We start from the raw sequence: 144,179 nt of genomic DNA, 5'->3' as shown, positions 1-144,179 counted from the left end.
AAGAAAAACTGAACAATATAACCTATATGTTGCAACATCTATCACACAAATTGTTCGTAGAGCAGAAATATATTCTGCTGACCCATTTTCTTTCCATTCATCCAGCTGAGCTGTTTCCTCTTCTTATTCAAATTCACAAGCCCTGCACTGGCACCTACTCCTGATCCACCTGCGTCGATGTATTTCCTCACAACAAAACACACACCGTCAGGCACATACCTACTGTACATACAGAAATGGATACAGGAATCGAATCTTGCCGGTACATGACGAGAATGACAGTGGAAAATTATCATTCTTGAGGTTTGATGACTAAATAAATAAACACTTGCTACATACAGCAGAAGCGGGACTGAGAAAACACTGAGGAGGAACAGCTTGCAGCTCTGCCACTCATCCAAACCAACCAACCAAATGCCAAGCGAGCCCCGGAAAAACACACATGAAAAAGATGAACTTATTGAGGTCTCTATTTCCATGGCAACACAGAATAGTTTTGATGATGTTCCTTCCCAGTCGGCAGGCAAGGTTTGGCCGAATCACGGCACAGATTGGTGCTCCGTGGCTTGTTACTAAGGGCGGGTTTAAAACGTGCAGGGAGAGAGGGAAAGAGAGAGAGAGAGAGAGAGAGAGAGAGAGAGAGGCGCAGATGGTTGGAAGAATTGCCACTTTGAAGAAAACCCCAACCCACACTCACAACTGGGTTCTGCAATATTGATTTGAATGGATGGAAGGGAAGAAAACCTAGTGGCCTATGAATAAGTAAGTAATGGATAATATGGGCTAAATCAAAAGCCATTCAAAGCGAATAGGATATGTGTTCTCAATGATGCAGAGGTCCAGTGCGTCTCTCTCTCTACATGAGGGCACAGCAAACTATGGTACTGAACAGTACTGTCAAGCCTCCTCATGTCATGTGTCTAATATCCTCCTACTATGAGGCGCAGAATAGAGACAGAACAGCCGGAGAGAGAATGAAAGAAGATCAGAAACCTTTGCTGAACGAATCTGAATTAAATGAACCAAACCTCTTTGCTAAAATCTTATCAAACATGAATCAGTTATTTTACATCATAAATGACTGGGATATGTATTAGAAATGGGGTTTTGTTGGACAGAATCGCTAACCAGTGTGAGTATCACAGCGCTCATGCCACTACAGCAACTTATTAGGCTGCTGCAATGACTGTTGGCTATTTTGAATGGCTTTTAAAATCTTAATTACAAATTTCTTCACAGCGCTTGAGAGGCTCCAGCTCTTTTTGAAAAAAAAAACAACACACAATCATTAGGGGCTTTAATTTACCCAGCGGGAGGAGTTGTGCTAAATACCATCTATTTGAAAAAGAGAAAAAAAAAAAAAACTCCCTGAAACTTCCTCATTCGCTCCTCTTTTCCCTCAGCACAGAGCAGCGCCATGAGCTGCAGGAAACAGCGTAAGAGCACAGGGCCCTGCCAGGCCCCGGCTAGCTGTGATTCGTGTTCGACACGACGACACTGCTGTTCAGACAGACACGGCTGAAGACGCCGGGTTGATAGCATGGCATCATTTACACGAGCACAAGCTCCCGCACACCGTCCCTCTGTTGTCTCCCCTTCCCTCACCTTTTCAGCTCTCCCCCCCTCTCTTTTCACTGCGACCCCACAACCCTAAATCCCCCTAGCACACGGCGACATGGCAGACAGGCAGCCACGCAGACAGGTGACCGTAAACAATTAATCAACATGGTGACACCTCTACATCTGCCAGGCCCAACACGGGGAGGGGAGCTGTCAGCTAGCAAAACAAAGCAGCCCTCAACACACACACACACAATTGTGTTGGTGAGTGGGTCGCTAGCTAATAAAGGATGTCACTCACAAAACATAGAAGCTTGCAGACATGAAATATTTACCTAACACACTGCAGAGGCAGAAACATGACACACAGCTTTTAACATCTCATATCCTTCATCGCCACTTGGATTATGTCGGATGCCACTTTCCGGTTGTGTTGTGTTTCCAGAGCAGGATAACGTGGCACAGTTCAGCTTCAAAATAAAACCAAATGTCTTGCATTTTATGGAATGTTTTATGTTACTGAGCTTCATGGCCGTCTCCACAACAATGTGGACTTGTCAAGTGGTTTTCCAGCCACACAAACATTTCTTAAATCATTTCAGACATTCCTCATCCACAGCAAGCCAAAAGTCGTCTTTTTCACATTATTGCAGCTGGCAAAAAGCAAAATGGTGCATTGCCACAATCATCTGTTAAAGGGTCACTTTATTCAAATTACAAAAAGAAAAAAAAAATCCACACAGTGCAATGAGTGGACTTTTGTTTGCAGTGCACAAAGCACTGTGGAATAAAATTAATGGTGACACTGTATATATCCCGGTTACTCTGGCTGTCAGCAGCTTTCAGAGGGAATTCTCCTTTGGTAGAAAGTAGTTTGGCAGAATTCTCAGTGACTGATGTTTCACATCTTGTATGAATAAAACCAAAATCATTTCAATTGCTGGAAACCACTACAAAATTAAATAAAATGCAAAATTTACAATCTCAAATTTTCTTTGTAAAAATATGTTCTCTTTGGATGATTGAACCTTTAAGGAGTGTAATTAAATGAATAAAGTGTTTTTGACATTTGTATCTCAGATTTTTTGCCTAAATGTTATCTTTTTATTTTTGGGGTGGGCCAAATAAACACTAATCTTTTTACTCCATGTTCCTACTACAAAATGTAGGTGTTCTTATTGATTTTTTTATGTACATGTTATCACTATTTTATTACTAAATCATTGTAAAGTAATGGTTTTCAGTCTCAAATAAAACGCGCTTACCAAAGCAAACACATATTCCAGCTCTGTTGCTCATATGACAGTTTATTCTTTTCCTTTTTTTGAAAGTTTGCTTTTCAACACTGCAGCTTTAGCTTGGTTGATAAATTCACAACTTCTTCATCCGCACAACAATTCACAGCTTCCAAATCAATCCACTTAGCGCCGTTTTTCTAAAGCTCATTTTTGGTGGTGAAAAATGCACAAAACAAAACATTTTCTCGATTGATCCGCGGTGTGGATGTGGTCTGTTCTCTCGCACAATTGGCTCTCAGTGTCGAGGATGTTTTTCTTGATATGCCACCATTGTTTTAATACAACCCCCGTGCCCTGAAATCATCCTGCAGGCCGGAGAACGGGACTGAGTGGTATATTCATATGGATGAGTGGAGCTAACAGGTGATGAATGTCAGAGCCGCTGGTGGCCTATTGTCACCCGGGACAAGGACAATACGAGGGGGAGATGGAGAGGTCAATGCTGGGATGTCTGCTGCTAAAGTTTAGCTGACTTGTGTCATCCGTCAATGCAGACACATTAAAACAGGGCAACAGCTCCCCAGGCTATGATGAATTCACTTATGTCTACATGTGTAAAACTGCTCTACAGACTAACTTTACACATGTTCTTCCACTGATGGCATTTTTAAAAGACCATTTTTTTAATTATATTTCCCCTTCATTATTAGTGTGTGATATTTAGCTGGAAGCATCATTTTTAGTAGGATGTTGTTGACATGCAGATGCAGAAGGGTAGAGTGTGCCTGTGCACAAACACTCCTGGGGATTCTAATAACAATGCTGTGGTCCCGGGGAGCCACAGAGCAGCTAGAGCTGTCAGGCCTTTTGTTTCAAGGGGCCACTCATTACATTACAATCCCAAAGATAAGGCTCCTTCAGGGGGTACGGAAGGCCGTGGAGGAGGAGGTATTGTTCCTCACTCCATGCACACCTCTCTGCTTTTGCAAACCTACAGGAAACGCGCTCTTCTGCGAAGAGTTTAAAAAAAGATAAAGGCTTACAATAAGAAGATGTAGGCAAATGGCACTGCTTACGTGGAGCGGAGAGGAAGGGAGGAGAAAAGAAGAGGAGGAGATTGAGGAGTAGAGGAGAAAGAAAATAAACTTGGGTTTAGATTAACCTGCCCATTTTTATAAAGGTAATCATTATGCTGCCAGTAGGAAACTTGTGGGACGAGAGCTGAGAGCCAAACACAAAGCTCCCAGTTTGATTTTGTTTGTTCTTTACAGAATGGCGACCGGTTTGAGGGGGAGGTGAAATGTACAGTGGCGGGGGAGATGTTTACAATGGTTTTGGCATTTGGGGGGCTTGTTTGGTGTTCAGGTTTGACTGCATCTCACACATCAAATTGCAGCAAAGTGTAACATGTGAATGTTGTGACAAATGAGACACACATGACAGAAAGCAGAAGTAAGTGAGAATTGGGAAGCGGAGAGAGTGCTTCCCTGGGGAATGTGTCAGTGTGTGTTTTTATATATACGTGTGTGTGTACATATCCTGCATTTATGTGGGTTAGGTTAGGTTTGCAACTGTTGAGAATTATGAAAGCAACATTCATTTTTAGGGGTCGGAAATTTAAAATTCAAAAAAATCATCACAGCAATGTTCCTGTAGTTATCTTAATGTGATAAATGTAAACTGCGTATCATAGCAACAACTTAAGTTACATACTCTGTCTCTTACTCTCCATGGAGGCAAGGGTACATGAAGAAAGGAGGGAAAGGTCAGCAGTCAGAAGTGAAAAGCTATCACCTGAGAATGACATTAATGAATTGAAAGGTCTTCTTCCTTTTCTTGAACCTCTAGTGAAAGCAACCCTGTCTTTTATAGCAATTACATTTCTATTCTACTACATGTTCAGTTTCGCTGCTGACCTTTGTGCTACAGATTTGTACTGCACGTACATGTGAAAGGGGTGGTCGAAGTGAATGATGGCGTACAAAACTCACAACTGTGACACCTGAAACTGCGTCATGAGTGCAGCGTGTAGTTGTACAAGATTCATTCTTAACAAACACATTGGTTCCCATACAACAAGGGTCACTTTTTCAATGTTTAAGACCACTATCTTTCCACAAACCCTAACCACATGCTGGGCTTGTCTATACGTACCAAACAAAAACGTTAACTAGGCTTTATGAAGAGGGCATATTGAATGAACACAAATGTTTTGCTGATTTCATTGTATGAATAAAACAGCTCAGTTACCAGGATACAATGTTTGCAGTTAACATTCCTGCAAACCAACTGAAACGTCCACATTTGTACTTGTCATACTACATAACATATCGACAGCCCTAACCCTAAACCTGACAAAACAGATATTCTTACCCAAAACCTGAGTGTGTGTGTGAGTGTTTGTGTGCCTAAACCTAACCAGAGCATAAGCACAGCATCGTGAGATTCAATTGAAAATTGAACCTAAAAAACGCAAAGTTGCAACATACGGAAATGTAAAGTTTCAACTTACACGTGGTTTGCAGAAACGTACATCACCAACATCATTTCTGGTGATTTGGTTTTATGAAACTATTTTTTCAGAGACAAAGTTGCTGACGGAGAGAGTAAGTAATACAGTGGGAAGCTGAAAGTGACTGTTTATCAGGCTGGAAGTGTAGACACATTTTCAAAGCATTATCATGCATGCACATATGTTCCAATACATGCATAAAGATCTTATCAGATCAGATAGATCAGTGTGTGATACTGAGAGTGTAGCTGTTTCATGCTTTTTTCTACTTGTCTGTATATTGTTTTCCGCTCTTTTGTTTAGATTATGGATATTCCAAATACATGTATTGTTGATATCAATGAAAATACTGTCATTTTTGCCTCCTCCTCCTCCTTCTCCATGCTTTACCAAGGCACCAACGTGCACCTAAAACCATAAAGGGCGACTCTGGACAATGTCCAACCCTGATTCTTCAGATATTGTTTGGGGTTTATGTGTGATTATATGAAGCCCCTTAAAGTATAAAGCTTAAGCTCAACCCCCACCACCTTCAACCTGTCATTTTTAACGTGAAATTACAATCACAAGACAAATGCAAAGCGTGTCCTGTGAGATCAATGGATTCATTTGAACTAAGTTGCAATGGAAATGTAGTAAAACTGACAACAGATCAGCGTTTGAAACACGGTGGTCATTAAGGCCTACAAGACCAGTCTGTAATGAAAGAGGGTGAAGAAAATAGCTCAGTGATCCCCCCTCGCTCAGAGAAACCTGACTACACTTTCATCACCTCGCTGGCTCTATCTTTCTGTGGTCCTTTAATGTTGCAGAAATGTCACCAAGACCATCTTTTAAGCAAAGATTAAAAGATGATCATGGATTTCCAAAATGTTTGATACTTTGCTCCATTTGTTTTGCATCTGTTTATAGAGCTCAGTATGCAAGCTCTGTAAGCTGCAATAAAGCAGCCTAAAAGCTAATGAATGGTAAAAATATCATATTCATAGCTGAATATTCTCCATTTGTGTTTTCCTTATGGAAAATGTAATGAGCCTGAAAACGCACATTGCAGCTTTAATCACTTTTTTTCTCCTTTGACATGTCTGGGTGCAAAACCCACTCATCTTCTTCTTTCAATATCACTCAAACATTGATCCATTGTCACCATGGCCCTAGATGGGATGGAAAATGTCGGAACACTAGCACAGGTTAAGGTAGGATTTCTCTCCAGAGGGTCTTGGAAAGGGTAATGTTGATCCGAGCTCAGAGCCTCGAGGCACCTCATGCTCTAAGACAGAAAGCCTGAGGGTGTCCACCTGAGGAAAGGGCTGCTTTCCAAAGTTTAATGTAGAAAAAGTCTGTGACTCAATGGTAAATGTGTTGGCCTGACACTTTTCTCTCTGCGCCTGCTCTGCTCTGCTTGGACGACCATTTAAGTTGTCTAATTATCCATACAGAAATAATTGGTCCTGCTCCTCCGTGTACAATGACCCTTGTGTTCTATGCATATGCGTGTGCAAGCACACACGTGAATGCGTGTATGTGTGCAAATCAAGTTTTCACCCTGACAATCACAGCTTTAATTAAATTAAAGCAAAGGTGTTAAAGCTGTTGATTGTCAATGGGGATGGGTGAGGAGCACATAATACAATGCATATCAATGCAGCCATGAGTGACTGCAGTCCCCCAGGTGTCAGCCAAATGAGTGTGAATATTCAGCTTTTTCCCCTCCACTTAACTCTCATTTCACTCTGATGACATTTTATTAGCCCTCCCTTGGCAGTGCTGCTGGGTAAGCGATCCACAGAAAACAGCTTCTTTGTACTGTTCATTCCATCCAAACACAAAAAGATGCAAAAACAAATAAACAAGACAAAAATCTCTTTGTCCTGGTGCGAAGGCTGGATCATTTGGCTCTTTTATCACGTATGTTGTTGTGACCAATTGAAGAAAAATCCCAAATCATAAACGGAGCCCTGATAGAACCGTATTACCGCAATGATAGTTCTTTTAGAATTTTACATCTTCAATGAAGACATCCATAATGTGACCAGATGCACTTTCTTCCCTCCACCTCTTCCAGGCGTCCGTTGTCGGCCCATGTTCTTCATGTCAGGGCAGATTGGTGGGCGCTCCTGATGGCTCCCCTCTGCAGTCAACCTCTTCTTTTTTCTCGGCGCTGCATATCGATTCAAATGAAAACAAGTTGCCAATCCAAATAAACACCATGTCAAGGAGTCATCCAAGCAGACAGAAATATCTGCCCAGCATGATACCATAGGGCAGAAAACCGCAGGGGCACTGGTGCTCCTGACCTCACAGGGGGTCCACAGTGGCTAGTGAGGTGTATGTGTGTGTGTGGACACATGCGTACGCTCATATGTGCATGGGTGCACATATGAGTGGCTAATCATGTGTGGGCTTGTGACTCTATTCAAGACATTTATCTGGTCAATAAGCGCTATCACTGTTATTGCAGCCCCTGCACTGCACTATAAGCAATTCTGAAAAGGCTCTAATATAGATTTGCTCATGTAGGAACGACCACTGATCAACTTCTGCCTGTAACATAATATGAGGGGAGCCTATAACGATTTCTCAATTGTGCTGACTGCCATGTGCTTCAGGCATGTTCATTTATAACCTTTTATTGCATGCAAGAACTTTTACAGAGAGTAGAATGAAAGAGGTTACTCAGTTACTTCAGAGACTACTGTTTGAGTGTGACTTTTAACCCCGTCTAATAGAAACTATTGTTATCGAAAAACTAACTTTGGTTGCAATTCTGGTGCAAGAAGGGCTACATGTATGTACTTTACAAACACATAAAGGTCTTACATATGCCAAGCAGAGAGACTAGGGATTTAGTTAAGCTTAGGGGTGCTATGCCATTGTTCAGAAGGCCCATTATTTCCAAACCCCAGTAGTCTGAAAAATGTCTCATTGAACTAAAAGCCCATTTGTCCAACAGCCTGTTCTTCGGAAAAACGAACACCAGTTCTCAGAAAAATGCATTCTCTAGTAACACTAATTTATGTACTTGACTGATGTAACAAACATACCTTTTGAACCCAAACCATGATCTTTATCAACCTAAGGAGTTTTGTTGTTAAACCTATGTTATCTTTAGGTATCAAAGGTACTTGGTTAGGTTTAGGAAAATATCATGGTTTGGGTTCAAATAAATACAGTACTTACATGAGTGAATTTTTTAAACAACAGGTTTTTGTGTTCGTAATTACAGGCTGTCGGACAAATGGGCCTTTGGTCCAATTTGACATTTTTCCTAACTATTGTGCTTTCAGAACAATGGTCATTCCATGGGTTAGGTATATCCTGGTTTCATTTAAATGTTAATTAATCAAACACATCCTGTTTCTCGCTTCAAGTCACTTTTAACTTTACCCAAGACCACTCCCTTTCCCTTACGTTAACCAAGTGCTGTGAGAGCCAAAACATAACCACTAAAAAGCTTTATGGTGCTTGAGGGGATAGTCTGTTGAAAACAAATTAAACACGCTGTCAGTCAACATCTGACTGATACTTTCAGAATCAACACATTTGTTATTTAACAGTTTCATATTTATAATGATATAAAATCTAATAGCAATTTCATTCTGTTTCTTACAGAATGATATACTGAATCTGCAGCAAAGTTGTTGTAGTAACTTAAGTTCAAAGTGATCTAACTAGCTTTTCAGAGCTTTGAGCTTCTGTTACACGAGGCTAATGTTTCAATTCTGCACTGAAGCCTTCGTGTACTGTGAGCTGCAAGCATTCATTGCTAACAAGCAATTTAAGGGGCGTAAGAACTGGCTGTGGGATCCCCTTTAGTGCTGTGGAAAATAAAATTCAAAATGTCTTAGCATGCCATCCTCAGTGCAGCCATCCTTAAGGGCTACAATTTGAATCCAAAAGCAGTCGTTCCTGTGCTCTCTATTTGAGTAATGATGATTTGGGGTTAGGACACAAGGAAGCTCCCTTGAGGAACGGAGGGAACCTATGACCTCTACCTGTGTCCTGATGTGGTCCCCCAGGGCCCCGTGGCACAGAGGGGCCACAATAATCGGTTGGACCCCACTGAGTGTGAGCATAGCCACAGCACACCAGGGTCAGGAAGAAGGACAGGCAGAGCCAGTGGTCCACGGGGCAAAGGGGAATGTGCAGGGTGGGGGCGTGCGCCAGGGCTCTCATGGTGTTTTTAAGGTCATGCTAATTGCCATGGATGTACAGCATGCCTTCAGTTAGCCCTCGCTCTGCTGAGGAGGAGGAGGCGAAGGATGGGGGTTGAGGAGGTGGTGGTACAGGTGTGGACCTTTAATTAAATACCACTGCAAAGGTTAATGCACAGAACCAGGAACTGCAGCCACCGTTAAGTGGAGGACATTTAAACACGGACGAGAATATGCCCCACACTGTGAGTGTGTGTGTGTGTGTGTGTGTGTGTGTGTGTGTGTGTGTGTGTGTGTGTGTGTGTGTGTGAGCGTGTGCATGTGTACGAGTACAAGTGAAATAAGGGATGGAGAAGAAGAAGAATTTCGAAAAAGAGCAAAATTCAATCCCTTTTGCTTTGGAGGTGTAAGAATCTAATGAAACGTGACAATGATTGCACAGAAATAGAACTAAACTCAATCTATCGGGGGCTCGTAGTTTAGACTTCAAACCGTCATCAATTAATTTAATCCCGTTGTGTGTGAGCGCTGGCATGCGCACGATTTTCACAAAACATGCTATAGAAGCTATATTAGGAGGTATCGTCACTCCATGAATAACCTTATACACTTTGTGTGTGTGGGTGCATGTGTGTGACCCTTGATAATTAGTACCATCTGCCATATTAGAACACCTCTGGAGAGACAGGTTATCTTCACAGAGGCAGGATGGACAATTTGACATGAATTTCCCCACTGCTGACAAGGACAACAACAGCGGCGTTGTTTAAACAGAGAAACTGAGGATGAGATTGCTTACGAGTAAATGAAAAAGCGTACTTAATGTACAATCAAATACATAATATTCTTCTTAATTTCTCTTTAATTTTTCTGTTAAAAGATGTTGTTGTGCACGTATATACAGAGACAACATGAAAAAACAAAACGTTGCACGAGGTCCGCAGCTGTACCTGGAGCGCTCCAATGTTTAAATTACCCAAGATGTCTGACCCCTATTACAATTTTGGCTCAAACTCAGCTGCAGAATTAAGAACACTTGCTCACACATAATCATAGCCACACACAACTTGTTCCTCAGAGTCATCACCAGAAAGCTGCAGACTGGAGAAAGGAGCTTAGGGACCATTTCAGCACGACAAACATATTCACAAAGCCAAATGAATACACACACAGCCCAAATCCACCAATTCAAATATGTCCTCCTCAGAGAGAGAACACTCTTTCATCTCACATCTCTATTTAGACAAAACACACGTCTTATTGTCTTGGTACAATAACACTAAGCCTGTATGAAAACTGTCTTTGCAGAATGAAAAAAAAAAGCTCTCCATGTGAAGCGCTCATTGTGGTAACAGAGCGGTGTCAAATCTCTGCAGTGCACAAGCCACCGTGTATGATGAACTGTGATGAGGCCGTGGAGTGTGGCCAAGCAGCGGTTTTGGTTACTCCAAAACCTACCCAAACATGCTATTAGGGCCTCTCTCAAAGCACTAATTGGGTATGCATGTGGCGTTTTGTTTGTTTATCGCCGTGTTACCACTGCAAGTCTTGCTTCAACACATCTCATTTTCATCCTCGACATGAAAGCCAGAGACAGTGGAATTTCTGCACTGTATTTTAGCCACAGAGCATAATCTCAGTTAACACAAGCCGGTCCCAGTTCTCTTTTGCTTTGAATTACCACCCGCAGTGGTTTTGTTGTCCCCCCACCAACCCCCTATGTTTTGTTAAATAATTTATTCTGCTTTAAAAATTCACTCATAATATATACCTTTTTGTATGCAGAGGAGTGAGGAGGAAGACGGCGAATGCGCTCACAAGTCTTTTGTAATGAGTAGGTGGCAGTTGACGCATGGCTATGTGGTAAGGATTTCCATGCGACTATTTTCACATATTTCACAGCTTCTGCTCACCTCTATACTCCTCCTCAGACTCCTCCTTCCGCCTCCTCCGCTGCCTACTTCTCCTCAGATTCCATGTTGTGGCAGCCACAAGAGGCTTTTGGAAGAGCGCCAATCCCAGCAATCACTGCCACCATTTTCACAGCCACAGAAGATGATGTCCATCATGAATTGTATTTGTGTCAAACAATGAATTATAATACAGCTTGAAAAGTTGATACTTCTCGTGTTCTGTTTTGAGTTAAACCGGCAGCTGTCGCACTTAACAAAAGCATGAATATAACATATGGTTTACTCTTGTTATGACAATCTTTTTTTTCCCCTTTCAGTTATTCTACTTTTGCTTACATAGATTTTTAATTTAGTATCGCATTCAGCTGAGTTTGAAGCAGGAGCCTACAATTATTCTGTTCTCAAACAATCAGGATGATATTTTTGTTTGTTAATTCACTGGTGTTAAAATAAAAAAACAGTACAGATTGGAAGACAACCTCTTTTCACATTGACCACACACTATGTAACAGTAAATGGTCCTCAGTGTAATCTTTAAAATAGTTTTTGCACTTTTATTGTTTAATTTTCAGCACAGAATATCTTAACTCCATTGCAGTGTAACATCATTATCGCTGACATTACACTCATTTCCAAAACATACTCACGCCTAGATGACTAAATAGGTCAATTGTCCGAAAAAAGACAAATGTCATTGTTCCCAAAACAACATGACCGTTGTAGTGTAAGAGCAACACATGTACCGGACCTTCATCTGTGTTTGGTTAGGTTTAGGCAACAAAACTTCTTGGTTAGGTTGAGGAAAACATTGTGGTTTGGCTAGAAATCACTACATTACTTCTGTAACTTCCATTACAAACATACCAACATTACCTAGTAACTTACGTTGTGTACATGATGTCACGTCACTACTTTCCCTCCCCCCAAACAGACTTTTCACTCTTTATACTGCTTCTTCTCACTCACTTGTTAACAACAAACAACTAACAACTAACAACTAACAACAAACGGAAATATGGGTTGTTATAAGCTGCTTTCATTTTCGAGTTGTATGGTTGTTTTTCTGATGAGGGCAGGTTCCTCATTTCAGACATGCAACTTTTTATGTTAATCGGATGGTGATTCATGTCATTTTCACGTCTGAATAAGCACCAAGGTCACTTTTACCATGGCAATCTTACTAGGTTCAATCTGGTTACATTTCTATTTCACTTTCAAGTCCATGCCTGCAAACACTGAATTGTCTTCCTTCCGTTGTGCTCCCCACCGGTAATTCCGCCCATTAATAGTCCTATTTTATAGTGATACAAATCAAATTGGTGTTTCTCGATTGTTTTGTTGGGTACGTGTCGTGATACCTGTCAACCCAACCCAGAGGCAGAGCTGAGCACACTCAAACAATCCTGCATAATGTGCATTACTCGTCTCTGCACTCGCTCAAGCCCTCCACTCAGCTCAGTCTCAGTCAGAAGAAGAAATATGCTTCCAAATTCCTCTCCACTGGGTGTGAGAATTTCCCCTTTTGTGGTGTTAATTGTGTTAAATGTTGACTCCTGGTTACTTTTTGTACATTTTGCTTGTTTTTTTCATTTCACTGTGAGCTATGAAATTAAGATTCATCACAAGTCATTTTACTTTCACATCCTTGTATTTATTCAAGGAATCTGCGGTGTATGATTATATTTGGGTGAGGGTGTTGAGGGTAGGCCATTTGCAGATACCTCAGACAGTCTCCCTCTTTTCCACAGCCTAATGTTGGCAGGAATGCAAGTCTGAATTAAATACCTTCAGATTAAAGGAATATCCTGTTATGCAATGTTTTAGCACCGTCACATATCATAAAACAATAGGCAGAATTTAGTGCTATCTAACTCTCATAAGGTTGAATTGTGAAAGCAGGGGACATGTCCCCCTTAATATAAAGAATATGTCCATTGCCTCATACTCCAATAAAATCATGAAAGTAGCAAAAACCTTTCCTTTTTTACAAACTGCTTAGCTTACTGCATGGTATTCCTTTATATTTTTTTATTTGTGGTGCCTGACTTTAGTCTTTTCTATTACATAAAAACCTTTCCAACATCTTTTTTTTAATTATTATGATTTGTGACTCATGTATGAGTGGATTGACATTATTTGAGGCTTCAACAGCAAAAATAAGTTTTGAAATCCATCAGTGTATGCGTTGAACAGAAAACAGTCTTCTGCCCTGATATCATAACATTTTGAACTCACCGCTCTCTCTTTGCTCCTCGCTCCTCGCTCCCTTTCACACACCAAGTGTCAAATATCGCACAAGCGCGCAGCTCTCTGCGTGAAAGTGCCGTTGTTTCAAAATAAAGCGGTAAAAAAACGTGACCATATAAGTCACCTATGACAAAAAGCTGTCCCTGTCGCAGATGGATGAAGCCAACTGGCTCTACTGTCATTGATGTCAGGAAGTTTGTTCCGCTGTGGGTAAAGATCTGAACTACAGAGCAGAAAAAGAACAGCTTTTAAATGAAAAGCAAAAGCTCTCTTGAAGTCACTCATTTTCACTCACTTAGTCACCTTTGCTTCACATCAAGCATCCTGGCTGCCTCTACCTGTTTGAAAATCACTGTTATGTCTTATTACCTACGTGATTTTTTTTTCTCCTTGGAATTTAATTTGGTGTAGGCGTGCACACGTGTGAACAGAACTGAACAGCGGGACCACACAGATGTGCAACACGGTGTAGAGAGGAGGAGGAGGACTGTATGATCTCACATATGTCACAAAAGATGCTAACACACAAAAAAAAATCTTGTCACTGATAAGTGCGAAAGCAATGTGTTTTACTACATCTAAAAAGATCTAGGGGAGCCTTTTAATGGTTACACGCTCATCTCCCCTCCAACACTAATCCCAACTGCTGTTTTCTCCCAATTAACAGAGTTTTGGTACAGAGGAGACCTCTCCGCACATAGATCAACTCTGTTCACCGAGAATTCAGCGTCTCCTCGAATCACAGGAACACACATGGATGTATCTACCAGAGAGTGTCTACTGGTCATCTGGGCTCCTCCTGACTGCTGATATTGTTTATACATGCAGATTGATGAAGCAACATTCAGATGCTGCTCTGGGCTGGCACCCTGGGCAGAATGGCATAATTAAATTGAACTGACTAAAAGGGATGCAATGAATATCCCAACACAGTGTCAGATAAGCCTTGCTCGCAAATTAAAGCCAGGGGCCAAAGAGGGTAAACATTAATTTATCTGGAGTGGGAAGGCAGAAAATGCATTCAGGACTTGTCCTATGTCTGATTTTCTGTGTCGGTGATATTCATTCCTGTGTTGTATGGAACAACTTGATTTGTTTCTGACAAAAAACAACTTCCCTTCCATGTTTATGCTCCAGTTTAAGCTTAAAATGTGCATAGGTTATGTTGATTGGCAATGACACATGAGTTAATTCATTTGATTACACTGCGTGTGGTGAAATGAGAGTTCAGTGTTAGCACACAGGGGTAAAAGCTATATGTAAACAAACATCAACACAACAATTACCAATTTACCAAACTGACAACACCTGCAAACTCTTTCGCAGCTGCATATGCACACAAACACAAACAAACGCACGTGAGGAGCATGTGGTGCTAAAACAGGAGGCTAATTAAGTGACAGACAACGTCACACGGGGGAGGCACATTCTGGGAATCCTATCACCAACTGCATCAGAACAGCAACAGCATGTAGTATATAAGCTACCGTATATGAGCCACTTGTTGTCAGCTTGTTTTTGCGCTGAGTGCTAAGATATTAAAAAGGCCTCCTCCTTAACTATATCGACTCTGGAGAAGGGAATTAAAAGTGACGTTGTTCATGAAGGGATGATACAGGAAGCAATACAAAACAAGAAAAAGTAATTCAGACAAGCATTCACATGAACTTACATGATCAGTGTAGTGTATAATATCTATTTACTGCCCCTCACTTAGCTCAGGTACAACTGTGCGCATCCAGCTGTCTTAGTAAGTGGCAGCTTCTGCTCAGATGTGCCTGTATTAATGTGGTGTTACGCCTTGTACATCATGACTCTACAAATAAAAGTATTTTTTATTTAAGAAGGTACAGTATATCTGTGTGCTGTTTGCATCAAATGACACAGTATGTTGTGATTTTAGATGATTTGGCCAAGTGAAAGCATGTAGACAGAGAATAAAATTGGTCCTGAAATTGAACCACAGATAATCTGAGCTGTAGAAGACGAGCGATTGCCTATGGTGACCAAGTAGGTTCCTTCTAAAAGCTATAATAAAACAAACTAAGTGTAGTGTTCATTACGCTCTCCCCGTCACCTTCTAGGTAACCTGGATGAAACACTAAAAGTTGGCTTGAAACCACTTTTTCTAAAACACTATCTCAAATTAGTTTTTGACCACAGCATGTTATAAGATAGAAGGAAAATGCTTTTTGCTAAGAAGCTAATAATAATCAATAAATGCTGAGCCAAACAATGTCAATAAACCTTTTAAGAAATGTTGTGAGAATAAGATCAAGGTTTGGGAATGTTTTGCTTTTGGTCAGAGGATCACCAAAATCATTCCCTGTGATAAATGACTGCACAAAATGTTGAGCCAGTCTGTTGAGATATTTCACATAAGGTTTGACAATATCTATCTATCTATCTATCTATCTATCTATCTATCTATCTATCTATATCAATACTAAATTTGATCTCAGTATAAACTGACGATCAAAATAAGAAATGTCCACCTCATTGTAGTCACAATTGTAGAAACTTCAAAGGATCACCAAAGTTCAAAATTCATGATTTCTAACAAATTCCTTTTTAATTTAATCAAATATGGTCAGGCCAACGTGAATCGGTTTACATGAAAAATGTGATTAGCTTGCAAATAAGCATGCCACCATGCCAGCTACACTTACGGTAGCTGTAGCTGAATGAAACAGCTCAACACTAGTGTGTTCTGGTGTCTGATTGATAATCACCCCTTCTGTGAGGGTAAACTGGTGCTCCATCTGGAGCTGGAAACAATGGAAGAGCAACCCAATGTGTTCTCAAACACTCCTCGGTGCTCTGCAAGAAAACACATTTACATTGACGGCTAAGTGATGCCTGTGTATTGTGATGTAAATGCTCCTGTCCATAGACATGCATCTAAATCCAACAACAGGCAAATTGTCCAATTCCAGCATTCTTACAGTTTGGCTTGGCTGTTGATTCAGAAAGCATCTGCACTGGAAGTGCTTTGGAGTGCTCAGGTAGAGAAACACCTCTGGATTACTGTCTATTGTTCAGATTCCCTATATTCAGCCCAGCCCTGAAGTTCAGCAGAGAGGCGACTTGCTATTGCACATCTCCTGCCTAGACTCCCGAACCCCCATACTGTAAGTGTCCCATTAACAGTTCCTCTTGGCGAGATTGATTCTCAAAAGCTTTTCTTTGTGTTTCTAATGTATGGTGTTATTGTTAACTTAACTAGAAGGTGCTGGAAGACCGAGCAAGGCAATCAGAACAATCAAGCAGTCACACAAAATTAGGAAGTCGGAGAAGGGGCTTCAATAAAAGAAAACACCATCCAAGTCACAATCAAAAGCAGGAATTCAACGTGACAGAAAAATAATGAAACAATTTTAAGCACGCACAGGTCTGACCAGAAGGTTGTTGTTTATAACGCTAAACTGAAGAGGCTGGTAACAACTCTATTGTGCGTCAGGCATGCCTCTTATTGGTGAACAGAGCCCCTGCATGTCAAGCAGAGGTGGGGCACTGTCCCAAGAGTCCACTATCACAGCAGGTTAACCTGGCACTGCTTTTCTAAGGACTGATTGCCAGGCCCCCTGCAGCTCGAGGTAAACCGACAATTTTCCATCAGCAGGGAACATGGCTTTATTAGTAAAAGTAGGGGGGATGGTGGGAGGTAAGAGAGAAAAGTGAAATCAAGTTCGCAGAGTAGCTGTAGTTGTAATGTAGGAGGGAAATAAAGTGTGATGGCAGATCTAAATCCTGTAAATGAATTGTTATATCAGTGTATAACACAAAACAATGGATGTATGGTTGGGTAATTTCAGGGCAATGTTTAATTAATACAACCTTTAAATGCGAAATGAAACATAACTGGCGATAAGGCATCCGCTTCAAAGCTTGCTTGTGCAAATGAGCTCGAGGGTATCTCTCAAAGATACGACTGTAAAATGACAAGTCTGTATCTAAAGACTTACTTTAATGTCAAGCAGGATCTCATCTTGAGCACACTTTCTGACAGGTGGGAAAACATTCACCTGAATAAAAACTGCAACCCTTGTATCAGAGATGAGACAGACTCTGCAAACAGCAAATCAATATCATCCCCAGGCTGCATGTGAATTTAGAACTCTGCCAAAGATAGTTCATTTCGAAAAGCAAAAAAACAAGCAAATTTACAAACAAACACGGGCCATGAAGCAATCTGGGTTTCTTAAAAAAAAGGCACAAATAGAGGACAAACAAGCAGTGCCTTATGGTTTTCAAGGTCTCCATTTGTTTTTCCATGTTCCACTGTCAGGTGCGGAGAGAGGAGAGAGCAGTGGAGAGAATGGAGAGCCGTAGAGGGTTAAAAGGCCATGGCTGGGATTATAGCACAAGTAAGGACCCCATACTGTGGCTTGACATGCCTACCAGCTTACAGTGCATTTTTCTCTGACAATACAGGGTCACACACGGTCAGAAAGCATGAAATGTTTTCACACATATGTTGAAAGACAAGTGAATTGCTCAACGTTGAAGAGCCTCCTTCCCCGAGGTTATTGGTTTATGCTTTCCATAACAAAGTCACGTCACAAAGTCAAAATGAAAATGTGGAAAAGATGCTTTTGCAGTGCATGCTCATGACGTGTGACCTTACAGGACAGTTTATATTCAGTCCTGTGTGAAAGGGAGAATGTTCCGTTTAGAAAACCAAAAATGTGCATCCATCGTGTGGCAGAGGAAATAACATTTTGGCATTTTACATTTCAGCAAACGCGATATGTTCAAATTTGTACCTGTCGAACGTACCATGTTCACATGTCTACAATACATGTCAGTATATTGAGCTCACTTTATGTAAAGGGACTGTGGGCGAGATTGCTGACCAGCCAGAGACCACTGTTCAAGACTGGATATTTTTTTTAACGAGGGACTGCAATATTTCATCATTTGAAAGCTTGAAACCATTAGTTGTTTTTAACAAGATGTTGCAACATTTTTCTGTCGTGTTTCTGGCAACAGAGCCAGGTAAACAAAAACCTGATCTTTTCCTAACCCTGGCCACACTGGAATATAGATACCTGAGCCGAACCCGTTGCAACCCATCAGACAAAACTTTCAGACGAAAACTTGATGATGTCCAGGTTTGTGTCGCATTCACTAACATTAGTAGTAGTCACTGCCTGGATGTAACTCCAGTTCCGTTTAAGGAACAATGTCTTTTCACGTCTTCTACACGGTTAATGTCTGTTATCAGGGTAAACAGGCAAGCTGTAACCATGGTAACAACTGCATGACAGGGTTAGACAACATTAACGCTTCAGCTCCATCGGGCTCGAGTCAGGCTTGAATGTAAAAAAGATACCATCAAGTTTTGGTCGGGCTCGGTTAACGCTATTTCCAGTCGCGTTTGTGCCGGCAAGTCAAAACATTATCTTTACCTCACCCTAACCAAGAACCGGAGCAGAGATAGCAGCATCACAAGATAATATTTCAAATTGAACCTTGAGAAACATGAAGTTTCAACATATCCAGGGTTTGCAGAAATGCACTTTGCATTTTTTCTGACGAATGGGTTGCACGTACAGACACAAACATGAAACATCGGCAGTTACGACTCCTCTGCACCTTCAGTATTATCGACTAGAAAATCTGTATGTACATAGACCATTACTCTCCCCTCACTGTTAATGAGAGGCCACTGTGCATGAGGACATAGCGAGGGCTGGGTGGTAGTTACCGATCAGCATGGGAGCTAGCTAATCCTGCCACTGATGAACTCATCTGTCTGTCTGTCCACTCCACCCTCAGACATGTGCTAACATGCCATAATCGTCATAATTCTACTCCTGCCCTGGGCTCTGCCACCTCAGCCACCTGATTAGGGCCCAAGTCCCAATGGTATCAGTGTTAAAGCTTTGGTAATTCCACCCTTAGCTTCACACCACCCTGTCTATAGCCTTTCCATTAAATATGGCATATCTCAGGCAGAGACAGAGGTTGTGCGTGTGTGGTGTTAAAGGTGGGAGGAGGGGAGAGGGGCTGTTATTCTCAGTGAAGCTGTCTGTGCGTCTGACAAAAACATGGATGCTTCTCAACGTGTCACCTACGCTGCTCCCTGATGCAGCACAGGATTGTCTTTTATCAACAGCCAGCAATGACACTTTCCAAATATTTAACACATGGGGGAATTTCTCATTCAATCTGAGTGTGTTTAAACTGCAAACTGTTTTCCCTTAAAAAAAAAAGAGCCCCTCCTCCAAATCTAATTTTTTTTTCCACCAGCCGTGAAAAATATCTGTCATGAATACCACTCTTTTCATGTAATTCCCCATCCTCCTGCTTTCACTGTAAGCGGCTGTCAACAGTGTGTCTGATTTATTTCTCAAGTGTTGGTGGGACAGGGGCTCCCGCACGGCACTCCTGGACCAGGAGGAGGGTGGTGGCGGGTGGGGGGTTCCAGAGGGGCAGGCAAAGCCTCAGTTCCCCCAGCTCGGGAGACTCTAGGTGGGAAGTAAACTTCCTGGAACAGGGCGCCACACACCCATCAACGCCTGCTTTGCAGGTGAGTGCGGAAAAATAGGAGACGGGAGGCAATGTCAGCACCGAGAGGAGCTGCATGTGAGGCGGTTTTTGGAGTCATGTTTATATTCATGTACTACAAGACAAATATGGATCCTTCAAAAATACATGTACAGGCCTGACATGGAGGAGAGTAAAAGCATGACAAACGTGCGGTACCATGACACGTCTTATCATTTGTCACACACATTTAGAACACACACTACTATCCATAAGTAGGATGTCACTCATTTTTTTAAATATTTTTATATTTGCAGGACCCTTCTAAGGAGACATCTTCCTAGCTTTTAACAGCATTCTGGGGACCTTGTTTCCTTCTGAGTTTGTATATCTACTTTGTAGATTGTGTTATTACTATATCTACTTTGAGTTTGAATGTCTTTCCAAAACTACATAGTGCACCTTTAACTATAATATTCCAAAAGGACTGTAACAAGAGTATTTGCAAATACTACTTGAATTACTATACGAATGTCGGCTCAAAGAAAAAATTAAGAATCTGACAACTTTTATCAACATAACATCTGTTTTCTCTGAGGCACAGAGGAGGTCAGTTGACTTTGTTGGTTTTACATTACAGGGCCAAATGGATGAGACTGAATTGGAGGTTGTGGGAAAGGTAACAGCTTTGCATAAGAATATACAATCAGGGTGGCCAAATTCAACAGAATGCAAGATTTCATTTGTTGTTTAACCAACTCAGTCGCCAGAATAAATGTCAGCAATGTTTGTTTCTGCAATCCACGGATATGTTTAAGATTTGCATTTCTTTTAGCTGCAATTTATCGTTCTTTGGTCAGGTTACGGTCGGGGATAGGGGTTAGGGTTACTGAAGGTTTCTTTGTGTTCAATTTTAATTTTTATGCTGGCACAACACTGTGCTTATGGTCTGGTTAGGTTTAGGCACAAACAACAGCATTTCATTCAGCAATCACATTACAGTCACCGATCAAAACGTGTGTTCTTACTTGCGTTTGGCCTACATAAGTTGCTCACATTAGAGAAGTTTGAAGCACGTTGGCTAAGAGAAAAGAGGAGAGGACAAAGCCCTGTTGACACTGCTGACCACCCAGTCTTGCACTTTCCCCCTCAATGAGCAGGATGCAACGCAACGGACCCCCACCTCCAGTTGCAGTGAGGACGATGCAGCTTCCTTCAACTCTAAGACTTAAGTCATTAAATAATTTAAGTTGGGTTCTCAGACTGAGATTCTGGACTGTTTCCTTACATAAAGACTACGTTCACAAACTTCAACACAGAATCACTGTCTAGAGAGCCTGTGGAGTGGCTCTTCAGCCTCGGACGTCTTGTCTTTATTGTTTCACTCATCAAATAAGTTGGACTTGTCCAGGCTACTTTAAAGCCATGGCTTGGTGAGCAAGCGATTTTTTTTTTGTTTGTGTTTGGCCTTTTAAATGCAGTTTATTTTATATTTAAACATGTTGTTTTTTTCCTTTTAAGTCTATCATGTCGTAGTGTTATGAAGACCAGTCTCTGGTATTATTTTATTCATTGATGTAGCCTATTATTTCGAAGAAATAAATATTTGTACGAGGTGGTCCTCTTTTATATTGTCTTATGCTGATATATTCTGAGACAGTAATAGCTTACTGCCAGTGCTGAATGGATCCTACTAGGCTCGCAATTTAGCCTTGTTCTCACCAGGACATTTTTCTGTGAAAGGCTCTTTGGGCTGGTTTTCACCATTTTTGTTGTTGGCTTTGTTCTATTAAAGGGGAAAGGAAAGATTTTGTATATTTTTGGTTTGTGCTGACATCCTCATAGTGTTGACTGGCAATTATGTGGCAATGATCTCAGGTGAAGTTGCGGAGTAACGCAAAAGTAATGCAACGAGTAGTGTAACAAATTACTTTCTACAGGGAGAAAATAAGTAAAAAGCCAAGTGCATCACTTGAAGAGTGGTGGGACGCTTATTAAATATTTGAAATTTTAGGCAATATAATGTGGGGTCATAGTAGATAATTAAGGTGAGAAAAAAAATGCATAACGTGCATCAAAAGGCATAGCCGAGGATACTACAGAGTATAAAAATATTCAGCATAGACTTCGCAGTAACATTGGTGCAGTACAAGTCATCCATATGCATCACATCCACAACTTGAACACCATGTCAATCAAACAATGTCAATCATCTACCGTAGACAGCACCGGTGCATGTCGGTTTTATGTGTTGGTTAACTTTCTTGGTGAAAATATTTTTTTCAGAACATGCTTTTAAAAAGTGATGGGGACAAAATTGGCCGTTTCAAATAGGTCCTCAGTGTAAATGACACCTAGGGGTAAAATAATACATGACATGACTTTTTCTCCAAAAGTAACAAGTTATGTGTAATAAATCACTTTTTTAAGTAACTGCCCCAACGCTATTAGACACAAAAACAACGTAGCTCAGGTTAGGAAAAGGGTCATCGTTTGCCTTACCTGATTTACATTGCTCATTTACAGATAATGTGAACGCCATTTGACATGTATTGTAGACATGTTGACATGAAAAGTACAAATTTAACAAACCTGTTGTTTGCAGAAACGTTAAATGCCAAAAAAAAAAAAAAATTCTGACAACTGGGCTGTGTTTAACCTGTTGCACTTTATTCTGATATGCCTATAAATAAATGCCTGCAAAATGAAATAAAAATAAAATCAAAAACTATATATTTTGAGTGAATGTATCCACTTTATAACGGCATTTCCTTCAAAACACTGCTCTAACCTCCTAGATTACTGGCAAATAAATCAATTCCATCATTGAGAAATGTACAGAAACACTCAGAACCTAACAGGACTGGACTGGACTTGACATTGACATGTCAAGTGCTAACTGACTGCCGGTCAATACACTCACTGACCAGAAAGGCCTCTTACTGTCAGGGGACTGCGAGGTATAAGGGAGAGAGAGAAAAAAAATTGGAGGTGAAAGTCAATCAAATTAGCTCCTTCCAGCCCACTAAACTCAGGAACTGGAGGCCGGCAACCAGAGCCTCTTTTAAGGGAACTGTGTGTCTATGGGGTGCAATCTGAGCGGCGCCCTGCAGAGAGAGGCTGGTACTGATAAACCTGAAAAAAAAAGTGTCTGATCTCTTCAGATTTCCAATAGAAATTAAAAATGTATCAAGAAATACAATCAATGGCCTGCATCAATCTAGTTACGGAGTGTTGGTTTTGATGGAAATGCTACAAGGGGGAAAAAAAGTTTCACGCTGCTGATTTGCATGTGACAGAACCTACACCAGTGTGTTATTTGTTTGTCTCCCCCGGTGAATGGAACCCTCTGGAGAGAAGCAGACAGTGGAAATGCTGTTAAGATCAGAGTGATAATGACTTACAGAATAAGAGTCTGCATCAGGGGGACTGCAACTGGTTTGATCCCTGTCCTCTTTCATTTCTGTCTCATTAGATAAACCTGTGGAAGTCAGGCAGCCTTTTACCACTGATGTGTTTTAAGACATTAAACACTCAACACAGTCATGTCACAACACATCATAAATTAAATCATCGCAAAGTGAAGGGAAATTTACTGAAAAACTCTCTCTTCTCTGTTTTTCCTTTAGATTGAGCTCATGTCAAGGGTTGTCTTGTAAGATTTTAGTGAAAAAAAAAATCAATAAACAATATCTGAAAAGAAGAGAAGACAGAGCAGGTGACAGATGGCTGGGAGGCTAGTGTGTGTGTGTGTGTGTGTGTGTGTGTGTGTAGGGGGAGTAGTGGGGGGCATATTCGACTCATTCCCGTGTCATGTCATATAAATCTATTTGAATATGAGCAGTGACTTTTGTTTTCTGATCACTCTTGAATTGAATGTGAGTGACAGCAGAGGGGGGCGCGAGCACCGCGCTCATACCTAGGCTCACTTGGCATGAATTGTTTTCCAAAAAAAATAAATAAGTCAATAAAAAAGAAAGCAGTCCCTCTGAAACTTTTCTAATGTGTCACCGTGAATGTTCAGACAGGAAGATCAACCAGGAGAGCTGATTTGCTCTGACTTACAGATTACAGTTTCACATCTTTGTGCGTTTTCCTCTGCGACCTTTGAGTTTGTTGTTACTGTCAGAGAAAACAAATCAAATGCTGTTCACCGTGTTCAACCTGCAGGATAAAAATCACAAATTTGCTTTTTTAATGGGTTATCAACGCTGTCTTTTTAAATAAAGATATCGACTAAGATATTGACTCTCATAGAAGATGATGTCAGGCTGTTCAGCACGATCCTGTTTTCACACGAGACTGAATGACCGAACTCACATTTGTATTTGTCTTATCTCGCTTTCATGGATTATTTTTTTCAACCTTGAAGGAACAAATATGCCAACCCAGCTGCCAGTTGGCAGTGCACATTTTTGCAAGCAAGGGATATGTTAAAACTTTACTTTACATTATGCCGCAACCTTATGTTTCTTTAGGTTACATTTGTTGAGCTAACATTGTGCTTATGGTCTGGTTAGGTTTAGGCTCAAAACCCACTGCGGTTAGGAAAAGATCATGTTTCAGCTAGTTCTGTTGCCACAAACACGGCTGACGGCTCGTCAAAATTATCTTTTTTATTTCCCACTACCACGGCTGGAAAACGTCTCTACCTCCCGTCATACCACCGCCGCCTCCTCACATAAAGGTCAGCTCATTTACTTGTAATTGGAATGTGATATGACACATATTACAAAAATGTTGATATGACACAAATACATTGCAGAAACGTAGAAAGTGAAACATTTAATTCTGGTGACTCTCACAATTATCAAAAGTTCCATATATTTTCTTTTAGTCTTTAACGGGTATTTTTGGGTTTCCTGTGAAGCTGAAATCCCTCATTAGGAGCTGAAGCAGCACTTTTTTTTAGTTTTCAGTGATTTTCCATCTCAGTTTGGACCTGATCTGGCCTCTTGTTCTCGACCTTAACTCTGACTTCGTCTGAGGCGGTCGTGCTTATGACCAAAGTCTGGCAGACTTTTCCAGCGTGAGCTTAAAATATGAAATGCGAAATGGCCACGAGGTATGTTCCATTACTTGCCAGCATTCCTATAAAACAGAAAACACACACAGCCCAGTCACCTCTGTGCTCAGTGTCCCCCAGGGCACAGCTCTGGTCTGTTTGAAGATCAAAGCAGCTGAGGTAAAACAGCATGTTTACAGGTGTTGGGAAATTGAAAATTTCCTTGGCTGAGTGTGGTTTTGAATGGAAGAGGAAGTCTGCGCTCGTACGTGTGCGTTGGTGTCCGTGTTGTTGTTCTCATGCAAATTTTTATAAAACATCTAGCATCTGCACTCTCACATCGACTTTTCACATGTTCCAGAGACCGTCTGAGTGGACTACGCGTATGCGTAAAGTGTGAATACATCAATACAAATAGCAAGAGGATGATATCACCGTGTGCATGCTCGGTGTTGTGTTCTGCTTGCTGATAATTGCTCTTTGATGGTACACCTGCTCCTGTCTTGAGGAGCCCTGGCTGCAGCAGAAAAGAGTTACCTGAAAACGCCTCGTATTTACAGCGATTGTGACAAATAAACACAATTGGCAAGCTGTTGTGGAGGAGCCATATCGAGAACCTCGCTTGCAAAAAGCAACAGCACGGGAGGATGCTGAGTTTTGGGGGGATTAGTTGAATCCTAACACTTTTTTTTTGAGGGAGGGGAGACCACAACAATGAGCACACCTCAGTCAAGAAGCCTGAGTATGTCATTTACTCTGCACCTCTCCACTTTGTGTTCCTCTGTGTGCATGAGAGGACCAGTCATGCCAAGCTTTCTGCATGAAAGGGAGAGTGTTTAGCTTTTGAGGCTATTTGTGCTCCTGACTCTGTAGTGTTTGTGTCCAATGGGAGGTGCCTGCGCCAGCTTCCTTAAAGGAGCAGGGGGTTTTGTTTGTTTCTCCGCCGTGCCAGGAGAAGTGACAGCCATTCCGGCTCTTTCACAGAAACACATTCATCTGTGTGAGAAAAGGCGGCCGCTGAACTCAGATGAAAGGCCAATGGGGGCTGCGTTGCACAGGAAGGCAGACTGTACATCGACTTGAGTACAAACACAACATAAGCCATGTCATAGGCAGACAGACAGAGGGATGGGGAGGGAGAGGGATTCATTCAAAGAGAAGGAAGAAAGAAAGAAAGAAAGAAAGAAAGAAAGAAAGAAAGAAACAAACAAAGAAAGAAAGAAAGAAAAATATTCCTTCCTGAATATAAGAAAGAAAGCACTGTAATTATTATTATTAATATAAATTATTACTAAACTAATGTGTTTAAATTTGAATTATGTATCTATTTCACTCAGTAATAAGATGACCTGCTGCTCTGCACACTGAACTGACCTCTCCATTAACTGTTGAGTCAGAGAGGGAAGGCCCTGTCCCAAACAGCCTCCTTTAAAGCACGCATAAATATCTAAATTAACACGAGACTCAGTAAAGAAGTTCAAATATTTCTGTCACTGCCACTTTAATTCGTATCAGGCCTTAAAACTTTTTATTTTCATTTTCTTTCAGGTTTCTGCTCATTTCACTGGGAGGTAAAATAAACCCCATTATGCCTGTAACACTGTGTTTTTATTTCATATGTATTATTGTTGAGTAGTCGCTTATGAAATGTTTTGTAAAATAGTAATGAGCATGTTGGAATATTCGTGAGGGGCTCGAGCAGGCCCGCTGTCTGAGGTGACACTTGAGTGAGACTATAAATAACACAGGCCGGCGAGCGGACACGTTCATTTCATTGGAGCAGTCCAGTTTCAATCAGAGGATATGGCGTTTGTTTCACAGGTTTTCTCTCCAAACACGGCCGCCGACAGAACTCTTCAGAGTCTCTGTTATTTCTACTGAGGAGGCCCGTTTGGGAAGTATCACATAAAGGAACGAATTTGGTTAAGTGGATGCGGTTTGAAGGTGTGCAACCAACGCGAATATTTTTAAGTGCATTATCAAATTTGTTGGAATTGACAGAGTGCGTGATGACGCAGCTATTCCCAAAGGTAAAGGCCTTCAGCTGCTTTCTAACGTCGTGTAAAACGTGTCATTACGTCATTTAGGATGAGAACAAGGCGCGTGCAGGAGAAACAGGTAGAACCTGGAAAATATTGATTTTATTTTTCTTGTTTTTTTAAAATTTGTTGTAAACTTGCAAAGAATTTGTGTTGCTTTTACAAGCCTGTGCGTTTGCTTCAAAACGAAAATAATGATTTTTTTTAAAAAAGAACACAACGCGGCGTTTTAAAGAAGCACCAGGACATTTATTTATTTATTTATTTATTTATTTATTTATTCATCTATTTGTGTGGAAATAATTATTTCCGTGTGCTGGCTACATCATTATTATTTCACACCACTCTCATCATCTATCATTGAAAAGTCCAGTGAACCCCAAATTTAGTCCTAAAATGATTGCGCATCATTACACCCTTCATACAGTGCGTTACGGCGCTTCATACCTGTCCAGTAAATGTAAAACAGGTGTGGCCCTGTGTCCGTGCGCCATTTAAAATACAGCAAACAACCAAAAAGATTTAAATTTAACAAACACAAGTGGGGAAAAAAACAATTACATGCCAAGTAATGAATTATGAATGAGTTGGAGCATTAGTCTGTGCTGCGGGGCTACTGTAGGATTTTAAACGTTGAAATAAATTATATTTATCTAAACAATTATAACAATCAGACTTGTTTACATTGCAGGGGGAAAAACGTAAAACAGCAGTAAATCACACATTAGTGTTGTTTGTGTGTATGTGCGTGTGTGCGTGTGTGTGTGTGTGAGAGAGAGAGAGACAGACAGACAGAGAGAGAGAGAGAGAGAGAGAGAGTTAATCCATTATGACCAAAACACAACCATAAACGCACTGATCACTGATGCCAGCACACACGCAGCAGATACATTCACCTGACATGACTGACAGGTCTGACGCGTCGCTCCTGCCTCGCATCAACAAGTGCACACGGACCTTGGACACGCAGAGCACACGCGCGCATCCCCTTAACGCACCGACTGGGTGTCATTCCCTGGAGGCCTGACAGTCGGAACCGCTCCTTTGCCTCGCTCTCTCCCTCAAACTCCAACCTAGCCCCAATTAAACAGACAAACAGCATCAGCTCATATCTGAACTGCGACTGTGATGAAGCTTGAAATCAACAGTGCTGTCCCAAATATCGACGTGCTGGCCTCTGTCAACTGGTCAAAAATGTGCTCCCAAATACGGCCTGTGACAGCCCCAGACCCTCTCCCTCCTCTCTCTCCCTCCCCTCTCTCTCTCTCTCACACACACACACACACACACACACACACACACACACCCTGGGCAAAGCTCAAAGTCACTGTAAATACAGTTACTGTTCAGTTGCGCATGAAGTTGGTGATGAGGTGAATAAATATTTATCCTCCACTAATTATTTCTCCAGCATGTACACACCGAATAAACGCAGTGCCTTGCTATTAATTGTTAATGAATTGTTTTCTTGAAGTAGCCCACATCATGACTCCAGATAAAAACCTGCTGCGTCCCTGTTGATCGTCTCGTATTGAATAAAGCGGCCATAACGGATGTGATGTCAGATGCACAAAGTCAAAGATCTGTGCGTTCAGATGTTTACACCGCAGCGACCAGCCACAATGTTCGCTGTCTATAATAAGGTCTGATGTCAACAGCAAATCCAATTATTTTCTCGCAAATAAAAATGTGTGCATTCCGGTTTCACGCAGGTCTCCCTCTTCCCCCGCAGCCCCTCGCGCAAATCGCGCAGTGAACTTATTACATTTGGCCCGAGTTCAAGTGCGACTCCTGAAATATATCACCTACAAGCCACAGGCCCCGGTGAGGCAGGTTGTGCGTGTGCGCGCGCGCTTAGAAGTTTCCTTACAGTACAAACAACAATGCACAGGGAGCTGTTAGAAGAAGAAGAGGGAGGGGGAAAAAAGCGCTTCCTTCTCCGCGGATCAATATCAGCGCAGCTGGAGCCGAACAGGAACCGGCATCGACGCACTGTGTGGAGCTGACCTTTCCCACTCCCCGCAGGTCATACCTTCCTCCGCTGGAGAGGTCACCGGGCCAGCCACAGAAAGGGCCATTAGGAGCTGATTTCCAGAGCTAAATATGCCGCATATGAAGCAATAATTCCATGTAAGCCAACAGCAATCTTACTTTACGCATTTCTTTCTTTCGCCAGAAAAAAAAGAGTTTTCCCTGGCCTCTTTTGATTGGCTGGTGGTGTAAATATGTGTGGCGGTGTATTATGGGAAACGATCCCAAAACGAACAGAAACTAATGAGAGGATTTTAAGTAGGGGAGAGAGAGAAACAAAACATTTTAATTTTTAGTAGGTTCTAATTGATTTTAGTTAGATATCGTTGCCTGGTTGTAATCAGCATCGCCCCCCTGGAGATCCTACCAACCTTTTTATTTACCACATCATCCCGTGAGCCAAGTAATGTGAGCAGCTTGTATAATGGGAGAGACTACGTTGCCTGCAGTCTAGCAGCTCCACCACACAGACAGAGTGCCACTTGCTGCTACAGCGCAGAGTCGGCCTGCAGCGGATATCCACCGAGCACTGACAAGTCCCCACTACAGGCTCCGTGTTCTCCAAACACGAAGCGCAACGCTCACACCAAGAATGACATGAACTCATTCACACAGATGAACGCTCGGTCAAACAGCCAGCCGACAAACACCGACGTTATCCTTCTCCAGCCTGTTTAATTCACCCATAGTCTTAATTCATGCCTGCTCAGACTGAGACATTTACTCTTCAAGGAGCCTCAGATCTGCTCACGTATGTCATCATGTGCGCTCACAGCGCTGCAAAACGTCAAATTAAAACACAAACACGCCCGAAGCGTCCTTTAAAAGCACCCAAATTAATAACAGAGCTGCAGAGACATATGGCCATCTACACAGAGCGGGGAGAAGCTCCCAGAGGTTATACACCCGAGTCAAGTTCAAGTTCACCAACGCTTGTGCAATGAAGTGTCCAGCGTGGGGGGCAGGGAGGGAGGGAGGTGTGGTGCGTTTACGGGCTGTGTGTTGTTGTTTTTTTTAATAAACTGTAACCTGGGAAAATATGTGTGAGCTGTAAGATATGGTGATGTGTGGAGGAGAAACAGGGCTTCGCTGTGCCACCAGATTGAAGCAAACTGGCAGTGAGTGTGCTGAGTGTGCAGAATGAAAGTGCTTCGTTCGCTTGCCTATCAGTTAAATATCTTTTTTTTTTTTAAATCTCACACACAGACTTGGTTAGAATAATCAGACCATGCACCCGGTTTGCGTAAATTCCCCCCAAATCGCCTGTTGATTTAATCACCACAACAGCCACACTGTCTGCAGGGCCTGCAGAGCATGCTTTGCAAAGCTTGAGGTAAAACACCACGATTTTTATTTAGCCTTTGACGACAAGAACCGAGAGGATTTTGTTTTAACAGTTGATGACTGAGTTGTAAAAGCCTGAGACGTGATCAACTTCCCTCACTGTGCCTGACTCGTTGTTTTAAAAAGCCTGCCAAACAAGACGCAACTCCCCCAGCTGCACCAGCAAACCAACACAAAGAGGAAAAGGCATGAAAAAGCAAAGGAAATATTTATCACTTGCAACACCTTTTATTATATTTGTATGCAGTAAAATTCTTATCACAATAAGGAAGAAAACACCTCTTAAAACTTTGAACAAAAGCACATAACGAAACAACTGCCCATGTTTAGCTCGTAATTGTACATATTTATAGTAAAGAAACATTCTTTATAAATACTGTTTCATCTGTAGCAAGTAAATACCATAATTTAATTACAAATGGATAAATATGGCAGTTGATATTTACAAAAGGAAGGGTGTAGGTACATAAAATCGAACGGCACAACGTTTATTTTTCCTCACAATCTTCCAGATAGTATTTCACAATTCAAACTTGCAAAGCACAAAACATCACAAGTTAAGCCCAGCAAACTAAAATATACATTCACAAGCATAATATTGTGGTCTGTTTGAGTTAAATGTTAACTTTGGCACTCTTTCCAGTTTATAGATGTTTAGTATAGTACAATCAATTTGCCTTAGGATCACAATATTCAACAGTATAGTACAATTTTTTATCGTAATATGTGCACTAAAAGTCCAGTTAGAGAAATAGCTACCATTGAAGGAACATCTATACACCAAAGACTGACAAACTATCACAACCAATGGGAAAGTGGGCTTTTTTTTAGTAATTATTTACAATATGAAATACACCTCGACTATTATACATATTTTCCTCTGTTGGTAATCGTCATCTTCCCTGGCGAATCAAAAATAATACAAATCAAAAATAAACAAATGTTTTGTGTGCCTCTTGTGTGCACGTGTCCCAATCTCCTGCTGGATGGTCCAGTGCTGTGAAATGAGTGTGTGTTGCTTCATTTCAGCTTTTAGTCCTAAACATACCATTCACTGAAATTGGAGGATAGGCCACTGTGGCTGGTGGTGTTGTGCACAGCTGAGGCTGGGGACAGGGTGGTGTTGCTTTGGGTCTCGGTGGTGGGAGACACCAGGCCTGGAGGTGTGGAGGATTCATAACCAGAGCTGGCTGCTGGTGATGAGTCTGATGCTGGTGGAGACGCTTCGTGGACCTGGGGACGTAGAAAAGACAAATGAGCGTTTGGGCTTATAGAATTTAGCCGGGAGCGAATGGTGCAAACACAACCTGTGTAAAAACCACATGTGCGCGTAACGCAGGCCTGAAACACACGTGAATGTTCAGCACGCGTTTCCTGACGCGGCATATTTACCTTCATGTGTTTCCGTAGAGAGCTGGGATGTGTGTAGGACTTGTCACACATTTTGCACAGATATGGCTTGTCCGACGTGTGGACGTGCATGTGTTTCTTTCGGTCGCTGCTGTTTGCAAACCTTCTGTCGCAGCCCTCGAACTCACACTGGAACGGCTTCTCTCCTGCAGGAGGGAAGAAAAAGAGACAAGAGAGGAGAAACATGGTCAGATTTGCTGGGAGACGTGCGTGTGTGAGAACATGGAGCTGTGCGGCTCGTTGGAAGCGTAAAAATTAAAAATGCAAGGGGGGGAAAAAGTTGAGCGTGTGGAGCTGTTGGGTGTGTTTCCTAACGTCACAGTTTTGAACGAACTCGTATCAACATCCCAGATGAGTTTAAAGCGTGTTTTAAAGTGAGACGAGGGGGGAGGAGGAGGTCGCTTACATCTTATTTAGCCTAAATAATGCGCATAGTGATTTGGAGGGGGTGGGAGATGGGGAGGGGGGGACGAGGCCGTCCTCAGTAGGCCTACAGAAGGCGCACCATTTGCTGAGAGACAATAAAAATCTAATTAGCACCTGACCAATTTGATGGCACGGCACCATAATGCATTTCCCAAGAAAATAAGTCCAAATGTGAAAGGCTGGTAATGGCCCTGTCTAGCACCTTAAGCTGCTATCAAAGGGACGCATGAGAAAACAAAAGGCATTCCTTACGCATAAACAGTACTACTACTACTGCTGCTGCTGCTGCTGCTGCTAAACCCGAAACACACACACACACACACACACACACACACACACACACACAACTCCTAAAACAAACAGGAATTACAAATCGATCAGGAATTAAGTAGAAATAAATTATCTAAAGCCAAAGTAGGCTATGGAAAATCTATACGGAAAAGGGGGAATAGTGTGAGCCATAAAAGCGCAGCACCGAGAACAGCCAATTGATATGATTTACTACCAGCCTGGCTACTCTACGACGCACGCAACGCGCCTCCAACTGTCCCCTTTGACCCATTTTTAAAGTTCACCCCGAATAATAAAACGCCGACAGGCCCGGCGAAATTGTTTTCTGCGCGTTTGGAAAATGTTTTCACGCCAGAAGAATTGTTCCGATGCAGCCCGTGTAAAAGAGGAATGGCTCCGCTAAACCTATGCCCTTTCTTTCCTGGATTTGGTCCTAAATCTACTTTGACTGTTTCTACAGATACTATCTACTTTAAGAGCCCGAAATAGCCACAGATAATTAGATCTTCGTTTGGGTTTGGCAGGGCGCGGATTTATAACAGCGAAATAAATGCACATGGCCGCCTGGTCACAACAATTACAATATAAGGCAGGCTGTTTAAATAAAATCAATAAAATGAACTTCAGTGGGTTGTGATAATTACCTGTATGCGTTCTCTTGTGTATCTTCAAGTTTTCCGACCGTGCGAAGACCTTTCCGCAGCCGGGGAAGGGGCAGGGAAAAGGCTTCTCCCCGGTGTGCACCCGAATGTGGTTCACCAGTTTGTATTTCGCCTTGAACGGTTTGCTCTCCCGGCCGCAATCCTCCCAGAAACAGACGTGGTTCGTCTGCTCCGGTCCGCCGACATGCTCCACGGAGACGTGCGTGACCAACTCGTGCATGGTGCTAAAAGTTTTGTTGCAACACTTCTTGGGGTTGCTGAGCTGCTCGGGGTCGATCCACTTGCAGATGAGCTCCTGCTTGATGCACTGCTGCCTCATGTAGCGGAAAAAGGCACCGGGGTGGTGGTGGGCTGCCATGTTCATCCCCATGTTCATATTCATGGAGCCGTACTGGTTGTGCAGCTGCGCCGCCGAGTACGGGTCGGTCCTCGGGCTGGAAACCTGGTGGTACTGGTCGGAGCGTCCGAAAACTTCTCCGGGTAGTCCGAGCCTCATCTGGCCGTTCAGGACATTCGGGGATCCGTGGGACCCGTGCTGGTCGTGGATCCCGGGGAACAGAATGTGGCCTTGAGTGTCTGTGTGGGAGTGATGGAGGGATCCCGCCGTGGGGCCAAAAATAGTATGTTGGCCGCTCGCCGGAGAGGATTCTCCGAAGCCCCGACTACGAAAGAGAAAGTCCCTGGTGGAGTTGAAAGGAGAGCTTGCATACGACGTGACATGGGCAGCGTGAGCCCCCAGCGCCGCAGCGGGGTAGCCCGGCGCCTGGGTGGTGAAGGCAGAGCTCTGTCCCGGAGAGAGATCATGGTTCAGCTTAAACGCACCCATGTGTGCGGAGTCTACAAAGCTATTCTGTGCCAAACTCAAGTCTCTCTCCTGCATGTCGCTCGCTGAGTGATGCCTGGCAAATGACCCCACTCCCAGTCCGGGGAACTGGTGACCAGCATCCAGTAGCATTATTTCGGTCAGGGGGAGAAAAAAAACAAAAACGTTTCTGTTTAAATCAGCGCAGGGCTCGTGTCTACAGCGAATAAGTTAAAGAACCAAATCAAATGTTGATGCTGGCGCGCAACGATTCAACTTCCAGCCTTGGAAACACCATATCAGGCGTGTTTCAAAAACGCTGCTCCGCTCATGAGGAAGGGAAAAAAAAAAAAAATCAGCTCGTCTTATCGAACACTGAATTTACTTCTAGTTAACTTGTGCCTCAGGAAAAAAATCCAAATGCAACGAAGAGTTTCCTCGCGTCCTCTTCTCTCGACTGCGACAGTTGGCTGCTGTTAAAAAATGCACTCGAAGAATTAAATAATTATCTTACTAGGTGTCCTCTGCGTACACAGGGCGAGAGTAGCCGGAGCATCTCAAAAAACGCTGTTCCGAGTGGGTATGTATTTATTTCTCTGGCTCGTCTGTGTTTATCGCGGAGGGTCCCTGTTTCTCCGTGGACTGGCTCTACCTCTTCTTCCGCCCCCTTTAACTGGAGCCCGTTCATTCATTCCTCGCCGTCTCATTGGCCACTGCGCCTCATCAATCCCAGGTGCCCCTCCAATAGCAGGTAGCGCTTTGGCGACTTAATAGTGCAACGCCATTTTCCACTAATAATTACCGCCTACTTTTAGGAGAAGATTTGGGGGGTATATACGAGCGAAGGGATCACGACGAGAGAGAGGAGAGAACGTGTTTTTGTTGTTTGCGTGGCGTGAGCGCAGGGCTGTAGTGTTTTAGAGAGAGAAATGAGGCATTTGACGGTGAATAATAAGATTCGGGATGGGTACAATTATTTATACGGAGGTGGAAAAAGTTAAATCAGAGTGGTGGGGTTAGAGAGTTGGTGTAAATTGAGGTTATGCAACAGCTTTTTGTATTTTTAAATTTGGGAAGTAAAAAAAAAATGAGCACGCTGCTTAAAGCCACCTACACAGAGCCGTGCGATTAAATCTATGGTTATGGATTGACCACCACGATGTCTAAAAAGAGTCTAATACAGCGAAAGATGTGCATTACGCATAACCAGTAGCCTTCAGCTGCAGAGAGAAATTATTTCCAAGCATCTCTACTTTAAAGCTCCATACACTGTTTGAATATTACATGATTTATTGACCTCCAAAGTCAATAATAAATTGCTGCATTCAGCCCCTATAACAAAAAATAATCATGCTTATCAGGTACTGATGTGCTAATGCAAAATGTATTTTAAATGAACTCAGTGTGAAGCTGTAACACCTCCCCTTTTTTATTCTTTTATTTTTTTATTATAAGACCATATTTTAATAAATACTTGCAGCCTATCTGAGCACATCTGAAATGCTGATGTATGTTAATAATGCGTCATTAAGTTTAGAGTCGTTCAAATGTGACCAAACTCTCGCCACTTTAATTCCCCACAGCTGAAAAAGCATTTGTGGCTCCATATGGAGTCCAGTGGTTTCTCACTGGTTGTGGAACCACAACTGGGCCTTTAGTGGTGCTCCAGTGCTCACACTGGCAACCGCCAGTGCTTGTTGTTGGTTCGTTTTTTTTTTTTTTAATGGTTCCACATGTCGCTGGTTCTGCCTCCTCGGTGGTTCTCACATTCACCACAGCAATTAAGTTACATGTTATGGTGGTGAACTGCGCTCAGATCACAGTTAACCATTGGTGACCCGTGAGGTCGAGTCTGTGCTGGACTCACAATGACAAAGTTTTAGCAAATGAGTTAAGACTGAGTGAAGATGTGATGGTGCTGGCTGTGAGCATGGCTCTGTCTAATGTTTGGTTTGAAGAAAACAACAGGCTGCAGACACTCAGACACTCTGTCCGCCACAACGTTTTCTGCATTGCATTTCCTTGTTGGTTCCCATACAGGCACCAACACATATACCTGACAGATGGAAGTCATTTTTTTTTTTCAAACAAAGATTTGCTTCCTCTTCTGGCAACTTTCCATCACAAGCAATGCACTGAATCTGCGTGCAAATGGGGACATACAGGCCATACACCACAGCTGCTCATTCATGTCCAAGTCAAAGGAAGTTTACTTACATTTTCACCAAATTAAGATCCCACAGGTCCTCCCGTGCCTTCACACGACACTTCACTGTGCGTGCCTCAGCTCTGCGGTGCTCTCTAGGCGACAAATAACGGTGAAGGCGAGGGAAACGTTTAAAAACTTTTTTTTTTTTTTTTTTTTTTTTTTTTTTAATTGTGTGTCTCTCTCAGCTCAGAGTGGGACAGGCTGAGCGTTGTGTGTGCCATTCTTCCAAGTCTATTTCAACCCGCACCGCAGGAAACGCAGGAGCTGATCCAAGTTCAAAGTCACGTCTGCCGACCCCTATAAGAAGTTCTTTATTTCTGTGGAAAACCACAAAAACCTTCCCCAGATAGGGGGAAAAGAGAAAGAAAATTAAAAAGGGAAAAAAAAAAATCTATCGGGGAGAGAGGCACATGGCTGCGGGTTCTCCCTTCTGCTTGGAGAAGAAAGGGGGTCTAGCCTATTGAAAATCCCCCAAAGACCAGTATTTCAACAGGTTTTAGGACCAGTGATACACACTGAGACGTGGCCTGAGATTTTAAATATAAATCACAGGAACTACTCTGAGATCTGAAGTCAGAGCTGACGAAAAGTCTGAAGCCAAAGCGTATCGATAAAGTCAGTGGTCTTGATCACACTTGATCACACTCAGCCTGCGTATTACAATGGATGGGGCCAAAGGCGTATTTCTCCTCTCTGTTATCTGACAATATCAATATGTTGACACACTGGAAGGTTACTAGTGTGGCTTCCGTGACCTTGTGTTTCATGGATGTTTGACCTGTGACCCGTTAAGACCACATGTGTTGCCCTCTTGACTCCTTTTGGTAAAATAACCCTGTTTATGACAAAGCGTCTTTGTTTTAAAGAGAGGGAGAGAGAGGAGAGAGAGGAGGGGGGGAGACAAGAGGGAGAGAGAGGGAGAGGTTTAACATGTCCCCCTCTTCCGTCTGAGGCATCGACAGCTCTGGGTAATATGGAAGCAATATTCAATAATAATTAACCCGTTCCTCCAGGAAGTTTCCCTCTAATTTAGATGCGTAATGTAAAGTCATTTCCATTCATTTGACATAAAAATTGATAAATGTGAGAAAAAAAACATCAAGACGTGCAATGTGTGTTGCAAAAATTGGACGTGCATGGCATTCACAAAGTGTCACGATTAAGCAGCAGGGATGGCGTCTTTTTTTTTTTCTTCCACCAAAATTAAAATTCTCGTTCTTGCTAATTTTCCATGGATTAGATTTCCTTTAATGTGGTGTTTAATTGAATGTGTATGAAACAGGGGCCCTTAAACAAATCATAAACAATGCACCCACTGCTCCTCTGGGTTTTATGGGCTTCCAGGAGCTCCCATTGGAGCTGAGCATATTTTATTTATTTAACAAAATACCCGAGACAGCGGCTCACACACACACTCACACACACACACACACACACACACACACACACAAACACATGTGGTCATGGCCGAATTGTTTTAGTAACTTTTTAATTCGGATAAAAATATAAATATGACAAAGAGTGATTGTGAAAATAAAATGAAAACACGTGCAACTGTTAATAAGCAATAAATAGGCAGGATTGATGTCAACACCAGTATAAAGACCTATGAAAACCACCAGGTCTAACTGTAAATTCATACATTTTTATTTGTTTTTATATTTTTGTAAGAGTGCAACACGTTATATATCAATTTTAGATGTTTGGACACAAACCCTTAATCCAAAACCGTGTTTCGGCTGCTGACCATCAAGTTCATAAATCAGTTTCAACAGAGCAGCACGTGCAACAGGCCCATAACATGTAAAGCATTCCCCTTCTAACACGATGGAAATCAATTACAGGCTAACACATGTTCATCAGTGGGCAAATGTGGTGTTGATTTACATGTCTGAAGTTTTACTTTTTTTTTTTTTTTCTTTTAAGGGAAGTTTTCAGGGCTGCTGATTTGTAGTTTGAGGCCAGCTATCACAAATCGATTGGAAAGGTGTGTGGATTGAGACATATCAATGACAGATACACGTCCTGCTGTCAGGAGGGACTGTTCGAATGGCGTGATCCGTCATAGTGAACCTGAATACAGTTTAACACGAGTCTGACAGCCTCGATTATAACGAGCATTACACGGCGTTAAATAATACTTAGCTGGCGTGTTTGGAGAAAAGAAAACATACGTGACACCTTTTTACAGGTCATGACATTCACTGGAATAACATGATGGGTTGCGCTGTAATACTCTTGACTTGCTGCACGTGTTTAACCCACTGCCTTACGCTTTAATACATTTAAACCAAGACAGATTATTTTAATGGGAATTTTTTATGAAGGATTTATGAAAAATAACTGAACAAATAAGACATTTTTATTGCTTTTCCTTACTTCACTGTAATAGGATTTGGATGTCAGCCTACACCACCCGAAAGTCCATTCGGAGCTCCTGTAAATTTAAATGTAGGAGAGTATCAACATTCAAAGGAAAAATGAATCATGTTTATTTAATTCTGAGTAACATCTGCAGCGGGGACAACAGGGTTAAAATACACAACACCTGAAAAAAGAACCAGAAAGCCGGACGCAAAGCTGTGAGTCTGAAGTTTATATTTTATTGACTATTTTCTCTGTTTTTATTTATTTTTTATTTTTCTGTTAAAATAGTTATTTTTTTGCAGTGCCATTGCACAGGTGCGCTCTTTTCATTAGTTATTTCCCTGACAGATCATGTTATGTCATGTTTTAATAATTGTGGTTAACACAAAACATGCACTTTTTAATTCATCTCTTTTTTAATTATAATTTATTTTATTTATTTATTTAACAAATACTACTCTGCTCACATCTCTTACACTACTCACATCCATCCATCCACCAGCAGCGGGCTTTTTGTTTTTTTTGGTTTCTTTTTTTTTTTTTTTTTTTTTCTCAATGGCGACATCAAATCAATAGTAAGACACTCGGACAAACCTCACCGAACATAAACCCGGCTGCATTTATCACATACACAGACGTTTCGGTCATCCACATGCGCCAGCGCCGGTAAACAGAAAGCCACACAAACAGATCTGCTGGTAACTTTGTGAGTACAACTTTTTGGAGTCAACAGCGATAAAGAGAGTGAGGGGGCGGAACCCTGCTGAGCCCCTGCGCTGAACGACAGCCAATCGCTTCGTTCTCCTAACTGCCAGTCACCGAAATCCGTCCAATACCCGCAGTGCCATTTCTAAACTGTATTCCCCACTGTGTCCTCCAACTGTTGTATGTTCTGCCAATCGCTTGAGGACAGAGTGGGAAAAGGAGCAAGCAGAGTTAGAAGCCGGACAAAAGAACTTATAGAGCCCTTATATACATATTTTCCTAATGTTTTAGAGAGCGGTGTGTGGTGAAAAACAATTGCGGTGAGTGCGGATGGACTTGTCAGTGTAGTTATGGAACCCCCTTTAAGCAAGAGGAATCCGGCGATAAGATTAGCGGATTTGGCAGCGACTCAACCCCTTCCTCATCAGAATATGACAGGCTTCCCGGGGCTAGGGGGGCATCACCCTCTCTCCCACCATGCCCACCTCCACCCTGGGGAGCTGGGCAACGACCCCGGAGTGGCACTCACTCCATTTGGACCAGAGCACATGGCACAGACAAATGCTCTCAAACTTAGCCCATCTCAGCACATTCAGAGCCATCCCGAAGCCCAGACCGCGGCATCTTTCACTTCTGCTCAGACCACAGTTGGTTTCCCCGTGGCTCACCCCCACTCAGGCTACTCAAGCAGCAGGGACTTCATCCTCAGGAGAGAACTCTCAGCCTCTGCTATGCATGCACTTGGCGACCAGCATAGTTCCGCCTCCTCCCCTCATCACCATGGCATGTTCATCTCCCCAACAGGTGCTTATGGGCACACGGAAAGTGGGGCCCATTCACTTTTCACTGGACTTCACGACCAGGCGTCCCCAGGTGCCCACCACCATGCCCTCAACGGGCAGATGCGCCTGGGTATACCGGGGGACATCTACGGCAGGCCAGAGCACTTCGGGCACAGGCCAGAGCACTATGGACCCTCTTCTCTCCACAGCTACAACTCCATGAACCTCAATGTGAACATCGCTTCTGCTCCTCACGGAGCGGCGGGGGCGTTTTTAAGATACATGCGGCAGCCCATAAAGCAAGAGCTAATCTGCAAGTGGATTGACCAGGAGCAAAATCAGAAAAAGCCCTGCTCGAAAACTTACAGCACCATGCACGAGCTGGTCAACCACGTCACGGTGGAGCATGTCGGGGGACCGGAGCAGAGCAACCACGTCTGTTTTTGGGAGGAATGTCCGCGGGAAGGAAAGGCTTTCAAAGCGAAGTACAAACTGATAAATCACATCCGAGTTCATACGGGAGAGAAGCCCTTCCCGTGTCCCTTCCCGGGCTGTGGGAAAGTGTTCGCCCGATCGGAGAATTTAAAGATTCACAAGAGGACTCACACAGGTCAGTACGCCTAATTGTGTCAAACTTGCATACCGCAGTGTGAAAAATATTGACCTTGTCTTGCTGCTCGCATCCTAAACGGATGGGCAGAGCGAGCGCGCGTAATTGCGCACAGAAGCGAGCAGAAATGAGTCGTATTCTCGGTGACGCATTCGCGCAGAGAGTGTTTCATTTCCTCTCTTAAATATAAACTTTTTTTGACTCGCCGAGACGCCTGCAGTAGGCGTGAGAGGATTAGGGCATATCATTTGTAAAACGTGCTTACGTACATGCAGGACAGCGCTGGAACACGCGTAAATGTAATTATCCTCCGGCGTAGGACGTTTACGCAAAAGCTCAGTTTATATATCCACGAGCCCGTGCACATGGTTAACATGTGTCAGGGTTATTAGTTTTAAACGTCGGTTCACTGTGTGTGCCGGAGGATGAGCTCTGCCTGGAGAGAAATCAGATCTGTCCGGATATACTGTCCAATCAAAACAACGTCGTGATGACATACGTTGTGCTGAAAGTTCAGGAGCCTCAGCAGGCGAACTTTTCACAAATCTCACGAGCGTTCTGTTGAGATCTGTCGTTGTTGTTATTACACAGATTGAGACTCTGCTTTGGCTGAGAGAAAGCTCAATTTTGGCCCTTTGCCACCAACCTGGACAGGCCCCTACACCTTATAGAGTGATGTAAAATCCCCAGGGAAATAAATATGTCCTCTAGCAAAAAAACAGGAGTCATCAGAGAGGCAGCTTGTTGTTGTTGTTGTTGTTTTTTTAAATCAATTTGAAAACACACACTGCGCCTAAATCCATAATTGTACATGTATGCAGGCTTTGATTTAGGAAAAAAAAATGCATGTTTTACATATAAGTGTGACAGCGTGTGTGTGTGTGTGTGTGTGTGTGTGTGTGTGTGTGTGTGTGTGTGTGTGTGATGAGTTATAACCACAGTCCACCACGGCACATACACGACTCCTGGTGGTCTCTTGAGTGCCCCCCTCACACACACACATACATGTAACCAGAAGGCCTAAAGGCATGTTACACGTGTTCACACAGGAAAAAATGCTTTTGGACAAGTGGGTGTGGAGTGGTGGCTGCTGCGGTGGCTGCTCGGTGGAGGGGGTGCGGGCTGCTAATGAGGAAACGAGAGAATTGTCTTTATTTAAGGTGGTATGATGAGAAGCTGGTGCGGGGAGTTGGTTTTCACTTCTAAATCTGTGTCGTGCGTGTGTGTGTGTGTCAGATGTAAAAGGAAACTCTGGTTGACACTGACTGCATCTGTCTCTCGTTTATTCAAAGGGGAGAAGCCTTTCAAGTGCGAGTTCGACGGCTGCGACCGGAAATTCGCCAACAGCAGCGACCGGAAGAAGCACTCTCACGTCCACACCAGCGACAAGCCTTACTACTGCAAAGTGCGCGGCTGTGACAAGTCCTACACGCACCCGAGCTCGCTGCGGAAGCACATGAAGGTGCACTGCAAGTCCCCGCCGCCCCCGTCCACCAACGTCACCTACATATCCTCCACAAACCCCCTCGGGGACCCTCTCTCGCCCGGCTCCGAGCCGCACAGGAACCGCTCCGCGAACCTCTCCCCTCAGGTCACAAACCTCAACGAGTGGTACGTGTGCCAGGGGAGCGGAGGGCCCAACCACCTCCACACCCCCTCCAGCGATGTGCCAACGTCGGAGTCAGACGACGAGGACTCTTTCAGAAATTCAGACCCGAGGACAATGCTCTGATGGCCCGTCAACAACCCACGTGACTGGCAGACTTGTCATCGACTTGACCCGTGAAAGTGTGTTAAGGTCCACGATGGGATGTTGATCAGTTCTTTTACACTGTAGTGTTACTGAGAGACTGTGCTAAACGCAGGTGATTCACTGTCATGTTGGAGGCGAAGCAGGCCCGAGAGCGTGTTTCTCTGAGGTGACCCCCTGACCTTTCAAAATAAAACATTTAACACTGACATCGCATCTGAAATTAAAAGTTAGAGAGAAAAAAAACATCCTTCCTTCTTAATATAAAGGACCAACCATTTTTTTAAAAGTGAGGCATTTTATGAGTAGAACTTTTCAAAATGATTTTTTTTTTTTTTTTTTTTTTACGAGAGCGATATGCAGGATTTAATTAACTGCATGACTTGAGACTCAACTGGTGTGCTGAAGTGACATCTTTCACCTGACCTCCCATCATCCCCTTTGCAGTTTAATAACTCGCCTGCTATCAATCACTGTCATAACTCAGACGTTTAAAGGAAAACAAACGCTAAGCCCTACTGCTTCTATAGCACCACTGAATGGCAACACCTTACTGGACAGAATCTAGCAGATGAGTCTCTTTTTTTAATTATTTCATCTGATTTCTTTAAGATGTGGTACAACAAACTTTGATAAACCAGTAAGGACAGAAAAAAAAAAAAAAAAAAAAAAAAATGAGAAGGCAAACATGTGAGGGTCTTAAGGGTTCTCATTTACCTTTTCAGATTTATACAATACATGTGTTTGGATGGAATTTTGTAATATTTAAGAACTATTTAAGACTATATTTTATGCAAAATACACAAGTGTTATGCTCGTTAAAGAGTACGAGTAAGTCCCTTGAGACCCTAAATGTCTACACTGACAGGCTTTGACCCTGTAGGATTTGTATATATGTAATTGTACTGATACTTGTGAATGTTGTGTAGTTTTAATTACAAAAAAAAAATGTCGTTTTGTACATTGTAATTTATTTGCTGGTATCAATGTTGTACTGGAATTTACAGGAACACCAAAGAATAATAATATCAGTTTTGGTGATGCATAGTACCCTGCTGATGTTTTTTTGTTTTTTTTATGTTACATATTTTGGTTCACTTTTTTTGTTTTTTTCCAGTTTTTAATTGTGGTCTGTAAAAGAAGAAAACATTGACTTGAATAAGCTGTGTAATGTGAAAAGTCCCTTTCTCGCATGCCTTTTTGTAGTGATCTGTCTTTCTCTTTGAGGTGCATGGTGCCGTTGGACATGGTGGATTAAAAAAAAAACAAGAGAGATGAATCAGTTATGATTGTGCAGACCCTTGATGTTCAAAAAAATACATTTACAATATAAATTTCATGCTTAAAAAAACACTTAATAAAAAAAACAGGACGTATACAGTTAATAATTAACAAGTGTCAAATTATTATGATTTATGAGTGAATCTGATTAATAGGAGTTTGGGATATTGGAGGAACGCACACATACGTAAATTCAGCTTGACCTTTGGTGATTGTGAGATTGCTGCGTTTTGTAAAATAATTTTAGGAGGCTGTGCATTTGCTGTCGAGCAGTTATGTCAAATTCAATGTGCAATGCAACCAAACCACTTCAAATGGAAAACCCCTAGAAGGGAGCTATCCCTGTTCACTTCCTCTCCTGACACTTCCATAAAATCTCCACTGTCATCTCAGGAGCAGGGCCTAACGGGCCAAGGAGGCTGGTATAAACTAATCACTGAGCTAATGGGAAAACTTATAGCCCCCTGATGGCGCTACCTCTGAAAGGCGCACACAGCACAAAGCAGCCGAGGCATGAATCATTCATGGGAAAAATAAAAGATAAAAGATATCTGACAATAAGCAATGCCTTGTATAGAGTGTATAAAACAAGTTCCCCCTCTTATTTCCTCCATTAAAACGCACAATCTCACTTTCAAAGAGTTGCCTGTCCAGTCTATAGAATTAGAATGGACCAACGCGAGTCCTGCACCACTTCAAAGGCTGCAGCTTCTGAGAGGAAGGCTGGCCGCTTTGACAGTCTTCATGGTGCGTTAGGATTTCTATGGCAATTGGGTTAGTGAGACGCTCACATCTGAATGTGTCTGCTTGAAAAACACTAACTGCCACTAAATGAACTCTAATCAAAGCTCAGGATGCACCCTCTCCAAAAAAAAAAAAAAAAAAAAAGTGTCGCTACCAATGCACAGTGGGCAGGTAGATGACGCGCACCTGCCTGGTGAGAATTTGACAAATTCAGAAGATTAAAAAAAAAAAACACAACTAACTAACACAAATTAAAACCTTATTAAAAACACACACACACACACACACACACACACACACACGTCTTGAAAATTATTCCGAGCGTCCATGCTGCAGCAATTAAGACACTTGACTCGGGTCAACCTGGAGGATGCTGGGACTGTGGCCATAAAATGCGCACACTTAATCAGCAGTGGAGTGCGAACAATCCGAAAATATTAAGCAGAGTTTACAGGCCGAGGGAACAGCCGCTCCAGCAGCATCAAGGAGGCTTTTAGAAAAACACAACAACTGCAGGTTTGTTCAGGTTGTGTTTAAGAGGCTTTATCAATTTTATAGCTGTCCTCTTAGCATTTCTAAAAAATAAAAAAAAACACTTTATCTGCCGCTTCATTCAAAGCAGGAGCACTTGTGGGCCTCCTCTCGGACTTTTATAGGGACAAGGGGCCTGAAGAGGAGCCTGCTCTTGTAGGTCCCGTTTGGAAACAAGCGCTCAATGAATGTTACAAAATAAACACGATGAAAAATAACCAGAGACAGTTCCTTCGGCATTAAAAGGAGGGAGACTTAATAAAAGGAGTGAAGCAGTCACCCTTCAGTGAGAAACGCTTTGAAGTAGAACTTATTATCTGAGAAATACTTTTTGGTTGTCCTAACGACGCTGCTGAATGGGAAAGGCGCTCCTTTGTCAGCGATTTGTTCTCCTTTAGTGTGATGCCCGTGGAAATCACTTACATGGGCCACCTTAACATACTGCCTGCAAATCAGTAACTGGCAGAGTCAGACATGCAGACGCCACTTTGGAGAGGACAAAGCAAAAAGTCGCAGTGAAAACGCCGCTGCTTCTCAATTGCGCCCTTTAAAGGGGTTGAAAGATAATTTCTCAGACGAGCGTGGAACCAAAACAAACGCCGTCTTGTCAGACTTTACAAGCATTATCCATCTCCTGAATGCTGCCGGCACAATGCGCACGAAAATGCGCTTGTGAAGTGATCATTTTGGTCACAAAAGTTAAGAGGCTCAGTTTAAAAAAAAAAAAAAAAAAAAAAAGGAGGAAAAAAAATGCAGGTCATTTGATCCGAGCACCTGCGCCTGGACCGGGAGCGTCACCTTGACGGCAAAACAGAGAAAAGTGTTCAGTTTATGGAGGAGGGGGAAAAAATAAAAGGAGAAGAAACATTTTGGTTTTATTTATTTTTTGTGTGTGTGTGAACAAGAAAGCAGGTGTGGAGAAGCACACAGCACTCCTCCACCACCACCCAGAAATGAAATATAGCAGAACAGCAGCACCTTGTGACAGCTCTGGCCCGTTTTCACTCAAAATGAAATCACACTCCTCTTGTTCCTAAATGTGACAAGTGAAGGATGAGAGCTGGAGGCCCCTGGAAATCAGAAAAAGACAGTGTGGGTGAATGGAGAGGAGTACAATTGGTCACGTTTATATCCATTTAGTAAAGTTAAGCCCGATATGATGAGCAGTGTGTTGAAAAAGAGGGGAAATCTGTCCCTTTCATTTCGTGTCGCCTAATGTGAGGAATTAACAATTTTTTTTATTGCAGCTTTTCACCTCAACCTGTAAATACACTTATTAAATCACTATGCAAGGCGGGTTTAATATCAAACTTTTACTGTAAAGTTAATAAATGTTTCACAGAATTATTGTAAACTACAAATACCAGTTATGTCCATCACTTTAAATCAAAGTATGTGTGTGTCTGTCCAAGTTTAAAGTTTGCTCCCAGTGCGCTCAGACTCTCCCTCTCTTTTTAAAACACAGCTTTTAACGGCCACATATTTGCTCTCCAGGCATTTTGCCAACTTTTTTTTTTTTTTTTTTTTGCCCGCTCCCTACCTGCCTACTGTCTTAAGTTTCATGATCAAGTCAGAAAACAAACGCAGTCCAGTCGCTCCTCGAGACTCAACTCCGACACTGCCCTCGGTGCTGATTTTTTTCTCTCTCTTCTTCCAATAGAAGCGAGCGCACACACTCCTGAAGCTCTCCTTCCGCCCTGCGAACACTCAGTTTACAGTAGTCTGTAGGAGACAACTCGACAGCAAGTTAAAGACTCAGAACTTTTTCTTTCTTTCCTTTTTTTTTTTTTTTTTTCCTTTTTTGATTTTTGAGTCAGGACTCCTTTCCTCCTGATTCATGGATGATGGAAGCTGAGTGGGGGGCAAACTCAAGATTCTTTGACCGGCTTTTACACTCTGACTGTCGGACGTGTGCAGGAGGGAATGTCGCTCCTCTCCAGCCCGACTTCAGCAGCTGTGGTTTCACCTATTAGCCCCGATGTCTTTCCCCAAGGAGTGCGAGAGTTAAACATCTGACAGTGTGCGCGCCGGGGGGTTACTCAACTGACCTGTACTTGGTTTTAGTTTCATAGGAACTTCATTAAATCAATTCCCAGTGAGCACATCATGATTTTTGAAATTTTTTTTTAATGACAAAAATGTCTTTTTTTCCTTCATAGTTTTGGCCTGCTCCATAAGACACGGTGCTGCCTTGCGGGTTTAGGCGACCCTCCGATTATAATCATAACCTGCACTGAGCACTCTGTGTGCTGTGGAGGGAAATTGGTTTATTCCTGCTCTGACATTTAGACAGTGTTGTTTCAAGCTTCAGTCTCAAGCTAAGTGGCGCTGAGACAGAATGTCAGCAGTCACGACAGCTCATCATTGTTCTTCTGTTCGAGAGACCTCATTTTCAAAAAAACTTCCCCTTCTTGTTCGCCACTTTTCATTAAAAAGCACATTGTTTCATGAGTCAAAGCATAACCGAAATTTGTTTCTCCAAAAGAACATCTTCAAAAACATTTGGACTCATTAACCATCCTGGATTTATTTATTTATTTATCTATTTTTTAATTTCGCTGTGATTAAAAAAATACCCCCCAAAAAGGGGGGAAACAAAAACGGGGAACAAAAATATAAAAGAACAGAAAATAACTTTTTAATCAGCAAGAAATTAAACTATTTTGATTTTTTTAGCAATAACAGGTGCAATAACACCGGCCTCTACATGTCTATGTGTTTGCAACAACACCAAGAAAAGGAATTCTAAAAACTGATGTGATTTTTAATTGCTCAAATAAATTGAAAAAAATATTTCATGTACCACCTTGAATTATGTCAAGAAATTGTGTGGCATACAAATAATTATTTAATTGTGGCTCATATTTATAATAGAAACATTTTCTTCTCAAAAAATAAATAAATCCTAATGAGCTGACAGTCTGTGTCGCACCAGTGGAGCCATAATTTTAACACTGGAAACCAAAATCTTTCCTCAACTGATTTCCTGTTGTCACGTGTATCAACGGCTGCTATTGCAGAAAGGAGCATGATACATCACTCAGAAACCTGACATAATATCTGGTGGCTCAGTAACATCTGTGGGGGTAGAGACTTGGTGCCGGTCCAAAAGCCCCATCCCAGGACTGGGAGCCACTCCAAGGCAGTAGGTGAGGAGAGCAAGGTCGTCCACGGACAACCGCATGAGCCAGGCCCTGCTACCTGGCCCTCATATAGCCCACCGGCCAGAAAGTAGAAACTAAAGTGCAGATAAGCGTGAGCATGCTGCCCCAGTAGTCTCTGACTGAATGACAGGGCTTTCCTAAAAGCCTCTAAATGCAGGATGTAGGCTTCAGCGTACTTGGAAACTAGGGCTGATGAGGGTGGAGGGAGATGGAGGACTGTATTCTCTGTCAAAGTGAAGCAGATGGACTTTTTAGTGAAGGATATTTTTGATTTGTGCCCAGGGAGAATACTGCTTAGTGACTTTAGACTGAACTAAAAGACACCACTTCATATCTGGCACATCCTGTATGACTCTAACTCTGCTTCAGGTATTTTAAAATAAGGATTCCATATTGACAAGGGCTGTTTTTTAACGAGTGGAGACATGATGAGAGCACCACAAGCACTTTTTTTTATGAATAAAAACATTTTTCACTCCCAGGCAGTGGCTCTAACCCAAACCCTTACCCTTCATAATACCTTCTACTCTTCACGTTTCACAAACTGACCTGGGAAAAATAGCAGGTCGAGGCCTCCGCTGATTTCTTCACATATCGTGGATTACTTTCACCACCACACTGATAAAAAAATGTCTATCCATGTATCTCCCTTCCGTTTTCAACTTAACATATCTTAAAAACCTATCTATGATTGATCAAAAATGATTTCAAAAGCATAGTGCCAGTCCACCATTTTAATCCACCCCCGTTCCTTTGCCTTTCCTTTCTTACCATCTCTTTCCCCATTGTGGCCAAAGATTGGTATCAGCGCCAGATTTGTGCAGAACTATCACGCCTGCAACATCAGAGGGCTGGCCCTGAATGCATCTGGTTTTATTGTGGAAAAGGTCAGCATTTAGAGAGGGGGAAATCATCCTATCACAGCTGGGGAGAGGGGAGTGGGGGTGAGAAAAAGGAAGAGTCCAGGTAAGGGGAGAGGAAGCATGAGCGGACTGTACTCAAGAATCGTTGCTGGTAATCAAAAAGGACAAGCGCTCATCCATCCCAGCAGCAGATGAGCTTCTGTCTGCTGCTCATACACTCAAAGAATGAATAATCTGAAGGTTTTTGCATAGTTGGGACAACTGTAAGTTCATCTTGGGCAAACTGGTGAAGTTGGTTACCAATCATCCTCAGCTTCCAGTCTCCCTGTAGGAGCTCTAATCCAATGTGATAAGCCAGTGCACTAGCAGTAAAGTATCCAGTGTGGAGGCACCACTGCCTCCTCAACCATGCCGAGCCAAGACCTCCCTCTGACTTCGTGGAGGTGTCTGCATGGATCCCAAACATCACAAGCCCCCACACCCATTCTCTTTAACAACACCCAGGTTTGGAAATGACAGATATGGCTCTGGATGGGCAGGAGAAAATGTGGTGTCTTGATGTTTCCAACTGACCAGGGATAAGCCAGAACGGATATATGGCTGGATAGGCAATGAGATTGAGATATGGGGGTCTCCATCTGACCGAAGGCTTCAAAAGAGATGTGGTGTTGGTCCGCCGAGGGCCCAGATGAGGCTTAAGACATGAATGATTGAATACCAAGATGACCTATGGTATTAATGGTGTCCAGGAAGCAGCTCACCATTCACTTTTTTCCATTATTTGACTTGCTTTGTCCTGAAGGAAACCTGTTCAGGCCCAAAATGGTGCCAGGCCTGGGTGGTATATTGATAGTGTGATATGAGACTTTATAACATCTCAGATTTTGGATATATTGTGATATGGCATGAGTTTTGTCCTTATCTAGTTTTCCAATAGTTAGTCTAATTTGTAAGAAACTTATCAAATATTGTTGCTTTGTGGCAGACCTGACCTGAAAAACCCAAGGGGTCGATGTTTGACGAGTTTCGGAAAAAGACTCAGAATTTAACTACTTTACAAATCGGACCTTTAAAGGCTGCATTAGAGTAAAGTGATGTCATCTTCTGAACTTACCAGACTGTTCTACCTTTACTAATACTTACCTTTACCCACTTAGTCATTATATCCCCATAAGTGATTATTATTTATCAAAAATCTCAACTTTTGATAATATTTTGCGACAATACCAACAGTCATCCCTACAGTACTGTTGTTGATATCGAGGTATTTGGTTAAAATTATTGTGATAATTGATTTGTCACCCATTTTTGGGGAGATAAATTATCTAGATATATATCAAGTATCGCGATACAGCCTAAACATATCACAATATTATTTGAAGGCTGTACCGCCCAGCCCTCTGGTTCTGTTAGAGGAACATGCGAAACATGTTGAATCAAAGCGATCAACAACCCTCCAGCTCATCTAAGGACATCAGCAGCTTCCTTATTAAGCCGAGCTCTTTTTACTTGCTGCGAAGATACTGATGACAGCCATAATGTGTCTGCCTGTCCCACAGGACACTTAGCTCTGGACTGTCCCAATCACAAGACTAATTGTATAATTAGGCCAGCTCCGTTGGGGATGGGGCACCTTTTGGCCCTTCGCAGACACTTGCCATGGTAAATGACAGTATATCTCACAAACTATCAAAGCTTATCCATCTTAGTGACACTAAACCTTGAGAGATGGCGGTATTTTATTAACATGACTGATAGTTGGGCAAAAATCTAAAAAACATGGGATGAAACTCTCAAGAGGGCACTTAATGTGTGGTGGTTATAAATGCCCAGTGTTTACATCCTCTGCCTGGTTTTAGAAGCATTACTTATTCTGTTTAAGTCTATTCTCACATTTCATTGCAGATGTTTGAATATAAACTGTTTTCCTCCAGCCATCAGATTATGTATTCATCACTTCAGTGGGAGGCTGCAGAGTGGTGCTTTTCCATCACCACTGCACTGGTCCTGAGGAGAAACACGAGGGCCCCTCCCCTGCACCGACACGGAGAGTCCTTATTTCCCTACTACAGCCCCTCCTTAGATTTTCAGCATCACCATGCACATCATTATCGTTGTCAAAAGTTGTGCGCGGAGTATGAACTCTCGGTGATGTCGGGGGGGGGGGGGGGGGGGGGGAGGGCTGTGGCAGGCAGGCGCTGCCCGGGGGGAGCCGGGAGGGAGGAGGGGTGACGCGCAGGTGTCGGTGCCTCAGTTCTGACCGGCCGTGGCGAGGTTAGGACACCTCTCCATCCAGGAGGGCCCCATAGGCGCCCTCATTACGCAGGCCCCCGTAGCACGGAGCGGCGTGCGCATGGAGCGGAGAGGTGCGACTCCTTACGCTCAAAGTCTACCTCTCCCACCTGGCCTCTGTCTGTCTGTCACAGCTCCTATAGGGAGGACTCCCAATATGAATTATAATAAGCATAATAACAACCGTGTGGATGCAGGGAGACTGAACGGCTACTGTTAATGGCGAGTTATTAGAGCCGGTTAGAGATGTCACATAAACTGAGAGCAATGAACTGAGTCATCACTTTAAAAGTTGGATATTATCGCGTTAATCCTGCTCTCAGTTTGTTTCCAAGAGTTTTAAAAAAATGATCGAACTACTCCTCTTCGAAACCTTCGGTCGTTTCCGTGGATGTGCGCTTTGTATTTCACGATGCCCGGGTGCCTGGGAAAGTCGTAGTATGTTAAACGAATGAAGTTTCTCCAAACTTCCCCGCTGCACACTGTGACCGAGATTCAAAGGGCAAGTGGTGCTTCATTAACCGTATCCCCATTTACTTTAGATCCCCCCTGAGTCTCAGAGAGAGCGGATTAATGTCAATTACCTGTCATTTTGCAACACCTACAATATGTTACGTCGGCGCGGGCTTAATGGCAACACAGAAACGCACACGCACACACACACAAAATGTGAATTTTTAATGAGAGCAGAGAAACTTCACGTTTTAATTTGTTTCATTTGAACGACTTGGATGTGTCTCCGCTGTTTACTGAGCTGCAGTGTGAATTTCACTGCTGATTAAAACTGAGCGTTATCTGTCACTTTTTACAGAGCAGGCGCAGGCCTAATCTGCTTAAAACAAACGACTAATTAGGCGCCAAAAATAGTGTAATTGTTTCCTAAATCCCAATTAGCAGGCTGTTTGGATTACAACAACTTTTAACTATTTAACAAGCTAATGAATGCAGATTAGTTAGTGATTATTTATTATGTTTCAATAAAGCAGATTCGAACTAATAACTGTCACCAGCTCGGCCCGGACGTGATCTCCCCGGCATAATGTCCCGCCACGCATGAAGACCGCACTAAACAAGAAGCCAGAGTACTGGACAAAGAAAACACCATCAAGCTCGAGGACCAATGAGGGGTTTCTTTCACTTTTCAATCACTCCTAGTCGTGGCCGGGATTAAGAGAGGGCTCTTGACTCTCTCTTTCACACAAAACCAAGAGTGCTTGTCAGCAACTTGAAGGGAAAAAAGAAGAGAATAATACGTGAGTCCAGGGTTATCGTGTTTAATTGGATTAGATGGTGTCATGTTGAAGTCCGGAGCATGACAAACAAGAGATAGACGGCCGGGATACGCACGTCCCTGTCCCGCCGGGAGAACATTTAATCAAATAAACGCAACGTTAAAGACATTTTTGTTGCTGTTTTATTTTAGAAAATAATTTATAAATGTCCCAAATCGTTCATAGAAAGAGTGCACGTCTCGTTGTGCCCTCCATATAAAAAAAAAAGGAGAACACGCTGAGGATGAGAGCTGTGGCGCTGGAGAGGTTCATATTGTCGGGATTGTGTTGTTGGCTGTGCGCTCTGCTCATCTGTGCGTCAAGCAGCGGCAGCAATAACAAGGTGCGCGCAGCTGTGCGTGCAGGTGCGCGGCCTCCACCTGCTCAACGGCACAGAGAGAGAGAAAGGAAAGGAGAGGGAGAGGGAGAGAGACGGGGGTGGGGGGGGGTGGAGATCAAAAGCTTGGTTTTCGATTGTGAAGGGAAATAGGAAATTATCGCCGGATTCACGTCGGTGCGGTTCAGCTTCACCCACCTTTAAATGTGCGAGAGAAGAGAGAATGGGTGAAAAGTTGAAGAGGAACGTCAGCATGAATTTAATATTTGGTTCTAAACTTTGAGCTGTTGACACACCGTTTTATTCCCCCGGTGGATCAGAAGTTCTGGGTGTCCCAACAAAGTCTGCTGGTGCTCAAACACATCCTCTCTGAATCGAAACAAACAAACAAAAAAAAAAGATGTGCGCTGAAAAGAAGGCTCGTATGGAGGACCTTCAGATATTAACAGCGTCCAGGTAGACCCGGCGGAACAAAGAGAGGGCAGAGCGGGATCAGACGCGCATCAGTGCGCGCACACGTCCCGCATGTGAGAAGTTGCGAATTTTTGAGAATTTGTTTCTGAGAATGTTTAATCACATTTTCAACAGGAGAAAAATGCGCAACCATCACTCTGCTTTTTTTTTCTTTGTCTTTTCTTTTTTTTTTTTCTTTTTAACATTTTACTGCCTAATTAGCTGCTGGCGGCAGGTGTGAGACGTGATGTCTGTGCGGCCGCAGACCTGCTCGCTTTATGAGGTGCTGGGACTTTTTCTTTCTCCTTTAAACTGTCTGCGTCGGGCCGAGTAAACTTTTCTATTGGTCTGTCTTGTCTGGTGCGTTCAGGGACAGCATACAAACAACAAACAAACAAACAAATCCCATGAGCTCATCAAGGTGGGGGGAACTAATCTAACTGAATTAACCCGGGGAGATAGTTAGAGGTAAAAAAAAATAATGAACTTGAGCTGCAGTGGAGTTGAAGTGGAAACTTATGGGAGCACCTTCCGGGGCCAGATGGATACTTGAGGTTAAAAAAAAAAAAAAGAAGAAGAAACGAAAAAAGATGCAGAGACTTTTTGTCGCTCTGTAACGAGTCTCATTACCATGTCTCCCCTCCACCACCTCCTCCTCCTCCTCCACCACCACCACCACCCCGACACCCTTCCCTCACTCCTGGCAACAGCAGACAAAGCGGGCGGGTTTTTAGTGGTCTCCGCCGGGGCCGCTCAGCCTTTGATCTGAGCCCGTTAAGGAGAAGGGAGTCTGGGGGGAGTCAGGCCGAGAGGAGGGCTGTAGAGGAAGGTAAAGTCACCTTACAAATATTCTTTTAACTCTTCTGTAAAACTAGAATTTAATCTAGGAGAGAGCACCTCTGAGGATAGGATGTATGAAGAAGTCGTTCTGTTATATCATATTAATTCACATTAACCCGCCAGGTGAACTCTAAAAGAAGCCTAAACTCTGCAGGAAGCATGCAGGGCCTTCACGTATGGAGGCCTGGCCCAGTCTGGTGGCTTACGTTAAATGGAGATGGACGGCTCCCCGCCCATCACCTTTAAAACAGACAGGCTGGGCTGCAGCCACATCACCACAACATCCAAAATCTATATGCTGCACCTGCCCGGAGGAAATGTGTTTGCAGATTTGACCTGCAGCTGCAGAATAACCTGCACCAATATAAATAAAATCAGCTGTAGATAAATGTATGTTTGTTTGGAAAAATTAATTCAGTTTTACTTGATGTTCTGGTGGCGTCAGAGAGATTTATGTCACAATATATGAAAAAAAAAAGTTGAACATGTGTGATGGTGATTGTTGTCTCGCCGCTGCTTCGTCCCCTCGGACTGCCCTGCTGACGGGGACATTCAGACAAAAGCTCTCCTCAAATGAAGTTAGTAATGGTCCACATGTGCCGGATCACTCAGGCAGCACAGACAGGCCGCGGTGAATTTCATATCATGCAAACACACTGAGGGGGAAGAAGAAGAAGAAAAAAAAAAAAGAGGAGGCAGGACATGCGCCTGTCAGCAGCGGAGGAAATAAAAGGCTCTGCGCTCAAAAAGAAGAAAGAAATGTGTGTGCTTTTTGTAGTTTTTTTTTGCAGGAAAAATATCAAAGAAATATTCCTTTAAAATCCGTTTTCAATCAGAATAAAGTGGCTGATAATACTGGAGAAATACACAGCGTGGGCATGGATGCTCGCCTGGCATTACAGTGTGTAGGAAACAAAATCAATAAGAGTGAAGAGAAAAATTAAAAAAAAGGTAGAAGATTTCTATTAACATAGCATGGTTTTAAATTAATCCGCCTTTTTATGGGCACGCTCGTTCCGAAAATAATTTACTCTTAAATTGCGTCTTTAATTAAAAAAAGAAAAGAGAAAAAAAAAGGTGCAATCAGTTTTTCTTGCAGCTGAATTATTCCAAATATATTTTTCAAATTCAATCCAATAATTCTTATTTAAGAGGAAAGTAAAAAAAAAACAACCAATTTCCTTTTAATTTAAAGCCTTTAATTATTATTTTGGAAAGCAAAAATTGATGAAGGGAGAGAGAAGAAGAAAAAAAAGAAGAAGAAGCATTTTGTTGTCTCCCTCAGGGCTGAAGGTCTCCTGAAAAAAAGAACCAGCTGACTGACAGTTTCTCAGAGGAAGGCCTTGTTGTAGCAGCTGAAATGAAAACATTTTAAACAACGATCCTAAATATTGAAGCAGACTTAATTAGCTTCAACTCAATGTTGTCTGCTGATCAGCTGTTACATTTCGAGACGTCTCTGCTAATAGGTTAACCCTCCTCAAACTGTGCTGCAGCCGCAGTAACGAGCTATTTTTATTGCTGTAGAATAATCTTTCGCTGCAATTACTTTGTCATATATTGTCATTAGAAGTCTATTAAAACATCAAGTCATTATTTGGGCATCCCCGGGCGGGGAATTAGAATAAAACCATCTTTGCCACACGGGTCCCATTTAGATTAATGGAAAAATATGTAAAACATTTCGTTTTAATTTTCCTCTGACAGTGTTTTGCATACATGCATTTTCTCCGCCTGCGCTGTCCCTCATAATTTATGAAAGCAATCTCGACCAACACATTACCGGGCTATGAAATACTGCTCGCAGCCTAATTGATTCCCGTCACAATTTGGTGAGGTTATAATCGTGTTAATTGTAATTTACTCTCTCAGGGAATAGCGGAGAGATGTATTTAAATAAAACTGCCGAGCGGACTGAGAAGATTATATCAGTTCCACGCATAATAGAAATGTCATGTAGAATTACACAGCGCGGGCAGACAGGGATGCATTCCTCTAATCAACAGAGATGTCACTGGAATCTCTTTTTTGCTTATTCGACCTCAAGTGTTGCTCGGCTGCAAAGTCGTCAAAAGGATGTAGTCTGTTTCAGGTTTAGTCAGAGGAGAGGAGGGCAGGGAGGAGAAAGTGTGCGTGTTGGCGGATATATCACAAAGAGCAGGGTGACTGGATGGAACAGGGGGGGAACAGGTAATATATGTGGCGCACAAACGCTCTGGGGATTGTTTTGTTAAACATGGCCCAAATCATTTCCTGATCATCCTCTGAAGAGTTGCCCTTTCTGCTTGGTCCCTGCGTGATGCCCTGTGCTGCTTCCTCTGCTTAGAGATCCTCCTTCCTGTCTGTGCTGGGGACACCTGTTGGTGCAGAGCAGCTCGGAAAAAGCTAAGTTGTCCCGTCAGACTGGAACCTCTTTCACCGCTGAAGTCACCTGGTGAGCCTCTGTTGAAGTCTGAGTGCTGGATATATTCACAGCCAAGGACTTTGTGCAGTCTATTGTGCAGTTCGACTGTACTCGGAGTCAATAGGGACGGTCTAAGCTGTTTTATTACACACTTACCGGAGGGGGAACATGACATCTTAAAGCATTTCATGTTTAATTCAGCGATCTGAAGGAAGCACGGACAGCTTTCTGGAGTTTTAACATGCATTAATGTTTCTGTCTTTTAATTTTAACACGCTGATGGAGACAGAACTTTTTAAATCAAGCCGACAGAGTGGGGCTGTGAATGCTCTAACTCATAAAGACGAAAACACCTTTTCATATATTTTGCAGCTCTCTTTAATTTTAACATCTACTGTTGTACACCGGTGGCTGGCGGAGACAAAACTTTGTCGTACATGAAATGAAACCAGAAGGTGAAACTGTGAAACTCTCGTGAACAGCTTTTTATTTGTATTCAAGCAAAAAAATAAAGTTTAAAAAGTCACAGTAAAGTGTTCCGAGGTTCGATCATAATCTGCAGTCACTTTTAATGACACAAAACACACAGACACACAAAAAAAGACATGATTTTAAGCAATCAGTGCACAAACATCTCTTTCAAATGCTATACCATTTCACTGGACTGGGTTCAAGACTTCTCCAACGTCTATGTTAAAGATCCGCAGAGCCTCGCAAAATGGCTCTCCCCAAATAATGATGTTGGTTTACTTAATGAAAGTCATACATAATAGCAGTTTTGTCCACCAACCTCAGGGTATAATAGTTAGAGCGGGTGAAAACAAACAAACAAGCTGAATGTGAATTCCCGACAGAAAAAGTGAGCCAGGGGTGAGAGAAATATGTGGCCAAATGCCAAAGAGACAGCTTACTGTTTTGGGTCTTTGGCTGGGGCGCAGGAGTGGTTTCGATCTTTTTGTCTGGCCTGGCCTGGCACAGACCACAGTCCTGCCCCAGACACAATAGCTCATACAGTATGGGAGAGAGAGGGAGAGAGCGAGGGAGAGAGGGAGATGAGTGGATGAGGTGGGGTAGGGGAGGTATGGTGCCTTTCATTACCATGGTCACCAATGGCACTATTAACCATTCAACACCCCCCCAATTATCCTCCCATCCACAGTCAGAGAGACAAAGCCTCGGTCCTGGTCTGCTGGAGCAACATGGCCACTAATCTGTCTCACTCCAACATCACACCCACTTCACTGTCTCTGGAAGTCAGACGTGCACAAGCGCTCCACAGAGCCCCATTGTACTTTTATTTGTGACAGCACAACGAACGACTTTACTGAACTTGTCCACGAGTTCATTTTTTTACGTTGTTTTTACGGACCGTTTAAATCCGTGGATAAGATGAAGTAGTTTATGAAGAGGCCGGAAAAAAACAGGTGACGCTCACCTAGAAGCAACAGCAAGTTAATCCGTCTGTGTTAAATGAGAGATCAGGTAAAGAATACTGCCGCAGCGTGTGCATGTGTGCGGTGTTTATTTTTCGTACAGGTCATGGTGCGTCTGACGCCACACGCCTTCTCCATCAAGACCACAGGCTCACAGCTGCCACGGAGCGAGCTGCGTGTCTTTACTAAGGAGGCTGACACACACAAAAAAAAAGCCAAATCGTGAGTTTACGCACTTCCATCTGAAAGACTTTGATGTGTGTGAGTCAGGCCCTGGGCAGGGGGCTGAGGCCTGACTGGAAGGGCTGGGGCCTAATGAATAGATTCTACAACAGTGGCTTGTTGTGTTTGTTTACCCTTTCGCCCAGCTGCCTGGACCGTGGAGATGGGGGAGCATTCATCATGACCTGGGAGAGATGGGGAGGCATGGGCACAAACACACTATAGAGAGCGACATGATGGCGCACACACACTGCAGAGTGTGCCAAGAAAGTGCCCACACAGGGAAATAATCCTCAACACTTCAAGACGCAGAGATCTGCTGTCGCCGTGTGCAGGTTTTCTACCTCTGAACACATCTGAAGGTAGATTTTAACTCCAACTGTCACAACAATCAGATGAATTGAATCAAAACATTGATTAAAAACTTAAATTTAAACCACAATGTCCAATATTTTATAAGCTTTTTCAGAGAGCGGCTTTTGTCATGAAGCCTGCAACATTTCCAGTCTCCTTCGACCTCTTCTGTCAGGGGTTCAGTTCCGTTGTTCTCCCAGTTTCTTCTCACGGGTCGTGTTATTTCTCTGGCACCACGACGGAGAGCGTCAGGATGTTCTGCGCCTGCTTCACCGAGGGCATGTCAATCATGCTGCCGTGGAAGGTGAACGCGCCCTGAGGAGTTTTTACAACAGAGGAAAGAGCAGAAAGAGACACATCGGATATGCAGAGTATATTCACTTTTGAAATGTTGAAGGATATTGTTTACATATGAAGGAAGTAGATCACTATATAGAAAATGGCTTTATAAGACTTAATTAACATGTAATAAATAATAGTAAATACAGTGATTTATTACAGCAAACAGGGTGTTAAAGAAGAAGCTTCAACTCAATAAAGAACATTTGTGAATAATACGTCTTCTGGTATAAAATACTACCTTAAAAGATCAAAAAACCTCCAGTCAGGAATATTCAGTCAATAGCTGGAGGTGAGAATTATGAAAAACAAGCACCTGTCGTGTTGTAAGACAAAGAGACTGACCCTGCTCACTGTTCAAACCCTCAGTCACTCACACACACAGAGAAATGCACACAAGCACACACACAAGCACACACACACGCGCACACACACACTGCGGCGGCAGAGGGATGGGTAGGAGATGAATCCCTCGGGCGATGCTTAGTAGGAGCAGCCCTGGCATGGAGAGAGGTGTGGGCAGATTGTGTATTACCTCAGCAGATAGCCCACAGAGCTCAACACACAGGATCCAACCATGCACTAAATTAGGAACAATAATATTGTACACTTAATTGGCCCAACCCCCACCAGACCCCTCCCGCACCCCACCTTTTCCTGTGCTGTCTCTGAGAGTCACCCAGGGGTGTACAGTATGTATCCTCTGGAACTGAAGAGGTGTGTGAGAGGGTACGCCAACGATCGGTCCGAGGCTCAGACACAGTCACAGATATTGTGTCATACTAGAGACAAATGTTTGCCCCCTGCTCTTAATTTGTGAAAGAATTTTTAAAGAAAATGTTTTTTTTAGCAAAGTCTGTGCATCTTTTAACTCGTATGGAGAAAATCATTGTTCTGTTAAAGAATTAAAGTGACATTTAAAGATCCCATCCACACGTATATGAAGTCATACACAAAATTCTCTGATGTATGTTTTGCAAAAAAACAACATTTGTGATGTCACAAATCATGCTCGTAGGCCCGCCTCTTTAAATCAGATTTTCAGTGAGCACAGAGAAAATGCATGCTCTGAGCAATGAAGGTGAAAACAGCCTTCTAGTGTCAGACTCTGCACATGCATCATTCACAGTGAAGCTCAAACAAAAAAGATTTTTGACAGGGGAACTACATAAGATTATATTTTGAGTGAAATGACTGGAATATTCTTGTGAACGAGGACAAATGCTCACCAACTATAATGAGCAAGATGCATTTTCTATGCATATTTTGTTATCTATTTTGATATACAACTCCCTTTTAGTACCAACTTTTGTCTGCATGAATTTCCTCAGCCATGAGCAACTGTGATTTGCAATTCTAGACCAAAACACTGAAATGAAAATCAGATTAAAATATTTTTTCAAGCTCTTTTGGCAAAGGATGTTGGCGTTACCTTTCCCTCCTTTTGGTGTTGGTCAAACGCAGCTATGAGCTCTTTGGCCCACTGTACCCTCTCCGGACTGGGGGAGAACTCCTCCTGCACGGCCTGGATCTGCCCCGGGTGGATAACCTGCTTACCTGCACAGAAACAAGAGAAAGAAACACACACAGAGAAAGAAAGTGAAATATGCTAATGACAACAGCAGGCTATCTGTGGCTTCTAATAAAATTAAAGACGCAAGCCATTTGCTCCAGAAATGAAAAAAACTATATTTTTACTTGTTGCCACAGAGATATCAATAACACGGTTTGTGCCAATTACCCTCCCTGATTATCAAAACAGAAAATATCTTTTTCTATGAACAAACGGCTGTACAGAACTGGATCGAAAGAATAAAAAAGTCTGGAAAAATTGAGAGGGCTTCAGCTGGTCCTGTGGGAGAGGATCGACGACACAGAGAGGCAACGAGACAGGACAAACATGAAATAGAGGAGACTAAATTGTGTGTGTGTGTGTGTTTATGAGTCCTATGGCACTGAGGTGAGTCCGGTGGCCAGCACAGGACCAGAGGACGCTGGTCATCATGAAGGACATCGACTGTCTCCTCTCTGCTCGCAGCCCTGCTGTCAAACAGAAACTTTGCTGAATGCTTCATGTGACAGAACACAGTCGAGTAAAATATTTAAAATTGCCACGGACACCACGCAGAATAAGACAAGTTACTCGCAGACCAAGTAATACATTTATCACCAAGTTCAAACAGATAGCAAACACATTTTTCATGCATCCTCACTAGAAATATTATGTTATTGACCGATCAAAAATAAAGAAAATCTCGACAATTTAAATAAGTGTCAATTATCTGCGGTTGCGTACTTTTCACATGCAACCACTACATCCAACTAAAACACAAGCCTTGCATGGAGTCAAGGCTCCGTCTGACACAATCCTCAACCCCTCCAACCCTCCTGCTCCCGCTCCCTCTCAGTTAAATGTGGGCTAACGCCACAGACATAATCCCGTGTACATTTGCAGATCAAACTTGTAGCGATAAGTTTAAGGTTATGAAACGTCTGGTGAGAACGACGGCTCAGCGGCAGCCAGCAGGAAACTCGACACTTTAGGGCTTAGCTCTGTCGCCGACAACAAATCCTTCAAGGTGGCCGAGCGGGCGGGCTTCAAAATTTTCGCCCAGGAGAGAGGAAGAGGAGGCGGGAATGAGGAGAGGAGGAGAGGAGGAGAGAGGAGAAGGGGGAGGAGAGAACCCACTCCCTTCAACCAGCTCCGCTCACCCCAGTTAACCTCTGAAAAACACACACAGCAGTTACAGAATCAACGCGCTGGAGTTGAAGGCTTGAACAATTACTGATGAGGGAACACAATTCATTCAAGTGCGACGTATGATTAATAGATACCTTTGAGGGAAGTGTGCGTCCTACAAATGTGACATCTGACACGTATTTGTGTGTTAATGTGAACGCGTCGTGGCCTGTGTGAAGCGGAGAGACTGTAACTGCACATTCTCTGTTGGAGCCTGAGGAATCCCCAGGGCCAAGCTCGAAGATGTGTGCGAGTGTGTGTTTGCGTGTGTGTGTGTGCGGTATGAGCATGTATGTTGCACTCTATAAGGATTGAGGCAAGAGGAGCCTGCATTCCCTCCTCTGCCACCTGTTTTACTTCTGGGCTGAAGACGGGAGCATGTTTCCACACTGAAATTGGCAGGCTTAAATATACTCAAAGAGGGTGTCTCTTTGAGTGTGTGTGTGTGTGTGTTTGCGTGTGCGAATGACAGAGCGAAGAAACAGACAGGGTGACTCAGGTGCCCTCAGTTACAACCCATTGGTTCTCCTAAAATGCATCATTCATGCCCTCCAGCCAATCCCAGCCTGCCATGTGGTGCTGGCGCCTCATTGGAGGATTGCTATTTAGCAAAGTGCTCTCAGGCGAATGATGGGCAGGGGTACCCGGGGATGGAAGTGAAATGTGGTCCCTGAAAGCAGAGCATTTTTGGTGGAAACCGTTTTCAAACGTTATTAGAAGGATCATTGAGTCTTTGCATCAGTTAGTACTTTACAGCACATAAAACAAGGTGCTCATGAAGTGAAGACAATTAAGATCCCCAAATAAACGACCCTCCACCCGAACTCATTTGATACATGTCAAGCCTCTGCAGAACGTTGCCTTACTACTGCCCTGTTTACCAGTAAGAAGCATTGGGTGTTTGTGTTTCACCAGTGTGCTCTAATGGGTGCTGGATGCGGCTTAGGTGCTGCCAAGGTCAATTACTGCAAAGGTAGAGGCTTTTGGCCGCACCGTATTATTGCTTAAGCACACTCGGGCCAGTAATAGCTACTAACTAAGATTATACAGAGTGCCCATGGCTTGTAAGCCACTAATCCAGTGCTTTGAATGGTTGTGTTCCATATCAAATCTAACCATTTATTTCATCAAGCGGCTGCTTCCATCGTTAGCTTTTACCTCACATGGTAATTTTTTTTTAATTAATTTCTATTAGCTAAAGAACAGAATTGCTCAAAATTGTTCTGATTCAAACAGGTGCAAAGAATAGAAACCAGTTATTATATCTGTAATGTATCAATTAACACGAGGCAACCAATCACAGTGCAGCGTGTATATACTTGATTGTAGAACTGCGAAAAGACAAACATTAAATTGCTCAGGAAAAAGGTGTAAATCATCTAAGCAGAAAGGCATTTGCACATGGCTATCACTGAATAATTCAGATGTAAACACAGTAACGCACGCTCACACACACAGAACAGAGGTGGCAAACGAGGTCATCTGGAAAATCAGTTGCTGTATGAGACAGTAAGAAGCTCTCCTACAGGATGATTTGATGATGTGATGTGCAGGTCACACGTGTTAAGGCCAGAGCAACATGGAGAGTGTGTTCGGGGTTTTCTAAAGAAACAAAAAGCTGTTTTTCCTCCACTTCTTTTCAGTGTGAAAAAAGACGACTAATTACTGAGGACATTCTGCTATTCAGTGACCGCATGGCTGAAGTGAAAAAAACGTAAACATAACAACATAGTAAATAAAACATTATATTATGAGATTAAGTTCTTTTTTTCCCCCGCCTCAGAGTTTACTTGGACCCAGACCACAGTGGGAAATATGTCAGATCCTGAAATAATCAGTCTTCAAGGGATGAGAAGGCAGAATAAATATATTTGCTGCAGCGCAGGAAGAATGACTGGAATATCCACTTTGGAACAGGCTGTCCTGCCTTCTGTGGTCTGTTACGCGCAGTCTGCGGGGCACACACACATGCACATGGACACGCACACACGCACACACACACACACACACACACACACACACACACGCATTCTGAAAGCGTTGCCTGGCTACAGACACACACAGGGCGCTGGTAAAGTAGACGCAACCACTCTTTGCTAATAACACCCTTTTATCATTCTTGCACATATGCGCATATTTACACATGTGCAGGTACACACACACATGCAGACCATTTAGTTGGTAAGACAGAAATGTCAAGACAAGCGTTTAAGGACGGCAGTGTTGTTCAGAATTCACTTCAGCAGCACCTACAGTGATAAAAAAAGACGAAGACAAGCAGCCTGTTCCAAGACCACAGACAATATGGTCATTTTGAGACATTTGAAAATTAACATTCTCAAACAACACTCACTTTGAACGTAGGAAGAGCAAGAGAGAGTAACAAGGGCCAAGTTAGGAGTGAAAAGTGAATTGTTGCTGCTTGCAACAGGAAGTGAAGTGAAGAACAGTGCAGCAATGCAGAAATCAGAGGTATCCGGGGTGCACGGACATGTTGAGGTCAGGACTTGGGCATGGGCAGATGTGAGGGACTTTACCTGTGAAGCCCATGAGAGCTCCCTCTCTGGCCTGTCGCCTCAGCCCCTCCACGTCTTTGTAGTCGATGTAGACCAGGTCGATGGCCTGCAGCCCAAACGCTTTGGTCGTCACAACCACCTTCTGCCTCGCGTAAAGGAGCTCGCTGGCATCTTTGGTTCGCGTGGCACCTAGAGGACAAAATATGAGGCAAACACACACATCATCATGTGGGTCACATGCTATTTAAGATCTCAGAGGGAGGTGGACGGATGAGTGAGGAAATAAGAGGCGCAGAGGAGGTGGGATGGTAAGGGTGATGATCAGATGAATGAAGGAGCGACTGAAGTCAGGAGGGCAATTACACTGATTATACAGTGTGTCAATATCTTTCTCTTCTTTTAAGTGTTGAGTAGTTGAATATTTATTCCCCTTATTATCAGATAAGCAAGCCCCTCTGACCGTCAGATGAAATGATTAGATTTTGCTGATAAATCCAGTTTACTGTATGTAAAAAAAAAAAACCTATGTAATACTTGTTTCTAGGTAGCTTCATGACATTCAAATGTCATTATATATCAGGAAGAGAATGGATCAGCAGTTCAACAGCTGTTCTTTGTGTTTCACTTCCTGTTGAGTCTCTCATTTAAAACGCACCTTTCCAAAGGTCAAACTGACTACAAAAAAACTTAGATATTAAAGAGATACAATAGATTTATACACAACTTCCCTTTTTACTTATGGCAAGTGGCCACAGGCTGCAGATAATGCATCGTTACCTCCATCTCAATTATTGTTTTTGTATATCAAGACACCTAATTTTGTAGTATGACCCACAGATCAGACCTCTACAGATCATCTCTTATTTCCAGAGAAAATATGACATTTATAGCCAGTTTTCCTCTCTTCAAAAAAAGGAAAAGAGAAGTGACCTGTGACATCTGTGCTTCTAAAGACAGGCAGACATTCAACTTTTAGATTTTACAATTCATGAGAACTGGATGTCAGCAAGAAATAGTGAGAAAGTTAAGCAGAAAATCTGATAGCTACCTATGCTGGCACAGAAGTCATCAGAGCCAAACACCACACCGTCATGATGGAGACCAACCTTGGGAGCAAGTCGACGGATTTCCTCACACACTGCCTGAAAAAAATATGCATATATAGGCTGAGTAAAGTGACACAGATGCAAAGAGGGAGAGAGAAATGTTGGACAGATGGACAGAAATGCTACTTAGTAAATCTAATTACCCTCCAATATCCCACAGTTGTTCAAATAATCTGAGCATCCAGTACCGCCTAAATTCTTACTAACACATATGCAAATGAACGGAAATCTGACAAATTCCTTCTTCCAGCTTCCTTTCCACAATGACTGATATTAATGTACTCGCCCACCAAATATGCCTCTTGCAGACACACATACTGTACAGAAATAAAAGCAAGCCAACACAGACTCTTCATTCTCAGTCGACCCAAGACAGCGAGCCAAGTTGTGATGAGTATTGTGGGTCAATACTTTTTGAGTACCATTCTAAACGCTTCAGTACAACTAGAGTACGGCTACTTTATATGGGGACAACATTAATCACCGACACCGAGAGATGTCAGATTTAGCAGGATATTTTATGTTTTTTAAAGAGAGGTAATGAAATATCATTCAAGCACCAAAAAATGTTAAAAATAACGCGCGTTATTTCTAAGAAAAGACGACTGACCACAATTATTATGGAATGAGGAAAGTAAAATTAAAGAAATAAAATCTGGGATGTGAGTGTCTGTGTTGAAGAGCGTGAAACGATAAGAATGTGTCTCCTGCTTTTGTTGGCCTCCAAATTAATTTCACCACTAGCTGTGCCACAGTGATTTTTTTTCTGCTTGTAACCTGGGGTTCAGTCTGGGCAAAGATACAGGGTGTTCTCAAGGAAGCACACAGACGCACCCCCTGCCATCGAAACACACACACACAGACAGCAACGCGCAACACGCACGCACACACACACACACACACACACACACTGAACACCACAAACAAACACAGCCACAGAATTAGAGTGGAGAAGTAGAAGACAAATCAAAAAGGAGGAAGGACAGCTTGTTTCTCCCCAAATGCTCCAAACCATGCCCTTTTCCCCATGCAGCTGAAGGTCGTGCTGCACTTTAACAGGAACCGCTTTGATTCTTGCCAAAATATCATTAAGAACTTTTCCACTATGATGATATTAAAACAGTTCTAATTAAAAAATGTCAGCGTGTCTGGAGAGGGATAGGGAGAGACGCACACAGACAGACACAGAGAGGAAACAAAAAAAAAAAAGCTCAAAAGGCTCATTTTGAGAGACTGTCCGAATGCTTTGAATCCCTTTCATTTTGGACACGTGGAGCGCACTCAGCTCGCTGACACAGTCTTTAATCTAAAGTGAACAATGGACAAACAGCAAAATGTCTTACGCAGGCAGTTTTTTTTAGGGGGGACTTGTTTGTAATTTACCTTAAAATTGAGCAGGCCCACAGCGGTTTCCACAAAGGTGACCAGGCGAACGGGTTCTGTCAGCGGCCGTCCTTTCAAGTTGTGCTGAAACCTGTCAACAAACTAAACACACAGGGACATTCTCATGCACGACTCATTAACAACACCCACTTTTTTTTCTGAAGACAGAGAACAATAACCCTCCAAACAATCACAATAAATTAATTTGTTCTCGCTGCTTTGTGCAATCACAGTCGTCACATTCATTAGATGTTTCGTACTTTGTTGTAGTGTTTGTTGTTTTTAAAAAATACCTTTCAGACTTTGATTAGAGTGAATCCATTACGTGACACTGTTTATAATGTGCACAGACTGTTAAAGGAAATGTATTCTGGTGGAATGTATTTCTGTTAAGTAGCTGCCACTCTCAGTGGACTTCACGCATTATCAGTTATGTGAGCGAGAAAAACAGGAAACTCACTGAGATACTGCGTCAGAGTGAATATAAAACTGGATAAAGAATGTTCAGCAGCAACAAAAAAAAATAAAAATGCATAAATGACATGACATCAATCAAAATCCACTGTGGGGTAAGAGACAGAGAGGAGAAAGAAAAGAAATCTTAACGTGCAAAGACTCACTTGTGATACGAATCTTGACACCTTTATTACCTGCACTGTTCCCATTTCAGTCCTTATTCAGACACACATCTGTGAGGGTTCAAATAACGGAGAATGCGAGCACAGGAGAGCAGCAACAAAAGCGGGTGAAATGAAATATTTTACATTATCACCAGGGTTCCCCCTTCGTCTGAAGTCTTCTGCTCTACCTTCTTTCACAGGCTCTGCACAACTACAGCATGTGCTCCCCTGAGAGCGTGCACACATGGAAATGTGCACACGCACTCACGAGCACATGCATACACACGGCGAAAAACCAAAGAAGAAACAAAATACCGAAAAGGGGAGAAGAAACAAGATTTGGGATGTCTTTGAGTGTGTTTTACTCCAACATTATTCTGTTTTGCATCCCCCCTTCCCTCCATGGCAGGGAACAGGGAGACTGGAGCAACAATCAGAGTGTGATGTGACACTTTGCTGAGGCCTTTATTCTGCACGACTCCTGCTAATATGCAAGCTCACCTAAGTAGGGCTTTAAAACCAAGTTTAATTCTTTGAAGACCAAAGCATTTCAATTTTTTCCAACAGACCAGTTCACAGCTAGCCCTGGACTGCCAGTGGGGTAGCCCAAATTCCAAAATCTATCATCTGGAAACACACAAAAGCCCCCTCCGTCAGATATTTCCTTTCAAAGCCAGTCAAAAAAAAAAAAAAGAAAAAGAAAAAAAAAAAGAAGAGGGCGCAAAAGCTCAGAGTAGAAATGTCTAACTCCATGTCCCCCCTTCCTCTCCTTTTTCTCGCTCCCTCTTTGACACACCAGGAAAAAGACAGATATAAATAACCTCAGGTAGAGCGCTGCTATTTTTCTAAATGAAGAGCAAAATAACCCCCGCGCTTGCACTCACCACTCTTGTTCTCAAAAACTGAAAGAGTGGGCCTCCATTGAAGGATTTTCAAAAAATAGGGGCAATTTTAATCATCTCTCCATTCAATCTCAGTTGGATAAATCATATCTGAGAGATTTGCATAAATACAAACCATCAAAGACTTTTCATCTTCAAAGAGGTTTTCAAGACCCAATAGGCTTTGTACTGTAATCATCTGAGGTCACAACCCTGTGGGAGCAAGGCTGCTATGGCAACATAAAAACTAACGCTGGGGGCTTAGCATAATATCCCCCCTCCTTCGCAAACACAGGAAGGGGTGGGGAGGGGTGTCCGAGAGGGAGTGTGAAAAGAGGGTGTAGATAAACCTATTTCGGTGACAGAGGAAACTAGATAGATATGGGCCGTTGTGGGGAAACCTGGCTGATATTACACACAGAGATTACCACCACGACGCCGTGCCACGCAAACCCTAACAGGGCTGCGGCGAGCGGCGCAGGCTGTTTGGATTCTGCCGGAGGAAAACAAATGACAGCTCAATGCGGCACCGCTGGATAAAGAGCCTCGTAGCCTCTCTGATTACATGTTTCTGCCCTTGTCCTGTATTCTCCTCTTCAGCTATTATACACTTTGAGGGCCTGATTTACACTGCATAAGAGGTGCTATAGTGCCTGTTCATTGTTCCTCCGGCGCGTCGAGCAACCATTAGCTGTCAATGGCTCTCAAAACTAGGACACTTTAAGATGTTATTCACTACTGAATTGGGGAAAAAAGAACAGAAAAAGGAAGAAATAACACCTCTTCCTGCCATTCAGAGCCACGCTACAAACAAGCCCTCTGACAGTTTTGCCACCCAATCATGAAAAGAGAAGGAGGGAGAGATGGAGCTAGAGAATGGAGGCTATAGTGGGACAAGTTTCAATTAATTTTCTTCAAAAGGGGGCCAGATTAAATGTTTCCGGCCTGCTGAAGTGTTCATTTCACAGAGGGGAAGCGGAGAAAGGGATGAGGGGAGGGGACAGGAGGAGGAGTAGAGGAGGAGGAGCGGGACAGGGTGCGATTCTTTCGGTCCCACTGCACACCAAATAGTGTGGTGGGCAAAGAATGCACACGGCTCCGAATCTGTGTGAGAATTGTCCTCAGACAAAGGAGGGAGTTACGCCTGTTATAGCCCAATAAGGCCTGTCAGTCACACAAGGGGCTGGGGGAGAGGAGAAAGGCAGAGCTAAAGATTTCCACACAAAGGGAAACAAGCAAGTCCATCTTTTAGCGACAAATCAGTCTGGAGGTTCCTGCGCTAGTATCAATAAAAAAAAAAAAGGAAAGGGAGAAAAATAAACAAGTGAGGGATTTACTGCGCAGCCTTACACGAGTGGAGACAATCAGACACATGCTTACATACGATGCATGTGTGAAGAGGACACAGGAAAAAGTTGGAGGGACAAAGATGAGATAAGATGAGCAAACGTCAACAAATCGAGGTCCCATCCAGAGCTGCTGACTCTGCCACAGGAGCACACATGCACCTGCTGGTGCGGAAACACACTGATGACAGAACACACTGCAAATCAAATGTGCAAACAACTAATATAACTGATTATTTCTAATAATATTAATAATTATTGTTATTATTATTATTATTATTATTATAATGATAATGATAATAATAAAACTGTGTTTCAAAAAAGAGAAATTTATACAGAACAAAATTGACTTCTTAGTTTAGTGAGGAAAAGGGAGAAAAGAGAGAGCCGGCTGAGCTGAGCGAGCGCCTTAGTGAACACCTGTCAGCAATTATACTTGGAAGAAAGAAAAGGCAGCAGGAAATAGACGTGTTCTAATTAAAACCACTAGTTAAAAACTTCCTGCTCCTGCCCCAAGACCATGTACGAGTGTGTGTGTGTGTGTGTGTGTGTGTGTGTGTGTGTGTGTATTAACACTTAGGGAAAAGTCAGACTACACACCCGCCTTTCTCTCCCCTGAAGCTTTCTCTCTACTAAAATAATCTTCTCTTCTCTTTATCACCCAACCCTGTTCTTAGCGTTTGTATCTTGACACACAAATGAAAGCTGAAAAAAGTCAAATCAGCCTGAAAAAAAAAAAACTTCGGTAAACTGCTTGCCTGGAAAAAAAAAAAAACGAAAATAAAAAAAAAACAGAGCTGAAGCAGTGACAGATTTGAACAATAAGTACTTTTGAACTGCAGATCAATAAAGCACCTTTGAACTTCATTCAGAAACAAACAGTGACGGGGGCAGACAGTAACCTGCTTCCTCCTGGTAAGTGAACCATATGGAGCTGATCAGAAAGGCCTGCATTAATGATGTCACTGTCTCCTGACCTTTCGGGACCTGACATCCGTACAGCGCCCCTTTATAGAGAGCCAGAGGGATGGCCGAGCCCAGACAAACACCTTTTAACTAGAGCACAGGTCCAGTTGGTGTGGACAAATTGCAAACAGTAATTTATAAGAACAAAAAGTGGGAATAATCTTACACATGTAGATCTAATAAAAGCATAAAAGCCTCCCAATATCTGACGTCAAATCAGTTTATCATACATCTGTGAAGGCTTTTAGTCAGAGAGGTGTGAGATCTTTAAGCGCCAGGCCAAAAGCAACTGGATTTGAGCTCTCACTTGCTTTTGACTTTGTACTTCTAGATGTCAGTTTGCCATCTTTCTCATACACTACAACCTCTGGGAAGGCATGTTTAAGGGAACGTAATGCAGGTCTGCGGCATATTTTCATTCATTATACCTGGCTGGCTGAGTGCTTTTACTCCGATTAAATTAATACTTTAGCCACAACATGACACCGTTCAAGGCAGTCTCCAGTAAGTTCCGCAGTGGCAGAAGGCACCGTTGTGTTGTTACAGAAAGCTATCGGGCTTCTGAAGCTAATCCGAAGAAATGTCATCCGTTTCTTGAGCGGCGGCCAAGAAAAACACTCTGTCTGTCCCCGAGTCCTGCCACAGGGATCGATTCCCACTTTTACTGGGAAATGGAAAAGTTTGTTATGATTGCTTTGAAGATTCCCGTGGTTTCCTCTTACTTCATGACTTTGTGGAAGAGCACCACTGTGATTTTTAAAAGAAACCCAGAGGTTAAAGAGAGGAATGTCATGGGAATTTTTGATCTTATTTAGTTTTTGCATGTACTGCAACTTGGTGTTTTGTTTTTTTGTTTTTTAAGTGGTTACATGTGGTTTTGAAAAAATCCCTTTTAGATCACTCCATTCAGCCCTTGATGACTTTATAAAGTCTCAAGGAGCACTTGTAAGGTGGGCAAATATTTGTAACTTACCCACTGCACCTCCTGTGTGTCCTCCACTTTGGGCAACATGATGGCAGGAGGGAGAACCTCAGCCTGCAGGATGACCTGCAGGTCAGCTTCAGCGAAGCCGCTGGACACAGAGTTCACCCTCACACACTTCTCTGTCCGGCCCAGGTCCAGTTCTGCTAACATCCTGGGAATGGTCTCCCTGGCCTCTGCCTGGAGCACAGCAGAATGAAAAACACACAGAAATCGTGACTCACTCATGAAAGAGTTCAGATTCAGAAGGGAACATTTTAAAAGCAAGCATTGTTATTATGAGAGACGGCTAACTAAGAATAAGATAAATAAATACATACATAAAAAAAAAAACAGTTTGTTCAAGCTCCATTAAACAATCACCAAAAAAACGACTGCATAAATTGTTGAAGAATGCCGTAAAAATCCAATTTCCTCCGAGGAAACGTCGCTATATATATGATATTGACCATTAAGCATGACCATAAAAAATAAACACTGCATTACAGACACCAATAATGTGTGATCAAAGTGGATGATTGACAAAGCAGACATCTTCCCTCTCCCTTCACTGCAGCTTATCTTCATACAGTATGACACAAATCAACAAAACACAGGCTGCACACTCAACTTTGTTCTCTGAATGCAGGCATTGTATAAGCTGAGCAGGAAGACATGAGGAGGATGGAAAAATCAAAGGGAAGCCTACAGTCCCAACTTCTATCAGTAACACAGTAGCACACGCCACTTTATTCAAACCAGATGCTGGGCTTTGAGAATGGAGAGAAGGAGAGATGGAATGGGGAGAGAAGTCCGGCCAGGGAGAGGAGAGAGGCTCTCTGAGAGAAATGTGGTCTGAGTTAAGCAGCATGAGGAAACGGTAGCTTAGGAGTTGTCAGGTCAGATCAGAGACTGGGGCCTTTGAGTGCTGGTGTGTGTGAGAGTGTGTGTCTGGTGGAGATGATCAAATTGGGATTTTTATTTTTTTCAGTTTCCACGTATTCTACTAAAAAATATATTTCAAAAAGAAATATACCCTCAAACCTGTAAAGATTACTTTTTGTGTGATTGGTCATTAAATATACTGTAAGTAATTAAAGGGTGACTCCACCAGTTTTACATAATAAAGTGTGTTTACAGGTCTTGGGGAGCACTACTGCATATGTGAAAAGTACTATAAAGTGGCTTCAGAGGAAGCTGCATCCAATCTGATAAATTACCGACCAATTCGACCAAAGCAAAACCAAGTGCTGGTTCTGGGCTGGTGCTAGTGCTGTTCATAATCGGTTTAACCTGTGAACCTTTTAAGAACCGGTTTTGCTTTTACGCTTGCATGAGAGCCACTGTAGAGCCGCATCACTGTTTCTCCAGTTTCCCATTGTTAGGAACGACAATGGACGTGGAACAAATATGACAACACTGACTCTTTACAAGTGTTGCTCCTGGCTTTGCATGCCTACTTTGGCATCCGTACATGACTGATCCTCGGACCACTGTGGCTTCGCTTAGTGAAAATAGTTAAAAATTGTTTATTCTCCCGTGGATGAGTTAGAACACGTTACACTAACTGGTTGTTAAAAATGGCGGTCATAAACAGTTTTATGTAGGCGCCGGGTTTTGAAAAGGAAGACAAATGTGTGGGATAACACTGGTGATATCTCTGGTTCTGTTGTAGCAATTTTGATCATTTGTTTCAAGGGTCCATAATATACCTGGCACGTATATTACCCACAGTGCAACTTAGCCATTGAGTGACATCGCTGGGGGAAATTTATCAGATTTCATGTAGCTCTTTCTGGAGCCACAAAATGGCTTTACACTACCATTTCCAGACACGCAGCAGCACTTTCCGAGACCCGTAAACATACTTTAATGTGTAAAAGTGGTGCGGTTACCCTTTAAAATATTGCCCTGATCGATGTGGCATCATGAAATCTCATACTTGAGGAGAACTGATCCAAATGCTTGTGATTTACTGTAAAAAATAAAAATAAAAAATCTAAGCAGCCTGATCATTAGTACACATAACACTGAAGTCATGTGGTTGTGTGCATGAAAGAGAAACTGTGGACAGATACAACATGGAGAGCCCATACATCACACTCTCTTGTAAAAACTAAAGTGGACTACAGTCAACCTCGGTTCAGTTGTGTCAGATCTTATGGGGAGCCCTTGAGGGTCATGGGACAGCTTCTGAGACAAAACAGCCCTTGCTCTGATCTCCTGGAATGCAGAACTGTACTTGATATTACGAACACCCCTCCAGTATCAATAAAATATGGTATCAAAGTACATATCAAAGATTTGCTCGGATTTAATAGGGGTCATGAGCGGGCTGCACTGCTGTGTGTCATCTGTGTCTCCCTTTTGTCTCATTGAATGAGACAAGAGGGATTGTCACACCATATGACGAGTGCACTGTGATCTTTGACTCTTACTCAGATTCTGCTGTAACCTCTCTCTTACTGCCGCTCTCATAAGCCAACATAGACCCGTAACTGTATCGTGGTAACTTAAAACGGATGGAGCGATTTACACAGCCATAATTTACTCTTCATAAACCTGCTACTTGGTGGATAAAATTCAGTCTGTCCCTCCGCAGTTCACAGTGACCGGAGAAAACTGATCTGCGAGATTCGCTGGTTGCCTCTTATGGCAGGAGTTACATTGATCCCTGACCAAACTAAAATAAATAGCAATCCAGAAATGATCAAAAAGCATGGTTTATAACATTCACAGATCAAATTGACTGGAGCTCCAAACTCAGCCTGATATACTAGCAGCCTGCATATATAACATTCTTTTAATGTAACCAGAGGCCTCTCATGCAAGGATTGTCTCCTGCACTTTTCTCCTTTTGTGGCGGTATTTCTGAAACGACGACGCCAGGAATGGCTAAGGAGATGGCCAGGTCACTGTGCGCCAACCTTTCTTTTATCTCCCTTTCCCTCTAAAGCGAGAGAGAGATTATTCTGCCAGACACCTTGACCCCTATGGGTGCCGCTACTCCGAGCTTGAATAAAGCCCTTTGAAAAGGAGATATTTTACATTAATGGACAGCCATCCAACAAGTTGCTTCAAAGCTCCCTCCCCAATCACCTGGTGTCCCATGGAGAGCTCGCCCCGACGTCAGCTCCATCTCCTCTTTGATTCCCTCCATCATCCTCATCATTAGAAGCTGACACACGAGGCAGGCGGGCGGGCGAGCAGTCGGCCAGGCGGGCAGGGCCGCCGAACGCATAGATGCACACGAGAAGCTTTTCAAGTACAGAGGGGATGACCTTCCAGAGAGTGAGGTCAGCTCCTTAACACGCAGCCTGAGCCTTGACGCTCAGGATCCTACAGAGTGCTGTGTATACGTGACACAGCATGGCCACTGCCTTCTAGACACCACATCAGACTGGAGCGTCCAAACTGATGTGTGTACAGTCCACAGCGGGGACCACCTTCCTGTCCAGCATCAGATCATGGATGGCCAGCCGCGCCGTCATGCAGCTTGAAACAAGCAACGTCAAGCATCGCCTCTGGACACATTCTGGGTCTAGACTCTCACACTCTGTACTTTCTTTCAATTTGAATTAGATCTCAGCGCGGGGCCAGTTACTGTATATACTGGATATACATGAGGACAAATAAAGAATTCATGATAGGAAATTAAATTTAGAAAAAGCACAAGAAGGGGTTCAATCAAATAATTATGGGTACAGTATCAATAGCCTGATAAATAGCAGAAAACAAATTAGGGTCATGGACAACATTTTAAAAAAATGGCTGTGTTCATTCTGCAAAAACAACTTGTGTTGTGTACATTACTGACGGTGCCTTCAAGAGGGGCTGTGGTTTTTTATTCTGAAAGTGTGTATATGTGCTTTCTGTGAAAAGAGTGGGAAATCATGAGTCACAATGAGCCTAGTTGTTTTTCCATTTTCTTTTCCTTTTGAGAGCTGGCGTTTTGCATCCTGCTGTGCAACTCACGATGCCATTTAAAATGAGCTGTAGACTATCTCAGGTGAAGGCTGCCTGCCTGAAGTGCGACTGTACACATTTGTTCATCTGTCTTTGACAGTATGTGTGTGTCCGTGTGTGTGTGTTAGCAGGTTTCAAGTCATCGTGGATGGGTTTTGACAAGTGACACGCTGCACTCCAGAAAGCCGAAGCGAGATGACTGACTAATTCAGGCTACATTGATAACTGAGACGTAGCAGAAGGAGATTCGGGCCTTCACTTCTGTCAGTTGGAGGCACACCGTGTTATCCGTTATCCTGTCAGGGCAGACAACAAGACATAACTAGCAGGATAGAGAAGGAGGGATTTGTAAATCATGAAACCTGCTTGTCATTGTTGGTCAAAACTGACAGCCTGAGGTAGAAAAACAGCTAGTTATTACACACTGTTTATTCACTTTAATTAGCCGTGAAAACATCTCATTACAGCTCTTTGGTTACAGTTCATTACAAACTGCATTGCAATGTTTTTTGGGAAATGAATTCCCAAGGCTACATATCCATTTTGTAGGAAGAAATGGGGAAGGCTTATCATTTAGTATCTTTACAAGATATATAATCTATTCACTGCATAATTACAATTATTTAGTGAGTGTTGTTCATTAGTGATTATGCATCAGTTTGCTTCCTAATGATTTATGTCTCATTTGCAACTCCCAGCACAGCCATCTCAACCAATAAAGTCCATCCAGACTACTCAGAACAACTAACACAGGAATAATTATGCCTAATTTGTCTCTATATTAGCTTTCTTTGAAATTAATGACTGATTTTAAGAGTGTGATGATTATTATTAAGGTATATTATGCAGGATTTGTTAGCTATTTGTTAACACACCATTCGAAGTTGGCCCCTCCTCCTCAGCTCAATTGGAGAGAGAGAGAGAGAGAGCAGCAGTGGTTGAGCAGGCTAGAGAGGAAATGAAAGATAGGGCGGCATTACCGAGAGCAAACTTGTGAATCAGAGAAGTAAAACGTTTTTTTCTGATTGTGTCATGGCAGTTACATTCTAAAGCACAAATAAACATGCCCACACCTCTACAAAACCCTATGGATAATGGGTAAATGCAGACGGAGTACAGCCTTATCCTGTCCGCTGTTTACCTCGTGTGTCGCTCAGCCCCACCCTTGGTCAAACAGACACACAGAACCGTAGCTCTTTATACATCCATAACAGACCAAGAAAAAATGCAGGCAGAAGGCAGTTTCTCTGTAGATAGAGACCACCACACACTTCTTGTGGGTCATAAGTGATGACTGAGAGGGATTACTAATGAATAAGTCTATACATTGTTTTAGCAATGTTTCAGGGAAATCATGCATAGTATGCCTTTAAGGCATATAGACGAGTTACATTTGCCTCTTTTACTGAGCTCTTAAGCCTGCATGAGCTGGAGAGCATCTTTATTTCATGAGTTTATCAGGTACTCAAGTTGTCTAATGCAGCACTGGTTTCAAATGTGACTTGAGGCTGGTGAGTCTGTGCTAGAGGGTGATATGTATGTGCATCGGGGTGAAGGAAATGTTGAATTGGGAAAACAAATACCAAGCAATAAATACATAATGAAAAATACATGACCTAAGGCTGCAGTCAAGTTGGCATGAATAATGCACAAGGCCAAAGATAACTTGGAACAAGTGTTTGTTTTCTAAACTATAAATACTATCCTGTGCCCTGGTAGTTCATCTGGTAGAGTAGTACCGCAGTGGCCGAGGTTCGATTCCAGCCCGGGCCGATTGCTGCATCCAATCCCCTCTCCCTCCCCCCTTTCTTGTCTCTCTTCAGCTGTCACTATTCAATAAAAGAAAAAACAGGCTTTATAGCGCATTCATATCCGGAAACCCGGAAAAATGAGTCAGACTCAGAAAATTCATGTGAACGCCCCCCTCAAGTCAGAACAACAACTTGTCAAGTGGGTGAACATTTCTGTATGTGCATATATGACGTATGCTGCCTTTTAAATTTGTCAAAAAATGTGATTTCTAAGTTATTTTGATTTAAGGGGTCAGTTACATGAGTTCTTCCAATCAAAACTAAATTTTCAGATTATTCTGAAACCAGATGAATGCGCTAATATACGCAGAAACATGACGGACAGAAGTAAATATCACTGCCACTGGCATGATGCATAATGAAAACATCGAATGGGCACTGAAACATTAGCAGAGATTATCTGTACCATCATCAGACCATAAGGTAAAAATCTGCAATATGGCTAAAACTGATATCCGTGTTTCACTTGTCTGCATTACATCTACGAAACTTTATACATACAAACAAAGGCTTCAATAAAAGTTTTTTTTTTTTTTCTTTTACTTTTTAAATACAACTAACCAGCAATCATAAAATTGGACAAAACTTTGCAAAACACTTACCCAATATGACCATATGACAGTGCTTATTGCATCATAATGGATAAAAACCATGTTTTAGCAGACTAAATAAAAAAAAGGGAGCATTTTACAAAAATGCGCAAATGAGTCAACTGACATGAGAAATACGTTAATGAAGCATAAATGGCCATTCAAAATGTGCAAAGTAGTTTTTATGACCTCTTCTACTTAGAATAACCTATTAACCTCGAGTGTAACTCACTGTATATTTTTTTTTATGTTGAACTGATTTGATATGATTTTACACAAACAAATGCCCTCTTTTCTTCATGGATAATGTTATTTGCTCTAGTAGCCATAGCAGAGGATAATTTGACAATGGTTTCAGATAGCTAGCTGTAGTCCGATTAATTAAACATGCCCTGCTATTTAAACATAGATAAACTTGAGTAAATTTCTTCAAAATCAGAGAGACGTAGCGTTGCTTATTTTTTTCCCCTTCTTGCGCCAACATCTGCTTCGCTCCCTTTCTCCTTCTCCTCCCTTCCTTTCATGTTTCCTCTTCTCGTCGCCTTCTCCATCATCACTCCTCCTACCGGGGTTACTCTCCAAGTGTTGCGTTGCGCAGCCCACGTAGCACGGAGCGGTGCGGGCGGCGGCTCTGCCAGTGAAAACACAAGAGTGTAACAGGATAATGAGAGAGGGAGAGAGGGCCTCTCTGTTCTCTGCGTTTCAGCATTTTCCGATTCCCTCGCTTGGTCTCAGTCCTCACCCTTAACCCGCGGTATCTGGAGCCGCCGCACAAGTGTCAGTTTCAAAAGACAATCAAACAACCTGAGAAAGCTGAAATGTAATCTATGATTTATATCAATATCTAAAAAGATTAGAATTTTTTATTTTTTTATCTTCCTTTAAATCCCTCTACTTTCTTTGTGCTGCGCCAACAGACAAGCCCTCTCCAATCCCGAGGAACGAATGCTAATCACAGCGCTGTCATCACTCTCCTATGTACCCTGACCTCTCGCTCGCCTATCATACCCTCCCAAGGGACTCCAATCGATACCCGACACATGACACTTAACACACACCCACACATGCACTGTGACAGACAGTAAGGTTTGAAATGAAGGTCTTTCTGATCTGCCCGGGACAGGGCCTATTTTCTGGCTGAGCGGCTCACATCCCGTTTGTGAGTCTTGGCAGCCTGACTGGGAGTTTCTCTCAAGTCTCCCGGGTCCTCTGAGGTGTTGAGTGCACAAGTATACAAACACACACACATGTATATACACGGATGTAAATACACACTAAATACAAATGTTCAGTATTCATAATTCAACTGGCTAACATTATTTCCCAGGAGCTTATTCTGTCAAGGGTTTAGTCATTTGAATCCACTTAAATGTAGAGCAGATCTTTCAGTGTCCTCTGGAATAACACAGTGAGCATTGAACTGAGGTCATGTATCAGTTGACAGTTGGCTGCATAATTTATGTTAAGTTGAAAATCTCTGGTGTCAGACACAGTTCATGCATAGACCGTAGCTCATATATTGACTGCACTACAACCAGATAAAGGTAATAGACCGTAATAATGTCATGCTCTCTACAATGTGCTGTCTATTCTACCCTCTCACTGCTGCTCTCACTGCAACCACAAACGCCTGTCTCCAGACCTGTGGCTAGTAGTGTTACTGATGGGAAGGACATGGCATAAGGTTAAACAGTCGGGGTAACAGTTTACTTTTAACAGTGAATCACTACCACATAAACATGTAACCATCGGTTTTTCAGCTGATAATTAATGAACTCAAGAAACAGAACAGCCTTTTAGGAAAAGGAGTGGAAATGTAACTATTACAAGTAAATGTGACTTTACGACTCAAAAATGTCCATTTACTGTAACTATGACTGTTAAATGGTCAACACAATAGCAGATGCAATTTAGGCTACATCTGGCTACATCTGTCTCTGGACAGAGATAAACGATCTCTGACCAGGCGAGCAGAATATTCTCCGTCCATACAAACAGGCCTGAAAACCCATATCACGTGACCATTCACACGCTGGTGTAAACAGGAGGCAGATTGTCTACTCTGTAGTTGGTTGCTTAGTTGCAAAAAATACTTCGAATGAAGAACAGCAATGGTGAAAGAAAATAAATGTAGGATTTAAATGTATAAGAACTGCTAGCATAGTCAACGTGGTCAGCAATGGCTGTATTTCGTTATTCATGTTGAATTAACTGGTAGTCAAGGCTGTTGTCTGTTGTCTTCTGATAAATTGTCACGTGACAGGGCTGTGACGAATCAGGGAAGGGACGTGGATGTCTGAGTCATTGTTTCCAAAAGTCTCCATCTCTATACGTCTGGACTAAAATGCAATCTGTGTAAATTGATATTTTTATGCTAATCTTGTGTGGTCTGTCCTCGTCCAAGTCACTAGAGTGGATGGGAAGTTGTGTGGCTTGGGCATCACTTAGCGATGTCTCAGCCTGCTCAGTCGTCCATTCTGTTATTTTGTTGTACACGCAACATCCACTGCATGTTTGTTTATCCTGGGAGAGGCTCTCTGTGGCTCTTCCTGAGGGGTTCTCCCATTTTTTTACCCTGCTACAAGAGTTGTTTTCTGGGGAGTTTTCCTTACTAGAATCGAACAGCCCACTGAGGCAATGGGATTGTGATTTTGGGCTAAAAACTGCAATAAATTGTAATTATAATTGACTAAATCCTGCAGTTTTTAGACTAAAATGGGCATTTTCAACAGTCCACATTTTACTTGGAACACTGCAGTAGTGTGGACGTTAGGTGAAGCCACTGGCTTTTTCTTGCATAAGAAGTTACAGATACTGTTTATAATCTACAGAGGGCACAAGACACCTGTGCCCTATAATACAACAGACCTACAATAAATATTACATTTTTGAAGTTTATGATTTTAGTTCTCAACTAATTGCTGAGGCTGCAGTTTGTTTGATCAATAGGACTGCTCAATGTTTTTATCGGGCTCCTTTATGTACAATATGCAAAATAATTGGTAATTAATAATATTTAGTACTTTCAATAGCTTCTATGTAACACAACAATACCTGTTGGTACAGGTTTTGGTACATTTATACAACAGTTTATTAATGAAGAGAACAGTAAAAATCACATCTGCAACCTTTACAATCCCTAATATCTCCGCTAAGAGCGTATTACTGCAATTTATACCTGTTGGTTGTAATCACAGAAAAAGGTGTGAAAACACAAGTGATCTGCAAGCATGTGTCTCAAGGCCATATGTGAAATTGGGCCACACGAGTCCCGATAGTCCGGGCGAGGTTCTCACGTGAGAATGATCTATAAATGACGTATGAGTCTTGGTCGGGCTTGGTCCCGTCAATTGACATATGATTTATCTTTATTTTATTTTATACCTATGTGCCAAGAACATTGCCTATTCATAATCATCTACATGTCTATAATCATGGTAAACAAGACAGGCTGTAAACATGGTAACAAATGCTTGACAGGGTAACACAAACTCGCGTAAGGTTCGGAGCTAAAAACAGAACACCTGCCTGTTTTAGTTCGGGTTTGGTTACCACTGTCTTGGACTCGGTTGGGTTCAGACAGGAAAATGCGACCCAAGCCACACTCTGAATCACACCTGTGAACTCATAAAACTGTAAACTCCAGGGGTGACAGGTTTCTGGCTTCCACATGGGCCCAGTAAAAGCTTCTGAGGGGGTAAATCAGTATCAACGGAAGATATCTGAAATGGTTTATAAACCTTCACATGAACAAATAGTGAATAAACTCATTGTGAGCACTAACAAGTGGCCCTGCTTCTGTAATGCATTGATAGTGAATGCAGGACACTGGCCCCTCTGTCATGCTCCACTGATGTACAGTGGGCTGCAGACTGTAACAAGATGTGTGCGTGCTAGTGTGCGCATTTGCGTGTGAATGTCTGAATGTCTGTTTGTGTCTGCATGCACACACTCGCCTGTGTGTGCATGTTTGTGTTCTGCATGTCTCGCGTACTCGTGTGCATTTGCAGGCGCGTGCTGGTGTGCGAGAGGTGCTCCCCGTCGTGTCGGCCGCGCCACCATGCCATCTGGAGAGGAAATCGAGTGTGAAGTACAGTATAGTTTGGGACCAAGCTCCGTGGCAGCGGCTCAGCAGTTAGTTCATTAGTTCCAAACTTCCAGGGATTAGGAGAGAATCTCTACGGCAGGGAGGCAGGGGGGAGTCAGGGAGGATGGAGGGACCCATGTGGGGAAGAGAGAGGGAGAGAGAGAGAAACACCAGGAGGAATACTGGACCATAGGGCACTGAGAGACAGAGAGGGAACATGAGAGAGAGAGATAAACAATCTTAACCCTGAGGACCCTGAACGAGGGGAGATGAGCGAGAGAGAGGGACAATGGGAGAACAAGACAGAGAGGGAGAGAGGAGGAGAGAGGACAGGTGTAGCCGTCAGTTCCGCTCCGGGGTTTCAACCTGCCCTCCCTCTTCCTCCACCCCACTGATCATACAGATATGATGATATGTGTAAGAGTGTTAGAGCAGTCAGCCTTGTCTTCCCTCCCCTCTCTCCTCCTCCTCCTGCTCTCCCCTCTGGGTCTGTGGTGACAGTTAGCAAGCTCTGGGTGGCTCATACCCTTTACTCCCTTTTTCTCATCTCCCTGCCTCTTAAGCAGCCAACATTGCTGCCAAGACGGAGTGCAGACATTTTTGGAGTCAAAGCGGCAGGCAATTAAAGCAGGCACTCCTGGATTTCAATTTTCAAGGGGAGGGGGCGGGCTGACCTTCACGGCGTACCTTTTTGTCATGAATATCGTTCCCTGTTTTAAGGTGAAGGTGAGAGATAATGAAAAGAATACATTAATGAACACATAATAGGAGGGTGGTTGTGGGCAGTAGCCCCATTTAAGGCCTATCAACGCATACCCAGTAACTAACCTCGCATTTCACCTAACCCATTGTTGCCGTTGCCAAAACGACGCTTCAGGATGGCATTTAGCAAGCTCACTCCCGGCTTTGCTTTTTCTACCTAGAAAAGAAAAAAGCAGACATGCATTATGAGACCATTGTTCAGGACTGGCATCTTTTGGCAAACACACAGTGCCGACTGTGTGGTCGTCATGGTGAATATAATGGAAGCTACTGTACACAGTGTAGTGCAAACACACACTCATAATGTAAAAGCATAATCTCTCATTTATTTATGATTTCCTTGGTTCCAGAACAGATCTCAATGTGATAATAAAGGCAGGAAAGGAGGTACTCTTCCTGACAAGAAATTATGGGGGATGTTTAGAAAGCCTCTCACAAATAACTAACAAAGTGCTGCTATTAAGGATCTTTACATGCAATCTATTCAGGGGATTTTTTTTCATAACTATGAACTATTTCAACTATGAGTCAGATGTCGAAACTTGTAATGTGCAACAAGCCCAAATAAACAGTTTTAACCTGTTTCAGAGACTTAGAGCACAGGCGCTTAAGAGTGACATCACGTTGCACTGACACACCCTGAGGCACAACTCTACATCATTAGAGCAAATAGAGAAGTAAAACCACTGAAGCAGCAAAATAAAGAATTAAATAAAAGTTAAGTTGTTGCTCAGTTGCTCACTATCTGGACTATTACTGAGGACAGACCAAAAATGTGGGACCATTTTTAACAGACACCAGTTCCTCTCAATGTCCATTTAAACTGTGCCCACAGATTTTAACACCATGCCCATTAGGGCTGCAGTGACATACTGGTTTCAAGGTACACTGTGGTATTAAAACTGACGGCTATCGTACCGTGTACATTCGCTTATATTGCAATATTAACTTCTACCATATTAGTTTAACTAAATATATACTTTAAGTTTATATCTAATTTTATGTCTAAGGACGTAACATTTTGTGATAATATCATAAAATGTTTGTTCAAATTAAAAAAACCTTCTGTTTTCATTTCTTTCAGGGTAAATGTAACTAATAATAATAATAATAATAATAATAATAATAATAATAATGTAATACCTTATATGATGATACCTTGAGAAGCACCACAACAACAGCATTAGTGCTCCATCAGTGTCTACTCAGGATCGGTTCAGGTCCAGAAACTACTGCAGCTTGGTCACATCACTTTCAATTCATATTCAGTCCCAACAATGTTTGTATGTGCTCAATGCATGTCTTGCCCCCCTCTTGCCAACCTTGTCAAATCACAAAATGTATCATGTCTCTTTTCTCACTTGATATGCATTGTCTCACTAAATAAAATTGAATAAATGAATGAATGAATGAATAAATAAAAAAAGTGTAAAAACACACTTTGGACTGAGAATACACGTCTGGATGTTAAATTTCTGATGTTAAAATTAATCGACAATGAATAAATCAGATGCGCTGGCTCTTTGTATACATTTCAATTTCCGTACTCCATATTGTGTATCTCTTGACAGGAACACCCGTAAATAGATTGTAGATGTCTCTAAACACACAATTTTTCCTCAGTGTGGAAAATGCTGACAAATTTAATTCAACTGTTTAGTAGCTAAAGAGGGGCTGTAAATCCTTAGCAAATATCCTCTTTTGTACATAATAAGAATACAAATAAAGACATGAAATTTATGAAGATTGAAATTTTGAACAACTATAATATAATATTTCTGCTGGCCTAGACACACACACACACACACACACACACACACACACACACACATCAAACACGCACACACACACACAACCCCCATGGATTTCCAATTGCCACAGTGGAGAAAGAAGCTGAGAGCGTGGGAAGTGAAGAAATGGTGCCAGTAGGAAAGGTGCATTTTGTTATTGAGTAAATAACTAATTTTTATATTACACAGTACAACCTAGCAGACACATAATAGCTTACAGTATTTTTTCACACTGTGTCAGACTCTTTTAAAGCTAACGTGGACCTATGGTGCCGGAGGTAAGCCTGCAGAGGGACATAGTTCTAATTGTTGAGGGAATAAAACTGCCCCGTGGCTAACTCTATTTCCCACTTTATTTTTAACAGCATATGCAAGGGATTAATGCTATGCTCTACAGGTACAACCCACCAGATAATTGCTAACAGCTAATAATACCTCATGTTTTATGTGAAATGAGTGGGTTGGTGAAAGAAAGAAGTGAGTTGGAGCAGGGCACTTTTGTTGAAATAAGATAGAGACATGGACCTGTCACATGCCGACAGCTCAAGAGTCCAGCATCTTGAGTTCTCCTCGAGCCTGAATGACTGCTTCAGGGCTGCATTCCTCTCTACATTTCCCCTCTAACACATAATAAAGACAGAAGCTCTGACATCCACCAACTTCATCGCAGGGTCACAGTTTTAGCCTGTCAGTCACACAGGCCATCATCTTATTGTCTTTGTCTGCTACAGGAACAGCCTCCAGCCATATCAATCATCTTTATTATCATGACTTAAAAACCTTTGTTAGTTAACTTTTTACCCGGGCCCCTTCTTTATCCCACTCTCCAATCACAATTTCATGGGCAGTTCAGCCGGGCCAATGGGGAGGTCATGTGGGCGGGAGGAGAATGCTTTTAACCTGCTGCATCTGGTGCTTTCCCGCTGCTCACCCAGTGGGACATGGTCACCTTGTTTTAAAGGACCCTGATAGGGGGGCACCACTGCCTTTATACCGTCATAATGGAGTGAAATGTGCTTGTTTTAAACATCTCCCTTAGGTAGTTTTCCTTTCAGTGATTAAGACTGAGCACCTGTCTGAAGGAGGGAGATGGAATTAAAAATCATTCAAGATCACACAGCTGTGCTTGTGTGTGTTTGTGTGCTCCTTGCCTGACCCTTCCATTCCAAGCTGCATTTCAGTTACAACACGTGCAGCTGTGTGTGTATGTACCTTTTTGCTGAGGGCTACACCATCCTCACAGTCCAAGACAGCGCAGTCGACATCCAGTGAGGATAGTTTCCTCAATTTTCGCTCATCATTGCCAGGGCAGTAGAGAACCGCCCTGCGGGGTATGTAGCGCAGCGAGGGGCCTGCAGAGTGATGGTGATGACGCCATGCTTCGGTACACAACTGCCAGGCTGCGGGCAGGAGCCAACCGCGTTCCCTGTCAACACAGATATATACATACATTAGCACACAGTGGCCCAAAAACATATACGTGCGTATGCTTCAAAAACATACACAACACTCAGAGGTAGCACCATGAAGGCATAAATACATGTCTTTGGTGCATACATTACTCATGAGTACACACAGCATCAATACAGGGCTAAGGGCAATGAATAATTAAAGGTTGTTGCTGCATTCATCTTCATAATACCTACAGATTTATGTTATATATGAGCTTCCAGAAGGAGGCCTCTTCCTCCAGACTAGAGCGAAAGTTTGGAAACGTTTCATTTTGGGAGTTCTGTTTGCCCTTCAGCTGTCCATTGAAGTGGATGAGAGACGCTGACCTGTGCTTTGGCTGTCTTTGTTGGGAACAAACTCACCCAAACACTGAGCCACTCATATGCTAATGTCGCCACACTGCTGAATATCTAGGCAGGGCAGAAAGTGAATGAGCAGGGGTGTCAGTAGTGGCTGGAGCTGAGTCATGGAAACTCTACCACTGTAGCTGTGGGATTGTAGTTAATGTCTAAAACAGCCATATTCTGTACCTTTGTTACTACTATGACTGTCACAGGTACATAACCTAGCTTATAAAGTATACGGATTAATTATCCACACAATGACTAAATGGATAAAAGTACTTAAAAGCATGGGTATTTTATTTTTTGTAAAATAGATTTGAGTCCTTGAGAACTTTCAGAGCTGTTTGACTGAATTTTTGTTTCTAAAAAGGTAAATAAGATGAACCATTGAAGGTTAGTACATTATTGCATTGTTGTGTGGCTATTTAAATAACCGCTAAAGTAATTTCAAGAAAAGTCAAGTAAACATGTCCAACATTTGCTGGCTTCTGCCTCTTACAGAAGGATTTGCTGCTTTTCCTCATCATTTATGATGGTAAAAGAAGAGTTTTGGGGTTTTAGACTGTTGGTTGGTGAAAGAACCAATTTGAAGATGACACTTTGGGCTCTGGGTAATTGCAATGGTCATTTTTCACAATTTCTTTTGACATTTTATAAACTGTAAAGCAACAAATCAATCGATTAATCATGAAAGTAATAGGCAGATTAATAGGTAATGAAAAATATCGTTAGCTACAGCCCTTTTGTTGTGAAGGCACAAGAATGAATGCCAGTCATTTTCCTCAGGACGGTTTACTGATAAGGAAAGAATTTGCAAAAAGCAACCCTTTAAATCCTCTGTTATCTTTTGACAGCATGCCCATTACATTTTCATTTTGAGTGCTTCTCTCAAATGTTCTGCAGTGTCTTTGCTCTTCAGAGGATGCTTCTTAAAAGTTTAGAAAAACATGCAAAAACAAAAAGAGCATTTCATTTTCACTGTGTGACTGGGTGCTGCAGCAAAATCTGCAGCATTCGGATTTTCCAGCATAACAACGTAAAAATATAAGTTCTTTACTTAGATTGCCTTGCAGTGAAATGACCAGTTATTGACATGCTCATCATCACATCTCCCACTCATGCACCCTCACATGTGTCACAAACACATGCAGTGACATTGGCTTATCCCCGCTCCCACCCACACACACAACTATGCGCACCAGTAATCATCATTGCAAACACGTTAATTATTTGTCCCTGAAACAATTGGCCCTAATGAATAGGCTTGTTTAGTATCTGATACAGTATATCTAATTACAGTAAGAAACAACTTCTCTCTCTGCTAACTCTAGCTGGGTATCAGCAGCCCTTCAAGGGATCATATTTGTGCAGTGTTCTTCTTCACCTAAAGGAAGGCAAGAGAAAGAGAAGAAGGGGAGGCGGGTATTCCTTCTGTTGGCAGAGGGGGCTGAATTATTCTCTTTTTCTTGTCGTTTGCTCTATAAAGGAGCTAAAGTCACTTCAATAGCCACTTAATCCTGTCAACTACGCTTCCACATGCCCCCCAGTCCCAATCAGGCCTAATCTGCACTGAGACGCTGCAGTTGTAGCAGGCAGTTAAAAGCAATATAGGTTGCTTCCAGTATTTAAGTGCTTCCAGGTACACGGAGCCTTATGTGGGAGGGGAACAGTATTCACAAAAGGCTTGGGGAGAAAATATGGCAAAGGTTGGAGGGAGGACTATGCCACACCAACATGCAAATTGCGGACCAATGAAAATAGGTGGAGCTCACAGTTATTTCTGGGACAAAAGGCTACAAGCCCCAAATTGATATGGAAGAGAGGACAAAAAGCATACAGCAGAATTGGACATGGAAAATAGTGGAATAGAAGACGGAGGTGGGAGTGCTAAATGGTGGGCGGCAAGAGGGGGCTGTTGAGACCTAAATGAAATTAGTCTATTCTGCGCAAAAAAGGCCACACTAAGTGGCCACTTAAAAGGCTAATATATTATAATATAAGGGATGTGAAAAAAAAAGATGGTGGCCGTATGTATGTATGGCGAGGAAAAGTGAAACCAGGAGAGGAAGTGTAAGTGCCCTGAAGTTGGCTAGATCAAGACACAGAAGCAGAGGTCAATAACAGACCAAATCAGCATTTTCCCTCCCATTTCTTAGAAATTCCACTGTGCTAATTGGTTCTGCTCTGTTATAGCTAACAGGCGATGACTATGAGACATGACAAAGAAGGACTATGGCAGTTAAACGCAGCCTGGCATGGAAATAACTGCAAGGGGCAAACGTCAAAACATGTTCTGTTCTCCTTAAAAAATTAAACAAAAACATGATATGCAGGCCGGCCAACAGGATGCATGAGTGAGGCTTACTAGACTTTCAGACTGCCAGCCCAGTCGCCAGAATGAAATGTTGGCAGTATGTTCAAATTGTACGTGTCATAAGTACAATACTGATAATGCTACATTAAGTTTGATATATCATAAATATCATATCAGGTTCAGTTTACAGTGCATTAGCTCAGGGCCCGTGTCCACATCGCGCTTTTCTCGGGCAGAAAAGTGCTGGCTGTGTGCTCTGATGAAGCGTTTGTGCACTGAGAGAAAAAATGCTGCACGTGCATCTTGTCTCTATGACAACAAAAAATGCCATCGCCACTGTATGATCAATGCTGCCCCTTTAAGGTATACTATCCATTTTCTTTTTATTTGACTTCAGGACATCAGTGCAAGGAGGATGTGGGTGCATGACATGATCCATAGGAGACAAATATACAGTGAATATTTTCGCCTAGGATAGGAAAAAGAAAAGAGCAATGGTGACGTCACCAGCGCCTTTCTGAAAAGTTAAGAGATTTAAACTTGAAGCGCTCAGAGTGGCTGAACAGAAAAGGTGGAGTGCTTGGAAAATAGACACTGGCCACTGTGCCTTTTCTCTGGAAAGCCGCCTGCTGCCGCAGATGCTCACTTCTCATTGGGAACAACTGAAAAAAATGCTATTTGGACACTGGCCCTTACATTCATATCTGGAGGTGGAGGGGATGGTTGTGTTGCATGTGAAAAGGTGGGCAAGCCAGTCACTGTATTTCTAGGCTGCATTTCAACGTTTGTAAGTGTGACACCACTGGATACATTTAAGGTGGAGGCCTGAAGACAATTTCCAGCCATGTTTGTGGCAGTAAAATCCTTTTTTTTTTTTTTTATGAAAGAGTCTGGACATGTCCAGCCTGCTTTGTGATGACAAGACAAGGTATTTTAAGGCAAAAAATGACTTTTTCCTGACCATAACCAAGTGTTTTTTGTTTCTAAAAACTAACTAGATTATAACATCCTTGCCACAACATAAAATAGGAAACTGAATATAAATAAATGTAAAGTGTATGTTTGTTGAGATGCGGTGCCTTTAGAGACACCATTTTTTCCAGTGTGTCAACATTTTTTACTTTCTGTACCGGGCCCACAATTCCTATTCCTAAAGGCATTTATTTTCTTTCATCTGTCATATCCAAGTAAATGTAAAAAGTCGAATGCCCTCCTGGAACTACTTTGTCACCTTGGACCCATAATGATGTCAAAGTCACATAATGCTGTGTTTCAAAGCTAGGAAAGCTGTGCGCACAGAAATGTTATGTATTGTATTATATAGTGTATATCTGTTGTTGTATGATTGTATGTAGATGCCTACCACAAATGTAAAAATGCAAATATTTAGCATTTATTTGCAATTTTGTATTAATTGATGTCCTTAAAACAGTACTTAAATAGTTTATTCTGGTGCAGCTTTTGCATTATTGTTTGACAACTATTAAATAAACCGTCAGAACTGGTGGCTAATATTGAACATTTCAATTTTCCCGTAAAAACACATAGGAGCTGCTTGTAATGTCTGGCAGCCATAAAAATCACAGAAAGATTCAAGCAGAGCTGTGGATCTACACCATCAAATCCACACATCACCTGCATATACGCAATCTGGATATTTTTATTTACACCATCCCACATCTGGTGGACATTTTCCCATTATTAGATCACTATATACTTGTGTTATATATATTTAACAGTCCCCAAAGTACCATATGCACCTACGTTACCTATTTCTTTTCCCCTCCCCTGTTTGCCTTTCTTTTTTACATGAAAGGTTATGATAACACAGGGCTGTGTGGCTAAATTAGCAGCTGTAAAGTGGTGGGACCCGGCCACAGTGACTATGTTTACTGGTCTGAGATCAGAGGTAAGTGTGTGTTAGTGGGTTTATATGGTGCTGGATGGGACTGGTTCTCATTAGCAGAGAGGCAGCAGTAGACCCAGCCCAATGGCACTAAAGGGGGAGGATGGGGGGGCGGAATGTGGTACGGATGGTGAGGTCTGTGTTAGACAAGACACGGGCCTTCCTCAGGCCCTTACATTAGTTTTGCAGACCCAACAGTGCACAGTATGTCATATTTGGACCTGCTGTCTAACAAGTAATTATCGTCAACAGCCAAAAAAATACTTTTCTTATCAACTTATTTTTGTCTACAGTATATGGCACTCCTCCAGGCCGGCTGAGCAGCATTTTTTCATGCAGATTTGTCGGCCTCCCTTCAACACGAGAGAGTGTCTTGGACAAAGCAGTTCACTGGTACAGAGCTATCAACTGATCTTCAGTCCAACAGAATAGCCTCTGATGATCTGACACTCACTGCAAGTGTTTAACTACAATGAGGCCACCTTGAACCACATATCCTTCAACTACACATCTTCACAACTCTCAGACAACTGTCAGTGATGGACACTTTTCTCACGTTCAGCGTCTTTTTCATCTGCTTATCTCTACAATCCTGTCATGTAATCCAGACAGGTTCACCAAATATTTCTCAAGGTAACTGGTATGTCAATATGAAATGTCAAACGAGGTAAAGATCTGGGATTTCACACCAATACACGACTGGGTAAGTCTTGCATGTCCAGATTATGCTTCTGTCACTTGGGGTTCAAACATATAGCAGAGATCATCACAGAGTGATTAATCGGTGAATACTTATGATCGAGATTAGTAGATTATTTGATTTGTTGATTGTAAGAAAATTAATCGGCAACTATTTTGATAATCGTTTAATTCTTTCAGTCATTTTTCAAGCAAAAATGGCAAACGTTTGCTTGTTTCAGTTTAAGCTTAAGTGTAACTATTTGCTGATGATCGTAAATAAAGAGTCTTTGGATTTCTGACTTTGTTGGACAAAAGAAGCAACCAGTTTGCATCACTTTGCTCTCATTGTGATGAGTATTATTATTAAGTGTTATTAAGTGTAGACTAAACAGTAAATCGATTTATCGTGAAAATAATTGGCAGATTAACTGCTAATGTAAAAAATTGTTTGTTGCAGCCCTACTCTTGTTGGTGATATTGGATGGGATCCTCCAATTTGAGATGATCCTGTCTTTCGAAAAGAGTTGTGAATGTGCCTGAGCAGCAGTGCACGATGTAATGTATTGTATTTAATGAATTCAGATGAGGTTACTGAAGAGCCACAAAGTCTGCATGGGGTAGAGGACAGGGTGGGTGGATGGGTTGATGCAGCAAAACCAGAGATTTTGCCATAGGTGACGTTGGTTTTTTCAACTATGACAGTGGGTGTTCCATAACCTTAACGAAGTAGTTATTAACAAGACCAAGATGTTGTCTAACCTTAACCAAGCACTTCTAACACAAACACATTCTTTCCGTAACCCTAACCAACTCATATTTATGTCTAAAACCAACCAAACCTTAACCTGAAAATGTTCACTTTATAAGCAATTTCAAATATGAAACCTTGATTTGTGACGGTTTTAGTGGCTTCAGATCAGAATTCATAACATCAGTTCATATGTAGAGCCGTTGCAAACATTGTATTTTGTCATTTCATTTTGAGGACTGAAATATTTTGTATTATTCATTTTGTTTTTCATAATCTCCCATTACAGTTGTTTTAATTCAGGAGAGATTGATGGTCAAGAGATTGTTGGTCCATTTCATGTTTTAACCCTTGTTTCATGAAGTAGAGCACATCAGCACTCAATTTTGGGGCTGATGCCGATACTGATTAACAGCCAACGTACACACATTTTTTGCAATGATCCCTCAAATGTGGTTTCAAACACTTACAACACGATATGTAAGAGAGGCAGGATATTTGACAGTTGCAATGTAATGTTATGCAACAAGTTATGTTCTTGTCTGACAAATGTTTCAATATTGCAGTGGATTTCTGGGGCCTTGTGCATTCCACTTGGGCTTGGCACTTGCATCAGCATGATAATGAATAACATAACTAACTAAATGCCAAATACTAGGCCTCTTCAGCTGCCGCCTGCCACACTTTGTCCAGCAGGAACGGGAAGGGAAAGGGTATTAGATCTTAATAAATATTCAACTTGACATATGATCTATGACATAATATCTGGCCACTGTTGATTGTGGTCTGGCAGTCAATACTGAATTATGAATAGCCTGTTGTAATTGCTTCATTATAATGACATGATGATCACTGTTTCCTGTAACTCTACTGGCCTCCACCTGGCAGCATAATAGCCTAATTCAGGTGGTAATATTCATCCTACCACATGAATTATAGCAGATAACAAGAGGCCCACTCCAAAACAGACCCAGACGACAGCCTCCCTCTCAATATGTAGATTTCCACAATTATCTCCAGCATGGCAGTGCAGGCAGAAGCTGTGTCTAAAATGCACAAAATTAAAGATCTGTGTTTCTACCCCACGATAATCAGCTACTTCTTAATATGCAAACTACATTTTGAGGTCTGTGGTGCTTAAGATTCCAGATTAAATTTGCTGAAAATAAAGATGAATAAAGAGTAGGGAGGAAATCGATGTTCCCGAAGCATAAACAGGCTCTCCGTCTGCAGAAAGCTGTCTGCGGGTGGCAAATAAAATGGTCAAAAAGTCATCAATATTTACCTAGCTTTGTGTCCACCTGCCTGTCTGACACTTTCTTGTTTTTTAGAATGAAAAAGAGAGCTGAAGCATTCCCCACACACAGTCCTCCTCCCAGCATGATGCTGTATGTGTGTGTGTGTTTGTTTTTCACACTGCCTCAGGTCTGAAGACACAATTGGATGGCAGAGAAATGCTGAAAAATTAACCAGAGACACCAACGACAGGGAAAGGAAAGAATCAAACACTTTTCTTCTACTTTTTCTCTTCTCTGCCCCCTGCTTTCTTTGCTTGCCCTCCAGCAATGTGGAGCTCGGGATGAGCAATCCGTTCCCCCCCAGATTAGATCAGCTGGGGGCTGCAGAGTTTACTGGGGTCCGGTCTCTCAGACAAAAGAATACTGGACCTAACATTTTGTTGATGATGACTGAATCGACTGTACACGAGTATTGTGTTAATAGATGAACAATTAATTTAAAGTTCCAACAAACACAAGACATTCAATTTGCTCTGAGCAGTTAAGATGGCAACACCTCGTTACCACGAGTAGCAACACTTGCTGTGTCACACTGCCATCATAAAAATGAAATACCCCGCTCCTACATGCGGAAGTGATTATGATTTACCCTAAGTCTTCAGCCATTTAACTAAATTTAGCATCTCCTGTTTGAAGAATCTATTTTTTTAACCTTACTTCCTCAGATTATATCATCACTGGACCCACATCTTCCTCTTCTTGCTTTAAAAAGCTAATTCCAGTGACAATGTCCCTCACCATCAACAATACCCCTTACTCCTCCTCCCATCCTTGTCTTCTCCCCCTTTCCGGTCTCATTACTTTGGGTTTTATGCCTTAATCTACACAATGAGGATGAAGTCATGGCGGTTATCTTCAGCAGCCAATGTCTGCCTACCTGTAATCCTTCTCAAAGTCCCCGGCTTTCTCCCAGCTCACAAATCGGCACACAATGCTTTTATGCAAGGCCTCTGCCGTAATGCCCAGAGACGATGGCTGACTTTTTTCTTTTCCTTTCTCATCCCTCAACATAAAACTAGTTAAATCCCACTCCTCCTCAGAAGAAGGGAGATGTCTTTATCGTGGTCTCAGGACAGGGAAAAGTCAGAATGTAAAGGACGTCGGAGCTATCATTTGCAAGAGTTATAAGGTGGTTTGGATTTGGTTTGGTTTTGATGGAACTGATCTGTTCAGCTATCTTCTCTCTGTCTGTCAGAGACAACTCCATAAATCCATTGAAGTACAGTTTATGGTGTGGATACAGTACAGGCTACATTAATCAGAACAAATGAATAATAAAATGCAACTTTTAATTAGTGCAGAATAATATACTTTAGATGACAGTAAAAAAAAAAATCAATGAATTCATCATTAAAAGTTAATTGAGAGGGGAGCTTAAAAAGGTCAAGCAAGTCGCTCCATTCGAGGAGGGCATAAGGGGGTTAGCTTTTAACTTAGCATTTTTATTGACTCTGGCAAAACAAAATGAGCGGGCTCTGTAGGATTGTGCACTCTGCATTGGCCATTCAGGCCTTCAGAGCCCCATTGTAGTACTTTGAAGAGAATGAAAGGAAACCCCACTGGTGGAAATGCAGTGGAACAGCCCCACAACAGGCCACAACTGTTCCCTTATGCATGAAAGGCAGGGACATAAAAGACAAGATGGACTTCTGAGGTAGGGCCAAAAACAAAGGCAACAAAAGTGCTGATCACGAGGGGATGACACGACTCGTCTCGGCAGAAGGAGCAGGGAGAAAAGGGGCAGGGGACAATAGCACTCCCGGCCAAATGACATGTTGAAGAATTGAAAAATCCACACAAGAAGTGTCTTCTCAATTCACTAAACCCACAAGAGCTGGGTGACTGTCGGCTGGCCCTGGCCAGCCCGAGGGGGGTGGACTTATAACAGCCCACAGCTTTTCTCTCTCTAACTTTCTTTCCCAAATCTTTCCCTGTTTTGGCAAACAACTTGGCAAGGGCAGAGACGGACTGGGGTGACGGCTTTAGTCTGCACACACCAAACCGAAACCAAACCAAACCTAATCAAAGCGTGGTGGGTTCCGCTCCCGCAGCTTCCGTTTTGATCTGTTGGCTGTCTGTGTGTCTGATCTGTTTCTGTTTGTGTCCTAAACACAATTATGCTACTGCCTAACCTCCATGGAAACAGTCAGACGGACAAAAACATGTTTGCTCTCATTCAAAAAGCATCCTTGTTTTTAGGGACACTGTAATGACTGCTGATATTTGAGCCAATGTTTCAGAAGTCATCCTAAAAAATGCTTCGTTAATAGGAACACTTCCTGCCGATTTTCACCCTGTTGGCTTCTAGGCTGGGAACAACTGTGTTTTTTTTGCATTTCCCACTGCAGGAAATAAATATATTTTTCAATATGAGGAAGCACAGCTATGACTGTGTTTGTGATACCTTATATGGATGGCTGGGCTTAATTTAAAATCCATCCATGACATTCTGTGCACCCAGGGGAGGAATTTGCGGGAATAGACGGCCATTCAAGAAATCAGCTTTATTTTGCTTACATCAATACATAATTTTGCACACAAACACAAAAAAATTTCATGTGTTGCATATGGAGAAAAATGCATTTTCTCATAAATAAAAACCTACAGATCCCTCTAAAGTAAGGCCTAGGACTACTTGTTGTTGTGAGCCAAATGCTGAACAGTGCACTCCACAGGTGAAGGCCCTCCTCCACGATAGCCTGAGGCCTATCCCACAATTCTTCACACATACCCACGGGCCCTTTCACTGGCCATCACCCTGTCTGATTAATGGATCGATGCGGTAATTGATTAGTGAAGAGGAGGTGGGAATAAGAACATAGGTCAAACGTCAATAATGTCCCTCTGACAAAAGGCGGAAGACGTAAAATGTACCAGTGATAGCCTGCAGCCAGACCTCTACCCATCAAAGCCCTGGCAGGGCTAACATAAAGGCCCCGGCCCATTCTCCAGCCTGCCCTGCCCTCCCTCCCCAAAGCTCCTTTTCTCTTGGTAATGCTGTCTGTTAAAGTGACAGGAACCATTCTGGGAGCTGCTTGTCAGCTCACCTTCATAAAACAAGCCATAAAGCAGCAAATAACAGGCTTATATGGCTTCATTATGCCAGCTATGCAGGATCACAGCCCTGGGCTGAGGGGTGAGGGGGGTCGTGCCGGTAGTGGAGAGGCGGGGAGAATGTTGGCAGGACAGCCTGGTTCTCGTGGAGGTTTGTTGTCCCAACGGCTGTCACCATGTCCATGTTTGCTCAGGATAGAGGACCACTTGACCCCCCTTCAACCCTGTCTTCCCCGAAATCCAAAACAGAACAAACAAAAGAGGTATGACTCACTTTGGAGATGCTATGCCAGCTCAGACTTCTTTGACTTTCATATCCTGCTACATACACCATCCAAATGAATGTGAATGCTGAAGTCAGTCCAAGAAGGAAATCATAAAATACTAACTGTCACTTGGACATCTTTTAAAAAGTCGCAAAAACGATAATTCTGGCTCCTCAGTGAACATCTTTTGAACTAATAGCAAAGATTTTAAATTGGCATATTTTGGATGTGTCTTTGCTCAGCAGGCATGTCCTGCTACACTAAACACAAGATGCTGAAGTTTAAAGACTTAGAAGTTGAATCATCTAACAAATCTGCACAAACCACAATAGTGTCTCTGAACAGTTAAAGACTGGAGATGAGGAGAGCAGGGCCAGATGGAGCATGCATCTGCGACAGTAAACCTTTGGCCGTGGCAGGGCCGGACGTGAGAGAGATTCTCATTTATTTCATGCAAATATCTCTTGGGCCGTTTCACAGGCTGACAGTGGGGGCTGAGAGGTGGTCAATATCTCAGGTTGTCTCTCCAAAACATTTTCCCCTGTTTGTCAGAGTCAGCCACGGGTGCCTGGCAGAGACGTCGGCAGCGGCAATGAACGTGTGCACTTATGTGCTTACAAGTCCTTGGCACAAATAAGGCAAATCCCTTTCTTCCAACATAGCGAGTGATGTTCCCCCACAGACTTGCTTCTAATGGAAATTCAGCTCTTTCTCATGTTAACAGCTTAAATCTTGTTTTCAAAGAGCAACACTTAACATAGAGATTGATCTTATGTACATGTATGATGTGCAATCTTCACCCTATATATACACAATGATGAGGCCTCTATTAAGGTTTCAAAGCCTCAACATGAACTATAAATAGGCTGCTGATATTAGCAAGTCAAATATGCAGCATTGAACGCCTGCAGAACATCTGGTGGGCAAGCTTACACTATGTTCACCCAAAGTAACTGTCCCTTTATGTGCTTATCTGTCATTTGCCCACTCCCAGTCATGTCGAGATCAGTCTCTTATCTCTTTAGCAAGGCTGCGAGGCGGCAGTACAAGCTCCATCACTGTGATCATTGTATAGTTAATTGTCACCTCCATCAACATTAGCACCCTCTAACATGTTATCCAGAGGGGGGACGGGGGGAGCCGACTGCACGCTCTATTCTGAGGCTGACACTTGTTCTCTGAGGGGTGGTATTCGGTGTCAGGATTGCAGGGCACGGGAGAAAAGAGGCGGAGGAGAGGTGGGGAGCTTTCTCCACAACTCATGTCACTGGGTCTGTCTGTAATGGCAGCAGAGGGAGAAAGAGAGGGAGAGAGACAGGGAGCCAGGGAGGATTGATTGGTGTTTACTTTTAAGCAGGCTCTCGACCAATGGCAAGGCAAAGAGTCCAGCATTCCCTCGACACTGTCATGGGTTGATTAATCCACCCCCCACCTACTCAGGCTGCTTCACATACCATATAGTGAGATGACCATACATAGGTCAAAGGACTCACAATAAGCCCATTCGGATATAAACTCCACACATACAAGGTTGGGAGGGGTTCAGTGTAAAGACACTCAAACACAAAAAGTATGTCTACTACATACATTTGGCACAAGGCCAGAACCATCCAAATGTGTCGCCACTGAACCATATGGATACACACATCCGGGCCTAATCTAACAAACACTGCCACACACACATACACACTCCTAACACATTCTGGCCGGCACTGCACACACATATCCGGACTGTAAAACAGCATTGCCATCTTGAGCCCCCTGGATCACCGGGGCCATCTGACACTGTGGAGCTTGAATGCATTAAGACTGGCAAGGTGGCTGCACTTTCCATCTCAGCTAGCACAGTTACATAACCCTCCATGATATGAATGCGTTAACAGTATTAGTCGTGCAGGTGAGAACACTTCTCACTGCTCGCACATGGTACAGCCTTGCATTTGCATAATAGATGATGTTACTGCAGCATGTCAAAGTTAATGATCTATAGAAGGTAAAACAATTCAATGTTGACTGTCATGGGAGAGCGTCCAAACAGGATGCGGTATTTGCCCAATCCGAGGATGGTTTCAGTTGTGTTTAAGTCAACTCAAGATGCCTGGTTGATTCTACAGGTGTCAAGGGTCCTCTGGTGGGGAAGAAAAAAATTAACAGGAAGAGAGGGTGGATGAGAGTGAAGAGGGGTTGATAAAGGAAAAAGCAGATGCATTGGCTGAATCTGAAATAGAGAAAGAGAGAGAAAGCAAGAAATGGACAGGCATGGGCAAGCTTACAAAACATTCTTTTAACTCGCACTAGATGGGACAATCTGGGCTGGGGTGTGCCTGGATGGGCCCTGGATATGGATATGACTGGAACAGTAGATCAGATGGTACATCAGACTATTAGGATATTTGGCCTACGATGTGATATGTACCGCGTCTGATCTGTTGCCCCCACCCATCCACCCACCCGGGCCCAGACACAAACACGCCCCCGTACCCCTCCTCGGACCTCGGAAAAAAGTCTTGACAGATGGGTGTGCTGGAAAGATCCACTCAGGAGACCAAAACATACTAAGGCGCTGTCTGTCTGACGTTTGGATTTGGAGGGAAATGACAACCAGAGAAAAACAGGACAGAGAAAAATGGACATCTGTGGCATTTGTCTTATTTCCTCTCTTGTGGGACATTATGTGTCATAAGTGAGCACGGAGTCTTTTGGATCATATTCCATTTAATTAATGAAGCCACCCCCCTCCCACACACGCACACACACACACCCACACACACACTCACACACACACAACACTCCAGTTCAGAGCTCCTCGTCTCTTCCCTGTAAGTTGCCTGTGCCCCCAAGTGGTTGAAAATGATAACTGCATCTGCTTTAAACTTGGGAAACAACTGCTTCAATAGCCGAGACCACTGAAACTCACTCATTCACTGTAAACTTTATTTTTAAGCTTCAGCTTCTCATACTAGTGTACTATTCAACAAGTAGTGAAAAGAAGATACTGGAAACAAGGAGAGGCTTCAAGATGGCGTAAGTCAAAATTTGTTCTTTTTGTAACTCAAATATATTTACTGAACTCAAGAATACTTAAAATTATACTGCAGGTAGAGCTGAATGAATATTTCAAAAAAAAAGAAGAAGTGGGCATTAGTCGTTTTAATGGCCGAGTGCTTGAGATCAACTCTGCCTCTTCACAACATGTGAACAGAAATGCTGCTGAATACATAAAAATCTGCTCTTTATACAACTTTAGTGAGTTACAAGATGTCAGAATAACATCTATGTGGGCTAATAATGTAACAACAAACGGCTAAGCAATATGTTCATCTTAAAATATATCACCTTTTCTTCATACACGTTTTATTACTTCTTTGCTGTAATTAAATGGCAACAAAATATATTAAAATATGAAGTGACCTTTTTAATTATTACCACGGTGCTGCTGTTTTCCACTAATTTCTACTGGGAAAACAAAAATATTTAACCCGTTTTGCGCGGGTGAGACTTTTTTAAAGAGGAATTTTAAGTAATAAAGCTGATGCTCCCTATAGTGTTGTAATGACAGATGCTTCATTCTTTTAACCAACAGCGATGCCTTTTGCCCTCAACTTCTGCCCAGCCCCAAGCCTTTAATTAAGACTGGCTTAGGCCCGATTGATCCTGACACACCAGGAAGTTTCTTGAAAATCTGACTGCCAAAACCATGGAAGTATTATATAGGCCACAACCCCCCATAGCAGCCCACAGCCCCTCCCCACAGCCCACATAAAAAGGATTGTAAGCTGAAAGCCCTTCTAGTCGGTCTAGGGAACATTACATGATTGACGTACTATGTCTACACATTCTGCATTCTCCATCCACACTTATACAATGTTTGTAATATATGTTCGCACTTACTCTTTGCCGTAAAAATGACATGACATGTCTGTTACAATACATTGTAAAGAAAAGAAAAAAACTACAGCAAAATGGCTCCAAAACAACAGGCCGACCGACCACCACATCATGAAACCAACAACACATTTCCTGTGGCAAAAGCTATGATGCAAATGGGAGGCTGGGATTGTCAGACTGTCAGAGCTCTGTGTGCTGCAGGTGTTGTGCACCACATGGAGAGAATTCTTGTACCGGCTTTCACCGCAACACAGCCACTGATGAGTCAGTGAGCCCCATGAAAGTGCAAGGGACCCACAAACGCTGCCCTCATGTTATGGTGTTCTAGTATTTCACAGAACCAGAATACCTTGATAATGTTAATTATGTTAATTAAATCAATGTGTGACAGCTTACAAGAAGTTGATAGAAAATCCTTTAAGATTAAAAACCCCTATGTAGGTCTAAGGTTTGGGGGAAGAAATAAAGTTTACAAAATGCCAAATCAATGCAAATTTTAGACAAACTGCCCCGAGTCTTCACAGTGTGAAAGAGCCTCCACATGACAACCGGAGGGGCTTGGATGTGTCCAAGGCGATGTGTGAGGTGTTGCAGTTGAGAAGTGGTGAGTGTATAGTTAAAGACTTTGACCCGCTCGAGGAGAAATCCAACCAACCAGCCAAGCTGTTACCGGCAGGGGTGGACAAAACAAAAGGGAACACTTGTACAATGTAATGCAATCAAATAAAACAGCCATTCAGTACTGCATTAGGACATACAGTATATCACAACCATGCAGCATACCGACCTGGGTCAGATAATGCGTGCTGACCCACTCATATCAACAGAAATGTTATTTTTTCCATCAGTGTCCCACTGATGTGAAAGGATCCATGACCTTCTCCAAACATGAGCCACACAAAGGTCTGAGTTACTTAAGTCAACAATACCAAAGAAATACTGCAATATCACTATGGTTTGTATGTCTCTCAGCCAAGAAGGTTACTCTTCTCTATTGCAAATATGCTTGAAAATGTGTGTGGAACATTAGTTGTTACAGTATATCAACTTCTCTGAGCAGAATCCTGTTATTTAACCACAAAATATTAAATTTACATTACAATACTAGAATGCCCTTTGTCCTATTTTCGGCCTCACTTTGGTGGAGGTAGAGTGCATACCTCTGCCAAGGCCAAGGTCAACCCTAATCCAATATCAAACTAAACAGCCCTGCATCATTCTAAATTTCTAAACCACCCATGATTTCTTAACCGTAATTTAAGGTCACCAGATCTAGGATCTGCATCAAACTGTACTCACTCATAGATACCAGCCTCCTTAATATGCCAGATTTTTTTCATCAAGGTCCATGCATATTCCCTGAGAAATTAACGAAAATGTAAAATAAAAATGCCCTACCTCACAATGTAAAAGGAAGTGAGAAAAAAAAAATCTCAGATCTGTCCTTTTTGAATCCACGCCAAAATTTAATGTGGTCTGTTGAGGGATATGGGTGTCCCTGTTGTCATAAAAAAGATGCACATCAAAATCATTATCAACAACATATTTGAACCTAATTTCCGGAATAAATATTGGCAATGTGTGTTTTCAAACCACAGATTTGTTGAAACTTTACCTTTCTTTTAAGTTGCAACTTTGCATTTCTTTAAGTTCAATCTTCAATTATATGTTGTGACAGTGCTGTGCTTCAGGTTTGGTTAAGGCATAAAAACCTCTTGGTTAGGGTTAGGAAAAGATTGTGTTTTGGTTTACCCGGTTCTGTTGCCACAAACACAGCTGCAAATTGTTCTGATGTCTTGTCAAAAATATCTGGTTTTGTTGCCACTACCATGGCTGGAAATTGTCATAACGTCTTGTTAAAAAAATATCCAGCTTACAAGCTTATCAAGCTTACAAAAGTTGAAATGCAGTGGTCTCTCTTAGCAGACGTCTCACCTAGCTGTCTTGCAATTGCCATCCCCTCCTCCTTCTCCTCCCGACATGAAAGTAAGTCAATGTGTATTTTGAATGAAACATGACATGTACTGTAGAAAAGCTGATAAGACACACAGAAACAGACACATTTTATGTTTCCATGGTTTCCATAACCATACAATACCAACATTTCATTCTGGTGACTGGGCTCATCATTTGCAAACTATGTTCAGACAGAATGGGACAATTGAAAAGGTCATTTACATGTCAATTTTTATTTTGATGTAAGCAAATATTAAAGTTTATATTAGTTATACAGTTAGACAAAATGGCCAACACTTTTGTTTACCACACTAAAGTCATTGAAACTCCATTCCATCCACTACAAAGCAATAGTTCTGTAGAGAGACAAAAGGTAAGAAATGGTAATCTAATGGTGAACTGAGTGTGATGTTCTGTCATACTGGCTGTAACGGCTGATGTATCAAACCTAATGATGGCGTGTTAGAAGATGACACATTTTGAAACATAAACATCGACCTGACCACAATGTGGAAAGTGGCAAGGAAAGAGCAGGACCCTAACTTGGCCTATTTCTCCATTAAGGGTGTGGTGTGGGTGGGAGTGGGCAATAACCAGTGCCCCTTCCTTCCCTTACTGGGAGGATCATGGAAACTCAAAGTCACATTTTTTGACTTGTTTGGCATCAGCACATTCCAGGACCAGACAGATATCTCAATATATTGCACCTAGCTTGGCTATAAAGATGATTTAATTTAATTTAATTTAACTTAAAGAATGTTAAAGAATGTTACCAAGGATGCTACAACAGCTGCATGGGAGTAAAATTCCCTTTGAGTTTAAAACCTGGGATGTAGAGCTGAGTGTAACCTATGTTTGGTAGTAGGTTAATATTGTGTTGATGCCGTTCACACAATATTGTTTTTCCACAAAAGGGGACAGGTGTGGAAATCCCATAAACTATATATGATTTAATTTAAAGTCAGCAACAACCTCCACTTTGCAATCCTGATCAAAAATGTAATTTTGGGTAAACAGGCTAGAACTGACTGCTAATGGGTTGTTATAGTAATGAACATTCTGTTCAACATTTCATAGCAAAGCCTTGACAGATCCCTTCAACGTGTCAAACAGGTTTTTCCCAGGCTGTAATTGTAAAGGAGGTAAAGACATACATTTTGTTCTTTTCCCCAGTCGGGCATTAGCATTTTAGCATTTTCAAGATAACTTACATATCCATGTTTATGCAGAGATTTTGGACAACCATAATTTAGAGCTGCAGAGTTTTGATATTATGGACTGAACGTGACTACAGCATTATTGGTCTATTATGCAACTACAACAATAAACCTATAATAACGATTTTTATTCCTATATTATTGAAAGCAACTTCCATCCCTTTCATCTATAACTACAAATCTACAATCACAATGCTTTTTTAAGTTAAGACTCTTGTGTCCGAGTCCAAAATTAAAGTTAACCATACAGTACATTAGCCCGTTGGATTAGCCATGTTAGCCAACCGCATGGGGTCTAAAAATGATGATGCCAAAAGTTGATATAGAAAGAAAGTTGGATAAAGAAAATTGATTGCCGAGTCTCATTCCCAGGTAGTCCAGTACAGACACTGGTTTAAAATAATCCATAATGTCCTATGGAAGTCCAACTAAAGACCCAATGCTTGCACAAACGGTGAGTTTTTATCTGCGACTGAAGTCGTGAATGGGGGATTTACTATCCCGTACTACACATAGGGCATAGAGCTGACCGAAGCTTTGGCATAGACATTACCCTCAATGGTGATTCCTGAACACAACAGCAATGTAAGGCCAAAGTAAAACGTCAGGAGCTCAGTCAAAGCAGCCCATTGCTGGGATTCAAATAGCAATAGTAGGCATCAGGTACAGGAAGTCATTAAGAAGATTCCACTTGGAGTTAGTAAAATGTTTCCTGAACACAGTACAGAATGGGTGTTGGCATATTGTTGCTGGAAATGTCTGCTGACTGACACGGGGCATGACGGCTGACGTGCTGCAGACTGTTTTGACTGGAGTGCAGCCTAATGACCAAAGTGTTTTTGAAATGTTATGGAAATCCTTATCAATCCACACAGAAATAAGATCATTTATTAAATTATTATTTAGTATCCAACTGCAAAAAAAATCATGTGGTAATGATATCCAGAACATACATATATTTGAATGGTAATGTGGACTAAAACTCAAACTTTAAGCTCAGTAAAGTAAAGATAGCTGGCTTTAGTTTTCTCTCCTGTTTAGCAGCTGGCTGCTGGCTTTGTCCCTCTCTAGAGGTCCTGTAGTAAAGCCGGACTTCAAAAGAGCCTTATCACTGTCACATTCTCTCGGAAGAGAACACAGTAATGGAGACCGGATGCACAGGCTTACACTAGGTTAGGCTAACACAAGGAGATGAGTGAAAAAAATGCTTTGAATGTGGCCTTGTAAAGGGAAGAGCTCCTGTACAGGCCTCCTGACCTCCCCACTACACTTCCTTCCCGAGAAGTAAAAGAATGCTGTGTCAGATTTTATGAATTCGTAGGGACGTATATTTTAGCTTTTCCTTTAGTAGCTCCCTCAATTTCAAAGACAATCCGAGCTTTTAGTCAATATCATCTTCTCATGTGTTGCCATGATGTGATAGTTACATTTTGTAGGATGTGTAATGTATTAAGTTCAATTTTGATACTATTTATAACCAGCATTTTTTCAGCAACAGCAATTCAACATATTTGGTTCTGTAATGTGGGGATACTTGCAAACCCACACACCAGAGATACACAGGAAATTGAGAACAAAAGCTGGTGCATGCATACATATTATAAAATGAAACATAACTACGCAACAATAAAGTCTGATCAGGAGCTTATTACATTGTTCATTATTTAAACATCCTGAAGAGATGACTCCTCTTAACCTACAGGTTGAAAAGGTGCATCGTAAACAGATACACAAGTTGTGCTTCTTTTATTGAATTTTTTAAAAGTAGACGCTTGCAGGCAACTCGAAAAATGCTATTATTTGCCAAATTCAGTACACAGCAGATATGTTCCTCCAAAGTCTTGTTTTGTCTTTAAAGTGTCTCATAAATAAACCTTGAACTACAACTAATTTGTCTCCAAACTCCAAATGGGAGTTTGCATTTCGCAAACAATGGAAACAAAATACAAAGACAAAATTAATCAATTTTAATTTATGTATTTGATTTCTCCTGTCCATGTTTTCTTCCTCGATCCTTGCTATGGCTAACTCAGTCTAACACAACATCCCCACTTTGACTGTGGCTTCATCCTGTATTTTCCAATTATCACCTTTTAAAGGCCAGCTGGGTGCATTCCAAACCATCAGGGGGCAATTCCATTTGCATTGCTCTGAGACAAAGTCATGCCCAAGTACTTTCATGCTAAAGTTCATAACAGACAGCCTAAAAGGACGCTATTGCTGCAGCTAAAAACCTTACCGATGCCTTCAGATAGATCAAACTGAGGTAATGACGCGTTTTTCTTCAGAACTCTGATGATTTAAAATACTTGGAGAGAAGAGAACTTGAAAAATCTGACAGTGTTGAAGTAAGTTGGTGAACAACATCCCCGAGCTCTAAAATAACAAGTTTGCTTTATAAACACAGTGAGCAGCTTGACCCAAAGTTTCTCATTTGAGACTAATCAATGTAGCTCTCCTGTGAGTGTTCAGCTCTGTTTACAATTACAGCTCATTATGCTGATTTTATTCTTCTTTTGCCATTAACTTGATTTTTAAGCAGCTACAGGAATATTTTACATCTATTTTATTTAGGTCAATTTTTTATGCCCATTGAAAAAGGGCCCTTCCCTCTGTTGAAATGACCATTGCATCTATGCGTGTGTGTGTGTGCATGTGTGTGTGTTGTTTGGAGGGGCAGTGGGGGAAGAAACTGTTCCATTTGCTTTGCACATTAATGAACACTGCCCTCTCTGCCTGCCTTTAGGCTCTCTTTCTTAATTCTGGGGCTGTTCACTAGTGTAAACCTGTGTTTGATTTTTCCTCTCCTCTCCCTCTCGGACTGCATATAGCAGCATTTAGCTGTGAATTAATTTTCATGTTTGGATATACCCTGCTGAGGTGTGATGCCGGTGGCGCATAATCAAAATCTGCAACACTACATATGGGTAGATAGGCCTTGTGGGTATTTTCACGGTGCAGATCTGTAGCTGGGCGGGGGGAAACTAAAAGCAGAGAGCGGGGTCAACGGGGCAACACACAAAACAGAAGTCAGCAGTAGGACAATGGGACATTTAACACAAAAGAATAAATCTATTGTCTTATAGAAGGGTAAGGAGCAGAGGATAACTTTTGGTGTGCAGCTGTGAGTGTGTTTGTGATAATGCGCATGTCTCTGGCTATGGGACAAGACACGCACCCACAGCCACAGCTCAAACACCAGCAGCCCCTAACATGGTGTGTCTAATGCTCCTATTTAGTGTTTGGGGTGCAGCGGCGCGTGGCCTGAGGTTTTTGGGAGGGGAGCGTGGATAGCACCTAGTCTGACAGCTGTGCCCCAAACAGGAGACAAAAGCCTGAGGAAGTACCGCATCATCGAAGATGGGACTAAAAGGCGTGCCAATTTGCTTGTGGTCTGGCCGATACTGCTGTCTGATTCAGTGCACAGTCCACTTTTCACTACTCACTACTCTTATGCTGCACACTTAAACTGGGATCCTGGATCTTTGAACAAATTCCACTGCAAAAAAGGACAAAGCATCATGTGGTACATTTAGATCAAAAGCAGAAACACAAACTACTAATTCATAACAGACTTTATTTCAAAACAAACAAACAGAAAGAACATAGGCCACCTTTTGTGCATCAGTCTTTTCATTGGAGTTTATTTGTAATCCTTTGATAGGAGGGAGTCTCTTTGTCAATCGGGATACATCAAAGATAAGCCAACTTACCATGCTGCTTGTGTTTGTGTGTGTATGTGTGCATGTCTGCAGTCTAGTCTTTAACATCACAGCGAGGCATGTTTTTAATCTATTGATTTAATAAGCTTAGGTAGCAGGCTGTCAGCTAAACAAATGAAACAGTCGTGAGGTGACACATATTTAGTCCTAAAAAACGGCTTCGTGTTTGATGAACGAATAATGGAATTTACAGTCGAGGATACAGTTTAATTTCTGTGGAAAAACAGTTCATGTCTTTTCATAAACATTTCGTTGTTGAACTATTTCTCATGCTGTAGGGCTCGGCGATATAGCCTTAATATAAAATTGCAATGTTTTATGCTATATGAAATCTCATCAAAAACCCTTCATAAATGCTAGGAATGGGCAACAAAATCAACTATCATGATATTTTTGACCAGATACCTGGATATAATTACTAAGTGGGTAAAGACAAGTATTGGAACAAGTACAACAGTCTGGTAAGTCCAGAAAATGACTTTACTTTAAAACAAGGAAAAACAACACTCATACCATTTCACAAAATAATGATATCCAGAATCTAAGATGATATATAGTCCCATATCACGATATAATATCAGCCCCATCACGCAGGCATCTGCGCGTACACACAAATGCACAAAATGAAATAATTTTGAAGTTAGGAAGTTGAGTTAAAATCCAAATGCATTTAGCACTCAGGGCTAATTTTCCAATACACAAACCCATTATTACCACACACAGAGGTGTCTCCATTCATGGGTTGGGCTAATAGAAGCAAAAGAGATAATAATTACTTGTTTGTTGCCACATCAGCTATTAGGTGATAATTAGGTCTAGGCGAGAATTTCAACTCTTTTAAATGGTTTGTTTGATCTGAACATGTGTTCCCAGATGGATGTCTGAGTACCCTGCATTAATTACTATTGCAAATGAAAGGCCAGTCAAGCCGGCGCAAAAACTGGATCTGATGGTTTAATGAGCAGTTCTCCCCCAATCGACTAGACACAAATATTACATGGCAGTTTAGAAATGCAGTCACAGAAATATAACAGAGTGTATTGGGTTATAGGGTAAACTGTAAGAAGTCATCGACTTGAGGTCAAATTATCTTTGATGTTTTCATGACTGTGGTGGATCTGCGTTTCGGTGAGAACAGATACGGACTGTGTGCTTTACTTGGAGCCTGGAGAGGCAGATGAAATCTCAGTAAATGTGAACCGTGGATCAAGAGGTACTCACAGAAGGGTGGTGTAGCCATTCCTGGCATCCATATCAATGACTAGCCTCGTTGCAAAATGGAAAACTAAATATTTAGAATACATCTGAACAGCAAAATAGGAAAACTATCCATCTCTCACAGAAAGGAACTTCCTTTATTATGCCCCTGTGTCCACACTCACACAAACACGCACACACATGCACACACGCACAGAAGTCAGGGGATTGAAATGGCTAAAAAATATCCACTGGTTTAAATTAGACCATCAAACAGCCAGCTGCTGATTTGTTTCCTGTGTGTGTGTGTGTGTGTGTGTGTGTGTGTGTGTGTGTGTGTGTGTGTGTGTGTGTGTGCGTGTGCATGTGTGTGTGTGCGCAGAGGTTGGACGATAGGTTGAGGGAGGGGACTGAGCAGGTTTCTGACCTCCCATGGGTGCAGCAGAGTGAGTGCACTGGTGTCAGTTCACTAAAACAACAACGTGTGTAATGGAGGGTATTTCACAATGGAGAACCAGCTAACATTAAATTAACTCACTCTTGAGTAACAATAATAATAATTCTGCTGTAATTTCTGCTGTATTGAGAAAGTTTTTATAATGTCCAGTCTCAGTTCACACTGTCAGCTGTTAATACAACTCTATAATCTAGGGGTGCACTGATTTATCGTGCAACATCAGATGACATTCGTCAATAGCAGCAGCTGATGTTTATCTGTTTGGCAGCACGGTATGGCATTATAACAAATTTAAAAAAACATCATATTGCAATTATTATCACAATTAGTGGAAATGATCATTTTTGCATTGCAATTTTCATTTTCTCTGAAAAATTCTTAAAATATTTGTACCAAACAAACATGTTCTCTTAAATATGGAGAACATATTTGTAGACTAGAGCATCTTTGCAGCACTACAGTACTTCATTCTCACAGTGTTAAGTCACAAACGTTTCCTTTATCAAAGAATTGGATATATATTGCACTTGGAAATATGCAATTAGCATCAGCATTCAGCATTACATGGGTAATTGTATAGCAGGCTTAATGGCTTTTGAAGCTGTTGATTTTCAAAAAAGAATAATTTTCATGGGAAAGAGGGTTATATTACAGGCTGTTTCATAAATGTAGTCAGATTTGCGCTCTTTCAAATATAATGTAATGGAGGGATGAATGACTTTTTGTAATGATGTCTGGCACAAAGGGGGGAATAAACAACAAAAAATTGGCACAGGCTATCGGCCAAATAATTATATCAAACATCGTATTGGCCAAAGAATTTCACTATATGTGCATCCCAACTATAACCATCTTTGAAACCGTAGTGAGAGACAATGTTGCTTGCTCCTTTTCGGCAAGACTTGCCACTTGGCAGCCATATTGGCAACACCCCCGGGCAGTAATTTCAGGTGACCAAGCCCCTCTCTAAATCCATGGGAGAGAGTTATTTCTCCACTTTTATTGGTCATGAGGTCACAAAATTGCATGTATAGAATCACCAGTCAAATCAGATTTAAAAAAAACGCCTCAAAAGTTTGGTGACTTCCCACACTTCCCAGCTCATCCCACCAGAGTACTTGAACAAATGTGAAATGTTTGAATGTCTAATCTTAGAATAACCTGGTTATAGTCTGACAGCCTCCTCTTCCATGCCTATTTGACGTCCTACAGCCAACCAAGATGGTTGAAACTGTTGTGAAACTGTGTGCTTACTATAGTGCAACAACAAAATTGGCCGATATGTTTCCGATTCAGCTCTGATAAAGCAGACAATTAGCTTTTGGGGAGATGGGGCAGGATATGTTTCAGACGGCTTTCTAAGCGGCTGTATCATGCTAATTAAACAAACACAATATGAACATAAGAAAACCAGGATATTTCATCAAATTTTTCCACAAGTTCTTATCCTGTTTCTATCTGATATTCTCCATTTTCTCCTAATTTTGTCCACTCCTGTACATATGCATTGAAGAGAAAGGATCACTACCTACAGTATTGATCTGCTAAAATGCAAACCTAGCCTATACCCCATCACTACTCCACGATGTTATTATGTAGTAGCAAAGAGTCTGGCATGATGAACAAGAGCAGACCCTCCTTAGTGAGAGTGGCTGTGTCCTTAGAGGGCATTAGCACAGGCATTATCTTGTTGTGCCAGACAGTTCAGTAGTAAACACCCTGGCAAGGCGCCTTGTAGTAAACTCTGATGGAACTGCACAGTCGAGCTGGAGTTTTGTAGCTGTCCTGGCACAGAGATATGGGTCATGCTAGGCTGTCCTCTTGCTCACCCCGGCACCAGAGCCCAAACCCTGATGAGATTAGCCGACCAGCCAGGCGCTCAGTGGTGGTAAAACACAAACACCACTGATTACGTGAACATTAAAGTCGGATCCCCTCACACTTCAGCTCGGATCCCCTTGTGCTGGGTCACGAGCGGGTTAGTATGATGACTCTTCTACGATCACCAATGTACTGGAGATGGCACCTCTACCTTTGTGCACACCATGGACCCTGTTAGATCACAGGCAAGCACAATTGTTATCCTGAGATTATGTCATCTGAGACACGAGCTACCTTCAACGCATGAAGAACGGGACAGTGAAACAGCTGGCTTCCTGAAGTCCTGACAGGAGAAAAAGTGTCTGCCAATTTATTTGTTCATATGTTACAGATATATGAAGTTAAACCGGCTGCAGTTTGTTTACAATGACATTTTTGGGAGGGTAGGTCAGTGACTGCAGTGCTTTAGCCACTGCTACTCTGTGTTAAATCACTGCTAAAAATGGGATTAGGCAGGTTGGAATGCCAGGGTAATCACTCATTCAGCAGCAGCCAGAAGAAAAGGCCTCCTTAAGGAGAAGGGGTGGGTTTTTATATAGCTGAGAGCTTTGATTACTGCCCCGTCTTAAAACCGCATCCGATGAGTAAAGACATGCACTGGTCCTCCCCCACATTTACTGGGCAAGTCGCCCTCCTGGGTTCCTGTAAATAAGTGATGTCACAGCGCTTAATGATGCCCAGACTAGACTCAGCAAGGTCCTGAAAAAAACACTACCGGCTTCACTACTACTGTGAGCACGCTGCCTAACCGTCATGTCAACAAAAAAATTGTTTAGCACGTTTTATCGCATTCCTCTGTGGGGCTGCTGATGGTGCAGAGTACTGAACACAATTGAGCATATTCTCTCCTATGAAGCCAGTAAAGTTCACCCACATCGTCCTCCTCATCTGTGGCTCGACTGCTCTGTCGCTAATGAAGATGTTCAGATGCAGAGCCCACAGAAAAAGACACTTTCTCTGAGCTATCTCCTGCCTTCCCCGATGCAGACTGGTAGTGACAGTTGTTTCCAGTTGCTACGTATAAAGGGCCCATCATAAAGCCCGGCTAGAGGAAACAGGATAAGCGCTTGAGCCAAGGCTGTAAAAGCTCTCTGGGAACTTGAAAGCCGCACAAATGAAGTCTGCGTCTGCCATCTGGAAACAATAAACAAACAAAACCCAGCAGCCAAACAAACACCACGAATGGCAGAGGGAGAGAGAGAGAAGGAGAGAGAAAGAGAGGGAGAAATGGAAGGAAAGATTGAGAGTGTGAATGAGTGATAGGGAGCAGAGGGTGTCGATGTTAAAAACGTGTGCAGCATGCATCATTAGCAGACACTGATGGGGAGACAGACACAGAGACAACCCTTTGTATAAAACCTCCTTTGATGCTGGGGAGATGGCCCCGCTGTTTGAACGTGTGTGGTACCACTGAAACCTGGTTCTAATGAAGTACAGTGCTAACAGGAGGCGGCCTGTCTGCAACTTGTGCCAGTGATGTGATGAGAAGTTAGTTTCAGATATGGCAAAACACCAAGACAAACAAGTAAACTCTTTTCTGCATGGCCAGACAAAACACAAAGAGGATTTTGTCTTATGTTCTATTACTTCAGAGAGACAGTCACATGACAGTTATTCTGTTTCATTGGAGGGTTTCTGTGTTGATGATCATCAATCATCATTGCTGTTCAATATGGAGTGGTCAATAAGTCATTTTCTTACTGTGCAAAACACTGTGGAGTCAGTGGAGAAATATAATGGCAAGCACAAGATCGATTACACTATAAAACTGTAGGAATATAATAGTGAAATGACCACAAAATATTATTCACTTTGTATTCTACTAAAATACTACAATATTTAACCACATCATAGGTCTGATCCAGGATTATTGAAAATAATCCTTCTCTCTCTCTCTTTCTCCCCCCCCTCCCTCTCTCTCTCCTCAAACACACACAAACACACAGATAAACACACATACCATGGGAAAATCTAGCCTTATTATTTGAGTTACAAGAGCCCAGTTGCTTATCTTGGATATTCTCTGTACACTGGACCACTAAATTAACTTCATGCATCAGCAGCATGTTACAGTATGTACATCCAACAGCAACATTGTTTGTTTAATTACAAAAGAAACTGACTGATACAGCCAATAAGGGGTGCAGCTGATAAATACTAGCATTCATCACCTACAAGTCTGTAAAATGTCAAAAGTGACAGATTCATACCACGACTGCCCATGCAATGTCTTACAATTACTTACTCAGCAGTCAAAAAAACCTCAAAGATGTTTTGATTACGATGACAAGTAGTAGAAAAAAATACATCTGAGGGCTGATATTTGGTCGCTACCTGAACCTGAATAGTTTGGTAACCCACTGATTTTCTGTCAAATGGCTTATCAATTATTTGACATAGTTCTAAGCATTATATTTTATTAAAGCAGCAGTTTTCTCGTTTTTGTGACTCACATTTGTTCATTTTTGTTAGTTTAACGTAACAATACTAGTACATTTTGCTAATAACTTAAATTGCTACTAGTTTTACTAATTTCATTCCTGGATGCAAGATGTCTCTCACAAGCGGAGAAAAGGCTGTTTCAGGGCAGCACAGCTTTGTCATGCAGACACAGTTGTTGATATTGCAAATTAAGTTTCCTGGTTTGTCACTCAGCCATAATGTGGGACTATTTAATGAGGTCAGTTTGTGTGATGAAACTTCACTTGGGACAAGAACAAATATCACAGGCTGATCTCACAAAGCACACTGTCAATACTGACACCGAGGGGTTACACCAAGAACTGCAGTCATGTGGCCACAGCATGGACCCATGAACTATTACAGACGGTCCCACCTATAGGTGTACATGCGCTTAAACAAACATGTTAAGGGAGAATGGCTCCGAGAACCACACACACACACACACACACACACACACACACACATTCATAACCCCCCTGCTGTGTCTGGTTAACAAACACTCTGCTATAAAAGCAGCTCTCTTACTCATTAGGGTGCTGTGTATCAGACAGGAAATGCTGGGTAAATTACACCTCATCACCCTGGAACTAGCCGACCATCACCATGGCAATGAGCCAACCTTGGTGCCGTGAGAAGACCAAAACATCACCATGGCAGAGGAAAAAGGGGACGGGACAAGTTCGCCCTATTAACTGATATAAAGAATCTAAGTCAGTGATGCAAATGTACTCTGTAAAGTTTCTGAGGTGTAAATTGAACCCAAATCTGTATCTATTTAATAGCCAAAACAACCCCTTTGGCCTTTTGACAGTGGAGCTGACTCTAAATCTGGAAGCAATATCCTGCCCACACACAACTCTGACTGCTACCCAATTAATGCTACATGGGCTAAACTGTACCAGCCCAACACACTCTTTATTAGAAATTGTTAGTCATGCCTACAGTAAATGCTTTAAGACAGTTCAATAAATAGAGAAACACACAGGCTTCAACTTGTCAGGGCGATCAAGAGGATATCGGGTGGTCTCTATAAGGAGGTCTGTGTGTCATGTTTACGATAATAGCGACCAAATACATAATAGTATAAAAAGGATAAGTCACTTGAACAACTTCACTGCAGAGACGTTTGGTCACAAAAAAAGATTCATGTAGTGTAAAAAATGTCAGTTATTTGATCAAAATGTAATTTCATTAATGATTATAACGAAAAACATCATTAGTAATCTATACCAATATATTGCTTTGTCAAAATATTTGACACCCCGCACTAGTCTTAAAAGGGATCATTTCATCACTGCACTTGTATTGGCTCACATCAGTAAAAAGCAAAAACACAAGTTTCCCACTCGTGTTATCATTATAAACAGAGACTATTTCCCCAGCTTCTCATTCAATCCGACCACCACGCTCAAAATCTTAACCACATAAACCACTCGTTAGCCAAGTCCACCCCACGTTTCTAGAACAAAATTCTTTTGTTGCATTGTTCACACATTCCTCCCTGGTCGTGTTTATACAGATGCGATTCCATGTGCGCTCTGGGGTCCAAAGAAGTCCTACTCTGAAGCCAAAGATCTGCTGTTGATCAAAGGCTTCAGTGCTGGAGCAGAGGCACTTGTTTTGGTTGGGCTTTTTTTTTTTTTTTTTCAATGGGGATACACGGTAACATATCCATCTGTCAACCGCATGGATCCACCTTGGTTGGTCAGTGCTGGGACGAGTGTAGGCCTCTCTTTCCTGCCATCCCACACTGATCCCTCGACCACGTTTACTCAGCTGGTCACCACGCCAGTCGCCAGAGCTTTGTTTTCACACAGCAACATGTGTTACTTAATGCTCTGTAACAAATTTCAAAGGCAAGACTAGCTGGGTCAACAACAGGTAATAGAGCGATTTATTGATTCATTGGCTCAAAAAAGGCAAAGTGTAACAAAAATGCCCCTGTAGGCATTTGTGAATGCATCCACAGGCAGTGATGTTGTGGTGTATACTTGAACCCCATCATGTATTTTGCTAGTTTAATTCAGCTTGACAAAACAGCTATGTCTCAAACTGAATATAAGAGAAAAAGAGGAAAACAGGCTTTTAAAAGTGTCTCACATATTTTTCAAAAGAATTCAGACTTTGGTATAGTGAGGCAATGGCCAAGAATATGCCCCGTAAAAAGATTAAACAAGCCATTAAATTATTTAAGAAAGGCACTGGCCAACCTGCTCTCTCTCCCTATTGGAATTTGGTTACACAGTCCACATGGTTGTTTTCCTGCTTGATTGGATTATGGCCACACACCTCAAGCTCAGCTTCCACCACCAATCAATGAGGAAATGAGGTGTCAACACACTGGTGTTTATTCAACACTCATTTATTTTTCTACCGGAAGCCGAGGCCAGCTTGACCACAGAAGACACCAGATGATTGAAGGGATATTCGTTGTGCATTTAGAATTATTTCTTATTTCTAACGGCATTACAAACAAGGGATTTGTCATGTAAAACTGCTAATTATGTTTACAAAAAAATCTGCTCAGTTTTATTTCATTTTCTTTAATTGCCTCCTCTTGTATAATAGGGCAGTTTTAAATGGATATTAGCTAATTTTCTGTTAAATGACTAAGCTAATGCCTTTATAATGACACTTGTGCAAATATTGAGATTATAATATTACAAGTGTATATTAAAATTATGTCTTGTCTTGTTTCTAATGTCTTTTACAACTGAGAAGACGGGGCTTTTTAACTTCAGGCTGTGCGTCCATATGACCGAGCTAAAGGAACTGGTAATGGGAAGACACCAGGAAGTCTGTAATGCTTCCAGTCAGCATGAAGTGCCATCAAAATAAAATTCTGCACAGTAGCTGCTGCTTTAAAACAACTGGGGCAATTGAAAATTCCCCTCTCAATTTATGCCAAATGCCACTTTATAAACATTCTAGCATGACTGCCAAGTGTCTGCACTGCTTTATGCCCCTTCTCTTAATTGAAAACGTTATAGGGGTGCATTACACTTGGGGTTTTTATAAGCTGTGCTATAAAGCCCTTGCAGGCCCTGAGAGGGGAAACTGCCCATTAACTTATAAGGTCCAGGCCTTGGCTGTCTTAATTGACAACCTCTAGGCTACTTTCATCACTTGTCGACTTCATAGCGGCAGTCAATGCTTCCTCCAGGATGCTGTTGCATCTTTGACACGAGGGTGTTTGTGACAAAGAGCAGTCTGCCGCCAATGCCAGGGCGAGGGCTCTAGGCTGTCCATAAAACAAGCACACACATTCCTCTCCTAGTTCCAGCCATCTGAGAGGGCTGCATTTAACCATGTAGCGGCTGCTTCCCGGAAACACCAGCCAAATTTAAGTATGAATCCCATTAGAGGTAGACTTTTTATATGTACGCAATATGTACACAAGTCTTCACATCACATTTCACAAAAATCTTTTCAAACATCCACTTTATAAATCAATTTAAAAGACTAAAAATACAAATATGAGAGGTTTAGTCAAAAGAGACATCATTGAGAATGAGAAAATATTTCATTTCTTATCTGTTCGCTCTATCACCACAAGAACAAGCAAACACACACACAGCAGACTGGCGTGACAGTCACTTCACCCTCTAATTTGGCAGGATCGTCAGCGTTGTGCCTCTGGAAATTCATGTGCCTTGAATTAGAGCCACATGTCACAATATAGTTGACCAGCACAGGCACATTATTAGAATATTAAACCCACTTACGTTGGTTGTAACTGACAATCAAACTGTTTGAAGTTCCTCGTTATAACTCCTATGAGATTTGCGTGACAATTTGCAAAAGGTTCAAGACCACTAGGCAACTTTGACTGTAGCCATCTGTCACTGAATCTCATGACATAGTCTTGCAGAAATGCACACAAAAACAATGTGCATGTGTTTTAGGGCTGCAACTTTTTATTTGAAATTCAAACATTCATTCAAGCATAGGGAAAAATTCATATTTGAACCGTAATGCTGCTCGAATTCAAGATTTAGTCTATAGACCGTTTGAAGTAGTTTGCCTTGTGATCCAGCAGTGGGTGCTCAAAAAATTTACTATCAGCATGACCTTTTGAATGCCCTACTGCCCTATCAGTAAATTAAGCTTGCTATTTTCTTTGCTACGAAAATGGAGGACAAGAGCGAGCAAGCAATCATGAGTGGACAACCATGAACCCATGGAATTTTAGAAACAGTGTATGAAAGTATTTTGGGATCTTCAACGAAGATAGCAAACTAAAGATAAGGCTGTTTGTCTTCGTACAAAGTAGCTGTCTTACTCAACAATGACGAGAAAACTGCTAACTCAACTGCTAGCATGCCACCCAAGTGACGCAGTGGAGGCACCATGGACAATGTCTGACTGCCTTCTATTTGCACACTCTGCTTCAGCAAGTCCCCTTGCAAAAGTCTCTAGTGAGCACGCTCTATGGGGCCCTCAATGCGGAAGCTATGCGAAAGACAGGAGAGTCATTTGGCTTCATGTACCACTGAGCAGCTTTCATAGAAATTAATGGGACTTCGCGTCCATGGCTATGTCCAGGTATAATTATAACTTCCTTTCCCCTCGTCCAAACCATACGGAGTATCAACATGTCTGAACTTGTCTGACACGTACAATCCCCTGTTGTGTGTTGCATGCAAGCCCCCAGGAAGAGCGCCAAGCTTTGAAGCCAGTTTTCATAGTGGCCAAACCGTGTAATTACATTTTAACGTGATGCGCTGCCACCGAAAAAATACTTTTTGCCATAAGCTCACATGTTGAAAGAAGTGTCTGGTGGATCAATTTTTTTGAGCCTCACAACCCCCACGAAACGACTCGTTCTACTATCATAATTTCAGCCATTCGGTCCAATAAAATTTGGAAAATCTAGAAGAGCAGAAAGATCAAATTATTTTATCCTCATTCAAGTTAGCAGGGCACTAAACCGGAAGTTAGCCTCCTCTCTACTGTGCATGCTGTATGGGCCGCACAACATGGAAGATCCAGATCATTTCATAGCCAGAAAGTCAAACTGATCAGCTTTCATAGGAATTAATGGGGCTCCGCCCCCAAGGCTGTGACCAGCTTTTAATATAACGTCCTTGTCCTTGTGCGCTGTCCCAAATACCAATTTTGGGGCTTCGAAGCTTCTTGATTGAGAAATAAACACAAATATTCTAAGCTTATTCAGGGTTGGGCGGTGAATCACAAGCAATCATACTTTCCTCAAACTCACAGGTGGACATTATTAACTTATATACTCTTATTGTTGTAATTTTGAGTCTATTTGGAGAAGAGGAAAGACATCAGCCACTGCCTAGATGAGCTAGCGTTAAAAAGTTGCGAGTCTGGAGAGTCGACCTTGTGAGGGGAGATTGCATATGTGCATACGCAGCAGAAACACTCCCTCACATGGGTGGTTTTCTCCTTGCAGATATTGCTCTGTGTACATTTTTTATCTGTTCTGGTTTTAAATGCCTTTGAGGGGCTCCATGTCTCACTCTTTACCAGTCTCTTGCCTCTTTTTTAGTGCAAGGCATCATCTCCTTCCTCTTCAAAAAACAATAAAGAAAAGAAACACTTGACATTAAAATACTGATTTGGACACTGAACACCACGGCAGTGATAGAAGCTTCAGAGCCCTACAGCAGTAAGAAGCATTAATCAGTAACCACTAAATGTAATCAGTAAAAGTTGTGCAAAAGGTGTTGTTAATTTCTTAAGCAATATTTAAGGGTTGGAGGAAAAGGTGGCCGATATTCTTGAGAAAGATTACGTTGCGATGTAGAAAAGTCAATAATATGGCTGTCCTGAATACCATTTTGGGGCTTTGAAGCTTAATTGACAATTACATGGAAATATTCAAAGCTTGTAGGGGTGGGGGGGTACACAGGCTATTATGGGGAAAAGGTCATGGTTTGTCTGTCTACCTTGTTAATAGCATGCTAATGGCTTGTCAATAACGTAACCGGGAGCTTTCAGCTAGGGCTGAACAATACGCAAATCCTTAAGTCGGAATAGTATTTTTTGCACTTCATTTGCACTGAAAATATAAAACTGATGATAATTATGTGATTTTTGCTGGGGTCTGTACCAAACCATCATGTTCCCTTACATCAGGAGAATATACTTTGTAACATTAGGCCATGGCATCTCTGTAGCACAACAATGCTTCACTTATAATGATATGTTGTGGTACATTTTACTATTATGAAAAGACTGCAACTCCTGCTTTTCAGATATTGGACTTGGCTATACTGCAATTTTGTTATTATTTAAATTAACTGTTCAGCCTTATCTTTAGCTTTATCTGTTGTTTAAACAGATTGCTTGAACAACAGAGCTTTAGGGGTGCTGGTCAGGTATTTCTGAACGTAGGAGACAGCCAGAATGTTTTCCCTGCTTCCAGCCTTTATGCTAAGCTAGGCTAAAATCACAATGGCATGACAATGCCATCGCTCAACTCTAGGAGAGAAACCAAATAAGTGCATTTCCTCAAATGTTCTCTCAACTACTCCTTTAAGTTGTGGTGTGTTGACCTCTCCCGGCCCCTGTAGCACAGGCCTGTTTAGCTCAGGCTGCCTCAGACTGACATTACCGGATCAGTTAGTAATATTTAGCAATGGAAGATACAAATGCAACATGACACGAAGTAAAAAAAATAACTTTAAAATGTTTTCCATCACTGTAATTGATAATAATAATAGCAAGTACAGTGAAAACGAGATGGAAACACAATAGAATACAAAATTAAACACATGGGTCAACGTCAGACAAGAGTAGGAAAGTCATTACAAGCGACGTCCAGTCCGGCTGTGCAACACTATAACAGTTTGGTGGTTGAGGTGGCTGTAACACAGTAACACACTCAAACCTGCACCTTACATTGCTCCCCGGGGACAAATAATGCTTTTTGAATTTGAATTTGAATGAATTACAAGGTGACAACCCAGAAAGGAAAGCTTTCACTGTCAAACTCTGACACCGACACTTCTCCCAGCAGCAAGGCTTGTACTCGTCTCCTACTTTGCTGTCAGTGTGTTTGTGGTATTAGTGACTAACCTCGAGCACCTCCCCCTCATTCAGAGCCACTTGACCACAGCAGAGCACAGGCTACAGCCGTGTTTATCTTCCGAGGCAAAGCGTGTCAATACAAGCTCTGTGCACATTTCCAGCTTTTCTAAAAACCCATTCAAGACACGACAAACGAGTAGCCACAAGCAAGTCTGTTATTAGTCATTTCGGCTCACAAAACGACGATGGCAGACAAATATAATGTTGGAAATCACCGTTGCCAACTGCTGAACTTCTCCCTGGTTTACAAAACAAGGGAGGAACAGCTGCTGTCGTGAAATGGAGGGGTACTTATCAACTAGCATTAGCTCCGTTACATTTTAAAGACCGGCTTTTCCACAACAGACAGAGCACACTTATAAGGTGTATATATAAAAAGATAAACTGACTTACTGTGGGACAAGTCGTGTCACAGTTCTGGTGATGTGCGCCGCCATGTTTCCCTGGATGACGCGCCGAGACAGCAAGCAGCGATTTGCTGCAGAAGCCGTTCACGAGCTTTGTGATTGGTTGCAGCAGTGAGAGGGGCGGGCTCTGGAGGACTCCAAGCACATGGGTAGGTAAACAGCGGACAAGTCGCTAGTGGGAGGGTGCTGCTGTGGAGAGAGGAGGAAGGAGGCATTTCTGAGATGGGAAATGACCAAGATATGTTATTTTCAGTTATGATAAAATGTAATTTATTGTGCAATTTAATTCAAAACAAGTATTAGCAATGACTTTAAACGATAAGCAGTTGTAAACAGTGGTTATCTGAATCAGTGATATTCTGTGTTCTCTCTACATTCTAGGATTCTTTGCCTCACAGATGGTCTCTGTCTGCAATAACTCTGGTGTCCTTCTGCTCTATGAGACAGAAGGGACAGAGACAGACTGAAGCTCGCAATGGAGAGACACAGGGGAGGAACAAGAGAGGGGAGAGATTTGAGCACAAGGCACGTCACCCCAGGAGTTCTCTCTCACAGCAGTGGTGAATTACTACCACTACCATCAGCCAGGTCCAAGTGTGGTGCACAAATGACACGCAATATTTGCCATGATTAAGTCAGCAGGGGATTTGCTCCAAATGTCAGCCATTGGGTTGTGGCTGTATTTAAATTTGTATTTGCTGCTGGACTTACATCACTGTATGAAGGCTGTCGAGCCAAATATATTTGGTGGCGGACCTTGAGTGGAAATAGATGGGATAGAGTTAGGTCCCCGATGACCATTTCTTGGTCTTCAGTAGGAAATTCCCTGCTTTGACATCACAGATCATATCAAAGCAAAACAATTTTTTTTTATTTATCTATATGTATGTGAGAAACTGTGGTTTCCCCCCTTTTACAGAGACAAAGTGTACATTCATTGCCTAAACATCAGCAAATTATTATATAATACAGTAGTTCTCAACCTGGGATAAATGTGGTATTTTCTCTGACATCTCTCTTGTTTTTGCTGTTTATTTTTAATTGCTGATAAGTGACCTTTCAAAATTATTTGTTTAAACAATGTGAACAAGAAGCATCAACTTTTTGCAACTCATGTAGACATACTGTAAGGATACTGTAACATAGGGTGGCACATGGAGACTGCTTCGCTGTTATGGGTCAGAAGCAGAGATGAGGACTCGAGTCTGCAACCTGGACTCGAGTCGCACATAGGTCACCACACACATAGACTTGAGACTTGAATTGGACTTGTACTCAAAAGGCTTGAGACTTGACTTGGACTTGCACTGATGAGCAATCTTTGTTTTAAGTCTGGCAAGATGACAGCTCAACGCAACACCATTACAAGCATGGACATATTTTGAAAAGATGAATGTTTGCTTGCCACATAGTGCTTACTTTGCCAGGTCTGTAAAAATGGTCAGGTAATTTGATAGTCCACATTCTGCTGCCACCTTTCTGCTGGCTAAGTAGGTAAGTAGGACCTCAAAACTTGCTCTATAACGTATCTCTATGTTTAAAAATACAGCTATGAACTCTAAAGGACAGCTTTCATTGTGTGTTGTTTCATATTGAAATGCAATAAGCCTGTTTAAAGTGATTATTTACCGAAAAACTGATTAATGCTGATAATGTAAGCTAATGGATAAAGGAGTGATAATAACACAGTGCATGCTTTGAATTCCTAAGATATAGTTATACAGTGTTCGAAGCAGACTGGATGGCACACAGCAAATGATAGAATGCTCATTACAGCCATAAGAGACTTGAGACTTGACTTGGACTTGGACAAAAAGAGGCTCTAATTCAGTCAACCACTGATATAATGTCATTATTTGCCATTATTTATTCTCCAAGTCCTTTTTGTTGGATATTCATGATGGATGTTTTTCCCTCTCTTCCAGAGGCTGAATACATAAAAACCACATTCAACACAAATAAAGGAAATGTGAGTGATCCCCCTATAACATATTAATAGGTCATTGGTTTATATACACTACATCAGAAATACATCTCAGTGTGCTTTCTGCTTCTCCGCTACATTCATGATCAGATAAGAAAACTTGGATTATTTTATATAGATTTTATCCCTTAACAAAGGGGGCTTATGTGAGCATCCATTCCTACATGAGATAAAAATGCATTGGAGTTGGAAAATTCCATCCATGGGTTACTTGGAAACTACTTCTTTCCCTCCCCTTTCCGTTCATCGAACACAATTGTTGTCTACTAATCCAGTTTTGATAGCATTTGGCACACTTTCTTTGGATCACAGCAAGATGCTCAACTTCCATTCTGGTCTCCCCTAGGAACCTCTGAGCCCAAGAAAGCAGCCGACACCAGGTCGCGCCAGAGCAGGGGGGGTTCTCTGTATCCTCATAAAGCACAGAAAATTATTTTTTGATTCAAGTCACCCCTTGCCACATGCACACACACACACACACACACACACACACACACACACACACACACATACAAGCAGATCGTCAGTCTGGTTTTTAATTCCAGATATATGCTGAATATGTGTTTATTCTTGTCAATCTGTTATGTTGTTAAATGTTGCAATCACCTAATGACCCCCCTGTAAGGCAATAGAATATAAAATATTATGTCAAAGGCAAAAGCTTTTTCCCTTTGTCCCCCCTCTGTACTCCCTGATCCAAATGGACAATGCATCACTAGGCCTTGATGCCTCAGAAGTCTGGGTTCATTAAAATCTTGAATGAGTGCCAAAGCTGTAGTCATAGATAAAAAGAATATGAAAGGATAACGAAATTTATGGATGGCAAGTCACCACCTCACCCTGGCATTTATAATAAACAAATGGTTTCTGTTTCCAATTTAAATTTCTCATTATACTGTGACTTTTGGAAAATGTGTTTTGATTTACCAACATTTTATCTGAAAAACTGTATAATTGATTAGATTTACATGGCTCTGATTTTAATGCTGATCGCCTGCCTTCCCCAACAGCCCCCACCCGCAGCCCGACACTCACCCAAAAAAATGATCTGAACAGCTCCTGAGGCACATTAACATCATATAAAACAAACGTACATATCAAACAGTTTTTTTTCCTGATAAAATAATTGGCTTTAACCAGCATAGAATCCAATTCATCCCTTTGAAAGAAACTTCTGTGAGGCCACCACAAAAAAAATGGTGAGATAGACTTCACAGCCCGAGTGAGATGGACATCAATGCAGTGTGCCAGCAATGGCTATATTAACCCATGGCTAAATCCCATCACACAAATGTCAGTGTATCCGTTATGAAACCATGACATTTAGATCCAAGGTCTCCATTGTGGTTTTAGAGGGAGCTGATGTTTGTCCATTCTTTGCATCCATCAAACCTGCACACAGTCTCACAGCTAACTGTACTCTAAGAGCAGAAAGGTTAAAGATCATAAGGGCTTATGTGTGTAATTTTATTGCGTAATACATAGTGTGGTTTATATAATCTTTTATGATTAACTATATTTTACACAAAATACACAATTTTGGTGATCTCTTGAATTATTTTTTAAATCTGAAGTATAACCAATATATAATATAGAAATTAAGAATTGGTTAATGATAATGACAGCTAACACTTTGTAAATGATAAATGTTAAATTAAGTTAATAGTTATTTCACTGTTAACAAACAATGAAGTGCTTTATAAACCATTTGTTAAGCATGTGTTTATTGTTAAGTTGCAACTTATGTTTATAATATTGTAAATGGTTGATAAATACTGTGTAGTTCTTCTATAAACATTTTAATAGACGATAAAGTTTGCAACTGATTAATAAATGCTTTATAAAACATTCCATTGTTTGTTAACAGCAAAACAACTATTAACTAAAGTTTAAGTAACTAAATTAATTTAATTGAATTATTAATGATGTTTATTAAAAAGTGTCACCAGATCTTCTTTTTAAAGTTTTTTCCATTAAAAAAATTGCCTTACATGTTAACAAATGACATGGTTACTAATTTTTTATAGTGTGTTGTCCATTTTTGAATTATGGCTTTTTGTAATTCAATTTCAAGCCATACTAAACTGTAAATTTTAATACTTTCTTTTGTGACTAGCATCATGCACTGAATTACATGCTCAGCAGCTGTAATACTTCTATGACGATTTGACTTACTCCCAACTTACCCTGTAGACCCTCCCCAAACACCACCCCTCGCACTGCAACACACCAGGACAGGCCCAATCTGACACATCACGTCCACTCATGAGTCATGTGTAATGAGGAGCAAAAAACAACATTCAAGAACAGGACAATGTGTCATAAAGCTCTCATGTTAAGGGTGCAACACCTTTAAGCCACTTGGCTGAGAATCACGAGATGTTTAATTATTGCCTCCTTACATTAGCTTGGATCTTCCCCCCTCGGGCATCAGTTTGGGGGTCAGGCTGTGGGGTGGTGGGGAGGAGAGGGGGCCGAGACTGGTGGAGATGGAGAAGAGGAATAAAAACCCCTTCATTACCCTCACTCTCTGCCTCACTCTCTCTTTCTCCTACCAACGGCAGTCCAGATCAGGAATTACAAATGATATCATGACAATTTTTCACGCTCTTCAAACCAGTGATGTTTTACCGACTCATTTGCTATGATACCTTGTTACGGATCCAGCTGTGAATCAGGGACGTGTCATGGGGCTAGAAGCCCACCTCCTGCTGAGCCTGGCCAATGACCTGGAAGGCAATAGGGGATGCCAGTGCCTGCAGCATGTGCTGCACTGACAAAGCAGCAGGGCACCGTCAAAAACCCTCTCATACAAACTTTGCAGATCACTCCGTTTTTAACAGATGAGTAAGCACTGGTGCTGACTTTTTTCCTCTGCCCTTACACACGGTTTATGGATTTCCCTTCGCCAGTCTGTGGCTCTGGTTGACGCATAGCAAATCCCGTGCCCACAAGGGGAATAGTGTAGTGGTGGATCTGGGATGGAGGGATGTAGATAGCATGTGGCAGGGTCACTGCGCAGGTTAAGCAACAATTCAGCTGAGTGCCTGTAAAGGAAGTGGAGTATGGTTGGAGAAGACCAGCACACCAGCTAAAAAGGCCACACAATCCAGATTAAACTTTGGCCTTTAAACAGAAATTACAACATCCCCTCTACGCTTTCAGTAGTTAAGCTTTCGGACTTTAACATGAGCAAATATTTTTGGATATTCCTTTATCTCTTCTTGCAATGCCAGATCACTATACGGGAACATTTAGAGACATTTCTCCAAAAACACATCAATCCCAAACAATACGGTGTAATCCAATGAGACAAAGCAACAACTTAATCCATTCATTAATTTTTGCATTCTTCAACAGGAATTCAATGAGGTTAAGGTTGTTTGGGTTTCCAGATGAGAGCCCTCACGCAATCCCAGGCCCTGATGACTTCTGCATTACTAGAATGATGCGGCCGGGACTGATGGAGCTGAGTGTGTCAGGAGGTATTAGCCTTCACAGCCCAAAGCTGGTGGACAAAACCCGACTGCGCCCCCTGACCCAATCCACCGTCAAGTTACTGACCCAGCAATCATGGGAGAAACAGACAGAGAGAGAGAGAGAGAGAAAGGGAATGCTATAAAGGAAAAAAAACATGTTGGGGAAGAATTAGAAATGGAGAGAAAAGGCAGAGAACAAGAGAGGGAAAGACAAATACTGAGCCTCTGACTTTTCTGCATGCATGTTACCCAAATCACAGGAAATGGTTTTAAGGGCTTTTTTCCCGTTCGGTTCACTCTGATTCCCCCTCTCTCACTTCATTTAACTGAATTAATGAGCAGGTCCAGCCAGACCTCAGAATATTACCTTCCCTGGGCACCCGTTATTTTGTTCGGAGATTGAGCTTTTGTTGTTCGGCGACTATGATATTATAATTTTACAATAAATAAACATGTTTGCTTGGGATACGTTTCAGGGGGTCGCAAAGACTTCTGTGGATAAAATATGAGCTGTAAGATAGTTTATGATGCACAAATGACAAAGAGAGGTGAAAATTACAGCACTGTTTTTTAATTATCAAGATCTATGCCTTCTAGTGTGGTGTTACCACTGTTCTATTGAACTTGTGAATGAATGTTCCCATAGTACTCCTCTCAGCACTCTGACACGGAACAAACACAGTGGGATCGTGGCCTCGCAACACGACACTGGAGGACCGAGCTACACCTACATCAGAGAGGACCTAAAGCTGTGTACACATGGTTCACCTCAGGACAGACCTGCTTACAGCACAATGTCAATGTTGGACTCCCTCTGTGCACTCTGTTGAATGCGTCTCTGTGATGGTACAGTAGACAGAGTTCCCATAGCATGCTGCGGGCTATATCGTACAGGATACAGTATTATAGCAGTAAAAAGCGGCTTTAAATGTGGTGCTTTTGTTTAACTGTGAAACCCAGTGGCACGAATATGCCTGCTTATTTCCATATGTTGTACATCCCATCTGATTTATGAAATGATATGAGTTCATTCATTATTCATATTGGTTGTGGAGTTATTACCATTTCCCCGTCAGGCTTGCCACTGACACCGTAAACATTATGAAATCACAGTTCGCCAGAGGCGTTGCTGCTGCTGTGAAAAGTGGTCACAATTGACTAGTTAGCACAGGCGTGCAGTACACTGGAGACAAGCACTAAATGCCATACAAGTGACCCGTGAATTTTTAATACAAGCAAAGTGGTGACAATAAGACAAGTGACAAGGAGGAAAAATGACTATGGAACTGAATATTACTGAGGCATGCTCTGCTTAAAACTCTGGGTCGGGTCCTGTTATTACTGTGCCCTGAGCTAATACAAGAGCAACAGTACCATGCTTTCGATCTTAAAGGGTAACTCCACTAATATCACACATTAAAGTGTGTTTACAGGTCTTGGGGAGTACTATTGCACATGTGAAAAAAGTAGGATGAAGTCTTCTGCGGCTCCAGAGGGAAGTTACCCTTTAATGCAGTCCAGGTCCTGACTGTAGTGTACTAACACCAGGACCCAACACGCAATCAGCAGGTCCCATTTGCAGATGTCCTACCAGGATTATAAAGCTAAATTCTTTTAAAATGAATAAGAATTTCACACCACAGCGGACTTAGTTGTAAGCTAATTTGTCACAGGCTTATCAAGGCCTATTCATCACTGATCTAGTAATTACCAGAATGAGCTACAGGATAACCCCCCTTTGCCCCCCTCTTTTCTCCCCCCAGCGATGGTCAGCCTGTAAAACCAAGATGTGTTGGCACCTTTATGATATAAATACTCACACACCCTGGGCATAAGAAAGCTGTCAACAGAACATTTGTTTTCCATTTTTCACCACCCAAAGCACTTCAAGCTGAGGGGGGAAAAAAGGAGACAAGGCGTTAAAAATGTACCGCAACACTAACTATTTTGCCCCTTGGTGAATTTCGGTGCTTAAACAGATGGGGCTCGAATTGGTTCCCTTTTATTTAGTGCAACAGGATCGTCCGAATTTCCATTCAGCAAGCTCTCACCTCCACACATGCCTGGTTGTGGTTGGCACATGCAGATTAAAGGCATAAAACACACAAGCTGTACATTCACACGTGCTTGATTATGTATGTGTGCTGACACCCACAAACACACATGCGCGCGCGAACACACACACACACACACACATAGCAGCTGCTATCGCTGCTCTCTCTTAATGCCCATTCATCACTAAACTTTCTGCTGATTGGAAAACACAAGTGCATGTCAAGTGAACTGAAAGACAAGGGGTGTCAGAGGTGCGTGAGCTGACCCACGCATGGAAGTAAGCTGTGATGACCCCCACTCTCCACCCTCCCCTCCACCCTACCGTAAATAGATCAAAGCACATCTGTTTCTGTGTCCAGCAGCCACACATCTATAATTGCAAACTGGCCTTAATGGCTTAGAGCGACCCATCAGATGCTAAGCAGTTTGGACACAGGAGATGCTAAAGCATATGAGCGGAGCGCAACCATCAGTAATCGCTGGACAGGGAATTCTCTGGAGCCACAGTGGCGGCTGTCTGGTCTCTAGCTGACTGAAATAGATATCACAACTTCAGCCCAGGGACGGAGGCCCTGAGGGGCCGGAGCTGACCACACAGCTGGGCTTGTGGAGCAGGGGTAGACCAGTGGTCAGAGGCAGGGATACCACTGGGACCAAAGATAGGTGCGGAGAAAAAGTTGTAATATTATGGGTGGAGAGGCTGCGTTCACAGGACACAAGAAATTTGTTTAAAAACATAGCAGACACCCAGCTTGACCTAAAAGGTTGTGTTTTAGGCAAAAGAGAGATGCCAGAACAGTTAATGGATTGAAATGAGGTCTGGGAGAGTCCGAGCTGGTCTTGGCTGAATGGATTAAGCACTGAGTGACGAGAGAAGCCTCAAGTTGGCCAGTTGTCACAGTGTGACACTGATTCGGCCTAATGAGCGTAGTGCTGTCACCGCACATCTGCCTCTCATTCACTTGTAGAATCTGGCAGACTCCAAACCTGCTGGAGTCACTGCTAGATGCTGGAACTGGAGACACCTCCACCTCGCAGCATCAGCCCATGGTTGCCAGATTACCTAACGAGAATCAGACAAAATAAGCTGTGCCACAAAATCAAACAACAATAACAACACAGAGACACTCTGAGTCATGATTTGTCATCTGTCTAGAAGGACAAGGCACGACAGTTAACAAGCAGTAAAAAAGTTTGAATGACTAAAGAAAATGGAAATGTAATCACAATTTTGCAGCTGTATAAAAACACTGCATTTTTACTTAGCATTAGTTTGCTTGGGATTGCAAATAAATATTGTTGATTTCTAATGTAAAATATATTTTTAATCATTATCTTTTTTACATCCTAGTCATCAAACCTGATTTATTGATAAGTGTGACTTTCTTACTCATTATATAATAAGGTAAATTTGAACTCCAATGATATCCCATTTAGAGATCTCACATGTATTTATGAAAGCACATGCCACTTTGTTTTTGCATCACTCTTCAGTAGATGAAATGTTACAGTAATAGAACTGGAGTGTATGTGGTAGATTTGAGCCTTTCTGTTGATCAGAAGAGACAACAAGACAACGACAAAGACTGTATGTCCTGTATGTGATAATGATGATTAGGTCGTGGTGTCTCTGATCCACAGAGGACAGCAGTCCTCCCATCTGTCCTGACTCTGAAGGCGTCTCTGTAGACCATGCAGCTACTCAGAAATTCCTCATGGGCATCCTCGTGGAAAATAGCACAAAGGTTTACTAAACATCATTGTGGCGGTGGAACCAATTATTGTTAATATACATCAAATAGCCTCAGCCGAGTCCGAGAAACAGACTGATCACTCCAATAACGGCAACTGTCAGTCTGCTCCCCACTGAAGAGAGCTGTTGAAATAATTAGTCCATGCCCTGTGAATAAAACAATAATACAACAGCCAAGATGACATCCAAAATATGCACATCGCCTCAGATGACCTGAAAACCAGCCACGGCACGGACCGTGGAACAAGGCCACGTCTTCAAACGCAGCCCCGGTCACTGGCCACAGATGAATACAGGCTTTGTTTAAGTGTAGTATGTATATGTTTGGGGAACGCAGTGAAGAGGAACAGTGACCAAAAGCAGTTGTTGGCACTGTTTTTGTTTGAACTTCTGTTCATTAGTTCAGATCTATGCACTCGGCCTCTATGAAGCTGTGTTAACAATTTGCTGCACTTAAAACTTGCACTTCTGCTTCTTTAATGTTTAAAACGGACTTGGACATTTACAATATCATTTCTTATAACATTCAACATGAAAACATATCAGAAGAAGCAGAAAAGTGCAATGTCAGGTTCATGTATGTACAGTGATAACATCAATGTTAACAAAAATTTAAGCTACTGTATACAAAGAATAAAGTAAAAACCACCAGCACTAGAGGATTGTTTTTTAATGCAGATCCTGAAGATGGTGCTGCTCAGCTGCATTTCTCATCTTCTCAGGTTTTTGAAAATGATTTTACCAGAAGTACACACCCAAAACCACACCACATCGAAAGGACAGTTTTGCAACACTGGTTTCAGATCCTGTATCCATGCTGCTTAAAAATCCCTGAGCAAGCCACTAAATCCCTGCCAGCCCTAGGGGTCCTGCACTGTACTCACCTGTGGAGAGGAGTGGGTTAATTGGCACGAGTACCAATGATGTATCACGCTGATAAGAAAGTAATCTAAAACTAGTAGTAGTGAGTAATTCAAGCTACAGATACTCACATGTCTGTGTCTGCATTATGTGTGTTTGTTGTCAGTATGATTAAGACTACCAGAGCTTGTTTGTGTTGACTACAGATTCTGGCCTGTATTCATTATTCAGTATTCATTAGCTCAGAATACACCATTGCATATGGATGCAGTCATGCTGCATAAACACCGTAAATGAACTGTGCATGTAAGATTCTAATTACTGTGTTATGCAGTATGAACATTTGTGTTTCACACTGAATATTCCCAGCTACTGTAGCTCTGTGGTTGTTATGCGAATCAAGTGCTCAGCATACAACTCACCTAAAACAGTCGAGTACAGAAGATACTCTGTGATTTGTCAAGTGGAGAGTGGTGCTTTTGAATATTAGTTCATAAGAAATGTCTGATTGGGAATGTTTTTGTCAACACCTGAAGTTTTGATCAGTCTCAGGACGTAGTGATTGCTTGGACAGCAAAAACAAAGTACTTTTCTGGCTACTGCATCTACAAATGAAGTGAACTGATCAGGAGAAACAACACTGAAGGCTTTAAGAAAAATAATGTTTCATTGCTGTTCTTGCTCTACACCCTTTCCTGGTTTTAATCTACTTTAAAGCTATTCTTATACTGCAGTAAGTCATTAAATGACAATAATACCATGTCTTGGTTTCCAGCAGTGGCGTCACCTAAAAAGCTTTCTGTTCAGAATTGGGCCTTCAAATCTTGATGTGTGTGTTTCATGCGCTGCATCATTTTCTTTTTGTCTGAAGCTACAACAAAGCTTTTTCTGCCACTGTTTTTGATAAAATGCCCAAAGCTCAGGAGCAACTTCTGAGGTACTAAAAATGATGCCACTGGCACCAATGATCAGACCACTAAAACACATTAAACTCAGTCCTTTTACAAGTCTTAACAATCAAGAAATCCCTATACATGCCAATCAGAGAGCTTCCCATCTGTGGGCGCTCTTGTGAGTTGTGCACGTGTGTGATGAGCCTATGAAACTGATAAGTTTTATGTACCATGATACTCCTACATGTGGGAGAAACTGGAATTCACAGCATGTTCATGGGTGTGAAGTCATGAGCAGTTCAAAAGGACACCCGGCACAATGAGCTGGTGTGTGTTTTTCACAACCAGCTACACTAGTGTCAACACTGTGACATGTTAGATTAAGAAGGAATCACAATGAACGAAAGGGGTTGTAGGCATTCTTTAAGATGCTGTCTATAGACACCTGTGACGATACATAACAATACTCCTTCACACTCATACAGTCTCAGTCAGCACAAGAACACTTTTCTCTTCATATCACTCTTGCATCAAATAAAGCATGTAGAGTGGAGTAGTGTACTAGTCTCTGTGAAGCAAAGGGTTTAAAAGTGTTGGCTGAAAAAACAACAAATAGCTCATCAGTGGTAAAGGTGACAAGCGTGAAGCAAAGTGTGAACGGAGAGTCTTCACGCGAGCGTGGTGGTGGAGTGGGGGACAGGGCCTGAGCCGGGCAGGCGGCGGCTGATGCATGGGGGGAGATGGTGATGATGAGAACAGACACGAGCCACATGAGGCCCCCTGACAATGCAGGAGTCCCCTGCGGTATGTCCAGCAGTCTGCTTATGCACGCACGCACACACACACACAAACACACACACACACACACACACACACACACACACAGGCATGTATAAATCAGGCATGCACACAAAAGCACGCAAATTTAACACTACAGCAGTGAGTTTGTAAAAAAAAAATGTGACAAAAATGTAACACATGAAGGTTGAACTTAAAATGAAAAAGTGTTTAAGACCTGTACCATAATGCTGAAATTTAATTTGTTATTCACTATGAATGGCACTGTATTATTTTCAGTTTCTGATTCGTAATGATTGCACTCCCTCTAGTGGTCTTGTGTTTTTCAACAGTTAGAAGCCTGCATTGCAACTGCATACACATAAGCAGTGATTTTGTACATGATACCTACACATTTTTATTTTAATTTTTTCCAAACAACAGAAAAAAAGGAAATATTTTACTTACATATCAGCATAGATGTCTGTCCATTATATTACATCCACAATCATTCTTCCTCATCATACACTTGATAAAGATTAGCTGCAGCTCCCTCCATGGAAATAGTCTCTAGGAATGTTTGAAGCCACAGACCCTCTCTCAGCTGATCTATATCCTTCCAGTTTCTTTTAGCTATCATGCATCCAGTTATTATAATGTGTTTGGACCAGGTTACTTCAACAGTGTAATTCAAAAGGCACACTACTAGATCACAATGCACTGTATGGCCAGTGATCTTTCCCAGGGACTGCGTAACATTTTCCCAGATGGTTTTTACTTTGCAGCCACACTATATAATAGAAAGCACTTGTATCCTGCTTGAGATCAGAGTTGGATACACCCATCCTTTACAACTGAACAGGGTTGAAATATGTTCTATGTACAAAAATATAGTTGATAATTGTCTTCTTAAGCTTCTTAGTGTTTTCCAGACATGATCCCATTCTTCAGGATATAACAAGTTCGGTTTCTTTGAACCAAACTGTAATGTGTCCCTGTTGTTCATATATTCAATGCAATTCCACTAATAATGCATTCCATTACTAAAAAATCATTATCCATCAACACACAACAACACCATTGCTTTTATTTGGCTGCTGAATGAGTTGACAGCAGCACAGTGAAGTTGGTTTGATACAGCAGATTTAAATTTAAACTGTGTGGGGGAAGTTTCATACACAATTCATTCTGGCAGCAAAAAACATCCCAAATTTGGTTAGGCACCGTTTGTGGAACCACGCTGGCTATTCCACACATGTCGTGGACACCAGAAGTCATTCCCAGTTTGCCTCAGCAACACACCACTGGTCCCCCTCCACCATGAGGGTGCCTTTAAAACGATATGCCTTCTGGGGTGTTCTTTTATGGGCTGCAGTTGCACCATTGACTATTGTATAATTCTCTTCAAATCAGTTTGTTCCCCCTTCTCACCCCCCCTTTTTTTCAGCCCACCCCTGACTTAACAACCAGAAAAAGGTCACATTTCTGAGAAGTGACTTCCATGCATGTTCCATGCTGGGTCGTCACTTTCAATTTCCTAAGACCTTTCATGTCACACACCCATCAACCCAGAAAACTGCAAACACACTACACACTACCACGTGTGCCATTTTCACGGTGCTGGTGTGATAAATAAAATAGAATAATGTTAAACAAAATGTGATCTATTCCAAGCATTCCAGCATGTTTGACTTGATTACATTTATTTATTTATAAGTGGAGAGTTACTTCAAAAACGCCAGAGTCATTGTCGCAGTTTCAAGCTTCGCATTTATATGCACAGATATACAATATGTATCATATTTGAGGTGAAAAGAGAAGTAAAAGTGTCTCTTTCGTGAAATTCATGGTTAAATTATGTTTAAATTCTTGTTTTGAGAAATGAAAATGTGTGAGCAGAAGTGATCATGTCCTTCTTTTCATGTCCTCCAGTGCCACTGCCGTATTTAACACTGAGAGACCCTCAGGACACCTAGCGAGCGCTCAACAAACGACTGTCTTTTCCTTTTCCAGCACGCCGTTCAGATGATACAAGATGTTTAACTCTGGGCACAAAATTAATGGAGCATGAAATGTAGGCTGAAGTGCAGCAGGCTCCTAACCTGCAGGTGACATTGTCTACATGAAGCGCTCATTGTGGCCTAAGTGAGCTGTATTATAACCGCATTTGACTGGTGACAATTAGTGACCTTTTGCCTATCCAGCAGCCATCCATTTCAATTACACCGACCTGGAAAGCTTTGCTGGGCGAGCAAGATGAGATACAGTAGCCAGTGTACTTCTACTGTACTTCAGTGCTACTACCTTGATAGGAATGTGTGTTGTATCAAATCAAATTTGTTAATACAATCGAGGGTTGAAGGGATAATAATAAAGTCTTAATGGTTATTAAGTTGTGCTGTTCTTTCTTTAATTCCTTTCAATGGTCCTGCCAATGTTTACTCCTCTGAGCAAATACATTTTTTTTTTTCTATTAATATCAGCCGATGAGTGTTTTCTTAGTCCATTAGTGGATATTTTTCAAATATCACTCTCACAGGACCCTGTCTGCAGTGTCTTGTCAAAATGACTACCACTCACTCCCATTTTGACGAAGTGCTTTGGGCTCTCCAGCGCATCAAAGGCAACATCCGAGCCAGTGTGGACCCTGAGCAGTATGCATTCAGAACTGAAAGATCCACCGGGGATGCCATCTCCACTGCCCTCCTCTCAGTCTTCCCACACCTTGACAATAGAATGCTGTTTGTTTATTTTAGCTAAGAATTCAATACAATCTCACTCATGAAGCTGATTGGAAAACTTAACACAACCCAGCATATAATTGGTACCCATCTACCGAGCATCAGTGATATTGATGAAGTGAGGTTTCTGCACAGGGCCGCCTGAAAGATACTAAAAGACAACACCCACCCCAGCCACAGTCTGTCCAACCTGCTGCCATCTGGAAAAAGATACAGAAGTATCTGCATCCATACCACCAGACTGTGGGGCAGCTTCATTCCTCACTGTGAGACTCCTAAACTCTTCCTCATCATGAATAGTTAATTTTTCTGACTTTATCATTATTTTTTAATAGGTCTGTATAGTTTTTGTGTATGTAGCTTAGGGAATTACAACAAAAGGTCCGTTGCGCAATCTTCATTGCATAATGACAAATACATTTAGAATCTTGAATCAGTCAAATAACAAATAAGTTGTGAGCATTTGCAAACTGAGTCGGTTTGGTTTGCTGAAGTAAATCTGCTGCATCTTCCTCTACTGAAGCAGACGCGCATTGCCACATTTTTACCGCCATAACTATTCTCAGAATTTAACACCATGGGTTTTTTTTTTTTCAGTTTACATTGTTCAGGTTTTTAATCTTTTTGGGGGGGTTGGTAGTTGAGATGTACATAGAGGTGTAAGTGATTCATCCACACATCACAGGATTGTGACAGTTTTGCACAAGCGCCAGCGATACTTCCTTCTATATCTTCCATCACCAACTTCAGGCCTGTCTGTCTTCACCTCAGCCACACACAGAAACAGACTTGAGAAACCTCAGAGGCAGGAATGCAATAAAAAACCTCACACCTACCTATCACTTCATCTAACCTTTCGAATTCACGCTTCGCAAACTGCAAGCAGTGTCGTGTATACATGCACAGTTTTATTGAACAGTGGCCTCTGTACATGTCACATCACATTTGTTTTTGTCCCAATTATTATGATTTGTGCATTTAACCTCTATACAAGAGTTAGATATTGTCATGTGCATATGCATGTGTTAAACAGCAACCACTGCAAAATGGATTCTATGACAATAAATCAATCAGTACTTGCTTAATCTCACTTTCACTATCCATCCTTTTCTCTCTCTCTCTCTGTCTCTCTCTCTCTCTCTCTCTCTCACACACACACACACACACACACACACACACACACACAAGCACTCAGGAGGACTTCTGTATTAACAACACTGTAAGAACAGTGAGGCTTGTGCTCGACTAGTTCTGCCTTCTCTCTCTTCTGAAGGTGGCAGCACAAATGTCTGGGTGTCTGGCTGACATCACCCAGTGGGTGTCTGCACACCACCTGAAACTCTTCAACTCATCTGTTCAAATATATGTACGCCTAAATGTATCCGTCAAACTTGATTTGTATAGAAGCCTTTTTAAGAGGTTCTTGCAATTCAATGTCCTTCACAAGTGACTGACAAGTTAAAGGGACAGTTCACCCCAAAATTACATGTAGTGCTATTCATCTAGGTTTTGTTGTGAGTTTCAGAGTTTTGGAGTTGTCAGCGGTAGAGATGTCTGCCTTCTCTCGAGGATAATGGAACTAGATGACACTTGGCTTGTGGTACTCAAAGTGCCCAATAAATACATTCAAAAAAACTCAACAGCAATGTCTCTTTACAGAAAACATGACCCGGTTACACAGGCTAACCCACTGCCCTTGATGTTAACAGTTTCATATGGAAACTTTTTTTTTTTACCAAGCTACACCTGCCAACCGTATCACTGCAGAGAAGTATGACTCCATCTACTTATGGACAAGAGGCTCAAGATCCTGATTAAATATCAATGGCATCTGCCTTGGCTAAACTGTAACGTCAGATAGCTAAGTTAGCAAGCCTCTTGTCCATGATTAGCATGCTGTTGGGTGTAGTTGGTATAAAGAAAATAGTTCCTACATGAAACTACTCACAACAAGGTCTGTGGTATATCTTGAGGAACCAGGTCATGATTTCTGGAAAGAGATGTGGCTGTTCAGTTTTTCAAAGGTTGATTTGAGCACCACAGGCCAAGTGCCATCTAGTTCCATTACACTGGCGGGAAGGCAGTCATCTCTTTGGTCGATGTCTCCAAAACTGGGCAGCGCACACCAAAACAATTTAAAAGGATAAATAACACTACAGGTAAGAGCAGTAATATTTGTTTTTCATTTTGTGGTGAACTGCAGACAAGATGAAAGATTAAAATAATAATGAAGATTATACAAGTGAAATAATAAAAACAAACAGGCATTAAAACAGTGCATGGTACTGTTTAATGATATATTTAGTAATATACTATAAACTATTAAAAAAGATGGGACTGTAAATCAAAGCCATGAAATTGTCTCTACAAAGTGCATTAAGTAACTACTGTGGTCACAGTATGACAAAGTATGACAGACATGTGATGTCAAAAAGGAGAGGTGGGATTTGAACACTGCACCCAACCTTTTTAGAGGTACTTCAAGTTTTGCAGCTCATTTTACATCCACAACCACCTGACTGAGTATTCACAGTGAATGAACTTGTTGGAACCCTGTCTCTTGTTGTGAGTATGTTATATTCTGATGATCTTTATCTAGTTCAGTGGTCTCTTATTCCTTTGCTTATGCACACTGATTCATGTATAATAATTTGAAATTGACTTTGTGATCCTTTGCTCAAAATGACAGGTGGGATGGCTGTAGAAAACATCACCCTGGACTCAGCCAGAAACTCTCTGAACCAGAGCGGCTGTGATGTGTTTGTTTACCAGAGAGCCGCAGTGGTCCTCTTCCCTATTTTCTACTCTGTGGTTTTCATCATCAGCGTGTGCGGCAACAGCTTGGTTCTTTATGTAATCTGCCAGAAGAAGCAGAAGTTCAACTCCACTTCCATCTATCTGGTCAACCTGGCACTGTCTGATACGCTGTTCACACTGACGCTGCCTGGCAGAATTACGTACTACATACGTCACTATGACTGGCCCTTTGGTGACCTTCTCTGCAGACTGACCACACTTCTCTTCTTTGCAAATACCTATGCAGGTAATAATGCTTTTAGTTGCAAATACATTATGTTTATTTGTTTCTCCTATTTTTTCAATTCTGAACTTGTGTGAAAGATTTCAGCATTTACAAAGGACAAGAAAAATGTACAAAAGCTAGTTTAAAATTGCATTAAACTTTTATACACTCAAAGTATATTAAGTATAAAAAGCTTGTTGACCAAAATGTAAAGGTATCAGAAGGGGGACCATGGATGGTGAAAACACCTTCTACAAAATCGTGATCTGACTTTATAGAAGCCCATTTGGCCTAAATTTCTGTTCTCTACTTTTGTGAAATTAATTTTGCCATTCTGTTTGGTATGTGTTGAGCATGTGATATTTATTATTTCCACCAGGTATTGGCTTCATGACCTGTATCAGTCTGGACCGATACCTGGCCATGGTGCACCCACACCGGCTGCAGTGTTTGCGGAGTGTGAGGGTGGTGCGCAGGGTCTGTTGCCTGGTCTGGGCTCTGGTATCTCTGCAGATAGCTCCTCTGCTGTTCCGCAGCATGCTGCATGAGCACCGGGACAGACGGACCTGCATGGAGTACTTCAACTTTGATGGCTCCCGCTTCACCCCTTATCTCCTGCTTCTGGCCTGCGCCTTCTCCTTCTGTTGTCCGCTCATCATCATCATTGGCTGCTACACCAAGATCAACCTGAAGCTGCGAGCTGTGGCCAAGCAGAACTCCGTAACTGGTCGATCGAGGAGGAGCCATAGGGCCAACACCATTATTCTCCTCATCCTCCTCACCTTTCTCATATGCTTCAGTCCTTACCACCTCAATGTTATGCAGTTTATGTCAAGAAAGATACACCACCAGCCAACCTGTGAGGAACTGAGGGCCTTTAAGGTTTCTTTACAGGTAGGACCTGCTTGTTTATTTAATTTCAAACATTCCCCATCAATTTTCCTTTTCACAATCTATCCTCTACTTGCAGATTACCGTTTCCCTGATGAACTTCAACTGCTGCTTGGACCCAGTCATCTACTTCTTTGCCATCAAGACCTACAAGAAGCGGGTGCTGAGCCTGTTTAAGGGCTATCTGTACACTTCTGGTGCTTCCTCCAAAATGACAGCTGAGAACAGCAGCAGCAACACCTGAGAGAAACCACAGCTGAGCTTGCAGGAGATGTGCTAACAACAACCAGTGTCACAGAGATGACCTAGTTTAAACCCAAGAATGCCTTTTTTAGTGTCTTGTGTTGACACTCTTTGGAAACTAACAAGTCTTTCACTTAAGATATTGTGACAACTGTGCATGTACATATGCAGTAGATGTCTATTAAAATACAGGGAAGATCACATTTGCTAATTTGCAGCTTCTCCCACCCAAAGTGTTGAGCACAATGATGTTTGCTTGAGAAAAATGTATACAATTTATTGTTCCAAATCTGTTATATCTTTATTTTTACATGAAAGTGTATCTTATATACTGTTTTATTCTTATTGCCTTTCTTGCTCATATGTGTGCAGTAGCAGTAGTGTTCATTCATTTTTTAAATTAAATTTTGGTTCATCAGTGTTTGTGTTTTAGACGGCTCTTTGTTTGATTGTGTATGTGTGCAGGGTGAAGGAAATGTCCTAAACTACAAACATCAGCTACGCTTTTTTTGGTTCTCCAATCTCACTTCTCTTTTGTCATGTGTTCCATTCACATGTCACACAGCTGGTGTTTTCCCATTGCAAGATGGTCTCTAGTTTTACCAAATGTCTTGAAATCTGGAAAGATTGAATGAACAAATGTGGGCGGGGGGTGTAAAGTGGGCGGACAGTAGCCCTTTTCTTATTTCATACCCATCTTCTTTTAGTACCCTTGTTTGGACCACACCCATAGTTGAACCCCGCCTTCATTTTGATCTCAGTTACAAACCTGCATATTGCAAGGCTGAGCTGCAATTGCACTGACAAAATCTTCACACATTGCAAGTATCAGCTTAAAGATCTGGCATGATGCTTTGTGTTCAATTGGAGGACATTGCAGTAATCTAGTCTAGATGATACAAATACATCAATATTAATTCAGCAGTGTTAAAAATGGCCAAACACTGACAATAAGTATGCTTTTTCTTGGTAGCAGGGATTTCTATCTGGTATGCAAATACATTATGTAAAAAGAAAGATAATCTGAATATATAAACCTCAGTATCATCTGCATACATATGTAAAATGACATATTAAAGGTAAATGTTGCAGAGTAAAAACATTTAAACAGAGAAGACAATGAACCTAACAGAGCTTTTAAAGTACCCAGATGAAAAACTTCAGCACCTTTAGTGATAATTAATAGCAGGTTTGTGTACACTTATTCTGAAGACAGGAAGGGAGTGGGTACTTGTAGAAAGTTTGATAGTGACGGATCCGAAGGCTAAGAGCAGTAACCAGAGGACAGTGAGCTGTTCTGAGGGATCAAAGGATCCAGAAAAGGTAAGAGATTGACAAAACTTTGTAGCGATATGATTGACTTAAAATGTTAAGTCAACTTTTCGCTTGTGAGGGAACATTTGGGGGTGTTGATATAATGATCCCATTTTTCTGTGGTGTAATAAAGAAATTATAGTGGACCTACAAACGGACAATAATAGATTCTTTGTCCACCCAGATTGTTCTCTGTGTACCACTCCACAAGATTGTTGATTTCCTCCCAATATGAACTCTCATCATAGTTTGTAATGCCGCCGATGATGGTGGTGTCATCAGCATACTTCACAATAGAGTTCTCCTGATGTCTTGGAGTGCAGTTATGGGTGTACAGGTTGAACAGGAAGAGGCTGAGCACACAGCCCTGGGAGGGCAAAAGGGGCATTTCTGTAATTTTTCATTTGACTTAAAAAAGAAAAAAAATATTATTAAATAAAATCAGATATGGTCGTCTGATTTTCTGTATAGCATTAGACACTACTTACATTAGAATCCTTGAATGTCACCGAATTCAAAGAGTAATTTTACCAGGCTTCACGGTAAATATTTCACATCAGTAATATTAATGATGAACTTATGCTTTATGTGAATTGGCCTTGCATTGCAATATCTCCAATGCTGTCCCAGAAGACAACATCGATGATGATCTCTGCATTAAGTAACTACTGTGGTCACAGTATTACAAAGTTTGACGGAGATACGATGTCAAAAAGGAGAGGTTGGATTTGAACACTGCACCCAACCTTTTTAGAGGTATCTCAAGTTTTGCAGCTCATTTTACATCCACAACCACCTGACTGAGTATTCACAGTGAATGAACTTGTTGGAGCCCCGTCTCTTGTTGTGAGTATGTTATACTCCGATGATCTTTATCTAGTTCAGGGGTCTCTTATTCCTTTGCTTATGCACACTGATTCATGTATAATGATTTGAAATTGACTTTGTGATCCTTTGCTCAAAATGACAGGTGGGATGGCTGTAGAAAACATCACCCTGGACTCAGACATAAACTCTCTGAACCAGAGCGGCTGTGATGTGTTTGTTTACCAGAGAGCCGCAGTGGTCCTCTTCCCTATTTTCTACTCTGGTTTTCATCATCAGCATGTGCGGCAACAGCTTGGTTCTTTATGTAATCTGCCAGAAGAAGCAGAAGTTCAACTCCGACTCCATCTATCTGGTCAACCTGGCACTGTCTGATACGCTGTTCAGAATTACGTACTGCATACGTCACTATGACTGGCCCTTTGGTGACCTTCTCTGCAGACTGACCACATTTCTCTACTTTGCAAATACCTATGCAGGTAATAGTGCTTTTATTTGCAAATACACTATCATATGTTTATTTGTTTCTCCTATTTTTTCAGTTATGAACTTGTGTGTAAGATTTCAGCGATTACAAAGGACAAGAAAAATGTACAAAGGCTAGTTTAAAATTGCATTAAACTTTTATACACTCAAAGTATATTAAGTATAAAAAGCTTGTTGACCAAAATGTAAAGGGATCAGAACGGCCTGAGGGCCTTTAAGGTTTCTTTACAGGTAGGACCTGTTTGTTTATTTAATTTCAAACATTCCCCATCAATTTTCCTTTTCACAATCTGTCCTCTACTTGCAGATTACCGTTCCCTGATGAACTTCAACTGCTGCTTGGAGTGTCATCTACTTCTTTGCCATCAAGACCTACAAGAAGCGGGTGCTGAGCCTGTTTAAGGGCTATCTGTACACTTCTGGTGCTTCCTCCAAAATGACAGCTGAGAACAGCAGCAGCAACACCTGAGAGAAACCACAGCTGAGCTTGTAGGAGATATGCTAACAACAACCAGTGTCACAGAGAAGACCTAGTTTAAACCCAAGAATGCCTATTTTAGTCTCTTGTGTTGACACTCTTTGGAAACGACTAACAAGTCTTTCACTTAAGATATTGTGACAACTGTGCATGTACATATGCAGTAGATGTCTATTGAAATACAGGGAAGATCACTTTTGCCAATTTGCAGCTTCTCCCACCCAAAGTGTTGAGCACAATGATGTTTGCTTGAGAAAAATGTATACAATTTATTGTTCCGAATCTGTTATATCTTTATTTTTACATGAAAGTGTATCTTATATACTGTCTCATTCTTATTGTCTGTCTTGCTTGTGTGTGCCATGCAGTAGCAGTAGTGTCACACAGTAGTGTTCATTCACCTTTTAAATAAAATCTTGGTTCATCCAGTGTTTGTGTGTCAGACAGCACTTTGTTTGATTGTGTATGTGTGCAGGGTGAAGGAACGTCCTAAACTAGATGAATCATCTCAGCTTTTTTTTCAGCTTTGCAACAAATGTTGTGGCTATTAGTGCAGTACAACAGCAGCTTTCACTTCCTTTGTGATTTTGCCACGTGTCAGGACATGTGGCAAACATTTTAATGTACATTAGTTTATTGTAGGACACTGGAGTTATTATTAGACAAATCTGTGGTATGTACTCTTCTACTATTAAAATTATTTCTACATTACGTGAGAAGTTTGGGTATGTCAAAAAGAGAACATGTCACATATTTATGTTTTACACCCACATCTGAGTTCTGCGTGGGAGTGCGTAGATGAATGCCATCACCACTTCCTCACCCACCTTTCCTGCTCCCCCTCAGAGGCCTCATTCCTGCTGGGTCCCACATCTTGTGGTGGAGCTGCTGTGTGTGTCTTACAAATTTAAGCAGGTGCACATTGTCTGTTTATAGTGCATGCTCATATTTAAATTTAACCTTTAACATTTCCTGGGTTTTTGGAAGAGCTGCCCTATGATTTTGCGTAGAAAGTAATTTGCATAAATAGAGACAAGAAGTAATAAAATGGTTTGACTGATGATTGCTGATGTGTTTTTTGAATTATTGTGCAGTTGATTTATGTGTCAAAACAAAGAATACACAAGCAGATGAAGGAAACAAATTATATAGGTTATTCATTCAGGGTCCCTGAAAGTCAGTTGCTGAGTCAACTTGAATGGCACTGAGTAGAGTGCACACCTCGGCCCAAGCCCAACAGTCTCCTTCATTTCAATCAAGCCTAATCCAATAACAAATAGCCCTGTATCACTCTAAATTTCAAACCACCCATAACTGTGCATTAAATTGTACTCACTCATAGATACCAGCCACCTAAACATGTCCGATTTATTTTTTATCAAGATCAATACATTATACATTATTATATTCCCTGAGAAATGCATAAAAAATATGAAAAAAACACCTAATCTCTCAATGTTGATGT

At 42.0% G+C, this 144,179-nt stretch overlaps 4 protein-coding genes across 5 annotated transcripts; 2 read left to right on the top strand and 2 right to left on the bottom strand.

Moving 5' to 3' along the window:
* Nucleotides 1–30,738: 30,738 nt before the first annotated feature.
* Nucleotides 30,739–34,624, bottom strand: zic2a (zic family member 2 (odd-paired homolog, Drosophila), a). Its single transcript, XM_084363004.1, has 3 exons — nt 33,307–34,624; nt 31,928–32,091; nt 30,739–31,768 (listed from the first exon to the last, which is right to left on the bottom strand). The coding sequence occupies exons 1-3, from the start codon at nt 34,277–34,279 to the stop codon at nt 31,574–31,576; spliced, it is 1,332 nt and encodes a 443-aa protein (XP_084219130.1). The 5' UTR covers nt 34,280–34,624; the 3' UTR covers nt 30,739–31,573.
* Nucleotides 34,625–39,591: 4,967 nt separating this feature from the next.
* On the top strand, nt 39,592–43,828 carry zic5 (zic family member 5 (odd-paired homolog, Drosophila)). The gene is made up of 2 exons (XM_084362775.1): nt 39,592–40,799; nt 42,092–43,828. Exons 1-2 carry the CDS (start codon nt 39,758–39,760, stop codon nt 42,529–42,531), a joined length of 1,482 nt encoding a protein of 493 aa, XP_084218901.1. The 5' UTR covers nt 39,592–39,757; the 3' UTR covers nt 42,532–43,828.
* A 13,368-nt stretch (nt 43,829–57,196) lies between these two features.
* clybl (citrate lyase beta like) lies at nt 57,197–121,062 on the bottom strand. Its single transcript, XM_084363085.1, has 8 exons — nt 120,899–121,062; nt 85,815–86,028; nt 71,609–71,797; nt 66,823–66,924; nt 65,382–65,475; nt 64,355–64,522; nt 60,510–60,634; nt 57,197–59,053 (listed from the first exon to the last, which is right to left on the bottom strand). Exons 1-8 carry the CDS (start codon nt 120,940–120,942, stop codon nt 58,958–58,960), a joined length of 1,032 nt encoding a protein of 343 aa, XP_084219211.1. The 5' UTR covers nt 120,943–121,062; the 3' UTR covers nt 57,197–58,957.
* Nucleotides 121,063–137,602: 16,540 nt separating this feature from the next.
* LOC311262467 (G-protein coupled receptor 183) lies at nt 137,603–139,965 on the top strand. Of its 2 annotated transcripts, none has more exons than XM_084361853.1 (4): nt 137,603–137,614; nt 138,145–138,498; nt 138,857–139,371; nt 139,448–139,965. In XM_084361853.1, exons 2-4 carry the CDS (start codon nt 138,150–138,152, stop codon nt 139,610–139,612), a joined length of 1,029 nt encoding a protein of 342 aa, XP_084217979.1. In that variant the 5' UTR covers nt 137,603–137,614; nt 138,145–138,149; the 3' UTR covers nt 139,613–139,965. The 2 variants fall into 2 exon arrangements, with proteins under 2 accessions (XP_084217979.1, XP_084217978.1); XM_084361852.1 differs by lacking the exon at nt 137,603–137,614 and adding an exon at nt 137,970–138,020.
* The last annotated feature ends 4,214 nt before the right edge of the window (nt 139,966–144,179 follow it).

The sequence above is a fragment of the Pagrus pagrus genome (genome assembly GCF_965226575.1).
Source record: "Pagrus pagrus genome assembly, chromosome: 9".
NCBI classification, from domain to species: domain Eukaryota; kingdom Metazoa; phylum Chordata; class Actinopteri; order Spariformes; family Sparidae; genus Pagrus; species Pagrus pagrus.
Note: the sequence above shows the minus strand (reverse complement) of the source record. Positions and strands in the feature narration are given on the sequence as shown.

Bases quoted from the DNA above. Each gene is read 5' to 3' on its own strand.
- zic2a (XM_084363004.1), bottom strand. From the start codon at position 34,279: ATGCTACTGGATGCTGGTCACCAGTTCCCCGGACTGGGAGTGGGGTCA. The intron at 32,092-33,306 runs GTAATTATCACA...TCCCTCCTGCAG, and splicing joins ACACAAGAGAACGCATACAG to GAGAGAAGCCGTTCCAGTGT. The intron at 31,769-31,927 runs GTAAATATGCCG...CTACGTCCCCAG, and splicing joins CTCTACGGAAACACATGAAG to GTCCACGAAGCGTCTCCACC.
- zic5 (XM_084362775.1), top strand. From the start codon at position 39,758: ATGGAACCCCCTTTAAGCAAGAGGAATCCGGCGATAAGATTAGCGGAT. The intron at 40,800-42,091 runs GTCAGTACGCCT...GTTTATTCAAAG, and splicing joins TCACAAGAGGACTCACACAG to GGGAGAAGCCTTTCAAGTGC.
- clybl (XM_084363085.1), bottom strand. From the start codon at position 120,942: ATGGCGGCGCACATCACCAGAACTGTGACACGACTTGTCCCACA. The intron at 66,925-71,608 runs GTAAGTTACAAA...CTGTGTGTTTAG, and splicing joins ACACACAGGAGGTGCAGTGG to TTTGTTGACAGGTTTCAGCA. The intron at 64,523-65,381 runs GTAGCTATCAGA...TTTGTCCTCTAG, and splicing joins TGACTTCTGTGCCAGCATAG to GTGCCACGCGAACCAAAGAT.
- LOC311262467 (XM_084361853.1), top strand. From the start codon at position 138,150: ATGGCTGTAGAAAACATCACCCTGGACTCAGCCAGAAACTCTCTGAAC. The intron at 138,499-138,856 runs GTAATAATGCTT...TATTTCCACCAG, and splicing joins CTTTGCAAATACCTATGCAG to GTATTGGCTTCATGACCTGT. The intron at 139,372-139,447 runs GTAGGACCTGCT...CTCTACTTGCAG, and splicing joins CCTTTAAGGTTTCTTTACAG to ATTACCGTTTCCCTGATGAA.